Here is a 144179-nt window from a genome sequence, read left to right as displayed (position 1 = left end):
ATAAATAAAGAAGTGAGGGTTTTTTAATGCACGATATTGTTTATCAAGTGATTAGAGCTGTGTCGAGAAAAAAAATTTTGTTTCATGATGAATTTTGAGATTTTGGCATTTGTCTTCATTTCTATTAGGCACAAAAGCTGAAATTTTTGAAATTCTCCATGAAAGAAAATTATGAAAAAATAATTTTGGATCAATCGAAACATTTAGTTCCAACAACACTAAAGCATGTTGGTGTTATCTTTTTTAAATTTTATTTTATATTATATCCTATAATACAAAATAAAAATTAAATACAAAAAGTCACTTCAAAATGAAAAATTGAAGTGTTTCATTCTGAAAATGGAAACAGGATGTTTCAACAGTGCCTGAATTTTTGGGATTTTTTTCTCCTAAATGGAATAGTGTCCAAACTGACATGATGTCACAAAGCATATCAAATCTGACATAACCGCATGCTCCAATGGAAAATGGTACTGACAAAGTTTTTCCGACCAGCTCTATTACTGATATTTTCCTTCAGGTTGAAAATAAAAACCTTGCAGAAATGATCAGTGATTGCTGTGAATGTATATCATTGCAAGACTGCCCCGTCCATCATTTTTTTGGAGACACCATCTCAGGAGGGATGGATGTAAGCAACTTGCACTGTACACAAAATGCTGGAGTTGCTTCAATGGTTTTGAGAGCCGTACCAAAAGAGACCAAAGGAAAAAGGGAATACAGCATCCACAGAGCCACTATTAATTTTGCTTCGCAACTCAGCTCATTGGAAAGTTTGTGACTGACTGAGCAGGCCTGTGTGGTCAGGCAGAAAACACAGCTGAGCAGCAGGGCTTTGCTACCCCTCCATCACTGTCAATAAGCGAAATGGAGAGCCCTTACATCATTTCATTTACTATTTCAATGATTACATAGCTCATTGCCTTCCCATTGTTTCAGTGATAGATTTAATTAACTTCCAATTAATCATAGAGGGTGATATTTAATGCTCAGCCCTGTGCTGAGCTCAGTGTCACAGACCAAAGAATATATTTCGAAGGCTTCAGTAATCAAGAGGTCATGGAAGATAGATGTTCTTCACCAAAAGAGAGAGAGAGAGAGAAGATAAATTTGTATGTCCACTCTGCTCTGGCTAACTGTTTTAGGATAATTGTTTCGCATCCAAATTATAACTTTCCAAATCATCCATCCATGCACAGAGCCATTTAAAGAGAGAGAAGGAAGCAGACAATAGGATTGTGTTATAGAGATTTCATATGGACATAATTCCCATCTGAAGCTAGAGGTGACGAACTCATCATGGTATTGTTTGCAGTTATTAAAGCCCTGCACAATGAGCATAATAATATTTCTTGTAAAGAAACTTTCACTTAGATAAAAAGACGGGGAAAAAAAGACAAAAAGAGGATTTCACTGGTGGTAATTACAAATAACAGAGATTAAAGTAGAGACCTCAGGACCCAAATACTATCATATTTTGGCATGGGTGTATAAAATCCAGATCACAATACAAATTTTGTGACTTAAGACCATCTCTAACAGAGATCTTACATGCATTAGAACCAACTAGAGCAAGTTGGAAAAACTTCGACAGAACCATTTTCCATTGGAGAATGCAGTTCCGTAGACTTAAAAATGCTTTGCGAAATTGTGTCCATTTTGCTGAAATTTCATTTAGGGGAGAAACTGGAAAAATGAAGTTCCAACAGCATTGACACATCCCATTTTGACATTTTCAGAAGAAAACATTTTGATTTTTCATTTTGAAATGACTAAATTTAGCATTTTATTGCATCTTATAGTATAATATATATAAAGTAAAAAGACATAACCAAAATGAAATGTTTTGATTTTGTCAAAACATTTCAATCAACCCAAAACTAATTTTCAGATTTTTTTTTGCAGATAATTTTAATATTTTAATCCTAACAAAGATGAATACCAAAATCTGAAATCCTTTGTGAAATGGAATTTCCATCCTCTGCACAGCTCTAGAATCACCCTGCTTTCAGGTGGGTGATGGCATTTCCTGGGGATAGCCTCTTATTCTGTATAAACTGCTGCCTGGTATTCAGGCCCCAAGCTGAATCAATTGAGGTAATTGAGACTTAGTTTAAAAGGTCACTGTTCTTAAAAGTTAACTCATTGTTTCCAAAAGTAAAATCTAATTTTTAGTGCTCTCGGTGGTGCTTATAGTGACCATATGTGCCTATGTGTGACATTGAAGAGGTACTTAAAATGTAAGCTCTTTGGAGCTGGGACCATCATTTTGTTAGAGCCTACCACAATGGGGTCCTGGACCATGACTGGGGTTCCTAGGTGCTACTGCAATATAAATAAATAATAATAATCCTTGTGCATTATTTCTCAGGCACTCTTTTATAATTGACAGAGTAGATCTTAAATACAGCTGGTAGCCTTTTATGACTATCACTGTTTATGTCATAAATGCAGTCCGGGACTTTTGGGAAAATGTCTGGCTAAATGTTCTTCTTGCACAATAATGTACCATGTCAAAGGAATCTAGAAGTTGAGAGATCATGCCACTTGTGCCTGTGGGCAGAGGCCAGACACAAACTTGGTGCTTGTGTTCCTGGCACACAAAGATCAGGAGAGTCTAGTGATGACAATGTTACTAAAAATTCCCTAATGGGTGAGACAAAAGTGGGACCATGGCCCTGCCACCCTGCTGTGCCTCAGACAGCAGAGCTGGGCAATCACAGGTGTCAGAGTGTGTCAGCACAGACTTCCCCAGTGTTTCCAGAGGCATTGGGCCCACTTCTATCTGTCAATATTGCCTTAGAGTAATCATTTGGGGGTAGATTTTCCAACATCCCTAGAGAGCTGGGATCCTAATTCCCTTTGTGCCTTGGAAAATCTCCCCCTATGTCCATACTGTATGTATATACAATAAGAAAGAAAATCCTGAATCTGTGTCCACTCATTTCTTTCTCTTCCAAGAAGGACTGATTCTACTCCTGTAGCCCTAAACTTTCCTGACTATTCTGAAACCATGACAGTGAAACACACCTGTCCGTCTCTGTCTCTCACTCACACACACAAGAGAGAGAGCTACAACAGAAAACCTTCTAATGAAGGCAGAGTATAATTCTTTCCTTTCCTTTGGCTAATCTGTGAGTGCCGAGTAATTATTTTTCCCATGACTTTAAATCTCTCTCTCTCTCTGGTATATTCTTGCCTGTCCAACACGTCTTTACAACTCCTTCAAATGGCACACAGCTGGCATGTGTCACGGCAGATTCCTCTAAAGAGTGATTTAAAGTTGCTTTCCATCAATATAAAACCAGTGAATAAGAGAGACTGCATTGAACAAGAAACATCTTGACACATTGTAACTGTAAGCAACACACTTGGTCAGCTGCATAGGAGAAAGGCACCCTGACTTAAAGCTTTCCAACTGTTCTCTTACAACCACTTGCGAGAACTCAAAGCCCCATGAAGCTTGTTTAATATCACCTCTTTCCCAGGTGTCTCTTTTCAGAAACACACCCCATCCTTTGTATTAGACTGTCCATCTTAAAGCTTTGTCTGTCCTCCATTCCCTGCCCCCACTACACTTTTTTTTTTTTTTAAAAGCTACATCCAGGATATACCCTGTAGGAATTTCAGGTCATAGAAAGAACTGACAAGTTAGTTATAGGCTTTTCTGAGACACTCATCATTACAGTATCTCGGTGCTCAGAAATACCAATGGGCTTAATTCTGCTCTCAGTTACACCAGTGTAAATAGAGTCACTCCATTAACGTCAGTGTAGTGACTCCATATTTACCTGAAACCAAGCGTTTCAGACTTATACTGGCATAACTGAGAGGAGAATTTGGCCCTACCTAATATATCTTCATGATTCCCCTATGAGGTAGAAAAGCCTGAGCATAATTGTTTCTTCAGGTCAACATTTTCAAACATGAGTATCTAAAATTAGACTCTTAAAGCCACATTCAGACATGTGAATATAATCAGACTGCTTTTAAGAAATGATGAGCGAACACAAGTCCCTAAAGTCAACAGGAGCTTCAAGGGCTCAACGCATTTGAAAGTCAGGCCTAAACATGGATTAGAGGGTAGACTGCAAAGGCACAAATGGCACTGAGGAAGCTAACTCCCTCCGAAGGTCAATGGGAGGTAAGCATCTAAGTGCTATTTCAGCCTTCGAAAATCCACCAGTTGGAGTGTAATTTTAGACATCCAAGTCTGAATACTTTGGCCAAAGTATATTCTCATTACAAAGCTTTTTGGAACAGGGAGCAGCTTTTTGTTGTGGGCTTGTACAGCACCTGGCATAATGGGGCTCAAGCTGCCAGATGCCCCCACAATACAAATTAGAAATAAGAGTATTGCCTGCAAAGAGGCTGACAAGTCCTAGAAGGATGGAACATGGTACATCATGCAAATCCCCATTAAAGAACCACTGACATTGTCATGGACTGGCCATGTACATTTTTTACATTTCCTTTCCAATCACTCCTGAGGATTAATTAAAAATAAACATTTTCTGCTTTGTAAGCCTCCTGCTGTTCCTGCATAATTCATTCAGTGATGCCTCCAAAATCCAGTGTTTGTAAGAAAATAATAATAAATTTTATTTTATGATGCTTAAAGCACTCCAGGCGCTTCACAACAATAAAGTTAAAACCATTTAAACATAAAAAAGATAAAATCACATAAATAAGTTACTCTTAAATCACTGAGCCATGACAAAAGCATTCTCTGATGAAAAGTTCTTTACACCTCTTTGAAAATTAACCAAATCAAATTTCAAAATAAGGCAATCCACAGAACTGGGGCACAGGGATATAAAGATACAACCTTAGCTGGTATAAATCAGCAAAGCTCTACCGGGCACCAGATGAAGATTTAGCCCATATACTGTAATTAGTCTCTCCCTGCAAGCCCTAGGTACCAAAACTTCCTCTGTTTCCCATCTTAGACGGTCAGAGATAGCGCTCAGTGAAATTTTTAATGGGAAAATTTTTTTCAATGAAAAATGCAGATTGGGTCAACCAAAACAATTTGTAATTTCGGATCAATTTCAGCAAATTGTTTTGACATTAAAAAAATATTTGGAAAAGTCAAAACAATTTCTTTTGACATTTCATTTCAGAAAAAGTTTCATTTTGGAATTTCCCACAATTTTATTTAAAAAAAAAACCAACAAAACCATTTTAAATTACTTTTAAAAGTCCCAAAAAACTAAATATTTTGTTTAGGTTGAAACTAAATGTTTTATTTAACCCAAAATAATTTTTGTTTATTTTTACTCTTTTGGGCTGGCCAGCAGAGCTCTAGTTAGATGGAATATTGGGCATCAGAGGCTTGAAAAGATATTTGGGGCCTAATAAAATACATTTGGGGGCTTTAAGTATTAAAACTAAAATATTAACTTGATTTTGCAAACAAACAGCTGGCCAGCGCGGCATGCAAAGCAGCAGGCTGAGAGACTCCCTCCCTGCCCTGCCCTGGAGTGGTCATGCTTTCGCATTCTACACCAGCTACAGGAGGCAGATCCCCTTCTGGAGTAGCCCACTAATACAGATCACATTGCAGAAGTCCAGGGGCTATGTTATTAGGGATATGCAAAAGATTTGCATGGAACTCTGATCCCTCTCAAAATTAAGCTGCGTTTGAGGTTGTATTGTGATCTCAAATTTCAGGCCAGATCCTTTAAAGCCTGCTAGACCTGGGCCGTTGAATTTCCATAACCCATTTCTTAACATATCATCCCCACCCCTCCAGTCTCTAGACAACTCTTTTCCTCCAAGTTCCCTTGGTTGTATTAATGGGGGAAGGACTTGATAGGGAGTAGCCTTTGAACTCCAGGAGGGAGCAGGAAGAGAGACAGTCTGTTAAGTCCTTCCCCCATTAATACAACCAAGGGAACTGGGAGGAAAATAGTTGTCTAGAGACTGGAGGGGTGGGGATGATATGTTAAGAAATGGGGCAGGAAATTACAGTAGTGCCAAAAGGATCCACCTTGCGTAAAATGGTATATGGGGAATTGCGCTTAATATACTGCAAGGACATCAGAATGGGATGAGTTTATTACAAATAACTGCTGAGGCCTGTGCTAAGGTTGAGTTAAATCATGTTTATTTCTTGATACTGACTAGGATTCTTCTCTGATTAACTTTCTCTTTTGCTGACCAAGAGACCGGAACAGTGTATAGAGATAAATCCAGGTCATGCTGTCTGAAGCCAGATCAATATCTGTCAGAAACAGGTAAAATCTGAGGAGTTTGACATTCATGTGGAATTTCTAGATAAAATTGGCATGTTCTCAGAATGATCAAAGCTAGCAAATTTAAGGAGGACTGGAAAGATGTGCAAAACAGACATTCATCTTTGCTCTCACTGCAGTCAAACCCATTTTGACTAATATCTCTGAAAAGGGCTGAGACAGATTTAACAAAGAATTATCTGGAATGGAATCCAGCTAAGTATCTGAGCAGATTGACTCAATATTTCTGCATGGTTGTGCCCAGCAGTACTTAAAAGTAATCCTGGCAAGTCATGTTGCTCATTTTTCTCTTCCTCTGTGCAAGGAGATATTTAGAAACATTTGATGTTTGAAGCTGGTGCCTGATGGTAGCTGGGGATAACTCATAGAGAGGGAGACACTTATAGAAATGGCCATCATTCATCATCCAAAGGTTACAAATAGGGATACATACCAATGGCTAAATTCTATGCTCATTTACACTGGTGTAAATCGAACATAACTCCACTGAAAGTCCTGCACCTCCCTCCGAAGCATCTAGTGTCGGCCACTCTTGGAGAGAGGAAGGTGGACCATAGGATCCCTGGTCTGAGTCAGTATGGCAATCCCTAAGTTCTACCATTCGTCTGTCCCTTGATTTATATTCAGAGGCTATAAAACATCCAGGGGATGAGGAATTTGATTCTGGGACTATGAGAATTGTAAAGAGAACTGAGGTAAACCTTAAGAAGCTGGTTAAATGGAACAGCGCAAGTTGTGTGGTGTCCTAATTTGGCACGGGAAATGAAAGAAATGACACCTTTGCCAAAATTCAAAAACTGGTGTTGTTGGGAAAATGTGTGTGTCAGGAGAAGTCTGCTAAGATCAATTTCAGTCCAAGAAGTTTGTTATATATGAGTCCACACAACTTTAAAAATCTGGTGAAAGGGCGAACAGCACAAATAAGAAATCCTGTAACTGCAACTTATCTTAGAACTATTTAACAACAACCATTAGAGTTCCAGTGTAAATCTCTCTCTCTCTTTCTCTCTGTAGATCCTAGAAATACACAGAGGTAAGAGAGGTAAGAGTACTCTGTGTCCAAGGTGATTAGGCTCAGTCCATCCTCAAGGCACTGTTCATTATAAACTACAAATAAAGTCAAAAGAGGCCAAATCGTGGTGTCCATCATCAGTGTTGATTCCAGGGACTTCAACAGGAATTTACCTGAGTGAGCACTGATTAAAAATTGAGCAAGAACATCATGGGTTAGCCCAGGGAGAGAGAAATTAAAACAAATTTATTCTAACAGTTAAAAATGATCAACTAATTATATAAGTATGAAAGAACAGAGAATAATACGTGACCTTGAACTTTTTATAGAATGAAAAACATTTTCTACACACTGTGCATGAAAAAGTATTTCAGCATTAGTGACCCTGATCTAAACCAATTTCTACTGAAAGGATTGCCAACAGACTCATATGAATTCTTGGATCATCTAGATGTCCATTTAGTATCAAGCCAGATAATCTGATGAAGCCCCAGTACTCACCTCCTTTTCTCAGATAGCAGATGTTTCAGCCTCAGACTCCAACCTTCCTCTAAGGCACTTTATTTCCTCTCATACTTTCACAAACATACCTTCCACCTCCAAAGAATCAGGGCATACCAAAGACTTCTTTGTTCTGAAGTATGGTGCTCTGCTGACCTATGAAACAGAGCACTCCTCCTCAGCTCCTCTGCCAGGTTTAGTGTCCAGCCCTCACCTCACTTTCAAAGTTAGCCCATAAGTACCAGATGTACATAGAATGTGCATTTCCGTTGCTTTGGAGATGCCAGGAGTACACCTTTACAGGGTTCTACCCACCCAGCTGGAACTCTCTGACATCACCAGCTCCAGAGTTTAATTTCCTTGTATTCTTGAGACGGTGGAGTTCTGCTTGACTGCATCATGCAACTCCAGTGAACTAAGACCTTTTATTACAGTGCACTTGTTATAACAAAAAAAGTAAATACATTTCTATATGATTATGTAAACAACCCCCTTAGCAAATAATGAATAAGCAAATAAGGCATCTGTCGACATGTTGATGGATTTTGTCTTGCAACCTCTGTGTTTCTGTCTGTGTCTGCATTAGTTCCTTTGGCCTAATTAACCTGCATTTGCCTTGCTCAACAGAAATCAGCCCCATGAAACAGATGCTGCTTGCAGATTGTGAGAAAGGCTTTCATTGTGAAATATGAATGAGTATATGATCAAAGCCAGAACCAACAGCCTAAGGAAAGTCCAAAATGGATTGGTTACAAATTAGAAAGGAATTTTTGAAGTGTTTTCAGTTCACTCCAGTACTTAAATATAACTTGACTACAGAAATCTGGTGAGTTGTTATCAATATTTGCATAAAGGTCTCCCACAAAGATGTCTCTCCTTAGCCTCTGATAAACTAGGGGTGAAGGTGTATGCAGAAAGGAGAGACTACAGTATGGAGCATTCCACAAGCAGACAAGTTCTCACAACAGAAGTAGTTTTATGAGCCCCAAGGATAAGTGATCTCTGGCAGGGATGATTTAGCAGTGGCCAGAGTGGGGGCAAAAGTACTCAGCAGAGAAATCAACAGGACCTGTCCAGGCAATTCTAAGTAGGGTGATCAGATGTCCCATTTTTATAGGGACAGTCCCATTTTTGGGGACTTTTTCTTATATAGGCACCTATTACCCTCCACCCCCGTCCCATTTTTTCACAGTTGCTATCTGGCCACCCTAATTCTAAGAAACCTGCAGCCAGATAAGACTCATAGTGGGACTCCAATGAAATGCTAATGTGATGTCTATTGATCATACTGTAGTATCACGAGGTGTGGAATATAAGGTGTTTAAGGCTGCATTAGTGATGCTTACTTAAATGCCCCAGATTCATGATGTTTCCTTGCAAGTTGGTGATGTGAATCTGCTGATCCATTAGCAAACACTGATTGTTGTTACCTAACCCTGGATCAGTTGTAGATTTGTCTCTCTACTGACACAACATTAGTCAGTGCAGAGCAGGGCCGCCCGGGGTGGGGGTGGGGCAAGTGGGGCAATTTGCCCCAGGCCCTGGGCCCCACAGGGGCCCCCACAAGAATATAGTATTCTATAATATTGCAACTTTTTTTTATGGAAAGGGCCCCCTCAATCCTCTGGGCATCCCTGGTGCAGAGTTTGGCCCAAAGAGAGAAGTAAAGTTGTCAGGAAAAGACATTCCTCAAATATTTCATTGCTGTCAGGGCATTCCAAGGGAGACACTAAGCATGGCAATCTTAGGAGGACACCTCTTTTAATTAAGTTAACTAAGAAACTGGGAATGTTGGTTTTCTAATTAATGAAAAAACTCTGATGCTCCAAGAATAGTTTCAGTTCCCTCAGTTGGGATGAGATGCTAATTGAGCTTACTTACAAAAATAGTCTGCAAAAGGCCCAGATACATGACTTACATTCAATCCAATGAAAGGGTAAGGATGATGCGGAAAAATTTCTGTGCTCCAAAGAAAACCTTCTGCTTTCAGTATTTGTGGATTTAAGAATACTATCAGTCTAAAAATCTTCCGGAGTCTCAGGTATCCAAAAAAATAAAAGAGCAAACTTGCTGAAAAAATTAATTTCCAGTGGTTCTGTTCTATTCCCCTGAGTCTTAAAAAATTTCAGATTGAAATGGATGAATATGCAAGTGCCACTTATTGATGGCCTCCCATAAGCAGTGAACTCCTTTGAAATCATTGTGGAGGTAATTGTAAAAGAAGTTATATGCATAAAATTACTTCTCTGGTGCAATAAGGATCATAAATCAGTTCACAATCAATTCATCTGCAACTCTTTCAGTCTAGCAGATTTCAAGTATTAAAAAAAAAGTTAAAGATGGGTAACCAAAGGGCATGTGATAGAGAGATGTATTTTTCTCGACCCAATGCTGCATGTAGAAGCTACATACAGTATTTTCATATCCATTGTGTTTAATACACGATGAATATGAAAATACACACTGTCAGCCAGTGAGTTTCATCCTTAATTAGCTGCACCATCAGTATAATGCAAATGCTTGGGCAACTTTAACTATAGCTGCTGCTAGCGAAAATCTCAGCCACACTATTTAATAGGAGGCACAAGGAATAGCCCAGACAGGTTTTGTAGGGAGAGGGTTTACTCTTTGCAAGGGCTGAAAAGTCAAGAGGGGATCCCCATTGTAGCAGTAGGGAGGTGCTTTCACTCTTCTCCCCAGCACAGGGAGACGAGGGAATTTGGTTCAGGGCAGACGGTAGAAGTACATGAGGTGCCTGACAAGTGGTGTCCTCTGCTCCACAATGGTCAACTCAGAGGAACCTTGGCAGGGTCTAGGTTGAGGTGCTCACAATTTTAGCCTTAAACCCCTGATCAGTGTACTAAGGGGTAAAACTGATCCACCAGGGATTTGTCTTCACTGCAAATAAGGTGTGTTTTTATACTGAGACAGCTAACTCAATATAAAACCCCAGTGGAGATAAGCCACACAGGTAATTTTTTAATACGTAATTGTAGTTGGTTGAGATCAACACTATACCCCATGCCCAAACTGAGATTTACCTCAACTAGCCACATCAATGTAACAATTACAGTGCCCTTCCTCAACTGGGATCTTACACCGAGATTGCTAACTAATGGAAAAAAACCAAGAGCTGTGCAAATAACTGATTTTTCAGTTCACTCACCAAATAGAAAAAATAATCATTTTTTCTGTTTCAGGTTGAATGAAATATTTTACTTCATTTTTAAGGGGTTTTAAAAATCTTTTGTTTTGAATAAAATTCTAAACAAAAGGTTATTTCAAATAAAAAAATTGAAATGTTTCAGAAATGTCAAGGAAAGTTTTGACTTTTTTTTGGAATTTTTTTCCCAGCTGAAACAATTTGGAAAATTTGTCATGAATTCAAAAAATGTTTAAGTCGACTTGAATCTGCATTTTAGGGAAAAAAAGTTTCATCTGAAAAATGTTGCCCAATAAAATATAAAATACACATTTTTGGAGTAAAGACTTGGCTTAGGAGAATAATAAATGAGAGCACTTCATTCTCCTTCAAATAAATTGCTTCATCTGCTGTTCAACAAACTAAAACATTTTTTTAAAAACCCAACAGAATCACCCTGTTCAACGAATGCTGTGCGCAGCAGAGAAACAGACCTGGTAGAGGGATGTTTCCAAAAAGGCAATATGAATAGGCATTGAGCAGATTTCTACTGTGCTCAGATACTTAGAATAACAGTAGGTGAAATACACTATTAGTGCTTATTGATGTTGACTTTTACACTTTCCATGGGTAATATTTATGACTAATGAGCCCCAGAGTAGGCTTATGTGACAAGAAATAACACCATTATAGTGTCAAATCAGCAGTAGCCAGAATGCATGGGAGACTATAGTATAAAGCTGGAAGTGGATCATGCTTACATTGTGTTTTTCCCCTTTAAAGAAATTAGTTTTTAAATAATAAATGAGGGCAGGAGCCTTTGACCTCAAATTGGAATGACCTCTTCATTTCTGAATCTTCTCTTAGTAAAGATTCTAGGCAAGAAATGTAATGAACTAATTCCAATAATATTTTTTGGGGGTGGGGGAAGATAAGATAAGATGTGAACTCAAAGCAATGACCATCAGTACAATTCTATGTCACTTTTTGCAAAATCAGGGTGGTGTTAGTCCTGTCACCCTAGCTAAATTCCAGTTTGGATGATTTCGTACCAGCCTACTGAAAATTCCCTTGGGCAGGTGTCCAAGGTGCAATGAGTGAATAGTTTTGGGGTTTGTCATGGTAAAAGGGTCGACAATTTCTGTCCTATCCAGGTCATTACCATAATTTTCTCCTGAAATTAGGGTGGGACATATGAAGACATAGTCTCAAAAGATCACCATAAAAATGAGGGGGGCAACTGTCTTAAAAAAAAAAAAGAAAAAGCATGGAAAGTTTTTTTTCATTTTTGTCAACATTTTGAACCTTTCCAACCAGGTTTTGTCATTAAGTACAAGTTTAAATTGCTACTTAGGCACACTAGACTTTGATTTTATTACTTTATAGGACTTTCCAATTATACAAAGAAGAATCTAAGTGGTCAGATCAAAACTAAATAGGGGTGGAGAGAGGAAGAGCTCCTTAAACAAATACAGGTCACAATGGGATCATCTAACACATGTTCCCTTCTGTACCATAAAGCCTATCTACAATTGGCCTTCTGTACTAGGCTCTCCATCAGAAGATTACTCCAACATGTTATATGGGGGCAACACACAGACTCCCAATTTCAGTGATGAATAAGTGGTTTCAGAGCTTTGATGTCAAAACTTGGAAAATAGTGTGGACATATACATGACTAGTTCTCTATTTCTCCTAACCAATCATCTCATTTCTCCCATCTCTCTTTCTCATTCCCACACACTATAGTATTCAGAATATGTTTCTTTAATTGCTTCACACATATTGCCTAAAAACATTTCATGCATCCATGGGGAGAAAGCAGGTTCAAAATGTATCTGATTTCATCATCATGAAAGAGGTTGTGAATTTAAACAGCTGTAAGCATTCCAATGAAATTAACAAGGCAAATTAACTGCAATATCATATTAGATCTTTCTATCATATTACTTTGATTGACAACACTACCCACCCACTTGCTATTCCCTTAATAGAGAAGAACAAAAGCCTTGGGTGGCTTAAAAGTCTGTAATTAGTACAGTTTAAGACTGTATAAGTTCAAGAATTGTTACACCACCCACCCAGTATGGTGGCTATTCACTGAATTAAAACAGGAAAGGCCTGGGATGTAAAACAGACGATGTGTGATTGGAATTACCAAACTTTTTATAAGAGCCACATTTTACAGTTTGCCAGATATTCCTGTTGTCAAGGGGCTCAATCTGGCTGGCTTCTTTATTTCCATTGATGTTCCCTTTGAAAAAGGCACCTCCTTCTATGGTATGCACCTGATCGTCATGTCAGTAAAGGTTTGCAAGACTGGGCTCTTAGCCCTCAAGATCTCTCTGTTACCTGACAAAACTTTATAAAAATGAAGTAAAGGCTGAGTACTGCTCAGTAACTTAAGGGCTAAAAAAATCACAGGGATGTTGTCATTATATCAACAATAAGGCATGCAAGTCTAGGAATTTCGAAGTTAAGGTTACTCTTACCAGAAATCCAAACATGTTAAGCAGACGTGGTCAATAATTTCCCCTCCAAATTGGTTCTTGATGAAAAACTGAGTTTCTGACTAAACAAAAATGTTTGCAGAAAGTGTCTGTGGAAAACTTTGACTTTGTCAAAAAACTGAAAATGTTTCAGTTTTTCAACTAAAAATAAAATTTTCGGTGGGGGAAATATATAAATTCCAACCAGCTCTCATCTTAAGGTATGGACCTGTACAATGAAGGCATCCAAACACCCCTAATGAGGCCCTGTAGTGACATAAGGCAATAAACATACTATCCAGGATTAGCGCATTTTGTAGTTTCAGATTAGATTAAATTGATTTTTAAAGGCACAGGGCAGATTGTTGTAAATCAGCAGGGCTCCCAATGAAGTAAGTAGAGCTATGCTGATTTACACTAGCCCAAGGATCTGGCCTACATGATTCCCCCCTCTGTTGTCTTTCTTCATGGTGTGACCAGAGAGCATCAGTCAGTTAAAATAATTTGGGACAAAATAAATAAATAAATAAATACATAAAAATAGATCTGACACCAGTGCTAAATTTCTGGAAGGATCAAATTTTAAAATACTTTTAAAACTCAAACTAATGAATGGATGTACTTGTAAATTCTCAGAAAATTCCTTCTCTACTCAAAGGGTACGTGCTGTAGTTTTGGGGAGGGTACAATTCATCCTTCATACCTAACAAAAGGTACATCTACATTGCAGCTGGGAGATGTGACTCCCAGCAAGGGTGGACAGCTAGCATGCTAAAAAATAGTGGTGTGGATGTTGTGGCATGGGTGGTGGCTCAGGGTAGCCACCTGAGCTCAGATCTGGGAGTTAGGTGGGCTTGGACTCAGGCAGCTGACCCAAGCAGCTGTCTGTGCTGTAGTGTTCACGCTGTTATTTTTAATCACATTAGTTGGACCAGAATCACACCTACAGGATGCAGGGTAGTCATACCCAAAGAGGTTGAGTCCCTACTTCAAGCACATAAGTCAACTTGAACCTAATTACAGAGTCATGTTCAGCTCCTCCATAATAATGGTCTGGACCAAAACTCCCCATCTGAACAATCTTGAACTTCTGAAATCTGGTTCTGCAATTGAATATTTCGGCTGGGCCCATCTCTTGTTCTCAGATGAAAGACTTGAAAGAAACACTACACTTTGAAACAGGTCAAGATGTAGCTCATTGGCAAATAGGTTTATTTGTTTTGGGTTTTTTACATGACTAATATGGAGCCACAAAGATTTTGTAAAATAAACAAAACAAAACTTTTCTTTTAAATAGAAAATTTTATAGTGACAATTAGCTGGCCATGGAACTTTTACTTTAAAAAGAGACACTAAAAAGGAAGTGGCTGTTTATCCAGTTTCTGGGAAAATAACTAAATGCTGTCTGGTATTTATTCAGCTGAGTTGTTAGAATAGAGCTTGCTGCCGTGGCTGTATTTAAGGTTGTCTCAGCATTTTCATTATAAAACCTACCACCTACCAGAAGCAAGTTTGTTAATCCATGAATAAATATAACCTCAACAAACCAAATTAGCTTTTAAAAAAGTATTATCAGTAAAAAATGCACTTTTAAATAATTTGACACCTCAAAAACAAATTTAAACAAAAGAACTTTGGTAGCCATCCATCCCAGAATATCTTCAAATTGCTTCCAGTGGTTATAAATAAAAATTAAATGATATGCCTAAAATATACAAGGATGAGAAGTGGTTACTGTTCTTGCTCAGTAAATACCAGATTGGGTTGAAAAACAGGACAATTATTTCATGCATAATTTTGTGTCTGTTATATGGGAACTAGAAAGGGATCCATCTTCTGTTTTTCATGAAATTTTCAGCGATATTTTTTACAAACATTTTATCAACATTTTGTGTTTATTGAATAACTGCTTTTCATGAAGAAATTTTAGGGAATGGGATATTTTGAAAATGATTTTGGTAAAAATGTCAGACATATTTAGATAACATTGACAGTGTTTTGTGAAAAGTGTTGTCTGAGAAAAGGCCATTTTTAACAACAAAACAGTTTTAGTGTGAATGATTTGGACAAGCTCTAGTATATATTTTTAAAAAATAAATTTTCAGTCCCCAGACGCAGATTCTCTAAGGACCCTATCCAGGAACAAGTGTATGTAATTGTATGCACATTATTAGTTCCATTGACTGCAGGGGAACAACTCGTGTGCAAAGTTATGCAACTGACTACATTTTTGCAAAATTGAGGCCCTAATTTATAAGATTGGATAACTACAGACACTGCTACAAATTTAAGCTTTATAAATAGACTGGATCTCATTGTGAAAACTGCCCTCCCATTTTGTACCTGCAATTCTGACATTACAAAGTGGCACTGCTGGTGCAACCAATGGCAATTAGGATGTCCTGATTTGCTGGCTCAGTCAGGCAGTTCATTTGTGCTTGTAATTAGTTCAACCTGCAAAAATTGCACAGGCAGTTACTTGCAGGAGCAAAAATGGGAGGCTTGTTTTCAAAACAAGGCTCAGCACGTCCGTTTGCAACCTGTGAGTCAGCTGTACCATGCAGTTATTGCAATACCAATGAACCTATTCAGCTCAGTGATGGGGATTTTTTGTTTTTAGAACAAGGTTTACAAAGCAAAGTCAATATTTAAATAAAAAATGTGCATGTTGCCACTGAAAAAGGACATCTTAGTAAGCATTTTAATGAGATAGGAAGTTCTTACAGCAGAAGAGGTCATAGACAGACTCACCCTTATAGTGGCCAGCCATTAAAGAAGTTCATTGTTTAAGGTGGACTGCTCTGATTGCGGAAGTACTAAGGAGCCTTTCATCTCATTTGAATCCAGTTCACACAGACAATGAGTGCAAGGTATCATCGGAGAATTTTTCAGTGGTACTATGTGACAGACTTTAAGGTCAGAAGGGACCATCGTGATCATGTAGTCTGACCTCCTGCATACTGCAGGCCACAGAACCTCACCCATTCTTGAAATAGACCCCTAACCTCTGGCTGAGTTACTGAAATCCTCAGATCATGATTTTAAGACTTCAAGTTACAGCGAATCCACCATTTACACTAGTTTAAACCTACACATGACCCATGACCCATGCTTCAGAGGAAGGTAACCCCCTCTCCCCCCGGGTCTCTGCCAATCTGACCTGGGGGTACATTCACTCCATGGGCATCCTTTCTCTCTTTGGGGTACACGGCTAGCAGCAGTCCCAGCAGCTCTTTGGCGTCCCTGTCGACAGGCAGCTCTGGCAGTTCTTTCGAGTCCTCAGTGCTGCAGACGTCCTCTTTGGGTTCCCGCTCCAGCGAGAGGTGAGAGGCGTCTGTTTCCTTCACTGGCTCTGGCCCAACTGAGCGGCGGGGCCTGCCTTTTATACTTCATGTCCTGCCCCTCTGCTTCTGGTGTGTGTGTGTGTGTGGCTGTCCCAACTCCACCCACCAGGGGATGGGTGGTGGTTCCTCCCTGTCAGTCTCAGAGGGAGGCCACGCCCTCTCACTACGCACTGTAGCATATGTGTGCTGTTATTATTGATAGCATGATTATATAGCTTAATTTAAGGTTATATGCTCCTATTTCTAATAACATTTATATAAACATTCATGACATTGCTCCTGACATCCTTGAGATCATATTTAATGCGGGTGTGACCTAAAGTGACCCTTTGATACACGATCATGATGCTTTGCTGTTTATTTATTTATTCTTCCTTATTTCAAATGGTGAAGATGATTAATGCAGCTACCTTTACTGTACTGACCTCTGCTTTCTAGGGGTTGTCCTTGAAGGATATCCATTTAAAAAAAAAAGTGCCGATAAATCTAATCTAATCTCTCTTCAAGGTATGCAAATGATGGTACTATTGGAACCTGTGAATTCCTACTTCATAAATGTGAAAAGCAGCTGGATGAGATTTAGATACTCCAACTGATGCAGCCTTTTTATAAGGATGTATAAATAACCCTTATAAAAAGAGTGCTCCTGTATTCTACAGTACTGATCCAAAACACTGCACCTTCCAACAATGATACTGCAGAATTCAAAACAACTAATAGAATACCCCACTATATACAAGGGAAAACCCTGGATTTTGGTAAATTGGCTTAAAAGGCAAAAGATAAGGGAAGTATTTCTGGAGAATACATAGAATAGACAGGGCAAAATATCCATGAGCATTTGCAATTGGTAGGGGTCACCATATCTGACAGGTGCTTCTTGAGAAAATGATTCTATAATGTTCGTTAGATCTGGACAGATATTTCATAGCAAATAATGTATTAGACCCTTTCACCATTCCCTGCACCAGCACCAATTTGCAAGCAGATTGCAATTTTGTTGAATATATTCATCATTCAAAATGATTTACCAAATAATTTCGGTGAATAATTCTTGATTTTTTTCCTCCTGCTGACGATAGCTCATCTCAATTGATTAGACTCTTCCTGTTGGTATGCATACTTCCACCTTTTCATGTTCTCTGTATGTATAAATTTCTCCTGTCTGTGTGTTCCATTCTATGCATCCGAAGAAGTGAGCTGCAGCTCACGAAAGCTCATGCTAAAATAAATTTGTTAGTCTTTAAGGTGCCACAAATACTCCAATTCTTGATGTGTAGATCATTTGTGAGCGGCTCATTATAAGTATTCACTGTTGGAATTCTGAGATGTGTGATCAGTCAATGCATGGCTCCTAGCATCAAGTTTCCCATGTGAGTGCTCATAGAAAGTGCATTTGAAATTTACCATCCATAAACATTCTATCTATCTATAGGTTTTATACTTCTGCCTATCACCATAGTATTTGAGAAACTTCCATGTAAAAGCATTAGCAATAGTGAAATCCCTAATAGAGTCTCTGGCACGTCTTTCTTTTCAGAGTTAGGGTCAGAGGATTTTTTTAAAGATTTTGTTAATTTACATTTTTTTTTTGTTATGAGGATTGTAGGCAAAAGGAGGTGTCAGTGTTGTGTAATTCTTATGGTGAAAAGGCTTTTTCGAAAAGGAAGGTTATGCACCATTTCTTAAGGTACGTCTACACTACGGGACTATTCCGAATTTGCATAAACCGCTTTTGTAAAACAGATTTTATAAAATCGAGTGCGCGCGGCCACACTAAACACATTAAATCGGTGGTGTGCGTCCATGGTCCGAGGCTAGCGTCGATTTCTGGAGCGTTGCACTGTGGGTAGCTATCCCGTAGCTATCCCATAGTTCCCGCAGCCTCCCCCGCCCCTTGGCATTTCCGGGTTGAGATCCCAGTGCCTGATGGGGCAAAAATCATTGTCGCGGGTGGTTCTGGGTACAGCCTCACCCCTCCCTCCCTGAGCAGCAGACAACCGTTTCGCGCCTTTTTTGCTTGGTGAACTGTGCAGACGCCATAGCACAGCAAGCATGGACCCTGCTCAGCTCCATACCGCAATCGTGAATGTTTTAAATACCTCGCGCACTCTCGTGCAGTCTATGGTGAACCAGGACCTTCAATCCGAGGCGAGGAGGAGGCGGATACGGCAGCGCGGCGATGACAGTGATGAGGATGTAGACACAGAATTCTCTCAAACTGCGGGCCCCTGCGCTTTGGAGATCCTGATGGTAATGGGGCAGATTCTATCCATTGAATGCCGATTTTGGGCCCGGGAAACAAGCACTGACTGGTGGGACCGCATTGTGTTGCAGGTGTGGGACGATTCCCAGTGGCTGCGAAACTTTCGCATGCGTAAGGGCACTTTCATGGAACTTTGTGACTTGCTTGCCCCTGCCCTGACACGCCATAATACCAAGATGAGAGCAGCCCTCACAGTAGAGAAGCGAGTGGCGATAGCCCTGTGGAAGCTTGCAACGCCAGACAGCTACCGGTCAGTCGGGAATCAATTTGGAGTTGGAAAATCTACTGTGGGGGCTGCTGTGATGCAAGTAGCCAAAGCAATCACTAAGCTGCTGCTACGAAAGGTTGTGACTCTGGGAAACGTGCAGGCCATAGTGGATGGCTTTGCTGCAATGGGATTCCCTAACTGTGGGGGGGCGATAGATGGAACCCATATCCCTATCTTGGCACCGCAGTGCCAGGGCACCCAGTACGTAAACCGCAAGGGGTACTTTTCAATGGTGCTGCAAGCACTGGTAGATCATAAGGGACGTTTCACAAACATCCACGTGGGATGGCCAGGGAGGGTTCATGACGCTCGCTTCTTCAGAAGCACTACTCTGTTTAAACGGCTGCAGCAAGGGAATTACTTCCCAGACCAGAAAATAACAGTTGGGGATGTTGAAATGCCTGTCGTTATCCTGGGGGACCCAGCCTACCCCTTGATGCCATGGCTCATGAAGCCATACACAGGCAGCCTGGACAGTGGTCAGGATCTGTTCAATTACAGGCTGAGCAAGTGCAGAATGGTAGTGGAATGTGCATTTGGCCATTTAAAGGCGCGCTGGCGGACATTACTGACTCGCTCAGACCTCAGCCAAACCAATGTCCCCTATGTTATTACTGCTTGCTGTATTCTCCACAATCTCTGTGAGAGTAAGGGGGAGACCTTTATGGCGGGGTGGGAGGCTGAGGCAAATCACCTGGCCGCTGATTACGCGCAGCCAGACACCAGGGAGATTAGAAGAGCACACCAGGAAGCGGTGCGCATCAGAGAAGCTTTGAAAACGAGCTTCATCAATGGCCAGGGTACAGTGTGACTGCTGTGTTTGTTGATGAACACCCAACCCCCTTGACTGACTCAGTCCCTGTAAGCAACTCCCCCACCCCCTTCGAGTACAGCTTACTTATGCAAATAAAGTCACTCTCATTTAAAAAGCATGAATTCTTTATTGATTCATTATAAAAAGAGGGAGAGACGTAAGGGTGTGGTTTGGGAGGAGGATAGGAGGGATGGAGAAGGCCATTAAAAAAAAATTCACAGTAACGACAGCCTTCTGGTTGGGCTGTCCACGGGGGTGGAGTGGGCGGGTGCACGGAGCCTCCCCCCACGCGTTCTTACACGTCTGGGTGAGGAGGATGTGGAACATGGTGAGGGTTGAGGGTGGTTATACAGGGGCTGCAGCAGCACTCTGTGATCCTGCTGCCGTTCCTGAAGTTCCACAAGACGCCGGAGCATGTCAGTTTGATCACGCAGCAGCCCCAGAGTTGCATCCCGCCACCGCTGATCTTCCTGCCGCCACCGCTGATTTTCCTGCCGGTCTTCCTGCCGCCACCTCTCATCTCGGTTGTCCCTCCTGTCCTCACGTTCATCCCTCCTGTCCTCACGTTCACTGGCCTCTTTCCTGTAATTTGAAACCACGTCCTTCCACTCATTCAGATGAGCTCTTTCATTGCGCGTAACTTCCATAATATCCGAGAACATCTCATCTCGCGTCTTCTTTTTCCTCTGCCTTATCTGTGCTAGCCTTTGGGATGGAGGAGGGATGGTTGAAAAATTTGCAGCTGCATGAGGGAGATAAATATTTAGAAAGATACATTTTACAGAACAATGGTTATACTCTTTCACAGTGAAAAGCAGTATTCACCTAGCACATGTGATTTCCCTACAAGGGTCGCATTTTTCATCTTCATAGTGAGTGCCTGCAGCTCTGGGAGTACAGATCGCACAGACACAGGTCCAGGCATCAGAATACAGCTTGCATGCGGCCATGGTAAGCCACTGTCTTTCGGCTTCTGTATTGATTTACCCCTCCCCCCCAACGCATGGCTAATACCACGCTAGCTCCCTGCTAATCAACAACCTCACCACCCCCCACCCCCTGCGTGTCTGGTACCTTGGGGAAGATCGCCGGTGACCAAACACAGAAAAGATCATCGGCATTTCACTCCTCCCCTCCCCCCGCTTCGCTACGTGCAGGAAAGTTTTTTTTTTAAGCTGATGCAGTCCAGAACCCAGTAGAAAAATGGCCACCCCCCCTTACTTAAATTCCTGATTTTTAAAGGTTATCTTATCCTGAACGATATCACTTTGCTGAGGATAACAGAACAAGATAAAGAACGGATGCTTCTTGAATGCCAGCAGTCACCGGACCATAACGCTGCGATGCTTTGCCACGCAATGATACCTGATTACTTGCTACATGCATGGCGTGGTAAAGTGTCCTACCACGGTGGGCGGAACAAGGCTGCCTTGCCCAGAAACCTTCTGCAAAGGCTTCTGGAGTACCTACAGGAGCGCTTCATCAAGATGTCCCTGGAGGATTTCCTCTCAATCCCCGGACATGTTAACAAACTTTTCTAAGTAACTATACTGTCTGCGAATGCATCCCAAGTCCTCAGGGCAAATCAATCATTAAAAAAGGCTTGCTTAAAAGAAAATGTTTGCTATTTGCAAAGGTACACTCACCAGAGCTCCCTTCCATGGCGTCATTGTCTGGGATAGTGGCTTGTGAGGGCTGGGAGGACGGTAATTCCGTCAGGGTGATAAAAAGCTCCTGGCTGCTGGGGCTCACAACGGAGTGCTGTGTGCTCTCTGCTAGGTCTTCCTCCTCTTCTTCATCTTCATCTTCCCCGTCTGCATAATCCTCAGCCAATGGCAGAGATTACAACCCCCACCTCGGAATCCACGATCAGGGGGTGGGGTTACTTGTGGCGCAGCCCCCTAAAATTGCATGCAGCTCAGCATAGAGTGGCATGTTTTTTCGACCTGCCCCGGACCTTCCGTTTGCTTCTTTGGTTTCTGGTAGCCTTGTCTGAGCTCCTTAACTTTCACTCTGCACTGCACTGAGTCCCGGCTGTGGCCTTTATCCGTCATAGCCTTAGAAATTCTTTCAAATACTTTTTCATTTCGTCTTTTGGAACGCAGTTCTGTTAGCACTGAATCCTCTCCCCAGATAGCGATCAGATCCAGTACCTCCCGTGCAGTCCATGCTGGGGCTCTTTTACAATTCTCAGGAGACTGCATTGTTAACTGTGCTGATGAGCTGTGCGTGGTTACCTGTGCTGATGAGATCTCCACGCTGGGGAAGCAGGAAATGAATTTCAAAAGTTCGCGGGGCTTTTCCTGTCTACCTGGCCAGTGCATCCGAGTTCAGAATGCTGTCCAGAGCGGTCACTGGTGCACTGTGGGATAGCTCCCGGAGGCCAATGCCGTCGATCAGCGTCCACACTAACCCTAATCCGATATTTTAATACCGATACTAGCGTTACTCCTCTCGTTAGGGAGGAGTACAGAAACCGGTTTAAAGAGCCATTAAAATCGATATATGGTGCCTCCTAGTGTGGACGGTTGTGGCGTTAAATCGGTTTTACGCTCCTAAAACCGGTTTAAACGCCTAGTGTAGACCAGGCCTTAAAGACTGGATTAATTGATCTCCTCTGGAAAACTACAGCATTTACTTACAGGGTAAGACTGTTGCTTGCCCAGTTCACCCAAACAAGGCAGCAAGGGTTGATTTAATCCAAATCAGTTCACCAACCTTAGACGTGGGTGGAGGAGCAAGGGAAAGATTTCCAGGAATATTGCAAATCCTGGGAACACCCCCCAGTGCATTAATAGTGTGGATTCAAATGTTCTGAAGTGATTGTGTTGAACCATTTGTGCCCAGTACAGTGCAGCTGAAATGGGTGTACCAGATGGGGGAAAACATTATCTATATAAATAAAAAAAAATAAATATATACAGTATTAGGGCTATCAATTAATCGCAGGTAACTCATGCGATTAACTCAAAAAAATTAAGCGTGGTTAATCACAGTTTTAATCGCACTGTTAAACAATAGAATACCAATTGTAATTTAGTAAATAATTTGGACATTTTTGTACAGTTTCATATATATTGTATTCTGTGTTGTAATTGAAATCAAAGTGTATATTATTTTTTATTATAAATTTTTGCACTGTAAAAATGATTAACAAAAGAAATAATATTTTTCAATTCGCCTCATACAAGTACTGTCGTGCAATCTCTTTATCCTGAAAGTGCAACTTACAAATGTAGATTTTTTTGTTACAGAACTGCACTCAAAAACAAAACAATGTAAAACTTCAGAGCCTACAAGTGCACTCAGTCCTGCTTCTTGTTCAGTCAATGGCTAAGACAAACAAGTGGACTTGCAGGCTCTAAAATTTTACATTTTCTTTTGTACATAATTCTACATTTGTAAGCTCAACTTTCATGATAAAGAGATTGCACTACAGTACTTGTATTAGGTGAATTGAAAAATACTATTTCTTTTGTTTTTTTATAGTGCAGATATTTGTAATAAAAAATAAACACAAAGTGAGCAGTGTACACTTTGCATTCTGTGTTATAATTGAAATCAATATATTTGAAAAGGCAGAAAACATCCTAAAATATTTAAATAAATAGTATTCTATTGTTGTTTAACAGTGTGATTAATCACAATTAAAAAATAATTGTGATTATTTTTTAAATTATATATAATAATATATTATATATTATATATTATATAATATGTATATTATAATAAAAGTTGTATTTGGTTTGAATAAAATTTCGGACAACAGATCTATCTGGTCTATATAGACCAACAGTCTGGAATCCAATAGTCTGGAAATTGAATAGGAAATTTCAGCAGTCAGGTTCTCCTGAAGGGCTAGTGCTACCTGGGGTTGACTAAACAGGAAATACTATGACCAATACTATATAGACTAGCTAGATCTGTTGTCCAAAATTTTATTTAAACCAAATAAAACATTTATTTATTTATTGATTATATTAGGGCTGTCAAGCGATTAAAAAAATTAATCGTGATTAGTCGCGCAATTAAATATATAGAGAGAGACCAGCTAGATCTGTTGTCCAAAATTTTATTCAAACCAAATAAAACTTTTGTGGGGCTGGAAAGTTTGGTTAATTATATTATTAGTTTCTTAATTATATTATTTAGTTTTTACATGCCTCCACTCTTCCCAACTTCAGCTGGAACTTAAGAGTTGAAACACTATAAAACAGATTGTTCTCAGGGTATTTCCAGCTTAGTCAACCCCAAGTAGCACTTGCCCTTCAGGAGAACCTGACTGGTGAAATTTCTTATTCAATTTACAGACTGTTGGATTCTTAGCTGAACAGAAATGAGAACCTCATGTCTCAGCCTAATATTTGCCCATATAATCAATCTACATAAGTCAGGAAGGAATTATAACCAATGTCATCTTGTGTCTTTTAGAATAAAACACTCCCCACTGTTGATGAGTGAAAGCCAATCAGGACTGATTTTAACAGGGTGCAAATGAGGATTTGTTACAATTCTTAGAAATTATTCTTATGATAATTTTTTAATAACAGAGGTATTTATTGAATTCATATGTGTGTTACTTGTTTTGGCCTTAGATGGTAGGTTTCTTTGAGCAAGGACTATCCTTTTTAAGTATTTGGAAAATACCTAGCATGTAGTGGGTGCTACCACAAATTAATAAAATAAATAATAATAATGATTAGTGTGTTTTGTTAATTTTTGTCTGAGAGTGGTTTTTGTTAAAGAGATATTGAAAGTAAAGGAAATACTTTTAAAAAATCTGTCTTATGGATACTTTCTGTACTTTGTACAAAACAAAATTATGATATAGTAGCCCAACTGAAAACAAAGTCATGCAAGTACAATAAAGAAGGAAGTAGAAGGCTTATTGAAAAAGAGGCAATGTGGCAGTAGCTTATGTTTCACCATGCAGAAGTGTCCGCTGCCCCCATTTCCCTCTCACTGGTGGAGTAGTTCAGTCCTACAGCTAAATATAAAACCTCACTCCTTCCAGGACAAAAATTAGAAAATACGCCCATCATACACAGTCTCTCTCATGGCTCCAGTTCTTTCCCACTCTCTACTAGAAACTCTAGCTCCGGGGCCCCCAGAGAAAGAAGCAAGAACCTGGTCCAGTTATTAAAATTTGTCTTCACCGCCTTGCCCAGGGCCTCTTCCTCCGCTTGCTCTATCAGAACTGTCCTTACTGGAATACCTGATACACCGCTCTACCCCAATACAACGCAGTCCTCGGGAGACTAAAAAATCTCACCGCGTTATAGGTGAGACTGCATTATATCAAACTTGTTTGCCCCCCCGTTCTTTGTTCCTTGACCACCCCCTCCAGAGACCCCTGTCCCTAATCACCCCCAGGACCCCACCCAACCCCTCTGTCTCCTGACTGCTCCAACCCCTATCCACCACCACCCCCGCCCCCTGACAGGCACGCACCGGCAGTGGCAGGAAGCAGAGCAGCTCGGCCCCAGCCCGCTCTACTCCGCCACCTCCCAGCCGCGGCGCTCCGCTTCCTGCTGCCGGTGAGTGCAGGGAGGTTGGGGAAAGGATGCCCCCCGTACTCACCTACAGCGGGGAAGCAGAGCGACATGGCCCCAGCCCACTCCATTTTCCTTGCCCCAGCCCCAGCCGTGTCGCTGTGGGGTGGCTGGGGAAAGGTCCTGCACTCACCTGCCCGGCGGGAAGTGGAGCGCCACGGCTGGGAGCTGGTGGAGTGGAGCTGGCTGGGGCTGGGCTGCTCCGCTTCCTGCCACCGGTTGGGGAAAGGACGCCCTCCACACTCACCTGCCGTGGGAAGCGGAGCGACGCGGCCCCAGCCTGCTCCACTCTGCCACCTCCCAACCACGGCGCTCTGCTTTCCGCCGCAGGTGAGTGCGGGGAGGTTGGGGAAAGGACGCCCCCCGTACTCACCTGCAATGGGAAGCGGAGCGCGGTGGCTGGGAGCTGGTGGAGTGGTGCAGGCTGGGGCCAGGCTCCTTTGCTTCCACCACTGCTGGTGAGTGCAGGGAGGTTGAGGAAAGGACGCCCCTCGTACTCACCTGCGGAAGGAAGCAGAGCGAGGCAGCCCCAGCCCACTCCACTTTTCCAGCTCCTAGCCACAGTGCTCCACTTCCTGCCACTGGTGAGCACAGGTAGGTTGGGGAAAGGACGCCCCCCAGTACTCACCCGCGGCGGGAAGCAGAGCGCTGTGGCTGGGAGTTGCCGTAGTGGAGCGAGCTGGGGCCAGGCTGCTCCGCTTCCACCACTGCTGGTGAGTGAGTGAGGGGGGATCCCTTCCCCCAAGCCCCCTCTCCCGAGCGACATGGCTAGGGCTGGCGTGAGGGAAGCAGAATGGGCTGCTGATGGCCCCCCGCTAATCCCCCAGGCTACTCTGGGACTGCGGGGCCCCCAAAAGTGCCCTCCCACAGCTCCTGCCCTCCAGACCCTGGGCGGGGGGAGCCCCTGACCACTCCTGAGACTCTCTGCCCCTTATCGAACCCCTCGGCCCCGGCCTGGTCCAGCACCCTTAACACGCTGCTCAGAGCAGCGTCAGAGCTTTACCGCCTTGTATGCGAACCTGCCTTATATCGGGTCGTGTTATGTTAGGGTAGAGGTGTACTCTGCTTAAGGGTGCTACAATTACACCTTAAATTGCGGTGTAGGCTTACATGGGGACTTAGTGTATGCCATCTTCTGACTTACGTGGTGCACAGTTCTTGTGCTGGCCCTCTGCTCGGGGTGAATGTCACCTTTTATCTTTTGGGAACTTTGTCAAGGGTCCCTTAGCAGAATCTAGATTTAAATACTTGAACAACTGTTTTCTTAAAGATATAGTTTTCTAGGAGTGGGCTTTACACTTTTGATGATTTGCCTTGTTATTTGGAAAAATGGAATTACCTTTCATGGATGTGCCATATAGAATTTATCACCACAGAAGAACTATTTTTAAAATACTACTAGATTATTAAAATTATCCTTCAAGAATACTTCAGAAATGATTTTTCTGTCCTCTAGCCTACTACAGAAATCTTTTAATCATGCCAGCATTATCCTCCAGGAATGTAGCTTTACTCACTTTACTGTCCTTTTCATTACTATTGAAATCCTTCCAGAATGCTAAAGTTAACCTTCAACAAGATGCCAGAATAACTTTCGTGTTCTGGAAGGGTTTCAATAATGATTTAAATTATATCAAAATGCAGTTCTATATATAATTTTTGTTTTGGTTGCAACGGTGGTGAAAAAAATGTATATGTTGATATTGTGTTTTGTTTTGTGTTTTTAAATAAAAGTATAACTACTTAAGCTAGAGCGATAGTGGTTCTAGAACCTGCGGGAAGTTTTTTTTTTTAAAAGAGCTTTTAAAAATTGCCAAAGCATGAACTGAGGTAGATCTGTTTTTTTTAATGGATCTGCAAGCCAATTCTGCTGATCTTTGACATTGAAAGTTGAGGGGAGTGAGCCATCTGGCTGGATTAAAATAAGAAAGAGCCCAAACCTTTGCCCCAAACTCTGATTGAACCCAAATTAAATCTATTTTGAGGTTTGAAAAGTTCCATTGTTTTTATCACTCTGGAGCTCTGCCTTTCTGGATTCCAAGTAGGACCTCAAGGGCAAGCACTTAAATACATAAGCAAGGCAGTTCTTGTAATATTTACAGCTTGAAAGGACCAGAAAATACCAGAAATACCATGTGACATTTCCAGGCCCAGTGATGTACACTCAATAAGTTCATATAGTCCAGATAATGAACCAATGCATCAAAGTGCAGTGAACTTCTAGCACTCATGAACTTCCAGGGCAATAGAGGGCACTCAGCTCCTCACAGGATCAGACCCAAGCTTTGGATAAAGCTGAACATAGCTTCTGAATCCACTTGGACTTTTATATTCCATCAATCAGGTCAAACAGAATCTTTGGGCCAAAATTCAGCCCTGATATAAAAGGACCAAAGTCTATTGAAATTAGAGGAATTGTGACAGGACTGAATTTCTTCCTTCCTCTAATGTCTGTTTTCCCTTTATCTCATTCCATTTCCAGCTGAAAAATGGAACAAGCCACCTAAACATCCCCATAAACCAGGGATGGGCAAACTTTTTGGCCCAAGGATCACATCTGGGAATATAAATTGTATGGCGGGCCATGAATGCTCAGAAAATTGGGGTTGGGGTGTGGGAGGGGATGAGGGTTCTGGTTGGGGGTGCGGGCTCTGGGGTGGGGCCAGAAATGAGGAGACCGAGGGGTTTGGAGGGTGGGAGGGGGATCAGGGCTGGGGCAGGGGGTTGGGGCAGGGGGAGAGGCTCAGGGGCATAGGCGCCAACTTTCTCTGGTGCCGGTGGGTGCCTGTGCCCCCCCGCCCCGGCCCCACCCCAACTCCACCCCTTCCCTGCCCCGGCTCTGTCCCCATTCCAACCCCATCCCCGAAGTCTCCGCCCTTACTCTGACCCCTCGGGGCCATGCGGGTGCTTCTGGGAGTCGCGTGGAGCGGCCCCTGACCCTGCTCCCTAGCTGTCCGCTACCCAGTGGGAGCTCAAAGGCCGGCTTAAAATAGCTGGCAGGCCGTAGTTTGCCTACCACTGCCGTAAACTATATAATAATTCATTAATTAGTCTGTTCAGTTTGAATAAGAAACAGGAGAAGGGGAGATATTTTTTGTTGTTGATGCTTCTCCATATGCAGCAATTCTAAAAATACAAGCAATTTCAGAATGATGCACACTACTTATGAAAAGTATGCATATGTGGAGGTGGAGGGAGAGGAGACCTCACATGGGATAAATAATGCTAATTATTTTTTATTATTTCTAAAGCACACATCCCCAAAGTATCTAGCTGTCACTACATGAATGCAGAAATTATTGGACGAGGTTCTTTGACCTGAGGTCAGACTAGATGATCACAATGTTCTCTTCAGGCATTAAAATATGACTCTACAAAATTAGAAAAACAAATTGATGGTTAGGAACAGAGCTCTTAGTTTCTCCCACTCAAAAATAAAACCATTACTTGACAGAATAATCCTGGTGATTTTTTGGCATTTAAGAATCCAGGGGTGAAATTGTTGCTCAGCTGACATCCAAAGTTGTGACCAAAATAAAACAAAACAACAACAAATGGTGAATGCTGGAGCCCTGTCTTTTCTTCTATCTGTTGAAAGATATTTTTGTCTATTGATTTTTCCTTTTTTTCTGTGTAATTAGATCCACAACCAGAGGTGATCAACTATGCCACCATTTGGACCATTAGGTCATCTGAGCTCCTCAGCAAGAAGGGTAAAGGGGTTTGATTTTAAACTGTCTGTATATCACATAAGTAATGTCATGTGTTTTTTGCAGCATATAATTTTATAGTCATAAATATATAGCACAGACATTAGATATGACTGGATACAAACTTTGAGAGATTGTTCCTTTCTTAAAGAAATTTCAGGAAATAGATTCAACATAAAACCTCTGAAAAGATCTGATATGTCAATAAAAAGTCTTAGTAAAGTTCCATAAGGCACTCACTGCATGTTTTTAAAAGAGTTACCAGTGGAAGAAAGTAACAAAAGTAACAGAAAAACACAATGATGTGATTTTCTGTGGGGGTGGGAGACATTTTCATGCATATGTTTAATAGTGGTACAAGGCTTGGACCTACAACATTTGAGAAATCTAATCACGTTTCTCCCTCTCACTGTCTTCTATTACTGCATAGTTAGAATGTTGATAGGTTTGATACATAAAATGAAGGCTATGTCTTCACTGTCCAAAAAGATGTGTTTTTACAGCAAAATAACTAATTTGCATTAACTATCCCACTCTAAAATCCTACTGGATACAAGGTTCTGTAGTTTTTGCCTCAATGTAGCTAGGCGAGGTCAACCCCAGGTGGGGATGGTGTATGGTGTTAACTTCACCTAGCTACATTTGAAGTAAAAAGTGTCTGTCATTCAGATCACTAATGTGTGTTAGTTATTTCGCTGTAAAAATCACACATTTCTAGCAATGCAGCCATAGCCTAAGATAGATCCCTAGTAATTACTAGTGTTAGAAAACAGTAATCAAGGTTAGATGTTTCAGTCTGATTAGCTTTACATAATCATATTGTTTGTGTAAAACACATAAGCACATACCAGACTTCAAGCACATGAGTTAGTCTAATTGATTTCAAGGGAATACTCCGATTCTTAAAGTTACACATTCCTGCAAGTGCTTTGCAGGATTGGAGCGTCTAAAATAAATAGGGGCATATTCCATGGGTTCTTCTACCCAGAACGTGAGAGTGCCTAGTTTATTGAAGGTGACCTCACCATTGTCTAATTAATTTCTTAAAGCACATTTCATTGTTGGAGGCATAAATATTAATGAATATTTGACTCATTTTTTTCCTTGCAGACTATTGAATCCCAGTATATTTTTTCAGGGCTGCTGAGGGAAGCTTTAGTGTGAAGTAAAAGCAGCCTTGTGAGCCCCCGGATGCATTTACACCCATTCCTGTGAGTCCTGCACTGGGTGCCAGCTCTTAGTTGTCATACTGGGACCCTTATTACAACAAAATATTATTTTAAAGCTGTATTAACTGTAATTAGAAGTGATTGACTGTTATCAGCTAACACAAACTGTGGGATTCAGACTTGGATTTCAGTTGGTATTTTAATTAAGTGTGCGTTAACAACACAAAATCTTCTGTCACTCTAGCAGCTGAGTTTCATATACAGACCTTTGATAGGGAGACCATGTGTTAACACTCAGATGCTTCAAGCACATATGCTTGCACACTAGCACTTCACAGATCCATTTCCCAGGCCAGTTTTCTCTACCTCCCCCCTCAATCCTGATACTATGATATTAGGATACAAGCTGGTTGCATAAACGAACCCTTTCTGTGCCAGTTTGTGTCCTTAATATGGTCACTACTTTCTGTAATGGATGCTCTTACATATCAACCATGTGGTACAATGGCTTAAGATTTTTCATTGCTCGTATCTCCCACTTTCTCATCACCCGTCCCCCTGCCCAGTACACTCCTCAAAGACATGAGCTATAGGCAGGGTTCATATTGGGATCAGTCCTGTTCCCACTGAACTTAAAGAGAGTTTTACTACTGATTGCACGGGACGGCAGGATCATTCCCAATGCATGGGAGCTGGGAGGGGAACTATGTCTCTTCAGTTAAAATAAAGACTTTTACCCAGAGAGATAATGTAGAGAGGGAAACACAATTTCCCTTTGCTGAATGGTTACCATTCAACCACCAATATGTACCTTTTTGCAGTACATTTTCCTATTAAATTATTTGACTTCTGATTGAAAAGCATTTAATCTGCCAAGTCAATAGGGCCAATTCTGATATTTCTTGAAGGGGGGCAAATTCTGGTCCCCAACCTGCCACCCCTTCTGCTCCCCATTCTTCCCTCCCCCACACAGCAGCCACCTCAGGTCTGCTTGGGCCAGGGAATTGCTTACCCACATTGTACACGATCTGGTTTCTCAGTTTAACAGTACAAGGCAGAAGAAGGAAAATGGGGTTTTTTGAGGGGTTGCTGTAATCGTGGGACCTTCAGTCAAATGACCCCAAATTTGGATCACTAACATTGCTATGCACTTCAGTGAGCACACTGTGTTTCAAAGCGATATGAGTAACCATTTAGATTTTACAGCACTTACAAGAGTCAAGCTTTAGAGCACATAAAATGGTGGGAATGGAAACCCTCTAGCCATTTTTCTGTCTTGGTGCATGCACACTGTAAAAATCTATATTTTCTTAATACCATTCTCAATTTGGTTGTCCCAAAGATTTAGTGCATGCCATGCACTATCTTGAATAAAACTTGAAAGATTGAGATCATTTTTATTCACTTCACAGAAATAGTTTGATCACTAGCTCTGCCCAAAAACCAGCCCATTTAGAAACTTTTTGAAAAATTGATATTTTAGGGGGCTTATATTTCCACAACCAGTACATCAAATGACCCCAAATTTGGGTCACCAACTCTACCCTTCACCTTCTTCAGGCACACCAGATTTCAAAGGAACTTGATTTAGCATGTCAATTTTTGTGGACTTTGAAATGTTGACTTTCAAACTGCAGATGTGATGTAACCTTAACTATAGTGGTGCCGCTGTCCAACATAATAATAAATCTAGCCTACTTTGTGTAGGCTAAGTGTATTTTAGTATAATAATAAGGGCTATACTGAACTTCACTGCCATCTTGTAGGCACCTTGATGGGAAGCAGTTATTCCAAAAAAAAAAAGTAGCTATAGGGAAGAACCTGGAACAGATACAGAAGAGTCTCCGTGACATTTTGGCAAGGTTGGGACCACATAGAAAATGAAAGAATTTTGGGATTTCTTGGAGATTTTGAAGGGAAAGATCTGTAAAATTTTATGTTTAAAACTTTAAATTATATCAGTGATTTTAATCCTCCCCATCACCTATCAAAACTATTTCATTTCTCTCTTTCAATTCTTTTGGGAAAATCCATTACATGTATGATTATAAATATCTTTCTTTTTCACCTCTGGACCATGAAAGACTAATAAACCAGGACAGGAAGAGAAGAAAAGGTGAAATTCTATTTTCAAAATAAAAAGGATTGTATAATTCCAGAGACATCAAAAACCAGAACTGTACAATGGAGAAAAAGGCTATTTGATTCTCAGAGTGCAAATGTAGTCCTTTGGGTTTAAGCTTCTGTTTTACTTCCAGCTAAACCTCATCTTGACACAGATTGGTAAAACCAAATAGTTCTGATGAAGATAAAGCTTTTCTTTTTAGACAGTTGACCAGAAAGGATCCTGTGAGCTTGATATTGAAGATGAACTACCAAGTTCATTGGTACAACAATTTGATTAACTTCGAATTCATTATCTGTAGTATTGTTATTTAAATAATTACAAATTATGCCAGGAGAAGCAATATGACTTTGCTCAAGTTTAAGCTTTGCTCTTTATAGCTGTGAGCTTGGTGCTGAGGATGAGCTACTCAGCTGAATGATACTGTAATCTGATTAGTTTAGAATATATGCCTGCCATATCTGCTTTCTGATTAATTGTAAATGAGGCTAGGGAAAACCCCCTTTAATTTGTTTTGAAGTCTAGTGACCTATTCTGTTTTGTTCTAAGCCCCAGAGGTCTTTTTGTTCTCTCTTCAAGGCCCTGCATAATTTTATTGTACACGCTGTTAAAAGAAATGTTTTTCCTTATGGACTTTGCTTCACTCATTGTTACGGAAGGATGTGTGATGAAATGATTAATAACACTTAAAATAAAGAAAGTTGCAGGAGCTAGGGGCTTGACAGTCAGAGACCATTTAGAAATTGCCTCATTATCTGGCCCTGATGCCATGTCAAGTGAGATTCTGACATAGTCTCATTATGGATAAAACTGGAAATAGAGAAAAACCGTTACCACACAGTGATGTCTAAGTTTTCATAGTTTCATAGTTTCTATGCATCAAAATCATGAAGGTGTCTCCAATCCCATCATACAGTAACTACAGTAAATGATGTCTTTGTCTCTCTACTTTTATAGTCTCCATCACCATAATATCAGACTACCTGACAAACATTAACGAATTTAACCTCACCAGACCCTATTTATCATCCCTATTTCACAAATATGGAAATGAGGCACAAACAGATAAAGTGACTTACCCAAGATTATACAGGAAGTGTATGGCACAACCAGGAATTCAACCCAGGTTTCCTAAGTCCCAATCCAGTGTTTTAACCAGAAGGCCATCCTTCCTCCACTTTTTATGGTGATCACTGTAGAGAATACAAAATAATTGCTGTCTGAATTCAATGGCAACAAGACTCCACAGATGATTGGCTACGTCTTCATCGTACATTTACCAAAAAGGTGGCTTAGCTCTTGGAATGCTCATTGGTCAGCCCTGAACTAGGAAAACCCTTATGCCTTCTCACTAGGCAGGCTTCCTTCAGTCCCACCCAGCTCTATACAAAACAGCACCATGCTCTTGCTAAGTATTTTAGCCACAAGAGTGTGGATCATCAGCGTATCCATTAGTTGTTTTTTTTAAGAGGGAGATGCTCAAAGTTAGTTGAGGGGAGAAAGGAGCTGAACTTTCCACATACATTTTTAGGTGCCTAAGTTGGTGCTCAAATACTATAGTGATGATAGATAGATAGATAGATAGATAGATAGATAGATGCACAAATACTAGATGTGCACACATTTATATATATGCAAATACATGATTTGCATGTACACATGAGATATTTGCACATATGTGTAAACAAGGCACAGACCAATCTGTCAAATTTAGTATACCTAACTATGAAAAGCTGATCTTTATCTGTTTATTTGCTGTGCAATGTCCATAAAAATGTCATTTGTGCTGCTAAATGGTCCAAAGATGGCCAGGAAAAACATTACTTGCTGACAATATCTGTTTATTTCTGTGCTTTTTATCCCACAGAGCAAGATCCTTTCAGGGCTGCTTGCTTCCATTGACTGCCTTTATAATTTAACAGTCACCATGTTGCCTCTATAATTTAACTTAGCCAGTCAGTTACCTGCTTTCCTGTCCATCTCGCATGATGCCTTTTAAATCTCTTTCCAGCTTCCTGCACCAGGATTTTAAGTCTAGAAAAAACAGACAGCACTGAGATCACAGCCGAGCAAATATTTCATAATGAATAGTTTATTCAAAGAATTGTAGCTCTTTTCCCTATCTGAACAGAATTGTTATTTTCTTGAATTTATTTATTCAAAATTACTCAGTGAAAATTTGTGGTCAGTATCCTTGACTCTATGGCTTGATATTCAAGCAGTGTTGGGTAGGTGTAATTGATTAAGGATATCACATTATTATTTCTGTTTCCTGATTGGAGAAGTTTAACTCATAGTCAAGTTCCAGGTGTGAACGCCTGCAGAAAGAGACTTGGGAAACATGTTTTCTGCAAGTAAGAACAAAAATTGATGTTTATACTGGTAAAACTTGATTGCAAGAAGGCTCACCATTGTGCAGAAGAGCTGCATTCTGGCTATAAGTGGCCAGCTGAGAATTTCTATGGCAGGGACAGAGAGCTCTCAGATGGCATAAAGCTAACATTGTCCTGGCACCCCGTCTGTCTTGGGTACCAATATGACCCTCCATCATCATACTATCTGAGCACCTTGCAATCCTTTTACACCATTCCAGTGAGGAAAGGCAGTGCTACTGCCAGATAGGGAACTGAAGCACAGAGAGACTAAGTGACATACTGAAGTTCACACAGGAAATCTATGGCAAAGAAGGGAATTGAACCTAAACTCCAGATTAGAGCCCTAATCACAGACCGTGCTTCTTTGTTTACTCCACCTCTCAACCTTGGTGTAGGGGAATTTGTGTGGTAGTGAGGAGTAGGAAGAGGGCAGCGCTCTCTCGAGCCTTAGGTGATATGAGTCCTTGGAGACTATATGCCAATGGCATAAATTAGAGAATTCCCTAGGCTATTCCAGCTCATGCAAGGGCTAGCTCAGTCCATAAAATCAGGAAGCTCTAGCTGGCTCCGTGCATCATGCTGAATCAAGTAGATGAGGGGTAACCCAGAGTATCTAACCCTTGTTTTCTAGCACTTCTAGAATGAAAGAAAAACGTGTGTTTAAAAGTATAAAGACAAAATCTTCTTTAAATAAATAAATTAAAAAGTAATTTAAGGATGAAATTCTGTCCCCATTGAAGTCAATAACAAAACTCTCATTGACTTCAACAGAGCCAAGATTTCACCTTAAGTGTCCAGAGTTTGGTAAAACATTTGGTCACATGTTCAGTAGATACAACAGCAGACACAAGAGCTATGAACTATGTGCCACCTGCCCTTACTTAGATGGGACAATACCTATTATCAAGCAAAAACAACAAGTAGTCCTTATGGCACTTTAGAAACTAACAAATTTATTTTGGCATAAGATTTTGTGGGCTAAAACCCACTTCATCAGATGCATGGAGTGGAACATACAGTAGGCAGGTACAGGGGTGGCTCTAGGTATTTTGCCGCCCCAAGCACGGCAGGCAGGCTGCCTTTGGCGGCTTGCCTGCGGGAGGTCCCCGGTCCCGCGGATTCGGCGGCACGCCTGCGGGAGGTCCGCCAAAGCCGCAGGACCAGCGGACCCTCCGCAGGCATGCTGCTGAAGGCAACCTGCCTGCCGCCCTCGCGGCGACCGGCAGAGCGCCCCCAATGGCTTGCTGCCCCAGGCACGTGCGTGGCGTGCTGGTGCCTGGAGCTGCCCCTGGGCAGGTATAAATACACAGCATATGAAAAGCTGAGAGTTGCTTTACCAAGTGGGGGATCAGTGCTAATGAGCCAATTCAATTTAAATTGGAAGTAGGCAATTCTCAACAGTTGACAAGGAGTGGAAATCACTTTTGTAGTGTTAATGAGGCCAGTGTAAACAAGGTGGCCCATTTGAAACAGTTGACAAGAAGGTGTGAGTATTTAGCAAGGGGAAATTAGTTTTTGTAAAAACAAAGAGGAGTACTTGTGGCACCTTAGAGACTAACAAATTGATTTAGTTTCTGTAGTGACCCATCCACTCCCAGTCTCTATTCAGGCCTAATTTGATGGTGTCCAGTTTGCAAATTAATTCCAGTTCTGCAGTTTCTCGTTGGCATCTGTTTTTGAAGTTTTTTTGTTGAAGAACTGCCACTTTTAAGTCTGTTATTGAGTGACCAGGAAGATTGAAGTGTTCTCCTACTGGTTTTTGAATGTTATAATTCCTGATGTCAGATTTGTGTCCATTTATTCCTTTGCGTAGAGACTGTCCAGTTTGGCCAATGTATATGGCCGAGGGGCATTGCTGGCACATGATGGCATCTATCCACTCCTTCTTGTCAGCTGTTGAGAATTGCCTACTTCCAATTTAAATTGAATTGGCTCGTTAGCACTGACCCCCCACTTGGTAAGGCAACTCCCATCTTTTCATATGCTATGTATTTATACCTCCCTACTGTATGGCCCACTCCATGCATCTGATGAAGTGGGTTTTAGCTCACGAAAGCTTATGCCCAAATAAATGTGTTAGTCTCTAAAGTGCCACAAGGACTCCTCATTGTTTTTGCTGATACAGACTAACACAGCTACCACTCTGAATATTATCAAGCAAACTCTTAACCATCTTTCAAATGTGCCCCTCCAAAACTTCTCCTCATCCCATTTATTTCAATAGAGGTAAAAGTAGTTCCCCCTATTTATCTCTCAAAATATCCCTATTTAGAGATTGCAAGTTGTGTGTTCAGAACTGGATACAATACTAAGAACTGTGTATTTGTATATATATACAGCATTATAGGTGTATTAGTAATAGTATATTGTATATATCTGCACACATATGTATCTTCCTACTTACATATATTGAAATAGATCCTACTTTTTCCAGTGCTTTTCCAATGACTCAAGTTCCATGTTATCCAAAAGTCAAACTGTTGCTGAATTCCTTTTAGAGGTTTCTGATCTCTCTTCCTCTTGGTCTCTGAAAAATAAGTCCATTTAATTCAATAAGTGCAGTGCATTAAATGGATCATCAAGGGTTGAGTGCCCAAAGTTGTTACACAAGGCAGACAAAATTTACACAGACCAATTCCTGCCAATAACAATGTACAGATATTTAGAGGACATATTCTTCCCTCAGGTAAATATGTACTATACCAGTAAGCATCAGTGAGAACTGTGCACAGGCATTTCAGGGGAGACATTTGGACCTACACTTGGGTCTATGCACTACTTCAAAAATGCCTATCACAAATAGCTTAAGATAATGAAGTGACATTGTGTTTCCTATTACAGATGGGTGGCTAAATATTTAACAGATAATGCAAGACAGTTTCTTGGTTTACAAAATCTCCATGTAATTATCCAATCAAATTTATCTTCTTATAGCAATTATAAAAGCACTGATCCAGTGACAGCTTCATACCTTTACGTCTTACAGGGATACAGCCTCGTGGGGTCAGTGATGCAAATAGAAGCCAAGGGTATTTGCAAAAACTTCCAATGGGAGCTAGGCACCTAACCTGCTTAGGTGCTTTGGAAAAACCCACTAGGCACCTGTTTGCATCTTTAAGTGCCTAAAAACCTTTGAAAAAAATCTGGCTCATAAAGTCCCACTTTTCCAGTTGAACCTTCTCTCCCCCTTTAATACTAGAGCACCATACTGTCTTCCTGATAATCCATATCCCATTTGATTCTGGCACCAGCAAGTTAAATGTCCTAACTGCCCTTCCCCAGCTTTGGAAGTCACATTTTAGCTCCAGCTTCCTGATCCATATTGGGAGTGCCCGAACGTGTTCCCTTACCTCCCAGTCCCAGGCTTCACAAAGAAGTAAAGGGGAGGACAAAGCTAGGGTAAAGCTATGGACAGTATCTTCCAGTCTTTCTAAAACAAATGACTACATTTACTTTACTGTTAAAACAACTAGGTCAGTGGTTCTCAAACTTTTGTACTGGTGACCCCTTTCACATACCAAGCCTCTGAGTATGACCCCCTTATAAATTAAAAACACTTTTTTGTATATTTAATACTATTACAAATGCTGCTGGCAAAGAGGGGATTAGGGTGGAGGCTGACAGCTCGCGATCCCCCATGTAATAACCTCGTGACCCCCTGAGGGGTCCTGACCCCCAGTTTGAGAACCTCTGAACTAGGTTCTCCCAATAATGAAACTAACCAAAATGAAAGAAAATAAATTTTGAAAAAATAACAACCAAACTAACTATTGGATACACATTGTTATCAGCTTCAGCCCACAAGAAATCTGGCACTTTATAGAAGGAAGAGGCTCAATTTTAAAATGTTTTCCTTTAATGTAAAATCACAGCCATAACCAGAGAGAACATATATGTAAAGAATTAAATTATTCTGAAAGAGAAAATAACACCATTGAAAAAACAGATAAAGGCTCAAAGTAAATGAGAATCAAAAATGGGTATTGAAAGGAATCCAAAGCTAATTTTAAAAATGAGTGAATTTTTTCAAAATTAAAAAAACCCACAAATAAACTAACAAACCTAGAAAAGGACTCTTAAGATCAGAAGCCACTAAATCTATGATAAAGCCATTCTTTTCCTTCAGAGAAGAAAATTCTCATTAAGGAAGAAAAATGCCCTGAAAATATGATGTAAGTGCAGAAAAGTGGTGTTTATCTTTGGCTTGTGATGCTGACATCAACACTAGGGCTCTCATGTTAACCCTCTGCACTTATCAAAATAAACAGAAGGGCACTTTAATCATGTTGTTTCTACTTTTATCTGGGATTAGACCCTTTTCTTTGCTTTGTTTTCTCATTAATTGTAGTTCAACATGTAGAAATAAAGCAAGAATTATGAGTACTTTTCAGAGGACTAGAATCTTATGTAAATCCTAGTTTGGGCTATATGTCAAAACACGTCGAAGTGGCATGAAACCTTTCTGCCGTTCCAGCTTTATTATAACGACTAGAACTTGCATTTAACATTAAAAAATGTATTTATATTAGAAGTGTAACATATTGATGCTTTGATAGTTGGGGTTTTCCAGATTGAAGCTTGATGCTATGCCATTGCACATAAATTTGTTCTTGGGACATTTTCCCCCTGGAGGTCAAGTGTTCAGTAAATGTTATATGAGTAACAGCTTCATTTGCAAAAGAGCTCAGGACCTGAATATGCTGCCATGGAAAAATCTTCCCATGTAGGCCCCAACCCAACACTATAGAAGTCAATGGAAGTTTTGTCCCTAATTTCAAGGAAGTTTGATCAATTTGGTGCCTGAATCATTGCTCAGCTTTTGAAAGTCTGGCCTGAAGTGTAAAATTCACCCTTTGGCAGAGGGCCAAAACAATGCCTATGCACTATTGAAGTCCAGTGTCAGTTCTTCCAATAGGTCTTAAATGGGACTTCAGCTGGAGCTAGACTCCTTTCCACAGGGCTGAATTTCACCCCAGCAGAATATGCCTGCATATGGCTATACATTTTACAACTGCACAAGACATTGAGCAATTTTGAACATGGGTAATTAAACCCATCCAACCCATACTGCTGCGTGCCCAGTCAGTTCGCAATCTTTTATGAGGATAAAAATGCCCTTTCTGAGGCAATGAAGATCAATTAAAAGCCTAAAAAAGTCACTCATTCACCACTGAGTCTCGGGGAGATTTCCATGCATCCAAATATGGAAATCAACAGCACAGATGAAGAATGAGTGAGAGAGTGTTCTGAGCGAGTTACAAACACCTCAGTTAGACTTGCACGAGCTAGTCACTATGAGCAATTTTCTTGTCCCATGTAGCCCTTTTCCTGTTGGAGAATTGTCATTGTAGAGATCATTATTTCTGCTAACAGTCATAACAAGCCATCTGAGGATTCACCTTGTGAAAGGGGAATCCCTATCAAGCCAGCTCTATGCCACATACCCCCACTCAACTCTTCACACCAGGGTGATCCAACATACGGAACAGAAGAGAATTTTGCCATCATTTTTTTCTTATATGATATTCTTGCAGACAGGCACTGGCCCCTCTGGTATTTCCTTCTGGTTTTTTTTTCCACTACATATGGCTGCCCTAATTATTTGTTCCTTTCTTTGAAATTCTCCATTGATGTTAAGCAAGTTTTCCTGATGAAGTGAGCTTTTAAAAAGACAAAAATGAGCTGGTCCCTCCAGCCTGTTTTCCTTAATCCTCAATTCTAACTATTTCATCCAAAAGCCCTGAAACACCATGAGTATTGAAAACTCAAGTGACTTAATCCCTGGAATTTTACATGTAAAAGTACACTCAGGATAAGTAGCCAAGGGGTGACTAAGTGGTTGTCATTCACTGATGGAGTTCTGCCAGTGTGCAGCTAGAGTTGTTTATGAATGGCAGAAAAATCACAAGAGTGAATTCAGCCACATATTCCTTATAAAGTTAGTGTTATCTCTGTTCAGACCAATGGAAAGTGACTCACCTTACTGGGCTAGTCAACACTGCAGCTTCAGCCATCAGGACATCAACAGCAATGCAGCCATGCTGGTGCAAACCCCTACTGTGGATGTGCTGTGAACTGGAGCAAGTGGACTAGCATAAGCAGTGTGTCTACTGTAGGAGTTTGGCATGGTGCAGAACCTGTGCAGCTAAGCCAGTGGCTAAAGCCTTAGTGTAGACATGTATCTAGAGCACAGTGGGGTTCTCAGTTGCTCACTTCTATCTGTGGGGGCATTTCCTTCTGTAGTGATCAGAAGTATACACAATCTAGGGAAAAGAGATGCTGTTAGGGGCAAAATCTTGCCCTTGCTAATTAGAGCCACAGAGCAGAGGGAGAACAGAAGTGCTTGGAGCCATCAGCTGGCACAGGAGAGGAAGGCTTGGAGGTGGGGCTAGGTGACCCTCTGACTGCTTCAGAATCAAAAGCAACAGCATAAACCTCTCCCCAGCTCCTGGTGGACACAGGTCTGACCACTATCCCAAGCTCGCAGACACAGAAGTGAAGTGTATCTGCCCTTGCGGTCCTGTATCTCCCCAGATTTTCTCGAAGGGTAGCTTGCAATCCTGCCCCAGTCCTGCACAGTGGGTGTGGGGATTGTGAGTCTGTCCTGCTCTTCCCGCTGTCCTTTTCCCAATGCTGCAGAAGGCAGGATTTTGTCCTAAAACATCAATATGATTAGTTCCATTTTTAAGAGTGAATTTTAAGAAATCATAAAACTTAAGCAAGGCCTGGTCTACATCCTGTGTTTCTACCAGTATAACTATTTTGATTAGGGATGGGATTTTTTTTTATAAGTATACTAATATCACTACAACCCTAGAGTAGATGCCATTATGCCAGTATGAAGGTGCCCTATACTAGTATATCTTATTACCCTTCCTCTGTGGGAAGGCTATAATGGCATAAGCATCTTTATACTGCCCAAACTGCATCCACATTAGAGGGTGGGGTGTACTGTTTTAACTATCCTGATATAGTTACAGTTCATCTTGTGTGGTTAGACACACCCTTTAATTTCCATTCCCCCCTGCAATTAATCTCCTTGTGAAGCAACTCCAATAGTAAGAGTATTCTCTACTATGTGGACGTGATTCTGACCTCACACTGAATTTACAGTGATGTAACTATTGATTTTATGAAGTCACTCCTGATTTACACCAGCTGAAGCAAGATCCAAATCAAGCTCTATAAACACCAACAGACTGTAGCATTTTCTTAGCTGACTTTATCACAGATCCCAGTGGAAGCAGTAACATACAAATTAAATTGACGGCCCTCCTTATTAGAGGCTCCTAGGTATGACTCATTAAAGGCTCCTAGGTAGGACTGACTTACGAAGCAACCATAATTAGGCAGGGAAACAGTATGAAGCGAACAGAGGATCACACAGTAGGAACTTTAAGACAAGAAACACCAATTAACACTTGTGAATGACCATGAAACTTAATTAGTACCAGTTAATCATATGCTCTTTTTCAAATCAGGATTCTAGTTAAGTGAATTTTCCTATACCAGTGGTTCCCAGTCTTACCCATTGAACCTTTCCCCATGAGTGAAGAATGAATCTAGGGCTCAGACATTATGTCAGTGTCTGAATGCACCACAGACTTCCTGTCTGACATTGAGCAAGTCAGTTAGTCTAGTGCTTCTCAACCAGGGGGTACGCAGAGGTCTTCCAGGGGTACATCAACTCATCTAGATATTTGCCTAGTTTCACAGCAGCCTCCATAAAAACCACTAGTGAAGTCAATACAAACTAAAATTTCATACGACTTGTTTATACTGCTCCATACACTATACACTGAAATGTAAGTACAAAATATATATTCCAATTGATTTATTTTATAATTCTATGGTAAAAATGAGAAAGTCAGCAATTTTTCAGCAATAGTGCGCTGTGACACTTTTGTCTTTTATGCCTGAATTTGTAAGCAAGTAGTTTTTAAGTGAGATTTTAACTTGTGGGTATGCAAGACAAATCAGACTCCTCAAAGGGATACAGTTGTCTGAAAAGGTATTGTTGAGAGCCACTGACTTATTCTACTCTGTGGCTCAGTCCTCAGCTGTAAAATGGGGCTTGTAGCACTTTATTTCTCCCATGCCCTGTCTGTTTAGATTGTAAGTTGACCCGGTCGAAAAACAGAAAAAATAATTGCAAATATTTTTGAAAATTTAAAACTGTTTTCATTTAACCATTTTAGAAAAGAACTAAGTGAGAAAATGTTCTGATCCAGGGTTAGTTCTCTTCATCCTCCCCCCGCTTTATTATTTTTATAACATGTGTTACAGCAGTGCCCAGGAGCCCCAGCCACTGACCAGCACTGCATTGTGCTAGTTAATGTACAAACAACAAAAAGCCTCCCTCCCATTTCCTTTTTACCAGTGACAAAAGAGGGAAATGGGAGAGAAAGATGGAAAAAAAACCTGGACATTTTCAGTTACTTTTTTTGGTGAAAGTTTCAGGGTTTGATTGTAAAATAATAATAATAATAAACCTTTTTCTAACTTTGTTGTTGAAATCATTTTGACCAGCTCTACCTGTAACCTCTTTGGGGCAGGGCTTGCTGCCAGTCCTGCTGTGCCAGTACAATGCACATTAGGGTACCAATTTCAGTAAGTGGGGGGTAAAAAGGGAGGCCAAATTTTAAGAATCTAGCCCTTGATATCCCGCATCATTGAACTTAATATCTTTATGCCAGGGATATTTTCAAATGCACGTCACTTTTTTCAAATTATTCTTACTAGCACCCAAACATCAAACTCAATTTCACCGTCACACCTTGAAGATTTGTGGGATGAGAGTTGGACACAGCAACAGCAAACACAGAAACTTCTAAGTGCAACTTTGAAAATGCACACACTGCTCTGCCTCGAGAACAGTAGGTAGCTGACAGTGTGAAAAGGCAAAATTTGAGCTGTTAGGTTGCATGGTACTGCACCAACTTCACACTATACTTTCTTCTTTGTTAAGACTGCTCCATCATTGCACTTGGGATATGATGAGCAGCGAGAGTCAGCTAAGAACAGTGCATGCTCATCAGGTTAACATTGGTAATGACATGTGAACCAGTGGTCAAATAATGGACTACAAGACAAATGCACATGACAATTTTAAACCAGTTGTTACTTTAAAAAAAAGAGAGAGAAAGAAATACAAGTTACAGTGAACTCTATACAAGAGTCGGCAAGGTGATAAGAGTCATGCAGTGCAGATCAAAGAGAAGAGCTTTGCCCTATCTGTCTGAGGCACGACAACGATGACAACGATGTGTGTGTTGAGGACAGGGGTGATTTGGTGACTCCTTTCAAAAGAAAGGGACAGAACAAGGTGTTGTAGGCTAGTCACAGTCTTAATGTCAGTAACCCTAATGTTTCAAGAGGCTGGCACAGTCTATCCATCTATCAGACTATGGGCCAGATCTTTTCGTCTGGCCAGGCTGCACCTACTGCAAGATTGGGGGGAGAGGGCAAAGCTGATCCTAAGGGTACGTCTTCACTACCCGCCGGATCGGCGGGTAGCAATCGATTTCTCGGAGTTCGATATATCGCGTCTCATCTAGACGCGATATATCGAACCCCGAACGCGCTCCCGTCGACTCTGGAACTCCACCGGAGCGAGTGGCTGTAGCGGAGTCGACGGGGGAGCCGTGGACGTCGATCCCGCGCCGTGAGGACGGGTAAGTAATTCGAGCTAAGGTACTTTGACTTCAGCTACGCTATTCACGTAGCTGAAGTTGCGTACCTTAGATCGACCCCCCCCCCCAGTGTAGACCAGACCTTAGGCTACCTTCACATTCCCTTGTCCCTGGGGCAGCCCTAGGGTAAATTAAAGAAGGCTCTGGTTTACTCTAACTTACCATTGGTTTGCTCATACCCCTAAGGGGCTATACTGGCAGTTCAGGGATGCCTGGGGAGATAGACACCCCTGTGTCTGAGTAACACTCGCTGTGCTGGGAGGTAGGCTGGGAGTCATAGGAATGACTGCTACAGTGGTTCTACATCCCCCAGTGATTTCCTTTTGTTAAACTGGCTTTAGGGTTGCTTTGTGTCCCTGAAATAATACAACACAGCCAGAGCAGGGCTGAGGATCTGGCCCAAGATTTTTAGAAAACATACCGCACTGTGTTTTAGGAACCATTCCCCCTCCTCTACCCACCACACTGCCGTCTACATCCTGCTAAAACTGCAGTTTGTTCCTGAGAGCCTGATTTACTTACACAGCCTTAGACAATAGTGCCTGTACAAAGATGTGCTAATCCACAGATACGCACCCTCTTTGTAAGGGCTTATTGTCAGTAACTTCCTGCTTGCTCTCCCCACCTCGCTGGAAACAGGTTAGGGCAGATAAAAGATGCGCTTTTTTCAAATGCTGGAAAGGTCTTTGAAGACAAAAGTACAGCAGTGAAAGGAGGTTTCATCTCCCATCAGCGAAAGCTCCTGCAGCTCATTGGAACTCTTCTTCCTATATGCTCAAGCATCTCTTGAGAGTTCAGAAAGCTGTGCATGAATATGTAGGCATGCACAAGACAAGCAGGGCAGATGTTGCATTGATCTCTACTGAGGCATTTTAGAGCACAGAAACTAACACACATCATCTTTTCCGGCTGCCAATTTAACCCCCCGCTCCCCCAACCCCACAAATGTGCAATTCTTTCTTTCTCTCACTGCAATACAGGGCAGCTTGGTTACAGGCTGCTGTGCTTGGTGCATCCAGAGCAGGGCTGAGGGCAACCTCCAAAACATTTGATTGAAAGTGGCCCCATCAGCTGCTGTGGGAGGTGTATCTAGGGCATGACATGAGGTAGTACTAGCAGTGCTTTCAGGCTGCAGTTCAGAGTATGCAGAGTAAAAAAATAAATGCCTTAGAACTCATGAAGGATGCTCTATTAATAGCACTGGCGATTTAAGTCCTCAGTTTATCCCTGAACAGGTACAGTGTATGCAGCTGCTGTGGAAGTGTCTCTATGCTACATTGCCAACGTGCCTCAAGACTGACCAGGAGAATCTGCCTCTAGGACTCAGAGGTAGAGCTGGGTGAAGTTTTTCAAAGAAAAAGGCTGCTTTGGGTGGACGGAACTATTTTGTGAATTCATGTCTAATTGACTGAATTGTTTCGGCCAAGCCCCTCTCCCCGAAAACACAATTTCTTAAAAATTAAAACATTTTGACTTTTTACCCAAGGTTTTGTTTCTAAGTTTCCATCAATCTTAAATGCAAAAAGAGACCCCAAATCAAAATGTTTCATTTTGGGGTCAAACCAAATTAATAAATTTTTTCCAGAACTGCCAGAAAACAAACAAACAAAACATCAGCGATTCTCACAGCTCTAGTTAGGGGAGTGATTAGTTCTGTGCCCACTGGATCCTGAGTTTATCAATGGGGCTGCCAGTTAATTACACTTGCAGTCACTTATCTTCTGGGGTCCAGGCTGAGATTACAGACTCATTTCACACATAGCATACCAAAAACCATCTGGTGGCAAGAATTTTCCACACTGAATCTGAACTGATGTTCTAGAGCTAAAAGGATCTATATCTGACCACCACATCCACTCCCATGGCCTCCACCCAACACCTTGGCAAACAAATTTCAGGAAGAAGCCATATAGCATTTACCATGCCATTGTTGTTATATGGCCTTTAATTACTGGCACATGTACAGGAAGGTGCAATGTCACGCTGCCCAGTGGAATGGCCTGGAGGGATTGTGTCCGAAGGCAGGGCTATATAATCCATTCTGGAGCTATTGAACATGCTGGAGAGCACACCCATGTCTACTCTCCTTCAGATCCCTGTGCTGAACCTCCACTAACCTGCAGCAACCGTGATTATGTCCAGTTACTGTGTAGGTGGCACAAGGTGGAGAGACTTTTTGTACTGTCTCATTCTCTTGCACATCCGTGGAGCAGCCAGACACAATGTGGCTCACAGAGAACATGAAGAGTTCTCACTGATGCATACCTTTCTCACAGGACTAAATGGGACAAAGACCTGCCTTCAGCGGGTTACCTTAATTGCTAGGTGTTGGTAAAGATGATGGCGAGTGGACATAAAACTTAAGTCTCTGCAAAAGAGAGGGAAGGATGAAGGTTGCTGGTAATGGGAAAACCAACCCTTTTCACCTTCTGCCACCCTATTTAGAAACCACCTCCACATAAAGCAGACTGCAATGTCATCATAGCTTAGAAAGCACCACGGTTTTTAAGTACAATAGCTCCTCACAATATGATACATCCCTCTTGCCATTTCCTATTTTCATCCCCAGTAATACAAACTATAGTATTTTCAACAAAACAAAAGGCATGCAGTACAGTAACCTACACAACACAAGTGCCTAGTGCTGTGTGTGGGAATGTAGCAAAGGGGTTGCATTAGGGATGCAGTGAGGATATAAGATTTTTAATAAAGCATACAAGCTGCTGGGGTTCTCCAATAGTCAACAGCTTTCAGAGTTGCTAGATGAGAATGTCACTTTGTTCTGGATGACATGTTGACAGATAGTGTGTCTTTGATAGCTCAGTGGAGGAAGAAGGTTTTATACTTCTATAATAAGGCCATAAAAGAATCTGACAGCAGCTTGTACAAACAGTTGTGTGATACCATACTCTGTCCAATGACAACAACTAATGATAATGGTGAAAATTAAGCAAGGAGAATAAAATCAATCAGGGTGCAAGTGCAATTTAAAAAACAAAACAAAACAATGATCTATACAGATTGGAGACTTTCATGAATCCTAGTATTTCAGGAAGACACTTATTTGCAGGAATAAGAAGCCTATGGGAATCAGGCACTCAGCTCCCTTTGTAGTTCAATGGGTGTTGAGTGCCTAACTCCTTTAGGCTCAGTTGAAAATCCTAGCCTATATTTTCTCTTGTATTATTATTCATGACTATTAATATGAACATTTATAACTTTCAACTTTGGGTTTAGAAAAATCAAAGCAGTAAATGGAACAAAGTCACAAACTCGCAGTTTCCTGTCCATTTCATGCGCATTTCTTTGCTGTGGGCATTCTTGCCTGGTTAACAGCAGAGACAGCTAACCACACATAAATACACTGGCCAGTTGTGTTTTTGTCCCACTCCACTGACTGGATCATGCAAAAGGTTTATTAATCTGCAACTGTTGTTTAGCTCAAGTTGTACAGACTTATGTTTTAAGATCCAGAGGTCCCAGGTTCCCAGGGCAGGTTTTCATTTATACTAAGGCCTCTTTATGCCACACTGGCAGTATAAAGGGGCCTTAGTGTAAATGAGAATTCAGACCACTATGCGGGGTCCTACGGAAATAGCTCCTCACTCTCACCCATGTGCTGACTTCACATTGCCAGTCACCTTTGGAAGTCACTCACCAGGTGCTTATGACATTTTTACTGAATTCTGTATTGCTCCCGGGATAAAGGGGACCATGCTATTTACAAAACAGTCCCACTTTCTTAGTGCAGGTTCATAACAAGACAAAATGGTCTCTGCAGTGTTTACCACTAGAACTGGTTGATTTATTCATTTCAGCCAATCTATTCAGTGAGTTTTGCCCTTCAATTTGTGAATTGTTCATGAACAGCTCTTTGAAAATGTATTCATTTTTCAAAGTTCTTTGCTAGCCCATATCTAGCTTTCATCAATAGTCTTAGTTTTATATAAGTAGAGTAATAGACTCATAGACTTTAAGGTCAGAAGGTTGATCCTTGTCTTGGTGGCTACCTTCTTCAGATGGTTGTGGAAAGTTAGCATGTGATGCAGTTTCACTCTGAGATAGGTTGGAGTGGGGTCAAGTCGTACAGTGAACTCTTAACCACTATGGACCAGAAGTAGCCAAACTCCACTTGTTGATGTAAACTGAACACTGCAATGTGACACATCACTGGAATGCTCAAGTTGACCCCACCACCTTGGCTGCCAGTGCTATCACACATTGCTCCCCCAGCCATTCGCTGTGATGGCACAAAAAACTTCGGGAATTCCAGCGGCTCATGGAAAATCCACCTCATCCACCAGGAATTTAACATCCCTCACTACTGCTTGAAGTTGTGTAAGCCCTTTTGGACCCATGCATTTAACCTTCGTCAATGCAACTTCAACTCCAATGAAGCTTGGAAAGCCGAATGGAGTTCACAAGAAGTCGAACACCTGGTGCAGAGGATCCCTGGCTTCGATCTCCTGTAAAGCTCCTGGGCAACCCTAAATCACATCTGCACAAACCATGGCGCATGCAGATACTTGGTGCACAAATGGAAAATTAAAGACTCTCCAGTGTGCGACTGTAGTCACCCAGAACAGACCCTGGAATATATAACAACTCGATGCCTGATTCACAAATATGAAGGAGGCATCACAGCAATACACTCCGCTACTCCTGACACACTTATCTGGCTTAACCATTTGAATGTAAAATGGTAGTTGTTGCTCTACATTTACATCAGCCATATGAAGAAGTAGTAAAGCAATTAGGGCTTCTATTGGGGTATTTTCCTGATTCAACCCTTGCTTGTAAGCTTGTGTACTAGGCAGTTTATATAAGTGACTTACATTGAAATATGGAAATTAGCGGAGTGTTCAAGCGCTTTAATTTGCAGTACATTTCTAGAATAAGAACTTCACTAATGTTATTTGTTGACTTATTGGTGTGATCCTCCAGGTAACCTTTACCTTCTACAAAATGGTAGAAAAAAATATGGTTATTTAAAAGTTCCAGGGGTGAAATCTTGACCCCATTGAACGCAAAGGTAAAACTCCCATGTGCTTCAATGGGGCCAGAATTGCGCCCTTGGACATGAAAGCAATCATACTGGTAATTTCCATGTTTTGTCTCAGTCTAGAAAACAGAGCAAGAGCCACATGCTAGAGTACTTTAAAACAAACAAACAAAACAAAACATGTAATTTGGCACATTTAAAATGGCGGTACATCTTTTATATTGAGAGCATGGGAATAATAGTAACTAATAGGTTATGTTTTTTCACCCTGGCTAAATCACAGCAGATAATTTCAGAAGCCAGCATTTTCTGACTCACTTAGCCCATCCTAGGCAGGCATAAACTATGTGCTAATGCAGCTGTTTAAAGGGGGGAAAGGCTGTATTTTCTCAGGGCTAGAACAAGGAAGTGACAGGCATTGAGATTTAAATGACAGTGTATGACATTAGGAGCCACAATTAAAAGTTATTATGGGTTTCACAGTAACAAATTATCATTGCATGCCACTCATCAGGAAAGCATTAACAGGCCAATAGACAGACCAGTGGCTGGCAAAGGAACCCGGGCCCACCTTCTACTCCAGGTTCAAGGACCCTCTAACCAGCAGTCAAGGTCTGTTTCCTTAATCTAGACCAGGGATCAGCAACCTTTCAGAAGTGGTATGCCAAGTCTTCATTTATTCACTCTCATTTAAGTTTTCGCATTTTAAAGTTTTTTAGAAGGTCTCTCTCTATAAGTCTATAACATATAACTAAACTATTGTTGTCTGTAAAGTAAATAAGGTTTTTAAAACGTTTAAGAAGCCTAATTTAAAATTAAATCAAAATGGAGATTTTATCAGTTTAGTGTGATCCTTGCCCTTGTTTTTCCTCGCTGAGTTTTCCAATGTCTGGCACGTATTTGGATAGTTTAAGCTGCACACAGGCTTCTGAGTGATCAGTTGTTAACTGGCTCCAAGAGGGACTGGTGACAGATTTCATGTGTGAAAATACCTGTTCACACAGGTATGTGGTTCCAAATTTTCTTCAAATAGTAAAATTATACTGGCAGAGACATCCAGCAGGTCTTGGTAGCTTCAAGTGCACTCCGCAGATCTCCAAACTTTGATGCCCACAATTGTGAGCTTTTTAACTGAATGAGCTGCATTTTGAAATCTTCAACACCCATCCACTGAAATACAGACAAATTCAAGTTGCTTTCACTGAACTTTTCAGCTTTAGTTAGAAAAGCAAGCATTGGGCCAAATCACTGGAAATTTTGAAATCTCAGAAAATTCTGATTCCAGTTCTTGCATGTACATTCCAATCTCATCAACACTGACAGCGCAACATGTCGATAGCTCTTTTATGTATTGGAAGTAGCAGAAAGTCAAAGTTCGAATATCCCAAGAAAAAACTGCTACTTTTACAACAAATGCCTTCCAGGCTTCATAAAGATCCAGAACCGTTTGCCCTGCACCCTGGAGACAGAGGTTGAGTTCGTTTAGGTGAGCGGTGATGTCAGTTAGAAACATGAGCTTACACAGCCATTTGTCATCATCCAGTTTGGGGTAGTTTTGTGCTTTTTTTGACAAAAAGGCCTTGATTGCATCAAAACAGTTTACAAAGCACACCAAAACCTTGCCACGACTTAGCCACCGAATGTTGCTGTGAAGTGGAATGTCGTTATAAGCATTGTCCATCTCTTCTAGCAGTGCTTGAAACTGTTTGTGAATCAAAGCAGATCGAGAAACAAGGAAATTCACAATTTGCACCACTGTATTCATCACATTATTAAGCTCTGAATTAGAAATTTTAGCACACAGGTTTTCTTGATGGATGATACAGTGAAATTTGACTGTTGGGCGGCCAATTTGATCTTCAAGTAACTTTACAAATCCCGTCTGTTTTCCGACCATGGCAGGAGCACCATTTGTTGTCACACAAAATATTTTTCTGATGTCAACTCCTTGTTCTTCAAAATGGTTTACAAAACTTTCCACTATATCTTTCCCCTTTGTTGTGCCATGCAGGGGTTTTAGGCAACAAAGTTCCTCTTGGATGTCATTGGAAGCACAATATCTTGCAACAACTGCCACACGTGGAACATCGTTTATATCCACGCTCTCATCAACTGCAACGCTAAACACTGCGTAGTCTTTTAATGCAGTCATCTGCTTTTCATTAATGTTTTCTGCCATTTCGTTTATGCGTCTCTCAACTGTTCTGGCAGAGACAGGCAGTTCTTTTATTTTAGATACAATCGCATCTTTATTTGGCAAATCATTGAACAAAACCTATGAACTGCTGAGAAAAACTTTTTTTTATATATTCCCCATCTGTAAATGGCTTTCGGTTTGTTGCAGTGCTCTGTGCAATCTTGTAACTTCCTGCTGTAGTTTGATTTTTACTTACATGTAAGCATTTAAAAACACTGCTTTGCTTCTCATATCCTACTACTGCCTTTTTGATTGATTCAGTCTTGTCTCCTTCATCAAGAAAGGTTTTCTCGTGCTTCGTTTCAAAATGTCATCGAACACTTGATGTGCGACAAACAACACTTTCACAACAGAAAGCACAAACAGCACGGTCCTTCTTTTGAATAAATCCAAATGTATCTGTCCAAGAAGGCTGAAAAGAATGGTCTAACTTTGCTTTCTTAGGAGCTGACATTTTGTCAAATGTACCCCACAACTCACAGCGGAAAAAAAAATGGCGACAGATGACACGCACAACGTCAAACACAATGTGCTGTTCCACGTCACGGGATAGTGACGTAAGCAGCAAATCAGGACTTAAAAATATCCCAGTACAGTGGTGCTGGAACAATTTTTAAGGTGGGGGTGCTGAGCTGTGCCCCCTCTTGCCCCAGTCTGCACCCCTCCCTGCCCCAGGCTGGGCCAGTGGGCCACAGCTGGGGGTGGCTGCAGAGCGCCGGGCTGAGGCCAGGAGCAGAGCCTCGGGCCAGTGGCCAGGACCCCAGGATGGCAAAAGATGGCAAAAGAGCCCCTGGGACCAATGGCTGGGACCTGGGGCCGGCAGCGGGCTGAGCGGGGTCGGTGGATGGGACCCTGGGTGGCAGGGGGGCAGTGGTAGGACCCTAGGCTGACAGCAGAGCCCCCGAGACTGGTGGCTGGGACCCGGGCAGTGTGAGTGCCACTAAAATCATCCCACATGCCACAGGTGCTGATCCCTGATCTAGAGCTTACTGCCTTTCCCTGACCCCCTGGCTTACCCTCCTGGCTTCCCTCCTCCCTGGGTTTGCCAGCCCTAACACACCTCCCTTCTCCCAGGGAATGACTGCAGACTTTTCTAACAGCCTCCTTCTGCTGCCAATTTCTTGCCCTTATAACCCCAGCCAAGCTCCTTCCTCCCTAACTGTGCTTCCTCACTCAGTTGGGGAATTACTCTCAGCTGTGGCCTGTTGAGTTACTTAGCCCCTTTCTTAGTCTTCATTAACCCTTTCAGGGCAAGTGTGGGGTGAACACCCCATCACTGCCCCCCAACCAATAACAATTCTGTGGGTGAAACCAGACAATCCTTACATTCTCCAATGACCTCACGCAAGAAAATTATGAAAGACAACACCACCATATCAGGGCCTGAGAAGGAGACCTGGGACCTACAAGGAACAGACTGTGAAGTGCCCTGATGTCCAGAGACACTGTTTGTAATGTTCCCTGCCACAGAGCAGGGTGATGTGTTTTCCTTTAACCTTTCCCATTTTTCCTTATTCTTTTTTAAAATTAATTGTTAATTAAACAACTTGTATTTGCTTTAAATTGTATGAAATGATCAGCGGGTCAGGGAGGTGCCCAATGCAGAGAGAGTACCCCGGAGTGGGGACACACTAACCCCTGTCCCAGGTGACCACAGTGGGGTTGGGGGCTGGAATCCTGGGCCCAGCCTTGTTGGGATTATGAGGACTCTGCCAGACAGGAGAGTGGAAGGGGAGTCCTCGAGGACAGGGAGGCCTCGGAGTAAAGGAAGTGGGAGCGAGGACTCAGATCCTTTTGCTAGCCCACTTCACTGGGGTTTGTTTGAAGCCAGGAAAGTTCCTCACAATAGTGGGACCATTCCCCCCACTTACAAAAAGAACATGCCACCAGCTCTGTGAATCTAGACACTCTGCTCATCAGTGGAATAAGAAGGCATGTGTTGAGCTCAAGAGCAGGGGAACAGAATACGCAAAGGCTAGCTCCATGAAAGGTATGAATTTGAAAAATGTCTGGACAAGAATTTATAAATTGCTTTATTCTGCTACAGGATTCTGTAATCTGTGAGGATCTTGAAACCCTTTCCACCTTCTTTGTCAATTGATTTGAAAAGGCACTCTTACCAGAATGTCTGATGAGCCAGCAGAGTGTTTATGTTCTGGTTCATTTGTGGAATCTTTTCTGTTCTCCTATCCTGGGCAGCTCTCAAAGCACTCCAGTAAAACAAAGTTTGCAGATCAGTGGCAAGCATCCGGCTTACAAACATCTGGAGGGAGAAGAAAAAAAAAGACTGTTTTTCTGAAAGCTGTTCCAGTCTCAAAAAACTGAGGCTGGGCTTACATTCTTGTCTCTCTCCCGCTGCCCCCTGCGCCCCTTGCTAGTCACATTCACACCCAATATATTATTCTTTTTATCAGGCAAGACAGCAGCATTTGGAATATTTCAAACTGATATGTTAATCATCAAGAAACAACTTGTGATTTTTATGTGGTGGGTCTATACTTAACTGCTGAACACAAATGCAAGATTCTAATATGAGCAACAGGCTATGAAACCACAACCATCTTGTATAAGACTGGTATCACAGAGACAGCTGCTCAGCCTGAAACTCCTATGGCCTTTCCTTTTTATCTTTGTTTAAAACAGAGATGCTGAGGCAGAATCTTTTCATTAGAGACACTCAACACATCCTCAGTCACATGCCATGGGACATCAGTAGTATTTAAACACTGTTTTTCAGCTATTCAGATGAATTTTTAAGATATAATGTGATGTATATTGCTATGTACCTGTAAGGCTGTTTTCTATGGGCTGCACCTTTAAGTGTAGACTTGCCCCTCTAACCTATCTGCAGGGGCATTCCCTGTCACACCAAGATGGCTGCTTTGACACAGTGAATCACACACACTGTGCTTTGTCCTGGAGACAAATCTAAGAGATCCAGACTGAAAATACACACTTGATCTTTGTTTATGGAGAAACATAATATACATCTGCAACAAATCAGGTTTCAGAGTATGAATCTTATCGAACATGGAGCCATAGATTTGCTTTCTGTAATAGTGGGAACTTCAAATCTCTATCTTTCAAGAAGCTATGGGATAGGAGTAACCTTCCTTAAAAGGTATGGTTAACAGCACCAGGTGGGCTGATATATTTATGGATTTCAGCCATTTGAGTTGTTACTGGTCTACATAAAACTCTAGGTATATACAAATTTGGTCAGCAAAACAAGTTTAACCTTAAACTGTTATGGTCTGTGTTATGCAGGAGGTCAGACAAGGTGACTATAATAGTCCCTTCTGGGCTTAGAATCTAGGAATTTATGAATTTAGAAACAAGGGAGTAGAATATTACACAAATATTACACCCCAACCCCAGATTTTACACTAAATCTTTTCACATTTTAATGAGAAGTTGTGCAGCTGAGAGATGAAAGATTAAGTTGTCCTTGGATCCTTGGCTATGGGATGTTTGCCAAACTCTTCTGAAATAATTGAGAGTAGATGGAAAAAAAATGTGTCACATTCTGGTCATGTGAGTGATGAACAAGAGCTTTTTCTGTTTCAGCTCATTAAAAATTAACAACTACAAAAACAATAATGATCAGGACACGTAATGATCTGAGTTACAAGCAAACAAGCAAAGGAACTAATGAAAAATACACAGATGACATATTTAATCATGTTGTTCCTAAGTCCTTCTGCGTTTTTGCTGGCTAGCACTGGTGTTTTTCCAGTTGCCAGTGTTCCACTGGAAGGTCAACAATTCAATAGGGATTGTACAAGAACTGGCCCTGAATGTGCATTTGCACTATGGATCCATGTTTCCCAAAGCCGAGTAAGAATGCAAGGGACAGTCTACAATGGTCCCTAAACTGGGACAATAAATAGGAGCGCTTATAGAAGACATATGGTACATACTAACACACCAAGACAGGTAAGACGTTACTGTTTTTGGCTAGCTGGCTCAAGGCCTCTTAGGGACATGGACTCCTTAAGATAAATTAATTCCCTTGTCCCCATTCTCTTCCCAGGATCATGTCCCATCACACAAGAGGATCCAATATGACCACAGGCCATCAATACCCATGAAGACATACAACCATGAACTCCATGAACCAGACTCCATGAACTCCCCTTCCTACTGTGACTATGGGGTTTGTGGTAGTTTAAAGATGGCGGGGGCAGTTTGACACCATGCCTTCCTTTAGTCACTGTAATTACATAGGTTTGGTCTGGGGCCTTCAGAGAAGCTCCTTTCAGCCACCCACCCTCTCTGTTTATTCAGACCATAGCCCTTATTCTGATTGCGATTGTTGCCTGTGCATACCTGCTGCAATGCTCTTCACAGAGTACTGTGCTCAGAAGGAGGAGGGGGTGCATTATTGCACTGACTGTTGGGTACTTTAGGCTCTTTGTAGGCACTGGTGCAAATCACACCCTTTTACTCTACTGGGGGTGGAGGTGCTTGGGCTGGGATAATCTGGTATTGAGTTTGTACTGATGGGCCAACATTTTGCATGTGATAAATTCAAAGTGACAGGACTCTAATGCATGTATGGTATCCAGTGAAGACGCATGCATAGATCCAAATTTTCTGATCCTGGATCTTCCAAGGGTATGTCTACACTGCAATTAAACACCTGTGGCTGGCCCATGTCAGTTGAGTTGGGTTTGTGGGGCTCGAGCTATGGGACCGTTTAACTGCAGTGTAGACATTCAGGCTCAGGCTGGAGCCTGGGCACTGGGATCCCACAAGGTGGGAAGGTCCCGGAAACTGGGCTGCAGCCTGAGCCAAAACACCTACACTGCAATTAAACAGCCCTATAGCCCAAGCCCCATGAGCCCAAGTCAGCTGACATGGGCCAGCCCCAGGTGTTTAATTGCAGCGTAGACCTGCCCTGAGTGGCTAGAGTTCTGTGACACTCTGCAGTTTTGGTTCACCAGGGTTTGCTGAAACCTTTTTGTTCTTCATGGGATATTTGCGCCATGAGTTTTGCTTTGCTTTGGATTTTGATCTTGAAGGACCCAAATTTAAAAAAATCATCCCTTGAAGTTTGGCTTAATTGAACTTGACTAATCTTTTGGCAAACTTGAACCAAATTTCTATTTTGTAACAAAATCCCAAACCAAGCAATGTGATTTCACAAACCTCTGCAATGTAGCCCCACTAGCACTCATATGATCATCTGAGAACAGAAGACCCAATCTCATCGCCTTTGGGAAGCGACTCAACTTGTATGGTGCTTGGCTAAATAACCATTCCCCACCCTTGAAGACATAAAGCTATGTAGTCATAGTGCTCCCAAATCCAACCAGCCTGAAATGCAAGCATCATTCACAAGTTCTTCAGTCTCTCCTGGGAATGTGTGTTACAGTCACACACAACTAACTGAGCTGTCAAGCTGTCCAAAGTAGAGCTGCTTTTTATATGGCTTTAAAGAGATTGCCAAGAAGTATAGTAACATTATTTAAAGACCTTTTAAAAAGATCCCTTCCCTTTAGTACACTCTTGGCTTGTACTCTCGTTTGGGGAAAAATGCTGCTATATTTCTCAATGACATTATTTAAAATCCTTTTAAGGAGCAGTTCCTCTTCTTTTACCCAAACGATTGATACCTGTGATAAGATTAACATTTCTGAGGTGGGGATGTGGAAGAAGACTGCTCCTTAAAAGGATCTTAAATAATGGGGCAGCAATATTTCATAACAGCATTGTCTAAAAGCCTTTTTCAAACAGGAAAAACCAGTGGTTCTCCCTTCTCAAGATGTACTTTCATGGCTTGTATATTCTTCCTGGTGTTTGTCCCACTAGCTTGGATGGCTATACATGGCCCCACTGCTGCACCTATAATTCAAACATAATGGGACAACACTGCAGCTTAAAGCTACATTTTAAAAAGCAGTATATGTGATTTAGCCATGCACAGTATATGGATTTACCTGTGCACAGGGATTTTCAAAATGGTGCCTGGAGAGTTAGCTGTAGGACTTCCATTAGTTGCTTTGAAAAATGATCTTCAAGGACCACTCAGTAAAAAAAAAAAAAACCCTCAAAATCACAATTAAAAACAATACAGCAGGTCAATGGAGACTTTTACCTCTAGGTCACATGCTGAAGTTCTAGCCTAGAAGGGATGGGCTAACCAGGGGGGGAAAAAAATTGTATTTTGGCTTTGAGTTACACGTGCACAAAGCAGAAGACTTTATTCCAGATTTGTCAAGCAGGCACCTTTCATGGTGCTGAAGTCACCTAACACCTTTCTCAACCCCAATAAAAAACCCAGAGAGAAATTGTGGACACATTGATCAATGGCAAATGAAGTCAACTATTGACTTCAGGGAGGTCACAATTTCCCCCCTCCTTTTTAGAAACTGTTATAGTAACAGTTCTCATGCTGCCCAAAACTTACCAAGGACCATGTGTCAAATGAATCCCCACAATAAAGGACACAATAGAAAAGAGTGAAGGAGGAAGCTTGAAATGATGTGAGATCATTTTATATATATATATAAATAATGTGACTATTACAGTTTCATTATCCACTATTTCTTAAGCCAATTATTTAAGCAACAGAAAAATGGGATAGCAGGAGATCTGCGTAGAATGAAGATAAATGTGGTTCTCTGCAATGAAGAAATCTCTTGAAATAAGAAGCAACTGAACAGTATTGTCTATGCCCCTTTTGTGACATATGCGGTATGCTGTCATGAGCCAGCCATTTGTCAGCCACCTGTCTCAAGAGATGGCAATTTCTAGGAGTATTGCTCTACGTTATCATTATTATTACTATTATTTATAGTATTTCCATAGTGCCTAGGAGCCCCAGTCTTAGAGTAGGACCCCACTGTGCGAGGTGCTGTACAAATGCAGAACAACAAGATGGCCTCCTGCCCAAAAGAGCTTATAATTGAAGTAAAGTTAACTGATTTGCTCAGGCTCCAAAGCAGCCTTTCCATTTGCAACTCTAGTTTTGTGTGTACAAAATTTTGGGCATAAAATCTCTCTTAGATTTGCATGCGTGCAAATATTATTTGCATATGCAGATTAGCAATACTTTTCTAAAACCGCCTCTGATGTTGAGGGGGAGTCTTCAGTTTTTCTTGCTTAGCTTTAAACACCGACACCAATTTTTTCAAAATTGGGGGCCTGAAGTAAGGTAGCTCAAGTTAGGCACCTGAATAGGTGGCCTGATTTGCAGAGGTTCTGGGTCACTGATATAAATAGAAGCTATCGGTGCTGAGCAATTCTGAAAATCAGGCCAATTACTCACAGGCCAAAATATACTTTTAGGTGTCAAACTTTAGGCCTTGTCTTCACTGAAATTACTGCTCCAGGCTGCTGTGGTGCCAGGAAAAGGAACTGAATGCTCACCCTGTTGTCAGCCAGGCGGCATGGAGAAGGAAACTGCCTGACTGGAATGCAGATGGGACAAAAGAGAGGTCTGGGAATATGGCAAAGAAAGTAGACTGGAAGCTTGTAACTGGGGAAGAGACAGATTGTAAGAGCTAGGGTGAGAGTGGGAGAACTGTGACTGACTAGACAAATAGGTTACTGGGACAAGAGTCCGAGTGGGGTGGGGGGAAGACTGGGACTGGCTGGGCAAGGAGACTAAGACTAAGATAAAAAGCCCAGTACAGTGGAGACTGGGGCTTCCTAGGCAAAGAGACTGAGATGAGGAGCTGGGGACAGGGAAAGAAAGAAGAAGACTGAGGCCAGCACAGGCTGGAAGGGACAGGCTTGAGACAACAGGGCAGAAGATCTGTGGCCACAAGAGCACACTCCCTTCCAGAACCTGGAACTAAACTCTGAATTCCTGAGTCTCAACATTCCTCTGGTGTCCGTAAAAGTTGTGAAGCCCATTGGCAAAGTCTCTCTCTCATTCTCCTCTAGAGCTTTGTGGAAGTAGAGAAAGAACTGACAGGGATTTGTAGGGGATCTTAATGCAAGACAGTCTCTGTTAGCAAGAGTCAGGCTAGCTATAACCCTAATAATGCGAGATTTGTAGAATTGTAGAATTTGTAGAATTGTAGGATTGCGTGAGGTGAGTGGGAAAGAACTGTGTGAGAAGTTGTTGCGACCTTGTGTCGATAATGAGGAATGTAGACTGGCGTCTCTTTAGAAGTGAGAAAAACAAGATATCAAGATGACCTATGTATAAACAAAATGCAGCTGTTGCTTATTATTGTCTGTAACAAAAGGTATAAATGCTTGCTGTAATTGTTTACCTGTGGAGAGACCTGCCAGAGGACTGGGGCACCCCTGTGTCCTAGGGCACTCCCTCCCTCTATACAATTGTAAAGAGAAAATAAAGTATTTGACTCTGATGCACCCAACCAAATAGTGAGAACTAAGTTTTTCTCTGACAGCTTGTTACCATGGAGGATGACAACCTATTACTGCTACCAGAAAAATCTAGCAAATCACACACAAAAAACTATGTTAAAAGAACATTTCAGTTGCAAAGTCAAGCACTCAAAAATGAGGAAATGCTAACATTAAGACTGCCTGTGCAAATCAGACCCCTTGCGTGTTTCCATTATGATACAGTCATTAATTACATGATCCCTTACTATTTTTTTCCACAGGACTGCTTCATTCAGTGCACAGGCTGGACCTGCTCTGGGGACCAATCAGGATTGTATAGTGACAGAAGCTGTTGTCTGTGGGACCCCTGCTTCATTTGTTGCAGAAGTTGGAAGACATGTAGTGAATGAGGCAAGGGATTGCAGGAAAAGAAAGAATGGACTCATGGTTAAGGCAGTTGAATGTTGTCCAGGAGAATTATATTCTACCTCTGTCACAGAATTCCTGGGTGATACTGGGAAAGTCATTTAAACCAAACTTTTAGCAGGTAGTCACTAATTTTATGTTCCTCATTTTCTGGGTGCTGGACTTGAGATGCTGGGGTCTGATTTGCAGAAGGTCTGAGCACTCACAATTGTAACTGAAGTCAATAGGAGCTGTGCTTTGAACATATAAAGTGCTATATAATGGTAATTATATAAAAATCAGCCTTAGGTGTCTTGACACCCAACATCAGTGGACACTTTTGACCTTAATCTCTTTTTGCATCCATTCCCCATTTGTAAAATGAGGATAATAATATACCAATATCCCGGCAAGGAAGTTGTGAAAGTACATTCATTAATGTTTGTGAAGCACTCAGATACCGTAGTGATGAGTGCCATTGAAAAACCCACATGGAAAGTAATAATTCTGTAGTCAGAGCAGGGTTTGAATAGTGTGCAGTAAACATAGCATTTTGCACAGACAATTCTGGCATTTCCTAACTTTTGAATGTTTGACTTTGCAACCTTAACATTTTTAATGTAGTTTTTTATGTATAAGGCACACACATACACACCATATAAAGGTTTTATAGGGCATGAGTTTTGGAATGACTGCATTAGCCACATGAAAGAAGTTTCTTTTTTTCCCCTTTCTCTCTCCGCCTTCACCCCCCAAACATTGCCATGTCACAGGAAAAGAGCAGGGCAGGGGGGAAAATGGATGAGGCGTTTGCTTCTCAGCTGGAATCATAAACCATGAACATAATGAGAAAGGGAAGAAACACTCAAGGTTATAGTAAGTCAGTCACATTTTCTGCTGGCTCCTGCCCCCCCCTAAAGAATATGGTATGAGTTGTACATAATCTGGTTGGAAATACCCCTACAGTGGGAAAAAGAGGCACATCACTTGTGCTCAAATTTAAATGCACCCCACTCCACTGTATGATGGATTCCCCACTAATATCATTAGCTGCACATGTTGCTAATTGTAGCGACTGCTAATCCATCTGAGCAGCCAAAATGATATTAGCTTTCAATAGGATTTACATATATTCAGTCTTGTGTCTGCCTCAGCAAGCAATTAAAATTTAAACTGTTGAACATGCAGCTTGCTGTAGTCTAAGTAATATTTAATAGTATTAACAATGCACTCCCCAATCAGCCTACGAATCTCTTTACAGGCTCATCAATTCACTAGCATCTCTGTGTGGCACAACAGGCATTCACTCTTATCCTAACAACTTCCAGAGGAGGGCACTGTCATGTGAAACATGATCTAAACACCAGCTACACTGTCTGTGCCAGCAGAGTACTCTCTGTCTCTCTCATATAAAAGGGAAGGCGGAGGAGTTGGCATTTCTATGCCAGAGCTCAATGTGCTCAACAAAAGCTACTTAGAAGAAAACAGCCCTGAGAGTATGAAGGCGAGGCATTGGGTAAAACAGGTGCAAGTGGCCCGTGAACCACCTGCTTTGGGAAGTGTTAGGCTACGTCCATACTACCCGCCCGGGTCGGCGGGTAGCGTTCGACTTCTCGGAGTTCGATATATCGCGTCTCATCTAGACGCGATATATCGAACTCCAAACGCGCTCCCGTCGACTCCGGAACTCCACCACCGCGAACGGCGGTGGCGGAGTCGACGGGGGAGCCGCGGACTTCGATCCCGCGGCGTCTGGACGGGTGAGTACTTCGAACTAAGGTAGTTCGAGTTCAGCTACGCTATTCGCGTAGCTGAACTTGCGTACCTTAGTTCGACCCCGCCCCCAGTGTAGACCAGGCCTTAGATAGAGCCAGACTTCAGTGTCTGTCCCCTTCTGTCCTTAGCAAATCAAGTTGGATCCCAACCAGAGATGTGCTGATCAGTGGTTATCTGTTTGTTTCCTGTGTGTTTCCACCAACTAGTGGAAAGTTTGAGGAGTATTGAAGATGCGATTCTCCTAAAAGCTAGAGGAAAGGAGTTAAAAAAAATAAAATCAGAAACATATTTATAAAGAATTTCCCTCCCTAAACTTTGATTCCTTCAACCACATTTTCCCAGAAAACTGTCTATTTTCAAAGGACATTAAGTTGAATTCATCCAAGGGATAATGAGTAGAGCTGGGTGAATTCTTCAGATGAAAGGGTTTTTTTTGGCAAAACATGTAGATTCAACTACATTGAAATATTTTGGCAATTCATATTGTGTTCACTAATTGTTTTGGTCAAAACAAAAACAAACAGAAAACGCCTCAACATCAAAATGTTTGTTCTGACACTTTTGAAACAAAATATTTCAATGTTTCTGTTCAAAACAACCATTCTTTTGAAATTGTCTTCAATTTGATTTAAAACATTTTTAAAAGCTAGAAACCAAAATGAAACATTTAGTTTAGGGTTGTCCAAAATGTTTGTTTCTTTTACCTCAAACCATTTTTTCTCCAAACTTTTTGATTCACTGAATGTTTAAAAAAAACTTAGGTTTCAGGTCAGCTTGAATTTTTTTTTTCAATTTTTTTTGGAATTGCCAGCAAAGCAAAATCTATTATTTGCCTAGCTCTAATGGTGAGTAGAAAGGATTGGGCTGCAGGTATTTACACAGCAATGGCATTTCTATTGGTTACCTGTTTTTCCATTTTAATGGAAAATCCCAACTGACCTGCTGAGAGGGCGTGAAGCCTAGCCAGAGCTCTGAGGCTCAGCCAGGCTCCACCACAGCAGATGGTGAGCGGGGAGGCCCCTCAGCAATGTTTCCAGTGTTCGTTTATGGTCAGCCAGCCCCTTTCTGAGGTAGAATTCACGTGTGAGATTCTCACATCCAGTTCTTTTACACCAGGGAAAGGGGTAGGAACAGCAGAAAAGGGCTCTAAAAACTCGGATCAAGAATTCCCCTGCTGCAAACACTGCTGCAGACAGTCATAAGGCTACCTTCTGAGGACCCCCTTTGCATGTCCTGGTGTAGGGGATGTGTGAAGGGCAGGGCTGGTGGCATGAGGCAGGGGCTTTCAGCAATGCAGTGTTAGTGCTATAATTTAGACAGGTCTTCAGGGCTGTTAAAATTATTCCAGGAGCTTCTTAAAACCACCATACTCCCTTTTGCTGCCTTGGGCTATGTGTTTTATGCTGTACTACTCAGGGTATGTCAACTGAATCTGAATGAATATTTGCAGAATTCCTTTTACAGTATTCACTCTGCTCTATCAAATAGTAAATTTCATTACTGTAAGGGTCTAACACAGTTGCTCCCACAGTAACATATTCATCCATTATTATATCATTTGCTCTTCATTTTAATTGTCTTGGCAACAAAGATCAGGTCTCTCTTTAGTGTTTTATACTCTGATATATCAGCATTTAAGATGTTGGAAGAGGAAAAAATTGCTATTAGTGTTGCTTTTTTCAAGTCTCTTGCTATGTGATTTATTGTGTCAGTTAAACAAAACAGAGTTGATCTGACTTGAGACAAAGTAGTCTGTTAAAGAGACAGACACATAACAGGACTATGTTTTCTATACGTTAAACCAAACATATAGAGAAAATATCTTTTAAAGGGATAAACCATTTCAAAAAGTTACATTTCCACTGCAAGAGAGTAATAAATAACAACACTTCGTTCTCAACAGAGTACTTTTCATCAGTACATTTCAAGGTACTTTATAAAGAGAGGTAAACTTATCTTGCTCCTTATTTTATAGATTGGAAAACTAAAGCCCAGAAAGGGGAAGTGACTTACTCAAAGTCACACAGTAGGTCAGTGGTTCCCAAACTTGTTCCAGGCAGGGAAAGCCCCTGGCGGGCCGGGCCGGTTTGTGTACCTGCTGCGTTCGCAGGTTCAGCCGATCATGGCTCCCAGTGGCCACGGATCACTGCTCCAGGCCAATGGGAGCTGCTGGAAGCAGCGCGGGCTGAGGGATGTACTGGCTGCCACTTCCAGCAGCTCCCATTGGCCTCGAGCAGTGAACTGCGGCCACTGGGAGCCGCGATCAGCCGAACCTCTGGACATGGCAGGTAAACAAACCGGCCCGGCCCGCCAGGGGCTTTCCCTGCATAAGCAGTGGAACAAGTTTGGGAACCACTGCAGTAGGTCAATAGAAGAGGTGGGAACAGAACCCAAGTTTCTTGCCACTCAGATCAGCGTCAATGTGATGACAAAGATAATGAGCACTGTGGTCAAGAGGTCAGTGCACAGGATGGGGATTCTGGAGAGATGGTTTGTAGTGTTTACATGCATTTAGAAGGCACTCATCACCATAGTGTCTGAGCTCCACATGTAATGATGTGATAAATAAACTGCATATCACCTATGGAACATTGGTCCTTGGTCTTTTTTTCTCATATCCCATGGTTCATGCATACTTTCCATTGCTTTTTTCCCCCTCTGTTCACAGTTTTGTCAAACATACCCCCAAATTTCCCTAATAAAGTTAACATCAGGTCGCTCGATTGCAGGGCACTTCATCTGGCGTGAGGTCAATTATCTTGTTATAGGAACAGTATTGTCTGAACTATGATTTGCTGTGTGTCACCCCGACCCCTCAGTCATTCTGATGATTAAAGAAATTTTGATCAGCTAGGGTCTCATATCTTACCTTTCTCTGCTATGTCTTCAAATGAACCCAAGGGCTAGCTGTGAGTTAGCTTTCTTTGATCTTCTGTTAGCATGAGCCACTTCTCACAAGGCTGTCCTCCACAGTTTGTTTTTGATATTTAATCTGTTTGGACATCCCTAAAAGCGGAGTGATTTTGAGGCAGCAGTAAGGTGCCGATCAGTTTATTAAGTGATCTTGTACAAAATGACAAGTTTCAGCTGCCCCGGAGCCTGACTAATCCAACCAAAAAGAAGCGTAGAGAAAACCATTCATCTGCCTTTTATCTTGCTTATAAATTGACATCGTCCAGTGTCCAATCCGACTCACAGCCATATACACAGATAGAGACACGCACAGAGCAGAAGTGAAGATTTATATTTTAAGAGCCTCAGCTGGGGTATGCTAGCACCACTAGCTTCAGGTATGTCTAAACTGCAGCTGGGAGGTTGTGATTCCCAGCACAGATAGACAGACTCTCATTAGCTCGCCTCAAGCAAGCTCCCTAAAAATAGCTGTGTGGATGTTGCAGCACAGGCATCACTTCAGGCTAGCCACCCACACTTGGACTCAGGGCTTCAGGTGGGCTTGCACTGGGGCAGCTCGCTGGAGCCACCACCCATGCTGCAACATTCAAACTGCTATTTTTAGTGTGCTAGTCCAAATGGAGTCTGTCTTCCTGCACTGGGCATCACACCTCTCAGCTGCAGTGTAGACATATGTTTCAATGGAGCTATGCTGATTTATATGAGCTAAGGATATGACCCTGATACAGCTAGGAGAAAAAAATTCAGTGAATAGTAAATATGTGGGGGAAAACATTTTTTTTCAGAGCATCAGAACTATTCACAAATTCTGGGTGAATTTAACAAATGGTTTCATCTAGAAAAAGTGGAAAAAATTGTTTGGAAATGTTTAAATGTTTTGTTTTCATATTGCTGAAACAAAATGTTTTGATATTTCATTTTGAAATGGTGTTTCATTTCATTTTTTAAAAGGGTGAAAAACACCTGAAACAAAACGAAAAGCAAAATAAAATCTCTTTTGGGTTGAACAACATGTTTCATTCAACTTGAAATGAAAAAATTAAAGAAAAAAAATCAGTGTTGGTTCAAACAGAACTGAAAAAAATCATTATTTGCTTAACCTACCTAATACGGTTTTTACATGGCTGGGAGGAGGGGCTGCTGAAAATCAAAGACACACTAGAAATGAAGGATTCATAATTTTGTTATGATTCTGTGGGGTTGCTCAGTTCCTGCAGGTCTTAGTTCCCCACTGGAATTATAGAGTATAAAAAATACTGTGCATACAACAGGGCTGAGATTCTATTGGAAGGGATCTACTAAAATCTCACACCCCACTGAGTCAGTAATTAATCTTCGTTTCAGCCTGGTGTTAAGTGCCACTGAGCTGCTGAGGTACAGTTTTAATAGAAGATATAAAGCAAGGTCCTGATCACCAAGGGTTATTAAAGATTCCAAGACACTTTCATAAGAGTAGGTGTTAATTCTGGTCCAGTTGTCTGACCAAATTTCAACGTGGGTCATTTATTCTGCCTGTCAAAATATAGATTGCAGTTTCAGTTGGTTACAGTATTTCCCCACGTTGTCTCTTTATGAACAATCTTCTATAAGCTGCTATAAATACTACAGATGCCTACCTTTGTAATCGTATAGCTGTAAAATAACATGAGAACAGTATGAGGGAGCGGAGTGCAGCTCAGAAGGAAAGGAGCAGACCATGGCTATTTCTGGACCTGTAATCAGAGCTGAATGAATAATGGGATTTTTTTGGTTTGTGGGGGCAGAACTGAAAATCCGAAAAAAATCAATTTCAATTCAAACCAAAATATTTTTTCCTGAAAGATTTCATTGAAATAAAAATTCGAAAAAGGAAAGTCATTTCAAGTCAACTCAAATTGATTTTTTTTTTGGAGAGGGGGGAGGAAGGTCATTTCAATTTGGCCATTTGGGGTGTTTTTTCACCCTTTTTGGTGTGTGTGTTTTTTTTTAATTGGCCAATGTCAATTTGAAACATCATTTCAAATCGAAAAGTCAAATGAAACATTCCAACTCTTTCCAAACTAAATGGTTTTTCGACTCTTTCACTGAATTCAACGAATAGGCTTCAGGACCCAAAAAAATGCTTTTTTCAACACAAAACTTGGTTTGTAACAAAAAATTTCATCCATCTCTAGCTGTAATTCCTAATAGTTGGAGCTTCATTGGAGGCAGCAGCAATGGAGGCTACCGCAGAAACAAAGATCATATGATTTTGCCATTTTATCATCTAGAGTCTGAGTTCCTGAGAAACCTGTCTGCTTCCTAGGTTCCACTGGTGGTATCACTGCTGGATCACTGTATCCATTGGGAACCATAGATCTGATAAATCCTAGTGTAGATGAGGCTCTAGTGATTGAATGAATCAGTGTACCTCAAGCACCAGCTGTGACTTTTCACAGCTGATCCCCACCTTCCCATTCTCATTCTGCCCCCTAATAACTTCCAGAAGGTGAGACCAGCATTTGGATATTTTATACTGTAACAGATGCTCTGGAAACAAGCAAATTGCATCTTTTTTCTTTTCTGGTTCCTTCCTCACACCTTCCTTCTGAAGGCCAAGGGTCAAATTCTGCATCCGAGAACTCAACCAGCTTCTAAACATGTCAGTTTGTGACAGTCTCCAGGTCCCCAATGTGCATTGCTCCCAGATGCAGGTCTCCTGCATTGATGATGATAATGATATTTTCCACTGATAGAACACTTTCATTTTAGAGTTTGAAGGAGTTTTACAAAGATGAATAAACATTTTATCCCCATTTTACAGATGGGGAAATTGAGGACCAGGTTGTCAAAGTAACTTGCCCAAACTCACAGAATGAGTCAGTGACAACAAAACTCTTTAGCACTTAGGACCTTCCCTGCAAACCTATTCTCCTGCCCATATTCCCATTTAAATCTATTCCAAATATGGTAGTCATAAAATCTTACTAAGTTTTCATTTATATGGATTTAATAACCAGCTGTACTTTCAGTTCCTATTTTTTGTACTGGCAGATTATTACTATAGGTTAATGGGATTACTCATGTAATTTCATTGGGATTACTAAAATGAGTCATGCTGGCACAAAAGGACTGGGACCTTCGGCAGTTACAGGCTTGACCTTGCAAGATGTTGAGCATTCTGGTGCTAGTCCAGCAGAACACTTAAGTATGTGCTTAACTTTAAGCAGGAGAGCTCTCCCATTAACTTCAGTGAGACTACTCGCATGCTTAACGTTAAACATGCATTTAAGTGCTTTGCTGGATCAGGTCCAGAGAGCTCAGAACCTTGGGCAGTCCGCCACTGACTTCGGTGGGAGTTGTACTTGTTCAGCATTTTTGCAAATCAGCCCACTTAATTAGATGCCTAAGTGTAGGCACCCACATTTAAGAATTTTGTCCTATGATTCTAGTTCTATGAGCCAGTTCTAATGAGCTGATGATAGTTCTATTAGCCACTGGAGGACTTTAGGCAAGTCATGTGTTAATCCTTTGGGTCTCAGTAAACCCAGCTGCTAAAATCCAAGGCCTGGTCTACACTAGGACTTTAAATTGAATTTAGCAGCGTTAATTCGAACTAACCGCTCAACCGTCCACACCAGGAAGCCATTTAATTCGAACTAGAGGGCTCTTTAGTTCGAATTCGGTACTCCACCCCGACAGGTGGAGTAATGCTAAATTCGACATGGCTAGCTCGAATTAGGCTAGGTGTGGATGCAAATCGAACTTAGTAGCTCCGGGAGCTATCCCACACTGCACCACTCTGTTGACGCTCTGGACAGCAGTCGGAGCTTGGATTCTCTGACCAGCCACACAGGAAATGCCCCGGGAAAATTTGAATTCCTTTTCCTGTCTGGGCACTTTGAATCTGACGTCCTGGCTGGACATCGGGGCGAGCTCCGCAGCACCTGCAACGATGCAGAGCTCTCCAGCAGAGGAGTCCGGCCAATCCAAAAATAGAAAGAGGTCCGCAACATGGTCTCTCGGCACGGGTGTCTGGCTGAGCGTAAACTGCAGCCAGGCGATTTGCCTCAACCTCCCATCCTGACAAAAAGGTCTCGCCCTTGCTCTCACAGAGATTGTGTAGCACACAGCAAGCAGCAATAACTACGGGGATATTCTTTTCACTGATGTCCGAGCGAGTCAGTAAGCTCCGCCATCTCCCCTTGAGACGTCCGAAAGCACACTCCACCACCATTCTGCACTTGCTCAGCCGGTAGTTGAAGAGTTCCTTCTCTCTGTCCAAGGCACCTGTATAGGGCTTCATGAGCCAGGGAATTAGCGGGTAGGCTGGGTCCCCGAGGATCACTGTAGGCATCTGCACATCCCCAACCGTTATTTTGTGGTCCGGAAGAAAGTACCTGCCTGGAGGCGTTTAAACAGACCAGAGTTCCTGAACATACGCGCGTCATGAACCTTGCCCGCCCACCCAACGAAGATGTTGGTAAAACGTCCCCTATGGTCTACCAGTGCTTGCAGCACCATTGAAAAGTAGCCCTTTCGGTTAATGTACTCACTGGCCTGGTGGCCTGGTGCCAGGATAGGGATGTGAGTCCCATCTATAGCCCCACCGCAGTTTGGGAATCCCATCGCGGCGAAGCCATCTATGATGTCCTGGACGTTTCCGAGAGTCATTACCTTTGAGAGAAGTTGCTCAACGATTGCGTGGGCTACTTCAATCACAGCAACCCCCACGGTAGATTTGCCCACGCCAAAGTGGTTCGCTACTGACCGGTAGCTGTCTGGCGTTGCAAGTTTCCAGAGGGCTATGGCCACTCGCTTCTGCACACTCAGGGCTGCTCGCATCCGGGTGTCCTGGCGCTTCAGGGCAGGGGACAGCAAGTCACAGAGTTCAAGGAAAGTGCCCTTACGCATCCTGAAGTTTCGCAGCCACTGTGATTCATCCCAGACCTGCAGCACTATGCGGTCCCACCAGTCCGTGCTTGTTTCCCGGGCCCAGAATCGCCGTTCCACACCATGAACTTGACCCATTGCCACCATGATCTCCACGGCGCGGCGTACCCTGCTTTGTGAGAGGTCTGCGCCACTCTGTGAATTCCTGTCCTCACCGCGCTGCCGGAGCCTCCTCGCCCGATTTCTCAGCAGCTGACTGTGGAAGAGGTGGATGATAAGGTGCGAGGAGTTGACAACGGCCATAAGTGCAGCGATGATCGCAGCGGGCTCCATGCTCGCAATGCTGTGGTGTACGCGCTGTAACTGACAAGAGAAGGGCGCGAACAGATTTCCCGCCGGAGCTTTCAGGGAGGGAGGGCGTGATTGACGGTTCAATGACAACAGTTACCCAAAAGCACCCTCGACACATTTTTCCCCCAGGAGGCATTGGGAGCTCTACCCAGCATTCCAATGGGCAGCGGGGACTGCGGGAACTATGGGATAGCTTCCCACAGTGCACCGCTTCCAAAGTCGACGCCAGCCCCGTTACTGTGGACTCAGAAATTCGAATTAGTGTATTTACTGTGGATACACAAATTCGACTTCATAAGGTCGAATCCACAAATTCGACTTAAGTAGATTCGAAATAGTCTTGTAGTGTAGACAAGGCCCAAGGGCCTAACTCTGCTCCCATTAAAGACAATAGAAGCAGGATTGGGCCCTAAATCGTCACTGAAAACCAAATATTACAATTGAAGTTTTCCATGCAAATAAATGATTTTTTTTTAAATCCCCTAAATCCAGCAATTTTACTTAAGTCTATTTACTCATTAGATAAACCATGTTAAAGCAGATTTATAGACAACATATATTTTCTAGGTCTTTTGTTGTATACAGATGAAACATTTTTAGTATCTATACCCACTTTTCTCTGTGTACAAACATAAAAGAAATAGACAGAAATAGACATCTTAATGGGAGATTCTATAACCAGGATCATCAAAACAAAATGAGAATGGCAATGGCCACTCAGGGTGTGATATCCATTAGCTATATCAAAAAAACAGACAACAGTAGAGGTGTTAAACCATGAAACACTTACTTTCCTAGGACTTTGGAGTCTCACAGCCTCACAAGAATTTCTAATAATAGATTCATAGATTCATAGGCTTAAGGTCAGAAGGGACCATTATGGTCATCTAGTCTGACCTCCTGCACAATGCAGGCCACAGAATCTCACCCACCCACTCCTGTAACAAACCCCTAACCTATGTCTGAGTTATTGAAGTCCTCAAATCATAGTTTAAAGACCTCAACGTGCAGAGAATCCTCCAGCAAGTGACCCGTGCCCCATGCTGCAGAGGAAGGCGAAAAACCTCCATGGCCTCTGCCAATCTTCCCTGAAGGAAAATTCCTTCCCGACCCCAAATATGGTGATAAGTTAAACCCTGAGCATGTGGGCAAAACTCAACAGCCAGCACCCAGGAAAGAATTCTCTGTAGTAACTCAGATCCCACCCCATCTAACATCCCATCACAGACCATTGGGCATATTTTCCTGCTAATAATCAAAGATAAATTAATTGCCAAAATTAGGCTATCCCATCACACCATCCCCTCTATAAACTTATCAAGCTTAGTCTTGAAGCCTGATATGTCTTTTGCCCCCACTACTCCCCTTGGAAGGCTGTTCCAGAACTTCACTCCTCTAATGGTTAGAAACCTTCATCTAATTTCAAGTCTAAACTTCCTAGTGTCCAGTTTATATCCATTTTTTCTTGTGTCCACATTGGTACTAAGCTTAAATAATTCCTCTTCCTCCCTGATATTTATCCCTCTAATATATTTATAAACAGCAATCATATCTGCCCCCCCAGCCTTCTTTTGGTTAGGCTAAACAAGCCAAGCTCTTTCAGTCTCCTTTCATAAGACAGGTTTTACATTCCTCAGATCATCCCAGTAGCCCTTCTCTGTACCTGTTCCAGTTTGAATTCATCCTTCTTAAACATGGGAGACCAGAACTGCACACAGTATTCCAGATGAGGTCTCACCAGTCCCTTGTATAACGGTACTAACACCGCCTTATCTTTACTGGAAATACCTCTCCTGATGCATCCTAAAACCGCATTAGCTTTTTTAACGGCCATATCACATTGGCAGCTCATAGACATCCTCTGATCAAAAGGTACTCCAAGGTCCTTCTCCTCCTCTGTTACTTCCAACTAATGTGCCGCCAATTTATAACCAAAATTCTTGTTATTAATCCCAAAATGTATTACTGTGCACTTTTCACTATTACATTTCATCCTATTACTATTACTCCAGTTTACAAGGTCATCCAGATCTTCCTGTATGATATCCCGGTCCTTCTCTGTGTTAGCAATACCTCCCAGCTTTGTGTCACCTGCAAACTTTATTAGCACATTCCTACTTTTTGTGCCAAGGTCAGTAATAAAAAGATTAAATAAGATTGGTCCCAAAACCGATCCCTGAGGAACTCCACTAGTAACCTCCTTCCAGCTTGATAGTTCACCTTTCAGTATGACCCGTTGTAGTCTCCCCTTTAACCAGTTCCTTATCCACCTTTCAATTTTCATATTGATCCCCATCTTTTCCAGTATCAGAGGGGTAGCCGTGTTAGTCTGGATCTGTAAAAGCAGCAGAGTCCTGTGGCACCTTATAGACTAACAGACATATTGGAGCATGAGCTTTGGTGGGTGAATACCCCACTTCGTCGGATGCATGCAGTGGAAATTCCCAGAGGCAGGTATAAATATGCAAGCAAGAATCGGGCTAGAGATAACGAGGCTAGTTCAATCAGGGAGGATGAGGCCATCTTCTAGCAGTTGAGGTGTGAACACCAAGGGAGGAGAAACTGCTTTTGTAGTTGGCTAGTCTTTGTTTAATCCTGAGCTGATGGTGTCAAATTTGCAGATGAACTGAAGCTCAGCAGTTTCTCTTTGAAGTCTAACAAATTTATTTTAGCATGAGCTTTCGTGAGCTACAGCTCACTTCTTTGGATGCATAGAATGGAACACCTTTTCATGTTCTCTGTATGTATAAATATCTCCTGTCTGTGTGTTCCATTCTATGCATCCGAAGAAGTGAGCTGTAGCTCACGAAAGCTCATGCTAAAATAAATTTGTTAGTCTTTAAAAGGTGCCACACGTACTCCTGTTCTTTTTGTGGATACAGACTAACATGGCTGCTACTCTGAAACCTATCTTTGAAGTCTGGTCCTGAAGTTTTTTTGCTGCAGGATGGCTACCTTTAAATCTGCTATTGTGTGTCCAGGGAGATTGAAGTGTTCTCCTAAAGGTTTTTGTATACTGCAATTCCTAATATCTGATTTGTGTCCATTTATCCTTTTACATAGGGACTGCCCAGTTTGGCCGATGTACATAGCAGAGGGGCATTGCTGGCATATGATGGCGTATATTACATTAGTGGACGTGCAGGTGAATGAACCGGTGATGGTGTGGCTGATCTGGTTAGGTCCTGTGATGGTGTCGCTGGTGTAGATATGTGGGCAGAGTTGGCATCGAGGTTTGTTGCATGGATTGGTTCCTGAGTTAGAGTTACTATGGTGTGGTGTGTAGTTACTGGTGCGAATATGCTTCAGGTTGGCAGGTTGTCTGTAGGCAAGGACTGGCCTGCCACCCAAGGCCTGTGAAAGTGTGGGATCATTGTCCAGGATGGTTGTAGATCCCTGATGATGCGTTGGAAAGGTTTTAGCTGGGGACTGTATGTGAAGGTCAGTGGAGTTCTGTTGGTTTCTCTTTTGGGCTTGTCTTGCAGTAGGAGGCTTCTGGGTACATGTCTGGCTCTGTTGATCTGTTTCCTTATTTCCTCGTACGGGTATTGTAGTTTTGAGAATGCTTGGTGAAGATTTTGTAGGTGTTGGTCTCTGTCTGAGGGGTTAGAGCAGATGTACCTCAGTGCTTGGCTGTAGACAATGGATCGTGTGGTGTGTCTGGGATGGAAGTTGGAGGCATGAAGCAGGCATAGTGGTCGGTGGGTTTTCGGTATAGGGTGGTGTTAACGTGACCCTCACTTATTTGCACCATGGTGTCTAGGAAGTGGACCTCCTGTGTAGATTGGTCCAGGCTGAGATTGATGGTGGGGTGGAAGCTGTTGAAATCGTGGTGGAATTTTTCCAGAGTCTCCTTCCCATGGGTCCAGATAATGAAGATGTCATCAATGTAGCGTAGGTAGAGAAGGGGCGTGAGTGAACGAGAGCTGAGGAAGTGTTGTTCCAGGTCAGCCATAAAAATGTTGGCATATTGCAGAGCCATGCGGGTGCCCAGAGCGGTGCCACTGATCTGGAGGTATATATTGTCATCAAATTTGAAATAGTTATGTGTGAGGGTAAAGTCACAGAACTCAGCAACCAGTTGTGCTGTAGCATCATCAGGGATACTGTCCCTGACAGCTTGTATTCCATCTGCGTCCAGACTGTCATTTTGACCCTCAGGAGGAGTCCATGTGGAGTTCTTCTTGTGCTGTTGATGGGAGGGTATCTGTGTATCAGTGCATTTTTCAGTGTTATCTTGAAAGTATTCTTTGAGTCGGAGATGGCGAAAGTAGGCTTCCAGATCGTCCCAGAACTGTATCATGTTTGTGGCGGTGGTGGGGCAGAAAGAGAGTCCCCGAGATAGGACAGACTCTTCTGCTGGGCTGAGTGTGTAGTTGGATAGATTGACGATATTGCTGGTGGGTTAGGGGTACCACTGTTGTGGCTCCATGTGGCAGGTAAGATTTAGACAGCTTACAGTCCTTTTTCCTTTGTAGAGAGGAGAAGTGTGTAATGTAGATCTCCTGTCTTATTTTAGTGAAGTCCGTTTGTATGGAAGTTTGGTTATTTATGAGAGTCTCTAGGTTGGAGAGCTCTTTTTTGACACCATCAGCTCAGGATAAAACAAAGACTGCGAATGGCTAGCCAACTACAAAAGCAGTTTCTCCTTCCTTGGTGTTCACACCTCAACTACTAGAAGAGGGCCTCATCCTCCCTGATTGAACTAACCTCGTTAACTCTAGCCTGATTCTTGCTTGCATATTTATACCTGCCTCTGGGAATTTCCACTACATGCATCCGATGAAGTGGGTATTCACCTATGAAAGCTCATGCTCCAATATGTCTGTTAGTCTATAAGGTGCCACAGGCAACTTTTCCAATTTAACTAATAATTCCCCACGTATCAAATACCTTACTGAAATCGAGGTAAATTAGATCCACTGCGTTTCTTTTGTCTAAAAATCTGTTACCTTCTCAAAGAAGGAGATCAGGTTGGTTTGGCACGATCTACCTTTTGTAAAACCATGTTGTATTTTGTCCCAATTACCATTGACCTCAATGTCCTTAACTACTTTCTTCTTCAAAATTTTTTCCAAGACCTTGCATACTACAGATGTCAAACTAACAGGCCTATAGTTACTCGGATCACCTTTTTCCCCTTTCTTAAAAATAGGAACTATGTTAGCAATTCTCCAGTCATACAGTACAACCCCTGAGTTTACTGATTCATTAAAAATTCTTGCTAATGGGCTTGCAATTTTATGGGCCAGTTCCTTTAATATTCTTGGATGAAGATTATCTGGGCCCCCCGATTTAATCCCATTAAGATGTTTGAATTTAGCTTCTACCTCAGATGTGGTAATATCTACCTCCATATCCTCATTCCCATTTGTTATCCTGCTATTATCCCTAAGCTCCTCATTAGCCTCATTAAAGACTGAGGCAAAGTATTTGTTTAGATATTGGGCCATGCCTAGATTATCCTTACTCTTGGGGTAGATTGTGGTATATAATTCATTCAACTGGAGCCATATAAATTCTGGCATAGATAATTCACCAGACTGGAGGTCAATACATTTAGCATGGGACAAGAAATTTGTTCATTAAGGGTCTGATTCTAAGTCTATTGCAGTCAGTGGAAAGACTCACATTGGCTTCTATGAGCTTTGGATAGACTGCCAGCTATATAGGCTGACCTTGTCTGTATGCACACCTTTTATCCTGCGTAACGCATGTGTTCTGAAAATTTTTTGGTATTTAATTTACAAACTCCCTTAGTAGAAAACTTCTAATTCCTGCAGCATTATTAACACAAAAAGCTATAACCGTAGTTAATAATGAACACAGCAAAAAAACTAAGACAGATGCTGATTCATTTTTAAAAGCACATTGGGGAGCACATGGTAAAATACTACCAATAAGCAGAACTCATACAGTAAGAACATGATTTTTTTAAAAATTAAATAATGAATATTGAAACAATACACTGCAGGAAATCTCCTGACTTATGCTTGGAGAAAAAAGATTCATGTTATTTAGGATACTTCACCTGATATTTATGGCAAAATTACTGTAACACTTTGTACTGGGTTTATATAACAGGATGTGCTGGATGCTGTAAAGCAAATTTGGCTTGAAAAAGAAGCGAGTTCAGTTTTTGAAAAAGCCATCCAGGGTCACCTGCCTTCCTGAGTTGTAAACCTTCTTGACCGTCTGTCGATGTAGACACTGAACTGCTCCAGCAAGGTGACTGCATTCTACGTGGCTCTGAGACTCACGGAAGTGGAGAAAACCATCAAGGGAATCCGAGGCTGCTTTTCACTTGGCAGCAGTTCAGTTAGTTTGGCATCATCTGACTGGGCACCTGTCTCATCTGATTCATTTTCTTTTTGCAGAAAACCAACTCTCTATCTTCATCTCTGCAATTTGAAGACGTTTCCATTTTGTCTCCTGCCTTCAGCTAGGTGCCCCTGACATCTGCCTTTGACCTGTAGCAAGGCTGTATGCTACTGCAGCCATGGTGGTATAATGAAACTGCCACAAGAGGGCAGTGTTTCAGAACATTATTTTTATGTTCAAACATGCAGCTATTTATATTTCATTTTTCAGCGACCTCTCAGGATTTATATATATTTAAGCTCAGGAGTAGTTTATTGCTAAGGGAAAAAGAGTGCAAAAGGACTAGGATAAAGAAAGGTGGGCAGCACCATTATCTGTTGTTATGTAAGGTCAGTTCTTCATGTAAAATCGTGTGCATTTGCCTCATATCTGCCCTTGACATTTCTCATCATAACAGACACTTCATTTTCATTCATCTCTTCTGCAGCATTGGTGTCAGGAAGCTTAATGTGAAACCATGTTACATTGCAAGAGTGTTTTAAATGATTGTGCTGCTGTTCCCCCAGATATCATTGTCATTTTCATCCTTTAATGGTGAATGACAAAGCTTTTGTAAAAACTATTTTTAAAACTATAGATAATCCCAAATACTTAACAGAACATGGGCTAACCCCTATCCTTATCCAAGGGAGTGGAATGGTGGGCAGCTGAGCTGAGTCAGCTGTACATCTGGCATCAGAGCTATTCTGTAGTTGCACATCAGGACAATTCAGAGTCAGCAAATACAATGGGCCTGATTCTCTCAAGTGCACCTGTTTTGCACTTGTGTCACTCCACCGATCCCAGTGGAGTTACTCCTCATTTACACCCCTGTAACGAAGAGATCAGGGCTTCTTATTGCTCCTTTGAGTAAGCAGGTGCTTGACTAATTCATGGGAAAATTTCCAAGAAAGCCTGCCAGAAAATGCTGATTCACTGAAAACAAACTGCTTCATGGAAACAAGTCAATTGTGATGAAATTTCACTTTGAGGGAAAATAAATTGAAACAAAGCATTTTTAAAATGTCAAAACATCCCACTGCAACATTTCTGGAATAAAACATTAGTTTTTCATTTTGGAATGATTTTTAATTTCAAAATTTATTTTATATACAAACATTAAAAAACTCAAAATTCAGATGGAAACATTTCAGTTTTACCTAAATGAAACATTTTGATCAGCCTGAAACTATTACTTTATTTATTTATTGGAATTTTGTTCTGTGGGAAATATCAAAACTTATGTTTTTGTACTATTTCAGAATAATTGGAGTTATACCAATAAGGTAATAATTGGAGATATACCAATTTCCTAGAACTGGAAGGGACCTTGAAAGGTCATTGAGTCCAGCCCCCTGCCTTCACTAGCAGGAGCAATTTTTGCCCCAGATCCCTAAGTGGCCTCCTCAAGGATTGAACTCACAACCCTAGGTTTAGCAGGCTAATGCTCAAACCACTGAGCTATCCCATTTAATTTTTTTAATTGTAGAATTCCTTGCAAAATGAAAAATCTGGTTCCCACACAGCAATAGTGCTAACCCATGGGACAGCTGGATGTGCCACCCCTTAGCTCAGCAAAATGCAAAGCAAACATACCATCAGTGTGAAAAGGATATTTTAGCTTCAACAGTCTAGAGTGTCATTAGTAACACAAAGTATTCTTTTATTTATAGCTAACGGTGTCCTTTTACTTTGTCATTTTGTGCAGGGGCGGCTCTAGGATTTCCGCCGCCCCAAGCAGGGCGGCACGCCGCGGGGGGCGCTCTAGCAGTCGCCAGTCCCGCGGCTCCGGTGGACTTTCTGCAGACGTGCCTGTGGAGGGTCCGCTGGCCCCGCGGCTCCGGTGGACCTCCTGCAGGCATGCCTGCGGATGCTCCACCGGAGTCGTGGGACCAGCGGCCCCTCCGCAGGCACGTCTGTGGGAGGTCCGCCGGAGCCACCTGCCGCCCTCCCGGCAAAATGCCGCCCCAAGCGCGCGCTTGGCGCGCTGGGGTCTGGAGCCGGCCCTGATTTTATGGACTGATTTGGGAGCTCCTGGGTACAGAGCTCCTTTGAAAATTGGGTTCCTTCACCTAAGTACCTAAATGGGATGTGAACAGTTTTGAAAATCTAACCCAAGTGGTTGGTGTTGAACACATTTGCTAATCTGGCTCTTAAAGTCTACACTTCTTCTGTTGTGGGCAGGTTTTGCTACCCTTAAAAGGGTTGAGCAGTACTTTCTCCTCAAGAAGCCCCCTTAGAGAAAAGAGCATGGGACGTTTGAATAAAGTCAGATGTTTACAATTTAAAAGGTGAAATGCGAAGTTTTAAAAAAATGTATGTGAGCTCTGAAATCATTAAGGGATTGAATCAACTCTTGTTAAAGTCAATTGAAAGACTCCCATCAATTTTAAAGGGCTCCGGGCCAGGCCCTAGGTTCTACTTGCAGAATCTTTATTGTTGATGATGTGTGAGCCAAAAAGAACACAGCTTGACTTTCAGCTTCCAGGCTGAGTGTGTGCTGCCTGCTGACAGTTAGGAAAACCAGAGAGAAAAGCTATAGAAGCCCAATATGCAGTTTTTACATTTCAGAGTTAGACCAGCATTATAAAATACTCAGGACTCTGATTTCCCATCAGTACATTGGAGATGTAATCATATAAATCTTTTGTATTTTAATCAGAATGATGCTTTTTATAAAAATCACATTGTTTTCTTGTGCCAAGGAGGCCTGCTATTTGATGTCCCTGCAGTATTATTTATGGGTATTGAGAAATATAGCTGGAAAATCACTCAGCATTCTTAAAATATCCCTTCATTATCATTAGCTCTGTAATGCCCTTTCATTAGTGCTCTTTCTGGATCTTTCCTGTATTAGTCATATGTAAACAGCATGATCAAGGCTCTTCTCCAACATCTGCTTTTCTGTCAAGCTTTTTCCACTCACAGGCCATTGGACATACTTAGGAAGTGCTGTTCCATGCTGCCTAGTTCTTTCATATAGTTCTGATTTGTTTTGCAAAATGTATTACATGACAACTGTACGGTGTACACATTAAACAAATATCAAATAGATCCCTTTCTATGGTATGTAAAATATAGGGAATAAAAACATGAATTTTCTATATAATTTTTTAATTAATTTAAAAAAAATATTTCCCCCCTATTTGAAATCTATGGGGCTGATGAAAATCAGAGGAGGGGTGCTTATGGCATGGAACACTCAGTGATGATTTCTTCCCATCATCCTTTGAGAGAGTGGTCTGGCTTTCCCTGATGAGAAGACCAAATGTCCCATGCCTGATACCAGAGATTTCATACTGGAGACCAGGGCCATCCACGCACCTGCACTGGCTCCTTGTCATCCCACTAGCACATAAAGACATGAGCTGAAGTCAAATTTCTGGACACATATCCACCCTTTGGATAACTGAGAGTGTTGATTAACTGGGGTTCAGGTAATCAAGGTTTGACTACACTGACAAACAGAAAAGACCAAGGAAAATAATAAAACATGGCCAAAGATACACTAAGGGCCAAATGTTTAACTGGTGTAACTCTGTAACTGAATTGGTGTAACTCCGTTATGGGGATTTACATTGGCTGAGGAGCTGGGCCTAAAAACTTGCCCTAGGCAAACATATTTGGATATGAACTCATTGCTTACCTTGTCTGGTGCACTGAAACACAAAGGCCCAGGTTTTCAGGACTGCTCATGGACAAATGTATACGTCTGTAGTAAATTCCATGTTGGAAATTATACAAGGCCATTTCTGGGAATCTAGGACAAAAACATATAAATTAATACAGTGGTTCTCAACCTTTCCAGACTACTGTACCCCTTTCAGGAGTCGGATTTGTCTTGTGTATCCCAAAGTTTCACCTTACTTAAAAACTACTTGCTTACAAAATCAGACATAAAAATACAAAAGAGTCACTGCACACTATTACTGGAAAATTGCTTACTTTCTCATTTTGTCTGTATGAAATTTTAGTTTGTATTGACTTTGCTAGTGCTTTTTATGTAGCCTGTTGTAAAGCTAGGCAACTATCTAGATGAGCTGATGAACCTTGCCTATCATTTGCTTTGGAAGACCTCTCTGTACCCCCAGGGGTATAAATACCCCTGGTTGAGAACCACTGGTTTAATACAATGCACCTTGTTACTGTAACAAAGAGATGAAGTGGCCCCGAGACCAAGCACTCTGACTAAACTGAGTTTATGGGTTTTTCTTTTCAGCTGGTGCAGTAAGCAGCCAGATGAGTGGACCACTTACCCCAGAGCACTTCCTTGGCATGTGAGAGAGAATTAGGGCCACGTTCCTCTGACAACTGGAATGATACAGACCACTTTGGCAGAAACATTATCACTTCCTGTCTGTCTCTTCTGTCCTTCACAATAAAGAATGTGAGTACATTTGTAGTTATATAGCTTTTTTGGAGTGATGCCGATTAGTTTTGGCTAAATCAAATATGTGTTGAAATACATTACAATAGAGCACGCTTCCGAAGATGCATTGAATTTCTCTCTACCCCATTCCAATTCATATAAGTGTGCACGCACACACACACACACACATACACACACACACACACACACACAGACATAGATTCTGCCCTTAAATTCATGACCACATCTCCTGTTCACTCCTATTGCACACATATAACCAAGGACAGAATTTGGTTGGATGGATAGGTAGATAACATTGGCTAGTGATTAGAGGAGGGGAATGCCAATGGGCCCACTTGGGTTCTAATCCTGATTATCAGTCAGAATATGACAGTTGGGCAAAACATTCGGGGCTGATTCTGATCTGACTGATGTTGATCTTAGATTGTGGTAACTTTGGATTCCTGGTCTGAGATCAGAATCAGGCTCTGAACCTTTATATGTGACAGCTCTTCAGTGTCATTTCCCCATTTATAAATTGGGGATAATTATTACCTAACACAATAAGTCATTTGGAGATCCTCAGATCAAAGGTGCTAGTCAGACTGTAAGCTTCCATTCAACACCTCACATGACCCTTTTTGGGTAAATTTTATAGAAGTAGTGTGTTAGGTCTAGTGAGTTTGTCAGGCAGATAGGAGTGGCTGTTACAGAAGGGTGAACTCTTTTCCAGTTGGCTTTGAGGAGTTTTTAGGGTCACAGGCAGGCATCTTTTTTGTAATGTGTTTAGCACACTTTTGGCGCTATGTAAATAATAATATCAGTTAAGTCTAAATCATGTTTATTGATACACACACAACTTTCCCCTATAGATGGTTCTATTTTGATATCAATGGTCTGTTTCTTGCTAACATGGGTCTGGCACTTGCCTATCATTTGCTTTTCTTCAGTCTCCATTTTTTCAAAATTCCCCCTTTGCTCAGGTTTTGAAAGCCAAACTCACATTTAGCAGCTGTCTGTCAAACTTCAGAGTCAAGCTTTCAGACACATACAATCTGATGACTGTGTATTGTTGGCGTCCAATGGATGTCATATGTATCCATGTCTGGATACATACGTACACTTTATGGAATGTGACGGTCATTGGAATTTCTGTAAATAACCCTTTTTAATAGTTCATTCCTTTGCTTTGCATCTGCAGATATTGACAGTGCAAAGACTGAGGGCACTAGGGAAATGAGTGGGATGATTAAAACAGAATGATCGGATGTGACCATGCAGAATGGGTTTTACTGTTCATTGTGGCTTTAGAAATGATGACATTTTATTGCTATTAACCCAATCTTTACATTTGTGTTATGAGACTGAACCATATTCTTTCTACTCCTGTCCTTTATCTGCAGAATTGGAGATGTTGGGAAAGAGCAACTGTTTTTAATGAGCTCTTCATTCCAGCTCTTGACTGGGTCACCCCATGGGTCTAAGGTGGTCTTGACTGGGTCACCCCATGGGTCTAAGGTGGTCTTGACTGAATAGCAAAGTTGAGCGTTTCTCATTGCTAGTCATATACTGTAACTCCTGCAATTTTCTTTGAATGGCAGTTCTCAAACTATGGTCTGCAATGGTTTGGTTTATCAGATTAAGAATCCATTGTAACTGCACTGAATGAAATTACAACAACAGTATGCCAAGTACTTTTGAGTTTTAGATATGGTGCACTGGGTCCTAAACTTTGACAATCACTGCTCTACATGGTGTTTATAAAAGAGCTTTATATAGTTTAACTGTGCTACTACAGTTAGTTTGAAGAAAACCACTCAGTAAGTAGCAAGATCCTTATTTGTGGCTGTGGGGTTTGTTTACATTTACACATTCAGAAGTCCATAACTAGAGATCTGAGGAATTTGTATGACTGGTTTAAAGATATTAGCAAACTTCAAGGTAAAATAAAATATATCCAACTCTCAAAAACAATGGGTTTTTTGGAGGGGGGGAAGATAACTTAAAAACTTTTTATTAGACAAAAGAGCAAAATGATCTCTGAGGTTTCACTGGATTGATTCATGCAAGAGCACATGAAAGGCTAGATAGAGAAAGTTTTTTAAAAAAATCATCAGCAATTTAGAGATAAAATTCTGCTCTCAGATCTGACATTCAGCTCTCTCTACAAGTAAGAGATCTGAGTCAGTTAGGTCCTTAAAACAGGGCTTAAGTATGACTTACGTGGAGTATAAGCCTAGTTTTGGACCCCTGTGGGAGAATGAATTTTGTCCTACATACACAGAATTCCCATTTACACAAGTGAAAGGTTGCCTGTGTCTTGAGTCATCATGCAGATGTGGGAGAAGAATTCCTCATGTGCAGAGGTAGTGCTGCTATTGAACAAAATGAGACAGATAAATGCGCTCTGGATGGACTGTTACTGTTTGGGTTTTTTGAACTACTTCTGTGGTGCACCGGAAATTTTTATGAAATTACTTGCCATTCCCTGGGGATATCACCTCCATTGAATAGCCAAATCAAAAGTTTTCCCCAGAGAATCCTTCCCACATTTTAAACTGAGCCCAATGCATGCTGGGACAAGCCTTTGGGAATTTTATCTATTTTGAGTGAATACTCACGGAGTAGAGACATGATAGAAAATGCTCATATTTAAACTTACGCACTCACCCTCCTATTTCAGTGCTTTGATCTAAGGAGGCATGACAGCAGTACTCAGAATTGAAATATTTCAGTTTTTGGCTAAAATATTTGGGATTTTGATTTTTCACCAATAACTCAAAATTTTACATGATTTTTTTTCTGACCAGTTCTAGTCACAATACATTTCCTCTTAGCAACATCTTCTGAAAACAGGGGACTTATAAATATATTTAATCAGTATGTTTTTTTCTTTATCATTTCCTAGTCACCTTGGCTTTTCTCACTTCCAGCCTTTTCTCATTCGTGTTTACATTTATTCCTTCAGTAGAGGATTTTCCAGCTTCCTTCAATATTTACACATAGGCTGATGCCTTCCTGCCACCAAACAGAAATAATGAGTGTCTGACAGTATGAACGCCATGCCATTTCTAGAGACTAGTTTCATTGGATAGCAGTGTATAACAACATAATTTATAATCACGAACACATTAACAGTCCAATAAAAAGTAGTGTTCTCTGTACTTCTGAAGTACACAGCAATAATATCATCATCATAATAGTTACAGCATTATCTAGGCCTGCCAGAATCATTTGTTTACAATCTGCAATGGTACATTCAAATGCCCTTTTTATTCTAATATACTTTTCAGAGTAATTAGTTGTAATTTAGCACTGGGTTCATATTTGTAAATGGTTAATTCACATTCTGTTTTCTTGCCTCACCCTTCTGTTCTCTGGTGCATGGGATTTCGCCAACAGTGGAATCTTTGCTACTTTAAGTCCTGATTCTGCAATTGGATTGGCAGGAGTTCATGCTAGTAGATACAGTTGCATGAGAGAGGCATTTGAATGTATCTAATCTATTTTGTCTAGCTATCATTTGTCTAGGTTCTTATGTACTGCAGTATCCGATCACTCCTTGGGAATGAAAGGACAACTTTAGTCCTGGTGTAAGTGGGTTCAACTCCATTAACTGTAATGATCTTGTTCCAGGGCTGGATGTGGCTCCCTGTGTCTATTGGATGACAATGGAATCCGTGTGGCACTGCTCCCAGTGGTGAATTAAGACAGGATCAAATGGACCAGCTGATCTGGTTCTCATGGTCCAAAATAATTTCCCCAGGACCATCCCCAATAAGCAGATTTACAGGGTGCACCCAACATTATTGCTAGTATTTCCTCTCCATCCCTATCCAGCAGCAGGTTTGCAATCCCATGTTATTAGCTTATCCAGGCCACATTTAGCCCTAAAGTTTCCCTTGTGCTGATTCAGGAGATGTGTTGGTACTATGGGGAAGGAGAGCAGCACATCTGCTACACACTCCAATCCACGGAAGACAAGACTACAGAGCTCCAATGATCCCCTTTCTCAACAGATGTTGCTGGTGATAAATTTCAGTATGTTAAACAAAGGGATGGGTTTATGTTGGAGAAAGGGCAAAGGTAACTTGGTTTAAAAAAAAACTAGTACTGTAAAAACATTGCTGTCCTTTTAATTTAATAAGGAGGAAGTCTTGTGATTAGGGAACATCCTGGGAGTCAGAATTCCAGAGTTCTATTCTCAGTTCCATCTGCAACCTTGGACTGGTCATTTCACCCATAACTGAGTTTCCCCATCTATAAAATGAGGATAATATAATACTGCCTCTCAGGACTGCTGTAAGGTTTACTTTTTAAAGAACATGCTTTGCAAGTATTAGGCACTGAAGAGAGGAAGCATGATCATGGAATAAATGCCCAGGACTGGAAATCTGGGTTTGATTCCTGGATCTTCTATGTACCTCCTCTGTGTCCTCTGGTGAGTAACTTAATCTCTCTGTGTCTCAGTTCCTAATCTATGACGAGCGGATAATGATACTTTTTTTCTCTCACCCTTTGTCTATTTTATGTATTTATATTCTAAACACTGTGGGGCAGCAACTGTCTCTTTTGTTTAGCCCCAACCCAAAGGGGCTCAGAGATTGTTGGGGCCTTTGGACGCTAATATAAATAATAGATAGAAGGTACTGTGTTAATATACAGTACTGTTACTACACAGAACTCAATTGCTAGATTGGGGAAATTAGCTGGGCAGAAGTATCATAAATAAGTGAAATTTGGAAACATGAAACACTTAGTGCAGATATGTGAAACTTCCCTTCTCCCTCACATGACAGTAAAACAATCCTTGAGATCTTTTTTCAATGATATTTTTAGACAAGTCTTTCCCACTCAACATTAAAGAGAGAAAAACATATGGCATTTTAAACACATTTAAAATCTATTCCTGTCTGTTTTTTAAATATATTTGGATTCTCTCACCACCCACCAATGCAGAAGCTGTGTGGTCACATGTTTCCAGAATAATTGGGTAATAGACTCTGAGGCAGATATTTCAAATGATATGCATACCAAAGGCAACAATCCCAATCCAAGTAATGTCTTCAGGAAAAAGACACTGTAAATACTGCCTAAAATAACCTGGAGAGTTGGCAGATCTTGGCCTCTACGGATATTCTATGCAATTTCATGTTTATTTCTCTTCTGTCCAATGTCATCTATTCATCAGGAGTTTGAGGGACAACTTTTACAAGTGAAACCTGAAACTTAGCCCTGGTCTACACTAGAAAAATAGGTCGGTTTAATTACGTCAGTCAGGGGTGTGAAAAATCTACACCCCTGAGTGGCATTGTTAAGCTGACCTAAGTCCCCATGTAGACAGCGCTAGGTCAGTGGAAGAATTCTTCTGTCAACCTAGCTACTGCCTCTTGGGGAGGTGGATTGCCTACACCAACAGGAGAACCCCTACATAGGTAATGTCCACATAAGCATAGACAAGCTCTTAGTCATACACAATTGCTTTAACAATCATGAAGTTGCAAGGTACTGCTGGGTACTGAGTGCCCTGAACTCCCATGGCCTGAAGGTGCTCAGTGTGTGGAGTAGCTGTCATTGTGTAATGTGGTAGGGTGTGACTGCAAAGACCATAATATACCATCTTGCAGGATTCAGCCCTGAGCGAGTAACCTCACTAGGACTGTATTAAGACAGTGCAAGGCCTTAGACGCTCCCACATATGGGGACTCTCCTAGTTTGGTGACAGGGCCATGCCCCTCCTTGGAGCGACAATGGGAGGGCCCCTCCTCTCAAGAACCATCTTCTGGGATGAATGGGGGCCCACCACTCCTCCTCTTTGGGCAGGCTGGGTATCCCTCCTGCCTGAACCACTGCTCCTTGAGTTCAGCTGGGCTGAGGTCAACCTCAAAGGAGGGATGACTCAGGCCCCACCCACTTGAGCAAAGGATTCTGTGTGTGAGTTTCCCTCTGACACTATTCCAACAGAGTCATGAAGGAGCAGCAGCAGCAAGGGCTCTCACCCACAGAGTCCTCTGCTGGTGTAGTGTCAAGGGGGGTCCTTGAATAGAGTTAATAACCCATGAAGATGAAAAGGGGAGTTTACACCTCAGAGCTATTGTTTCAGGCTCTCTGCTGACTCAGGCAGAGACTGATACATCAGTTACTCTTGGATCATGGTTTGAGATTTTCTTTGCAAACATGAGGGTTAGAAGCATTTTTAAAAAGCTGAGATTATTTTGTAATCAAGTGACTCCAAGAGCTAGGCCAGCAGGCACGTGTCAGTAATATCTATGCCACAAGCTGCCCTGTTTTTAAATGTTACTAAACTGTTTTCCTCAAGAGTTTTCTGTAGCAATGAGTACTAGATGTAACTTGTACAGAGTGTATCATAAAAAATGTTTCCTTTAAACTGTTTTATTGTAACTAGCATGCTAGTGACCATTATTTGCAAAGCAGGCAAAGGGATTCCATTATAACTGTTTCACCTTCAGGCTGAATTTTCTCATTCCTGTGTGAATTTTTTGAAAAGTCGGAGAGATTTTCTTTTCAGTTCAGTGGTGGAATTTTAAGAAGGATTTCTCTTAAGTCCCCTGCCACAACACATGACTAACCCTTTCTCACCAAAATTAAGGCCAACAAGTATTCAAGCACCTGTTATTAGGACAAAGATCCAGAAACAGGGCAAAGGAATTATTTAATCAATAAGATAACCTGCCTCAATACGATATTAGATGCACTGGGCTAAATTCATGCCTGATGTGACACTGGCAGACCAGATGCCAGCTCATGCCAACGACACTAGGTCTCAACGAAACAGTTACAAATGCATCGCTGGAGCCAGTCTGGCTCACCTGTGTGTTAGTGTTGTTACAATAGATATTAGAATTATAAGACTGAATTCAGACTCTATGAAATGCTTATAAGTTGCTGTATGCATTAATCTCACTTATAACATCTGTATCCCATGTTATAAAGTAATATTTAAGTATGATTGTAAATCATCAGACAGGAGAGAAGCATTAACAAGTATGAAACACTAGTTTCCAACAGGAGATGTTATCTTCTGGTCCCAAAAAGGAGGCTCATCAACACCAGACAAAGTATTGTGGAACATCAGAGGACAAAAGACTTTGTTGATTGCTACGCCCCCTCCCCCATGAAGAGTAGATGCGCTTTTCATCCCAAGAACTGAATTCATCCCAAGAACTTAATTTGCAACTCGAAGTAGAATGGGGGAAGGAATAAAAAGCCCTAACAAGGACAAATTGTAACTTTTATGCTGCTTGGACTTTGACAGGCAAGGATTACTAAGCAAAAGCAAAAGATCCCGTGCTTGGCCTGAGTTAGCCCTAAAGGACATATAGAGTTTTCTTATTATAGAAGCTTCTATTATTTGTTTAAACTTAAGATTGGAACTCATTTGTGTGTATATAGGTTTACCTGCTTTAACCTTGTAAATAACTCTTATATCCTTTTCCTAGTTAATAAATCTTTAATTTATTATAGGATTGACTACAAAACAGTCTTTGGTGTGAGTTCTAAGGTGTGATTGACTGCAACTAAGTGACTGGAAGTAACCAATATTGCTGTGATCTTTGGTGTAAGGGACCATCTATCACAAAGGTAAGCTCACCTGGGTGGCAAGATAGATCAGAATGCCCCTAGGGGGACTGTCTGTGACTCCCTGTTAAAGCTATCATCGTGCTTGGAGTTTACACTTGATAATTGGTTGCTGAAATTTAAGTATAAAACATGCAACCAATTGGGGGTTTGTGCCCTGCTTCTTAGTAATCTGCTCTGAGGTTGGGACTCATGCTCTTGAGCCACTGCAGGACAGCTTGACAACTGGTGTAAGCTGCTGTAACTCCACTAAAGTTAATGGGGTGTCACCAACTTACACCAAGGCTGAGTGCAGCCCACATGCTTCCTGTCACTGAGCACGTCAGACTTTTTCCCATTGCTCAGTGTTATTTAAAGGTTTTTTTATTGCTGGCAGAATTTCCCCTTTGAAGCATTCCATCCACAGAGAGTTTCCCTACTGAGAGTTCAGAATGTTTTAGTACCACATAGACTGCCAACCCTCCAAAAAGGGTGTTAGGCTTCCACGAATATTCTCTCTCAGGGCTGGTCCACACTAAGAATCGGGGTCGAACTAGGGTACGCAAATTCAGCTACATGAATAGCGTAGCTGAATTCGAAGTACCCTAGTTCGAACTACTCACCCGTCCAGATGCCGCGGAATCGAAGTCTGCGGCTCCAAGGTCAACTCCGCCACCGCCTTTTGCAGTGGTGGAGTACCGGAGTTCGAACTATCACTTCCGGAGTTCGAACTATCGCGTCCAGATTAGACGCGATAGTTCGAACTCCGAGAAGTCGAACTCACCGCGTCGACCCGGCTCGTAAGTGTAGACTAGCCCTCAGACACACACATATGTATGTCTCTGTTCAGGTCTAATTGCTGTTGTTTCTGCATTCATTACACAGCCCCTCGCAGACCAGTTGGCCATTTCTGTTGCTGTCGGCAGCTCAGAAAAGAAAGTGGGACCTGGGGTGGTGATGAGGGGCAATATAAATACTATATGGAAAACAAATGGAGGTAAAAGGAGAATGAAAGGGCAGAACAGAGACACCATCCTCAGCAGAGCAGAGAAAACTGTGAAGCAATAAGACGGGTGAGTGAGGGGCAAGAGACATAAGTAAAGCAGAGCATTGGAAACAAGAGATTAGCAGGCAGGGTTGTATCAAAGGTCTAACTAGAACTGGGAACACACCTGAAACCAGAGAGGGTTTGATGTTCATGGCCCCATAAGAACACCAGCCACGTTCCACAAAAAACAGTACACCTGAGGTGATAGAGATCACACAGCTAGACATCCACCCCATGCCAGCCAGGCCTTCTGCCCCTACCCCCACCTCTTCTCTTAAGTCCTAGCACTCTCTATTTACCAGTTGTCTTCAAGGGGGGCTTGGCAGCCTTACCACCCTCATTCTGCTGCCTTGTACAGCAGCCCCAGTGGTTAAAATAGATTGAAATAGAGTTGGGAGCTCTTAACACACCAGCCAAGGAGGAGCTTTGGGGGAGCTCTCCCCCACCCTCGAGACAAAGGAAGAGGGATGAGGAACTTCCCTCTGCTTTCAGCAGCAGAAGGGGAGTTGTGCTGCTCTTGCTCACTGTTATTTAACTACTCTTTCTGGGGTCTTCTGGGGGACACTGTGTGGCTGCCTGCATATTTAATTCTGTGGAAGGGAAGGGTGGCTTATAGCAAATCCCCAAGTCCACAAGGCCATGATTCACAATTGAGAGGACGTGATTTTCATCTTGCCACTGACTACGGGGGTGTTAGGCTACTTCCTTTACCTGAAATAATGGGTGTGGTGGTAGCCCTCATTGTCTTACTCCCTCTGGAGATAGGGAGAAGTAACAGAGGGGAGTCTACACCTTCATTCCCCCCACACTCCCTGTGCTTCTCTGAACTAAACCCAGATTCCAAAAGTGTTGGATTTCGAATCCTGTTGGAATAGGTACAACTGGCTAATAACACTTATCTAGGCCTTTCATCAAAGTGCTTGTCAAAAGTCAGTTAGCATTAACATTGCCATGTTACAGATGAAGACACTGAGGCAGAGAGAGATTCAGGGTATGTCTACACTACAATCAGTGGTGTATTAGCAACATGGCTAGACATATCCAAGCTAGCTTTAGTCCTGCTAGCATGAGTACCAATAGCAGTGAATCGGCAATAGCATGGGCTGTACAAGCCTCTCCGGGACCCTAGGTAATTACCTGGGTGGCTAGCCTGTGCTGAAGTCACTGCTGTCGGTACGCAAGGTTACTAGATTAACACTAACTCAGGTTAAGTCTACACAAGAGGCAATCGCACCCCGTGACTGTAGTGTAGACATACAGTATGTGACTTGCCCAAAATTTCACAGGAAGAGGGTTGAAGAACTACGATATCCAGATTCTCAGTTTGGTACTCTACTCACTGGCTCACAATGCTGCGGGCTGCTAGCCACTAACTGAACCACAAAACTGATATAATGTTATAGGGTGAGGAAATAGGGTAATACGATGGCAACCCACTAGCTATGAAAGCAGTGACTATAGAGGCCAGATTGAAAGGATTTAGGGCCTAATCCAAAATTTAGTGAAATTAATGGGAGTCTTTTCCTTGACTTCAGTGGGTTTTGGATCAGGCACTCTATGCATTTGCACTTTATAAGTGTCTTAACTATACTCCAAAGGGACTCTCCCATGTTTAGAGATTAGTGAATACAGAAAAAGAATCCCTAAGGAAATACATGAGGTACCTGTTTCCCCAGGAGCAACAGGAGTGAATTTTGGGCCTTGCTTTTTTGCTCAACCATGGCTGCATTTAGCTCTAATCTATCCCTCCATGTGGGTGAAGGAAAGGGGAAAATGAGGAGTAATGGTGTAGAAAAATCTAGCATGTGACAATTCACTATCCACTTTACCCTAGACTCAGTTAATTGGGTACATGGAATGAATTGTGGGAGGAAGGTAAAGGAAAAGTCTATTTTCCTAATGACTAAGGGCTTGATTCTGGTCTCATTTAAGGATAAATCAGGAGGAATCAAAATGTAAAACCAGTATGAGTGAGATCAGAATAAAACCCTCTGGCCCTGATCCTGCACTCTTTACTCAAGCACTAAAGGCAATGGGAGTTGTGCCTAAAGAAAGATTGCAGCATCAGATCCTAGAAACCAGGAAGAAGGAAAAAATATTTTGAACAATGGGTCCTTAGAATGAGCTTAAAAAATTCCTGTGAACTTTTTAGTGCTCCTAGGAGGAAAAGGAGCGTTCTGAGCTCCTGCAAGCCTCAGCAGCCACCAGCTGACGTTAGAAAGGAACTGCAGCAATGTGACAGCACAGTGAAACAGGGAAAGGGAAATTCAACTGCATTGGAGTTTAAGGATTTTTTTCCTTTTTCCAATCACATGATGGATACATAGCATGGAGCAGCTGAACTCGAAACATTGGGGATTGGGTCAATGCCCCACAGTGAGCGAGTATGTGTGTGTGAGCTGAAGGATGAGAACCAAACAGCAAGAGCCACATCAATTCAGTGAGACATTATTGGCAACAACAAGCTAAACAAGTGCTGCAATGTGTAAGACAGGCAAAACCTTGGGGCATGTGTGAGAAGTAGGCAAGATCCACCTACAATAAGGCTAGATATAGTGTTTGCAGCTTGACCGGGAATTCATTTGTTGACAGTACCTGTTCCTGCTCCAAGTCAGGTTGCTATGCACTGCAATGCCACAATTGCCTTCTCTCTCCTCACAATTTTTCCCTGTTGCTTTTTGCCCAGAAGCCTTTTATGATTCCTGATAATGTGAAGAAATCTCTTTCTCGCGCTCCTTGTATTTCAGATGTGAGAGTAGAAAGGGCCTCTCTTTCAGTCTTGCCTCTGTCACAATAGCTGCACCACTGGTCTTCTCTGGATTCAGACGGTGCATTGTGTCTTTTCATTTCTACCTCTAGTGCATGGTCACTGATGACAAATTTGGTGAGAGTCTGCCTTCATTTTGCACATTTCACTGTGAAGCAGTCTGCTAGTATGATAGTTCAGTGTAGAGAGCTGCATCAGTCTAGCTTGATGCGCTTTTTGATTTGTTCTTCAGTGACTTGTTTATTGGTATTTTACATACTGGTCTAGCATTCTGAATAATTTTTGGTTTTGTGTATGTGTGTGTGAGGAATTGACTGCTGTGTTGGTCAGGTTAGAATCATGGAACCTGGGGGATAATATTAATATACAGAAGTATATCATGTTGGCATTTGAATTGAACTGTTGATCTTACTTCTTTGCAGTGGAGGGAGCATTTTCTGCTTTGACCAAAATAACACAGAAGTTGAATATTCTGTTCTGTATTTGATTAGCAAAGAGAATTTGTCCAGTTCTGCTCTGTAGCCATTGTTGTTATTCCCGTGTACACGTGAACGGTTGATATAAGTTTTCTGTTGGGGTTTACCTCCATCAGTGTATTCTGTTGTTAAAATCGAAACATCCAGAACTTTGTAGCCTTTGTCAAGAATGGTCTGAGTGAACATACCACATCAAAATACATCCAACCTTTGCAAAAGTCTAGATCTGAAACACACACACACACACACACACCAAGGGGTTTCACACCATAGCAAATTCCTCTCAGGTAGATTATTCTTATATGATATATTATTCATATTTCTGGATGAGAAGCCAACCATGATCCAACAAATGCCATGGGTTTATAAACACTGGTGTGTTTCTCCATAGTCTTTTGCACATACTAATCCTGCCCTTGGTTACTTCAATTGACTTCAATGGGAGATGCATTACTATACCTGAAATGAAATTTGGGCCTGCCGGGAATATTTTAAGGTTCACTACTTCAGACCATTAATACTTGTTAAGATAATTTTGTTCTAAATACCATCCATCTCAGTCTGGCCCCATTGAACTCTCTTTCCAATTAAAGAGACCACCTTTAATTTTTGCTGTTGGACATGTTGTTAAATTCATGTCATGAATACTGTACTATTTGCTTTCCAAGTCTGCTCAGCAGTTTGTGAATTGAGATGTCATGGGGATCAAATGTCCGAGTTTGGAAATTCCTGGCATCTTTCTCTGTGATCAGACTACAAGACCGCTCTCTTTCTCTCCCCACTTCTGAAATATTAGTTTACAATGAAGATCCTTAACTACAGGGATGTAAGCAAGCAACACAAACATATGCGGTCTTTTTCCCAAATTCAGGGAAGAAAGAGAATATTTACAAGGGTTCTTCTATCCTTTTTCCTCCTCCTCTCTTGCCAACCTTTCAGAAGACTACTGTATGGAACATTAACTTGAAAGAAACTTCAGACAGATGCTTTGCTTAAAGAGGCTCTGCTGATCCTGAACCTGGGAACATTTGAGTTAATGGGAAGTAGTTAACACTTACGCTTGATGAAGTGAATGTGGCAGTTTATGCTGCCAGTTTAAAGGAAGCTTGTGCAGTCTCTGAGACAGTTATGCTGCTATCAAGGTAGAATAATGTATGGTCTCAGATGGCAATACCTGAATGGAAGGAAGTCTTGATTATATCCAGAACAGTGAGAGCAAAAGCCTAAACAGCTTTTGATTAGCAGTAGAATCTGCTCTTGACTTACTACCACTGAGCTTTCTTTAACTATTTGTTGTCAGTTAAAACACTTAGCACCCAGGAAAGAAATGTAGACTAGCACATAGAGGAAGGGACAGCAAGTCAAGAATATTAATGTTCTAGTCCTAACACTAACACTGACCTGTTGTGCAACCTTCAACAGGTAAAGTAACATCTTTATGCCTCATTTGTCAAGCTGTAAAACAGATATCAGAATAAACGGAGAGGATCGCATGAGGCTTAATTAAAGTTTGTAAAATGCTTTGGAAATATCTGTCTAAAATTCTTATACACTTGCAATTTTTTTTATTTTTTTACCACCAACCACCCCATCAAAATGAAAAAAATAATAATTGCTACTTATATTTCTTCCATTTAAAAATCATGTTATAAAGTGAGATGTCTGAACTTGTCTATGAGGATGTGGTAAATAACTGATAAAAGCGTTCAATTTGTGAAGAAAGAGAGGTTTGTTGCCACTGCAAGACCTAAGAGCAAAAAATTATTTGTATGTGTATCAAACTAAGTGGGCTAAATTCTGCAGATCAGTGCAACTCCATTGATTTAACAGAAATGGATCCAGTAACTGTAAAAGCTGTGAAGTAGGCAGATCTTACTGGCTCTTCAAGGCATAATTTCATTATTGGTGTTTTCAGAAATGCAGTGATACTTTATAATGACACATGCAGAATCTTAGAAAAGACAAGCCTTTTATAGGGTTGATGGAAGACTCTACGGGTCCTGATTCAGCACTGCACTGAAGCACATGTTAAACTTTCAGCACTTTAGCAGTCCTATGGAAGTCCATAACCAGAAATAGATCTGTTCCTTTTTCAACAATTTCCCTGATTAGAAATAAAAGGCAAAAGTATTTGGAAAGTGAACAGATATTCACTGGATGCAGTAGCTGTGCTCCCAAATGTGTTACTAGTTTAGCATCATATCAAGAGCATTTTGCAGCTTGCATGGCAAGTGCAGGCAATTCATTTCTGTGACACTGTTAAGACAAGAATTGTAACTACAACAATGATGTCATGCCATGATGCTCTTCCCTGACTTATTTCACTATGGAAATCCTCAGTAATTGGAACAATGCTAAAAAAAAAAAGGGGGTCCTCTTTAGCTGGTGAACAATGCCAGTAGAGGCCTTGCTCATTCTTCTTGCTTAGAGATACCAGATTTGTTGGTAACTAAAACAGGACAATTTTGAGCGGCTGAGCCAGCTGAGTAATGGAAATCTCTCTGACCTCAGTGCTGAGCTGTAAGATAAGAAGACATGTTTACTTCCCATAGGATGTTAGATTCAATGAGCCACAATCTCTGGTTTGGTGCAGAACTAGAGAGAGGAGCAAAGGTGGATTGAAGACACCTTTATGGGCCCCCTGATACTGAGGCCAGTTGGCTACGGGATCCGTCTACAATATAAATGAAGCAATCTTAGGGCTGCTCAACTTTACAGCTGGTTGGCCACAGCCCCAAAGGGGTGCTCTGGTAGCTCAAGGTTGCTGGGGTACAGGGATGCTCTAGCACAGGGGTTGGCAACCTTTCAGAAGTGGTGTGCTGAGTCTTCATTTATTCACTCTAATTTAAGGTTTTGCGTGCCAGTAATACATTTTAACATTTTTAGAAGGTCTCTTTCTATAAGTCTATAATATATAACTAAACTATTGTTGTATGTAAAGTAAATAAGGTTTTTAAAATGTTTAAGAAGCTTCATTTTAAATGAAGTTAAAATGCAGAGCCCCCTGGATCAGTGGCCAGGACCCAGGCAGTGTGAGTGCCACTGAAAAACAGCTTGCATGCCGCCTTTGGCACGCGTGCCATAGGTTGCCTACCCCTGCTCTAGCAATACTCCATGTTTCTTTTCTCCTGGCCATGCGTCTGTTCTGGGGGCAGGGAGGGTGAACAATGGCATGGAAGTGGCTATGTGTGAGTCCTACACTACTAGAGGATTCTCCTAGACAAAAGGAATCCTCCACTGGGCACTTAAACTGGCTATAAGGCTGATTTGGGCAGCTTTATGTGGCACAAACAAAGAAAAATTAACCACTGTCTTATAGTAATAATTCTTTTGTTAGCCTCAAACTACCTAAGACACAGATAAAGGTACAAAAAAGAAAAAAGCAAACAAACAAAACAAATCCCAAACAATTTTCCCTCCCGTGGTATTGACACCTCCTCATCAATTATTGGGAGTGGACCACATCCACCCTGACTAAATTGGCCTTCAACATTGGTTCTCCACTTGTAAGATAACTCCCTTCTCTACATGTGCCAATATATATTTATGCTTGTATCTGTAATTTTCACTCCATGCCTCTGAAGAAGTGGGTTTTTTACCCACAAAAGCTTTTGCCCAAATAAATCTGTTAGTCTTTATGGTGCCACTGGACTCCTCGTTGTTTTTGTGGAGACAGACTAACATGGCTATCCCTCTAATACTTTTTATCTATGTGACTTTGAAAGCATAAGAACATAAGAACATAAGAAAGGCCGTACCGGGTCAGACCAAAGGTCCATCTAGCCCAGTATCTGTCTACCGACAGTGGCCAATGCCAGGTGCCCCTGAGGGAGTGAACCTAACAGGCAATGATCAAGTGATCTCTCTCCTGCCATCCATCTCCATCCTCTGACGAACAGAGGCTAGGGACACCATTCTTACCCATCCTGGCTAATAGCCATTTATGGACTTAGCCACCATGAATTTATCCAGTCCCCTTTTAAACATTGTTATAGTCCTAGCCTTCACAACCTCCTCAGGTAAGGAGTTCCACAAGTTGACTGTGCGCTGCGTGAAGAAGAACTTCCTTTTATTTGTTTTAAACCTGCTGCCTATTAATTTCATTTGGTGACCCCTAGTTCTTGTATTATGGGAATAAGTAAATAACTTTTCCTTATCCACTTTCTCAACATCACTCATGATTTTATATACCTCTATCATGTCCCCCCTTAGTCTTCTCTTTTCCAAACTGAAGAGTCCTAGCCTCTTTAATCTTTCCTCATATGGGACCCTCTCTAAACCCCTAATCATTTTAGTTACTCTTTTCTGAACCTTTTCTAGTGCTAGAATATCTTTTTTGAGGTGAGGAGACCACATCTGTACACAGTATTCGAGATGTGGGCGTACCATGGATTTATATAAGGGCAATAATATATTCTCAGTCTTATTCTCTATCCCCTTTTTAATGATTCCTAACATCCTGTTTGCTTTTTTGACCGCCTCTGCACACTGCGTGGACATCTTCAGAGAACTATCCACGATAACTCCAAGATCTTTTTCCTGACTCGTTGTAGCTAAATTAGCCCCCATCATGTTGTATGTATAGTTGGGGTTATTTTTTCCAACGTGCATTACTTTACATTTATCCACATTAAATTTCATTTGCCATTTTGTTGCCCAATCACTTAGTTTTGTGAGATCTTTTTGAAGTTCTTCACAATCTGCTTTGGTCTTAACTATCTTGAGTAGTTTAGTATCATCTGCAAACTTTGCCACCTCACTGTTTACCCCTTTCTCCAGATCATTTATGAATAAATTGAATAGGATTGGTCCTAGGACTGACCCTTGGGGAACACCACTAGTTACCCCTCTCCATTCTGAGAATTTACCATTAATTCCTACCCTTTGTTCCCTGTCCTTTAACCAGTTCTCAATCCATGAAAGGACCTTCCCTTTTATCCCATGACAGCTTAATTTACGTAAGAGCCTTTGGTGAGGGACCTTGTCAAAGGCTTTCTGGAAATCTAAGTACACTATGTCCACCAGATCCCCCTTGTCCACATGTTTGTTGACCCCTTCAAAGAACTCTAATAGATTAGTAAGACACGATTTCCCTTTACAGAAACCATGTTGACTATTGCTCAAGAGTTTATGTTTTTCTATGTGTCTGACAATTTTATTCTTTACTATTGTTTCAACTAATTTGCCCGGTACCGACGTTAGACTGTAATTGCTGGGATCACCCCTAGAGCCCTTTTTAAATATTGGCGTTACATTAGCTAACTTCGAGTCATTGGGTACCGAAGCCGATTTAAAGGACAGGTTACAAACCTTAGTTAATAGTTCCGCAACTTCACATTTGAGTTCTTTCAGAACTCTTGGGTGAATGCCATCTGGTCCCGGTGACTTGTTAATGTTGAGTTTATCAATTAATTCCAAAACCTCCTCTAGTGATACTTCAATCTGTGACAGTTCCTCAGATTTGTCACCTACAAAAGCCAGCTCAGGTTTGGGAATCTCCCTAACATCCTCAGCCGTGAAGACTGAAGCAAAGAATCCATTTAGTTTCTCCGCAATGACTTTATCATCTTTACGCTCTCCTTTTGTATTTTCATCGTCAAGGGGCCCCACTGGTTGTTTAGCAGGCTTCCTGCTTCTGATGTACTTAAAAAACATTTTGTTATTACCTTTGGAGTTTTTGGTTAGCCGTTCTTCAAACTCCTCTTTGGCTTTTCTTATTACACTCTTGCACTTAAGTTGGCAGTGTTTGTGCTCCTTTCTATTTGCCTCACTAGGATTTGACTTCCACTTTTTAAAGGAAGTCTTTTTATCTCTCACTGCTTCTTTTACATGGTTACAAGCAGAGACCTCCGATTCACTTTCTTGCCTGTCATAACTAAAGATAGGCTGTTGACTCATTTGTGAGTTTCTATATTGCAAGAGTTATAATCACACATTCATATATAAATAAAATTAAACAAATGCACCAGTCTTTTCATCTTTTCACCATTCCCTCCTTTTTTCTTTCTTTTTAAAAATACAAACCAAGGAGATTAAATGCAAGAACTCCGTCCACATGATGTTAAATTTGAAATTTTAAGCCTAAAAACTCAGGACAATTTTAACTCAGTCACATTGGACACAAATCATGGAACATTTTGAACAACATATTCAGTCATAAAAATGTTACAGAAACACAAGGAAAGGGAGCTAGTAATGTTGATGTGAGAGCTTTCACTTTAGAGGGCTAAATTTTGCTGGCAAAACTCCACTGAGTTCACAGAAACTGGCTCAGGTTGTTCAGCTTATTGTGCATTTCAATCATCAATCTTAATATTGCATTGACATATATTTGTTATAATATCTTCTCTTCGTCTGAGGCAGGTACTGAATGAGAAATAAGCTAATTCATAGATTTGTCATGCTGCTAATTCTATGTTTTAAAGCCAAAATTGTGACAATTAACCAGGTCAGATAGTTTTTCTTTTCAATTTTCAAAGTACAACAAAAATGTTTAGTCTACTGATTTTTATTAACTGCCTGCACAATTGTATTTTTCAAAACATTCTGGTTTAGTTTTAAAAGCATCTGAAATTGCCTGTCAATCGCAATTTTGGGTCTTCCATAAGGACTGTCGCTATTTGTGTTTGTCTCCACAGCCTATGCCTTCAGATTTGGAATCAGTTTAGGGCTCACCTCTACTACAAAGCAAGGACGGGAGAACTGTTTGGTTTCATGCAGCTGAAGGACTCCTGACTCAAATGCACAAGGTATGGTAACCAGTCGCCCTATCTGGGGGTCCTGTCAGTGTTAACGTACCCCAAACCCTTTCAGATATTTGGAACAATAGCAAGCTATTGTGACAGGGTCAGGCCAGATGGATACAGGAGAGTGTTAGAAGACAGATATATTAGTCACAGATTAAGTAGATCCCTTTTACCTGAGTAAGGTAACAGGGGCAGTTCCAGAACAAGCAGGAACTTGCTGGAACCAATTAAGGCAGACTGGCTAATCAGGGCACCTGGGTTTAAAAAGGACCTCACTTCAGTTGGTAGCATGCATGCGAGGAGCTGGGGAGCAAGAGGCAGGAGGAGCTGAGAGTGGGAAGGCATATTGCTGGAGGATTGAAGAGTACAAGCATTATCAGACACCAGGAGAAAGGTCCTGTGGTGAGGATAAAGAAGGTGTTGGGAGGAGGCCATGAGGAAGTAGCCCTGGGAGTTGTAGCTATCGCGCAGCTGTTCCAGGAGGCACTCTAGACAGCTGCAGTCCACAGGGCCCTGGGCTGGAACCCAGAGTATAGGGCGGGCCCGGGTTCCCCCAAAACCTCTCAACTCCTGATCAGACACAGGAGGAATTGACCTGGACTGTGGGTTCTGCCAGAGGGGAAGGTCTCTGGGCTGTTCCCTGACCCACATGGTGAATCTCTGAGGCGAACAAATCCACTAATAAGCGCAGGATCCACCAAGATACAGGAGGAACTTTGTCACAACATGTAAACCCCAAGCTCAAAGTTATCCCTAGGCTCTAGCTCTTGGTGAGTTCACTGTAAAAGCTCCCCAAACACACACCTACTAATAAAGGATTCACTAGGGCTGGGAGAAAAAAAAGGGTGGAAATGCCCTAGGTGCAAGTATTAGTGATTACTTCTACAAAGAAAAGACCAATAGAAGGATACAAAGCTATCTTTGTCCCTCTAAACTTGTTCAACCCCATACTTCTTTTGGAGGGAGGAAAATTCTTAGGCTTTTGGTATCTCAAGGCATGTTTCTGGCTCCACTGTTCTGTACATAATTTGGTTATTGCACTGAGGGACTTTATATATTTCCCTCTACCCACCTATCTATATGCTTATATGGCTTCATTCACCATATCATGTCAGCCTTTTGTTGCTTCGCTGCCTAATCACATTGGTGGTCCACATCCTCCACTTGATAGCATCTCTTCCTGTGGCAGGAGCTATCTAGAGGGAGGTGGTGTCTCTCTCATGGGGAAGAATCAGATCCAACAGACGGTACTCTGCAGGTCATACCCAAATTCAGAGCGACAGCACCTGGAGACATGGACAGTCCTACCCTCACCAGAATTGGTCAGTTATGCAGGCAGCTCTGCCAAGAAAGCTGGCAATGACAGATTACTCCTTAAATCCTTCAGAAAGAGAGTGAACAGGAAACTTGAACATTACAGAGACTGAGATGTTTTGTACATGAAAGAAGTAGTGTCATCAGCCTATGGTGTCATGAGAGACAATAAGAGTCCCTACTGGTACACAAAGAACTGTCCACTGAAGGTGGAAAGACCTGTCCTATAAACCTGGTGCCCCTTCCTCCATCTGCCTAAAGATGCCCAGTTTAGGGGAGAGTGGCGAGAGAAGAGGAAGAGTTGGGTAGAGCTCAGAGATCCCCCCCACTGCTGGGCTAGTTGCTCCCATCCATGTGCCCTATGACCTTGTAAAGAGGTCATTATAGCCAACTGCTACAGCATCTCTTCCCAGCCAGAAGGAGAGACAAATTTCAATTGAAACATTTTCAAGTGAAAGTTGACCTGTGTTATAGAATGAGACCAACAGTCAGTGAGACTAGTCTATCAAGAGCTAGAGTAAAACGCTGTGTTAAAAAAGAGAAAGTTAAGTTCATCCTTGGAAATTTCAAGGAACTAGCTACATTTAGTGAGTGATTCATTTGGCCCTTGCAGATTTCTTTACACAGTAGCAGGCTGTGAAATATTATGCCTAGGATGCTGCAGAGAAAACAGCAGTTGCCTTTAAATTTGTCCTGTGGGCATGCAGTGAAAAACATCTGCAGGCTGCAAGAGAAGCTGACATTGCCTATTGCAGGGGAGAAATGAAAGGTAGTGTGAGGGCATTGTAGTTCTTATAGTGTTTTTTTTTAACCTAAGCTAGCCCAGGTCACCATTAGACTGTATCTCCTTGTCATTCTGTCCCTTGACCATTTACAGATCGCTCTCCTGCTCCAGCAACTTATTCCTCACAGCGCCTGCAAAAACATCCATGAGATACTTTCTCTCCATTGTTAAGACACCTGTTTGGGCTTTCACACATGCCAGTGAACAATTAGGCCACATAGATGTAATATATGCAATTCAAATAATCAGAAACAGAAGGGAAAATAGGACTGAGCCATGCAAAAATGATTTTGACTTATAAAGGAATAGGATGACTGTTGATCAGCCACCTAAAGATTATAGACAGGAGAAGGCAAGGTCATTTTTGTTTTTGAATAAAGGTCTATAATGAATTATTTTATATTTTCCAAGTTTCTCCTGAAATAATATTTTCCTTTAAATAATTCTTGTCCTGTGTCTAGGACTACAAGGGCATCAAAACAAAAACATGCACAACCCAGCATTACTATAGCAAAGCTATGTATGAGTCCCTCCAGACCGAATCAAATTAAACAGCATGCCACGAACTAGCCTCCTCACAGCAATACTATATAAAAGAAAGTACATAGTAAACCAGCCTCGGCACTGGAAGAATCTTTAGTCTAGCATACAAGTCTAACAATGTGAGAGCCTATAAGCAGTCAAATGTTTGAATGCTTATCAAATGTATGGGACCACCTAGGCTCCATAGCTTCCTGTCTCCACACCCAGTGTTCATGCCCCAATATATCCTGCTGCAGATCCTCCTGCTAACAATCTTCATTCCTTCTATCTGACATTGTCATACTGGTGTCTTCCTGCTACTCATGTCTGGCACCTTTGGTGAATGGAAGACTTTGTTCCTCTTCTGGTGCCTTTTGCTGACATCTCCTTTCCCTCTCCTCAAAACAGGCCATCAAAACCAGAATGGCTTCTGCTGACTCTCCTGAGTAAATGAAGCAGACTCAGCCAATCAGGAATACCACAAACGCCATCTGACTTCCACTACAGCATAAAACCCAATTGATGCAGTTTGAAGTTTGACAATACAGAATGTAAAGCTGGACTGAAATGTTCACTGATATAGATTATGCCCAACTACAATGAAATATTTGTTAATGTGAACTGCTGAGTGCTTGACTTTGCAACCTTGTTCTTTGCAATAACGTTTTATTGTTGTAGGCTGTTTGTATGTAATACCATATGTGCAGTGTGAATAACAACAGTACTTGAAAAATAATAAGAACCAGAAGTGTGTATCAATCCCAATTGACAGAAAGACAGTGATAGATTCTGATGATCAATAATTGATTATAGCAGCTTTGCATGCAGGTACAATCTCATAAACTGCAGTGATAAAGTTTGATGTCCCACCGTAACAGAGAGTTCCAAGAGGCTGCCAAAGGTGACAGTTTAACAGTAATATCACAAAGCATTATTAGTTAATTTATGCAAATTGCCATAAAGGCTAAGGCAGCAAGGCTCTCTTTATAGCAATAGGTGCCAGCTCTTCTCTGTAATGTAATATAATCAAATCATGTCTTATAACAAGTTAGGTTTACAATACTCCGTGTCTATGCAATTTATCACTGTGTAATTCCATCTAAACAGAATCTTAGAATACATACCTGCCTTTTCTTTCTCTCTCTTTCATAGGGCACTGACGCAGGTGAACGTTTTACAGGTTAGGTACCTCCACCTTTCCCTCTCTGTTCACTACCTCAGTTTACACTCAGCACAGGCACACAAAGGGCCTGATTCTCAGTTACTCTGGTCCTGTGTTTGGGATAGAGATAGAAGGGAACAGACAAGGGTGGATTTAAGCCATCTGCGTTCGCTCCATATTCTGGCACTGAGAAAGGCTTTGCTGGCCACCGATGTAACTTAGAGCAACTTCAGGGCTACTCTAACTTATGCTCTGCTCCCCTGTCCTCCTAGAGGTCCTTGGAAGATGAGAATAACCATAGCACTGTGTATCCAAGCCATGTGCCACAACAGGGCCCCTCCATAAGGGCCATGACTAATAGAATCATAGAATATTAGGGTTGGAAGAGATCTCAGGAGGTCATCTAGTCCAATCCCCTGCTCAAAGTAGGACCAACACCTGTTGGAACCCTTTCCACCAGTTCTGCACTGGCTGCAGAAGTTCTCTATGCTGAGAGTATTCTCAGCAAGCACTTTCCACCCACTTTGAGGGGTCACCAGACTGGCATAAAAGAGCCTTAGTGTGACCTAGAAAATCCAGAATAGGAAAGCACAACCAAGAAAGAACCTCATTTACCTACCAATCTCAGAATAATGGACTAAGTTGCCTGAAACAATAAAACATCACCCATGCGATCCCCCCAAATTGGGATGAAACTATAAGACCCTTCAAATGTATCATCATTGTAAATGAACACCTAGATAATTCACGAGGGCTGTTCCCTGTTTGTCACAGGTCAATAATTATTTTGTATGGCTGTAGATGTACTAAGCATAGAGGAGGAGACTGACTGCATGAATCCCCTGCTGCCATCTCTGGCAGTTTCATGGAATTGAGCTGTTGTGTCACGTGAGGCTGTGCTGACGAGCCACATTACTAAATAAATGATAAATTAAGAAAATCCTCTTTAATGGATTTAAAAAAAAAAGAGAGAGGCCATTTCAGGCACCTAAAGCTGTTAATAATGACAAGAAAAGAAGGGATTTCTGGTTAATCAACATCAAGGTCACAGTCTTGTAGAATAAATTTCATATACAGTGAATAACTCACACAGGGCGATTGCATGTTTAGCATCAAATCTTGGCAAAGATTTGTTTGCTTAATGACTTTTCTCCTTTTTTCGGGCCAGCCACCTTTGACTAGAGAGAGCTTGTTAAAAGAGCTAAATGTCACCGAAAATGTGCTGTTAATCCTACTCATCAACAGATGTTAACCATGAAGCGATAATAAAGGGAAAAAAGAAGAGATGCAGCTCCAATCAGGATTATTCTTGGTAAGCGCAGAGACCCCCCATGACTGCAACAGACGGCTCTCATACTGTTTCTCCAAATATATGTCACCATCCCTGCATTCTGTGGAAGCGCTTTGATGTTCATTTGCAGACGGATACACTGTACTTTTCCTTTTGCTTGTTCAAACAAAGCAAGACATTTTGGTTTTCTCGGCAAATATTGTCAGATGTTTTATGTGCGGCAATGAAAATTAAGTACATCTTTGATATTACAAGTCTTTCTTGCTTGAAATGAGCTGGGCTCAGCTACTAGGGGATGTAAGTAAAACAATAACATAAAATTGTTCTAGACAAAGATATAGGGCCAGGTTTGCAAAAGATCTCAGCATCCACAGCCATAAATGTCTCAGTAAAAGCTGTTGCGTGCTAAGCTTTTTTGAAAATCTGGCCCCAGTTGTAGGTGTTGAGCTTTTGAAAAATTGTCCTGAGCTCTTTTGAAAATCTGGCTCATACTGTACACTATCCCCTTCGCCTCTGTTATTCTTCTTTTTTGTTTGTTTAGTTGTGTGTGTTATATTTACACAAAGGGAAAATATTTAGGGGCGACCTTTATTCAATTAAAAACATTTCATGTTTCTCAAAGTGACATAATTTTAAGCACAACTAGTACCATTCTTGGATATGGCTGAAATTTACTGACATTCTACAAAGATTCACTTACATTTAGTATGAATTAAAGCCCTACATAGACCTTTCCCAGATCTGAAGAAGAGTTCTGTGTATCTGGGAAGCTTGTCTCTTTCACCAACAGATGCTAGTTCAATTAAAGATATTCCCTCACCCACCTTGTCTAGCCCTACATAGAAGTGATCTGAAACAGCCAGGCCAATTGTAAAATGTGACAGGGCCTGGTTTTATCTGTCTGTCTTACTACTAGATGTATTATAGTAGCAACTACAGATTCCAACTGGGATTGGGATTCCATTGTGCTGGACACTCTATATACACATAGTAAGTAATAATTCCTGCCCTGGAGAGTTATAATCTGAATAGGCAAGACTCACAAAAGGTAGGAGAAAGCAAATACACCTTCCCAACCCATATCAGAAGTGTGGACTGACTATATGGGGAAAAGGAAAGGTTCCAGGAGATATTACAAATGTGGACTGCAGACGGTGAATTGGGTAGAAGTGGTTGTGGTTGTTGGCCTCTACTGGGAGGATACACTGGAGATGGAGGGATTGGGAGGAGGCATTGGTATTTAACAGGGTAGCTAAGTGTATCGAAAAGATGATTACCTACCTTTCATAACTGTTGTTCTTCGAGATGTGTTGCTCATTCCAATAGGTGTGTGCGCATGCCGCGTGCATGATCGTTGGAAGGTTTTACCTGAGCGGTACCCGTCAGGTCAGCTGTGGATCCTCCTGGAGTGGCGCCTTTATGGTGGTGTATATAGGTCCCTGCTGACCCGCTGCCTGCTCAGTTCCTTCTTGCTGGAATACCTCAACAGAGGGGAGGCGGGTGGTATTTGGAATGTACGTGAGCAACACATCTCGAAGAACAATAGTTATGAAAGGTAGGTAACCATCTTTTCTTCTTTGAGTGATTGCTCATGTCCATTCCAATAGGTTTCCAAGAGTTTCGATGGAGGAGGGGTCTGAGTTCACTGAGTTGCTGATTGCAATACTGCTCTGCTGAAGGCCGCATCGTTCCTCGCCTGTTGGATGATGGCATAGTGCAACGTAAAGGTATGGATGGAAGACCACATTGCTGCCTTGCATATGTCTTGGATAGGGACCTGTGCAAGAAATGCGGCGGATGATGCCTGAGCTCTTGTGGAATGCGTCGTTAACAGCGGGGCTGGAATTTTAGCTAGGTCATAGCACGTTCTGATGCAGGATGTGATCCACAATGAAATACGCTGGGACAAGACGGGGAGCCCTTTGAAGAACTTCAAAAAGATCTCACAAAACTAAGTGACTGGGCAACAAAATGGCAAATGAAATTTAATGTGGATAAATGTAAAGTAATGCACATTGGAAAAAATAACCCCAACTATACATACAATATGATGGGGGCTAATTTAGCTACAACTAATCAGGAAAGAGATCTTGGAGTCATCATGGATGGTTCTCTGAAGACATCCACACAGTGTGCAGTGGCAGTCAAAAAAGCAAACAGGATGTTAGGAATCATTCAAAAAGGGATAGAGAATAAGACGGAGAATATCTTATTGCCCTTATATAAATCCATGGTATGCCCACATCTTGAATATTGCATACAGATGTGGTCTCCTCATCTCCAAAATGATATACTGGCATTTAAAAAAGTTCAGAAAAGGGCAACTAAAATTATTAGGGGTTTGGAACAGGTCCCATATGAGGAGAGATTAAAGAGGCTAGGACTTTTCAGCTTGGAAAAGAGGAGATTAAAGGGGGATATGATAGAGGTATACAAAATCATGAGTGGTGTGGAGAAGGTGAATAAGGAAAAGTTATTTATTTGTTCCCATAATATAAGAACTAGGGGCCACCAAATGAAATTAATGGGCAGCAGGTTTAAAACAAGTAAAAGGAAGTTCTTCACACAGCGCACAGTCATCCTGTGGAACTCCTTGCCTGAGGAGGTTGTGAAGGCTAGGACTATAACAGCGTTTAAAAGAGAACTAGATACATTCATGGAGGTTAAGTCCATTAATGACTATTAGCCAGGATGGGTAAGGAACGGTGTCCCTAGCCTTTGTTTGTCAGAGGGTGGAGATGCATGGCAGGAGAGAGATCACTTGATCATTACCTGTTAGGTTCACTCCCTCTGGAGCACCTGGCTTTGGCCACTGTCGGTAGACAGGAACTGGGCTGGATGGACCTTTGGTCTGACCCAGTATGGCCATTCTTATGTTCTTATCCTCTCGGCAATTGCAATAAAGAGCTGTGGTGACTTACAAAATGGCTTAGTGTGTTCAGTATAGAAGGCTAGGGCACGCCTGACTTCAAGGGAACGGAATGCTTGTTCTTTGTTGCTGGCATGAGGCTTAGGAAAGAATACCAGTAGAAATATGTCCTGATTCACATGAAAATGCAAGACTACCTTGGGTAGGAACTATGCATGTGGGCATAGCTTCACCTTGTTTTTGTAACAGACCATGTAGGGGGGCTCGGAAGTAAGTGCTCTGAGCTCGGAGACCCTTCTGACCGTGGTAATGGCCACCAGAAAAGCGACCTTCCAGGAAAGGTAGGATAAGGGGCAGGTCACCAGTGGCTCGAAATGGGGGCCCATAAGTCTGGAAAGAACTAGGTTAAGGTCCCACTGGGGAACAGGATGCCACACCTGGGGATAAAGCCTATCTAAGCCCTTAAGGAACTGGCCTACCATGGGATTGCCAAAGACTAACTTGTCCCCCACGCCCAGATGGAAGGCTGAGATGGCTGCAAGGTGCACCTTAAGAGAAGATATAGCCAACCCCTGTTGCTTTAGGTACAAGAGGTAGTCAAGCACAAAGGGAATAGAGGCATGTTGTGGGGGTCGGGGGTACCTTTCTGCAGGGATCAAATGGAGAAGTGCTTCTACTTTGCCAGGTATGTTGTGCGAGTGGAGAGTTTCCTGCTTCCCAACAGAATTTCCCCAGCAGAGTCCAAGCACTGCAGTTCAAGCAGGTTCAGCCATGGAGTTTCCATGCCATGAGGTGGAGAGACTCCAGGTTGGGGAGTGTTGTAGTCTGCCGTGATCCTGCGTGATGAGATATGGAAGCATGGGGAGGGCCACTGGCCTGTCCATTGATAGGTTCAGCATTGTGGTGAACCAGTGTCGTGGCCACGCAGATGCTATGAGGATGACTGAAGCCCAGTCCTGCTGGATCTTGAGAAGGACTTTGTGTATGAGTGGGAAGGATGGTAATGCATATAGCAGGTGAGTCATCCATAGTAGGTGAAAGGCGTCTGCTATGGAGCCATAGCTGTGCTTCTGAAAGGAGCAGAACAGGTAGCACTTCCTGTTGCTCCACGTCATGAACAGGTTCACGTGGAAATAGCCCCACCTGTGGAACATCAAAAGGGTGATGTCCGCTCTGAATGACCACTTGTGACCATGAGAGGCTGAGGTGGTCCACTAGTTCGTTCTGTGCCCCTAGTAAATATGAAGCTTGTAGCTGGATGCAATGTGTGATGCAGAAGTCCCACAGCTGGAGAACTTCCTGGCACAGGGAGAGGAGCTAACACCACCCTGTTTGTTTATATAGAACATCGTTGAGGTGTTGTCCATCAGAACTGAGACACACTTGCCCTGCAGGTGGGCCTGGAATGTCTGGCAAGCCAGGGGAACTGCTCTCAGCTCTCTGACATTGATGTGCAGCAATAGTTCTGGTTGTGACCACAGACCTTGAGTCCTGATACTGCCCAGGTGTGCTTCCCAGCCCATCTCCGATGCCTCCATGACCAGCGACAGTGAGGGCTGAGGTTTGGTGAAGGACACTCCCACACAGACCACCTGAGATTATAGCCACCAGTTGAGGGACTCGAGAATCGTGGGCGGGAGAGTAATCAGTCTGTCCAGAGAGTCCCGGCTGGGTCTATACACACTTGCCAATCAAGCCTGGAGGGGGAGAAGGCACAACCTGGCGTGCTGCACTGTGCCCCAGAAGCTTCATGTGCCCCAGAAGCCACGTGCCCCAGAAGCTTCATGCAGTTTCTGGCCGTAGTGGTTGGGAACCGGTGGAGGCTGTCGATGATGCCCTTGATGCTTTGGAACTGGGATTCAGGTAGGGAGGCTCTGGCCTGAGCAGAGTCCAGGAGAGCCCCGATGAACTCTATTTTCTGGGTTGGGACCAGTGTACACTTGGGCACATTCAGAATGAGCCCTAGCCTGTTGAAAGTGGCTCCAGCACTTGCACTCGGGAATTGCCCTTGATGAGCCAGTCGTCCAGGTACGGGAAGACCTGTACCAATCGTTTGCACAGGAAGGCTGCCATGACTGCCATTCACTCTGTGAACACATGCGGAGCCGTTGAAAGTCCAAACAGTAGTACCGTGAACTGGTAGTGTGGGCCATTGACTACAAATCTCAGGAATCTCCTGTCTGCTGGGATAATCGATATATTAAAGTACACGTCCTTCAAGTCGAGGGCGGCGTACCAGTCCCCTGGATCCAGAGAAGGAATGATGGTGGCCAGAAAGACCATAAGAAACTTCAGCTTCCTTATCAACTTGTTGAGGTTTCACAGATCCAGGATAGGCCTGAGCCCACCCTTGGCCTTGGAGCTGAGGAAATATTGGGAATAGAACCCCCTCCCCCTGAACTCCTGAGGAACCTCCTCTATTGCCCCCAGCGCGAGGAGCGATTGCACCACCTGTAGCAGGAGTTGCTCGTGAGAGGATCCCTTTAAAAGTTCAGCTTCGAGCCAAGGGGTTGCTTGGAGGAGCCTTGACCCTGGCCAGGGGAGGACTGTGGGGGATGTCTCCTGTTGTTTTTGCCCCTCCTCCAGCTATAGTCCTGCCTAGGGGGATCCGGACAGAATCGTGAGGGAGGCTGAGGCTTGAAAGTTTTTCTCTGGAGTGTTGGCATATGAATACCCAGAGATTTGAGGTACCACCACCACCTCTTCCGTAGCCATATTAAGGTTCTGGGCCACCCTCCTGAGGAGGTCCTGGTGGGCTTTCATGTCCATCGCCAAAAGGGACGTGGTAGTGCCCGCCATTGTCTCATCTGGTGAGGAGGAGGAGACTAGAGGTGGGACACGGTCCTCTTGCCCCTCTGATTTCCTCAGGAACATCCACCGATGTGACCACTGGTGGTAGGAGGGCTGCCACCATAGGCAGCTTTGACCATGAGCTCATAGCTCAGGCCTCGGATCTGAACGTCATAGTGGGTCCTCCGGAGCCCTGGATTGGTCAGGGGCAACGGACATCACAGAAGGAGGGACTCAGGCAGTGGAGACCACCAATGCTGCCCTGGAGCCCTGCCCTTGGCCCTGGTGGTAGGCCCAAAGTATTTAAAAGGGCCATTGTACTGGTTCCTGCCTCTGGGGAGGCCAGGACACCATCGGTATCAAGGGTTCCTGCATCCCGCGGTGCCGAAATAGGTGCTGGGATCTCGAGTGGTACCGGCTGCGTTGGGACACAGATGACTCCACCTCAGACTCCAATGAGTAGTCTGAGCCTGACCAGGGAGAGGCAGATCTTGGCGGTGCCGGGAAGTGGTGCTGCGGTAATGGAGAATGGTGCTGCATCATGGTGGGCTTGCGTCGATGCCAGATAGGAGGTGCTGCCATCGGTGCTGCAGATGGTGCCACCGCCTGGGTCTGTGCTGATGGTACCAGAGCCAGTACATGGGAATGAGAGGCTGGGGACTGTGCCGTCATGGCAGTTAAGTCCCGTGCGGCCTCAAGAGTATCTGGTGTGGAGGGGAGGTCTAGGTCCTCTTCCAACACTTCCCAGACCGGGGAGTCCATGAACACTGGACTCAACGGACCTGCCTTCAAGGCCGGAGTTGACAGTGCCAGGACTGATGGGCCAGCCTTCTGGTATCCCGACATGGGACGCACCGCGCTGTTCTTGACAGGGGAGCGGCCCCACTCCACCTTCTTCTTATCATTATGCAGCACCGGGGATTGTGAACAGTTCAGCAATAACGAGTCGGCCTTCCGCGTGGGGGAACAGTGTCGATGCTCCTTATGCAAGTCCTTCCTTGGTGCCAATGTATTCTGCACCAAGGCCAGTATGCTATGCACTGAGGCTGCCGGTGCCAACTCTTGAGCCAGTTGGGGCCAAAGCGCAGACTCCATTAAGAGGAGCTTGAGGCAATAATCTCTCTCTTTCTCTTAGTTCTGGGCTTCAATCCTCTGCAAATGGTGCACTTGTCTTGCAAATGGCCCTCTTCTAAGCACTTCAGACAAGCTGCGTGCGGATCCCCTGTGGGCACAGGCTTACTGCACCTCTCACATGGCTTAAACCCCTGCGGCCGTGAGGTTTAAGCTAATGATCTAATGAAAAGTAATAACTGTATACATGGAAAAACGCTAGGAAACACTTGCAAAGCAAGAGACCAGTCACTGGCAGTAAGAAGGAACTAAGCAGGCAGCAGGTCGGCAGGGACCTATATACACCGTCATAAAGGCGCCACTCTAGGAGGATCCACAGCCAACCCGACGGGTACCGCTCAGGTAAAACCTTCCAATGATCATGCATATGGTGTGCGCACAGACACCGATTGGAATGGACATGAACAATCACTCAAAGAAGAGTCTTTAATTTGAGTCTGTTTAGAGTCTGAAGGTTGCTCTTGGAGTTTATCTGTGCTTTTCTAATGTTTATGGGACTAGGACCATTTTAAAATGCTTTTTTTGGCCTTTTCCTTTAGTTTTGAGTATCTTGGCTTCTTAATATTTTGGGGTCTGAAGCTAATGACAGAGTGTAGCTATATTTTCACATTTGCAGTGTTGTAGCCGTATTGTTCCTGGGATATGTGAGAGACAAGGTGGGTTAGGTAATATCTTCAATTGGACCAGATTCTGTTGGGGAAAGAGACAAGCTTTTGTGCTCTTTTTTACCAACAGAAGTTGGTCAAATTAAAGCTATGTTTTCATAGGCTTTTAATGTTTTGTTTTGTTTTATCTGAGTTGGAGTCATTGAGAGACCTTTCTTGATATAATAATATTGTCATCCCCCCATTTTAATAACAGTAACTACTGGTTACTACAGGAATCACAATAGCAATGTTAAAGTAAATGCTGTCATTTGTTTGAAGAAAACTGGGATGACTTTAATATCCACCTTCAAGATCTTCTTGGGAAAATATTCACGTGATATGTGAACTATATTCAATTTTGTCATTCAGGTTATTTAACGTATGAAACAGTGTCACCTATAAACATATAGGTCCTCGTAGGACCTGTAAAATCCTGCCACCCCAGCTTTTGGCTTCCCCTGAACAGCTTTGCTCTCAATTCCAAAGTCAGTCTTTTAAAGGGCAGTTTTAATCCAGAGGATCTCTCAGGAGATTACAAATGAGATAGATAGAAAACTTTTTAGCTCTGTGTCACCAGTTCAAATGTACATCAGGTTGGCAATGACAAAAATGGTGTTAGCATCTGATGGTCTGTTTGAAAGTAGGTACTGGACTCAATCCAGTTCCTACTGGACAAGTGTCCACATCATAACTGATACTATTTAAAGTTAATTATACCTAGGAATCAAGGCACAGACCCTGAAAAGTCCAACTGTTATAATTACATCAACCTCTCTGCTTAGCAATTCAAGTCCCTGTGAATACATCAACCTGGAGCTCTGCTCTTTGCACTGGTTCCCAACTGAGTCCAGATATTTATCGGCCTTCATGGAATTGGACCTGCTAAGAGAGCCTCTCGCTGTGTGGCCGTGGCTTCCCCTCAACGGTTACTTTCTACTGGAACCATTACACTATTGACCAATAGTGCAGGCCTCATGAGTGTGGGAGATAGAACTCTCTCAGAAGATGGACCGCTGTCAGGGCATAGGCAGCCTGCCTAAGCATTAGCATCAGGCATGGAACGAGGGTCCAGCTGCCAGTTATCAGGAATCAGGCTGGGCTGAAACACCAGAGGATCAGAATCATGAGAGAAACTAGTGGGCAGGGATCAAGAGTCAGTTATTACGAGACAGACTGAGTCAGGATACCAGTAGGTCAGGATCAGAAGGCAGGAACAGGCAAACACCAGACCAGCGGTCCATGGCAGAATGAACCCCACTGGTATGGACAACTTCCAGTTTCCACAGACCCAGGTTGAGACCCTGTGAGGCCTGACAACCTTCCACTACAGAAATCACTCCTGCAAGAGATAAGAATGACCACAGACCCCACCACTTTCAGGCTTTGTCTACACTACGAGTCAGAGGTGTGATTCCCCTACTTGCATAGTCACAATAGCGTGAGTATAAATAGCAGTGTAGCCATGGTAGCGGCGGCATGGCTTTGCTGTGCCAAGTATGTACTCACCAGTTTCAGGTAGTTTTGTAGTAAGCACAGTGGCTGCTGCTTGTGGCAACCCTATTATTTATACTCATACTAGCTCTATGAGAGCTAGAGCAAGTGTGTATACACAAGTGTGGGAATCACACACCTAATGCAAAATGTAAATGTAAAAAAAACACACCAAGTTCTACACACACACATACACACACACAAAACCAGGCAGACTAATCAAGCTATTTTTTCTACAGGCTGAGGGACCGAAGGGCAGGCGGGGGGAGGAGAGAGATTGTTATTTCTACTTTTAAATTCTTAGTTACTATAGTGATGGGGTCCATATAAATATCTACACAGATAGGTGGATAATCTCAAGAGGAGGGCCAAGGATTGACTAGGTATGGACTCAGTTGGGAGCCAGTGCGAAGAGCAGAGCTCCAGGTTGATGTATTCTGAGCTGTCCCTAAAGGGGGCTTTTCCAGGGCAGGGTTGAGACCCAATCTCAGTGAAGTTCAAGCTTGCACTTTTGGTAGAGCTACTGGATCTTATCTGCAGAGGTTAACAAAATGTAAGTGATACACTTCAAACCGTTCGGTCTTCTCCAAATGAGAGAATAAGCAGTTTAATGATATTGTTGACTGTGGAAATAAATTCAGATGCTATTAGAAGCAACAACCCTCACCTGAAATGATGAGCAGCTCAGACTAAATGAAAGTGAAGTGATCTCTAATATGGAATTATACAGATCCTTTTTCAAAAGAGAATGATAGTCTTTTTAACTGTTAGCTTTTGTGTATGATTTAAGATAGGTTCCATAGGCTTCACAATTCAAGACAGAATCCAAAACTCTTGAAAATTTAACAATTACTTACACATTTTGTTTTACATTTAAATATATATTGCTTTTAAATTTTAAATGTAGATCTGAGTGAGAGGCTTTGTGGCAGGAGAGAAATTCATATTGTGAAGTCAAGTGAGAAAGCCAGGAAATATTAAAATAGTATTTTTTTTCAAGGGGTCAGAGTTTGATCTCAGATATTCCAGTCTAAATCCAGAGTAACTCTACTGATGCCACTGGAGTTACCCAGGTGAAAATAGGGAATAACTAAGACTGGAATGTGATATCATTCTGCTAGAAACCAGACTTAGTCAAACAAAATTCTCAAGCATGGTGGCCCTATTTTCAATGGTGCTGAGCACTGGCAGCCCCCATTGATTTCAGGAGGATTGTCAGTGTTCAGCATCTCTGAAAATCAGGCCACAGATATCTGAAATGGGACACTCTAATCCATATTTTGGCACCTATGTAAATGACCTGATTTCAATGAGTGCTAAGCACCCTTGGCTCCCATTGAAATCAATGACAGTTGCAATCTGCTCAGCACTTTTGAAAATCGGGCCACTTATTTAGGTGCCTAAATATGGACTTAGGAGTCTAACTTTAGGCACCCAAAATTTGAAAATTTTAGTCTCAGTGTCCAACTTGATAACATAACACTACAGTAATACCTGTAAAATCAGGGGGAAGGTTAGCAGTCTGCTCTATCCAATAGGCATGGAGCAAATTGCTCCCCTTCTTCACCAGTCCAACTCTGGGCCGGTGCAGAGAAAGGGTGGTGTCATAGTCCTGCATCTTCTTTGCCCCACCTTTGGCACCCTGCTCCCAGGTGAGGGAACCACAAATAGGCAGTATGTTGTATTTGAAAACTGCGTAGAACTGTAGATTGTCACTTTAATTTGTAAGGGCTTTCCTGGTCCTGATTGCAAACTAGGCAACTCTGTAGGAAAGCATGTGATAAAGAGTCAGCTTGCAGACAGAGAGCCTAGTGGGGTGAGTTGTGCGTCTGTTTTAGGGAGCAGCCTGTTTTGTGTCTCTGTTTTGTTCTTGTGTGTTATCATTCTGAATTCTAAGAAATAAAGTAGTGTTACATTGCACCTTACAGGAAGAGTGTTTATGTTTTTATCTAACTTCTCTGTGTGTGTGCCATGAATATAACAGGCAGACCTACCCTCTATATAGCACTGAGACTGCTATTGTGTATGGCTCTTGTGTAGTAGTATGAGGAGGGGGCACTTGTCCCTCCATTCCTGCGTGACCTTACAGAGACTGCACACAGTCTGGCCCTTAGCTTGATTTTTTAAGGGTCAGAGAAATCTATGAAGTCAAATGTAAAGAAAATCCATTCTAAACAAGTACCCCTCTTCTATCTTGCTGTGCCTGCTGTGTCGTCTCACACTGACACCAATTGTCTGCTGAAACCCATGTATATCTAAGTCAGCCCGCACACAGACCTTCCCTACACAAACATGCCAACAACAAATACATAGGAGGCAGACTCTCCTGACCTCTGAGTGTGCAATCATACAAACAGTATATTTTTAAATAGTTTAATCTATATCTATATATATTGTGCAGTATCAAATTATTCAATTCTTCCTCGCTTCCCTCCTGTTGCCAGCATTAGCTATAATCTGCTTGTAATTTACGTCTGAAACTCCTAGAACCTAGAGAGTAAATTGCCATTTGAAATTAGGCAATAGAAGTCATTATATGACAAGTCTGGTTCACACCACAACGTAGAGCTACAGAGGGATTTGCACTCCAGCCACCCACTACAACAACAGAACTCAAAGGGCTTTGCTCTGTTGCTCTCACTGCCCTTCGTATCGTTAAATCAAACATTCTTGTCAGGTATTTTGGACCTGCTTGCCAGATTGCAAAGGTAGCTATTGTTTTTGGCTCTCCCAACACAACTGATCCCTGAAGTGAAGCCAAGACCTGTAATCATTTGCCTTGGCCAAAACTTAAAATAAACATACCCTGTACTGTACACACTTTAAGGTAATTACTGCTATTAGATCATAGCCTGGAAATGAATTTTAAACCACACAAGGAAACTGAACACAAAAAACCTATGTTAAAACAACATTAAAAGTCTGATTACAACCTGCTAAAGGAAAGAAAGTCCAAGTGAAGGATGGAACTTCACCTTCAGCCTACCATATTGGGTCCAGACATTGCAACCCATATGGTAGTAAAATCTTCCAATGGTGGGAGATGATATACAGTATTACAGAGGCTCAACGGGATTCATTGAGTTTCCATTTTTGTGGTAATATTTCTTTTAAAACAAGTAAAAACAGAAGATGTGCTATTATAAAGTTCCCCTGAAACCATCTTCATATTTTCTAACTAGCTAATATTAACTGGTTCTGCATAATAATTTATCATGCACTGATGTAGGTTTTATTTCTATTTATTTCAAATGCACCTGACAGTAACTCTAGATTCATGTATCAAACTGTTTATAAAATGCATACAAAATTCAAAAAGGTTTGGTGACCACAGCTGAACTCCACCCAGAAAAAAATCAAGACTCTCCTCATCTCACTCACTTAACAAACTTATCACCATTGACATCCTGGGAAAAAAGATCTGCTTCACAACAAGACCTGAAAAGTCAATACATTCAGACCATGCTGGACAAAGGAGCGGAGTGTCAAGAGTCAAGAACTCCTCGTTATGACACCATGTTATCCTCCCCTCTAAACCTAGAGTTGTTGGCTTGAATGACTCAGTTGTCCTCAGTTGCTGTGATATCACATGAGGAGAGAGAAGATACTTGAGGTAGCCAGGACTTAAATAATTTACAGCTTTTTAGATCAAAATCAAGACCTTCCTCTCATGCAGAGTTCCCTGCAGTATTGCAATCTGGAGGTAGCAAAGGTATGGAAAACTCTGGCAAATGGAAAGGTCTGGCAATCTAAGAGGAAAGGTCATAATCTCCTGGATAAGTGCAGATTGAAAGAAGAATTCTCAGCCTCTGATGCTATCTGCACATCTAGAAGCACATCAAAAGGCAGGCAAACACCCGTAATCTAGGGGGCAGATATCATCACCACTAGTTCCTTCAGTTGCTTCCTCTTACTAATATCACAGTACTCTTAATCTGGTTGCCCCTCAAGTAGCTATCCCTCATTCAAACTCCTACTAGACACTAGCTGACCAGCCATGCTCTCTGGGTGATATAGACACATGTCTGCATACATATAGGAGGAACCACAGCCTATACTGCTCCAGTATCTCCCTTAATAATCATACATTCACATTCAACAAGAAGAGTGACAAAACAGACCTCTGTCAAGCCCCATAACAGAACAGTTGGTGTTAGGATGCAATTATCCATTACTGTCTCTAGGTTCTCTCAGAGTAAAATGAGTGGAGTCACTTGAAAGCAGCTCCATCTATCCCTGCTAAGATCCACAGATTTACCACCAATACAAAGCCAACAGGATTAAGGCATCTGACAGATCTAATAAAACTGGTGTGGCCATTTAACCTTTGTCCATTGCCAGGGGGAGGTCATTGATCCATGAGATCAGAGCATACCCAGGCCTAAAACCAAACAGGCGAGAGCAGTCAAGTTAGTCTGAGGACTTCAGGTTTTGCCATAAGTGCATTGCCACAACCTTATCAGGGACATTCCCCTTAAAAAAGGGAAACTGAAGACATGCTAATAATTGGCAAGATTATCAGTACCAAGAGACAGTTGCTTGATTAAGTGTCAAAAAATAATTTGTTTAAGACAAATTTGTTTAAGGGAAAGATGACTATGGAGACTTTGCAGTGTGTGCGCTGAAGATAATCTAGCCATGATTCTCTACTTGGATGTAATGGATTGTGGTGACTGCAGCGTGCTAGTTGTGGCTCCCAGTTGCAGTACCATTTGGGGCTGCACAGGGGCAGTCTTCACTTACTTGAGGATAGAGCATAGCACATACCTAGATTGTAAACAGGGGCAACTGCTGTCTTTTTGTTCTGTGTTTCAGCAGCGCCTAGCACAATGTGGTCCTGATCTGACTGAGTCCAATAGGAATACAAATATTAAATAATAACAGTGGAGCTCTACTCTGCTATGCCCCTTACCCTACCTATCCTGACCATAACTGGCCCCTGCAATGTCTCCAACATACCCCCTCTTTTTCCATACCAGAGACTAGAGAGGGAGAAGCTGGCACAGAAGTTGGCAGAGCCACATTTTCCAGATTTGTGCCAGTTTAGAATTCCCCTAAATTCTAAAGCGAGGATTTCTCTGCTAGCCATCTCTGGCCACTTTTTTTTCTGGTTGTGCTTATGCAGTATCAACTGGCCTTTGCAGACCAGGCATTCTGTCTTCAAACAATAATGACTTCCAGGTTAGAGATTTTTCTGGTAATTAATGACTGGCTGGAAGAGTCTAGGACCCAAGGTGAAGACAAAAGCCCTTAAGCTAATCAGTCATTATAAACCAGGCAGTGCCTCAACTTAAGATCATTATAGCAATTATGTACCATGAAAATAATATCTAAAGAAAAAAATTGCCTCTTTATGTTTTAAAAATTGAATTGCATATTGTCAAGGAGTTGGTGATCTGCTTACAGCATTGGTTTTCTCCAAACATTTAAAGGGCTAGGTCCAAGTTCTGCAGGACCAAGTTCTGCAGTGTGTGGTACTCCCACTGAAGTCACTGGGAGCTCTGTATATTAAAGGCTTGTGAGACTGGGCCACAGGACAGTAACCACTCTTGTATCAGGGATTTCAGTCTAAACATTCTATTGGATTTGTAACATAGCAATAGCACAGCAGGTTTCGCCTAGGTGAGCTATTGGTGCACTACTTGAGTGTGTTGGGAGGTTCTGGCTCGTTGATTTTACATTTAATTTTTATAACAATACTGTACAAAAAATCTATTCTGGAGGTTTCAGGTAGCAGATGCTTCTACTATATAAGAAATAAGACATGCTTATTATCGCTAAGAGTCCACCATAAAGCAAGTCTTTTCTTATACTATAGGCTTGCCTCACCAGCTCACTCTGCTTGGCTATGTTGGTGAGGCCATGACACTGTTAGCCATCTTTGACTCTTTGCTGACCTTGCTATCTTGTTTGAAACTGCCAGAGACTGTTGCTCCCAATGACGTCAAGGTCCTTTGTTAGATTTACTGCCATTGACTCTGTGACAATGACATGATGTCTTTAACTTCTGATTCAGAAAGCAGTCATTCAAATAATGAAAGCACTGACAGCCCATTAACGATTGCAGAGATTGTTGTTGCTGCTACATTTTAGAAAGACACCTATTTAAAAATAGATTAGAGTCTTGGAAAACACTCCAGCTGGCTCTTCTGTTGTTTTTTTCCTACAAGACAAAACAAATCTGGCATTTGCTTCTTCTGTGATCTAGATTGAACTTCATTATTACAATATTGGCCAGTAGTGAGTAACATATTAAATAAATGCCATTTAACTTTAAACGTTTCTACTTGGATAGTTGGTTCTGACTACACAGATACAGAGAGAAGGGAGTGGGCTGGGACCGTTCAGTCCATTCTCCTCTTGATAGGGAGGGGTTACACAATCCTTTATTTGGTCCATCTCACTCCAGCTGACTGGGGTTGCCTCTTCTGCCACTTTGCTGAACTGATGGAAGAACTGGTGCAGTTTGTTTAAACAAAGTATCAGTTGGCTATGAAATAGGCAGTCTGCGTGCATTTGTGTTAATTGTACAACTAAAGCTGAGTGCACTTCTACAGACACAATGGGAAGGCTCCACTCAATTCCTACCCCTTCTTGTTCTTCTCCAACCCAGTTGCTCGAGGGAGTAAGGTGTGCTGTGCCCTCTTACTTCTGAAAGCCCAGATTCAAGGTACCAGATAGCATGTGCAGGGGTATAAAGGGAGTGGCATAGTCTGACTCCCTGTCACTCCCTTGCATGGGGGCATATAGTCCAAATCAGTCTGACCCATAGTCATTTCTGTTTCCTGTTTTCTGGCTATTTCTAAACATCTATCTTATGTATCACTTCTAAGTGTTTTCAATATATATATACCACAAAATGTACATCCATATGTTGGATGTGCAATGGGGCTGAAACCATATTGCAATAAAAATTCCAGGCTTTATATTTCCTGCTTTGTCAAAAACTCAATTTCAGTGAAAAATGGAAAAAAAAAATCCATGACAAGCTGTGTGGCCTTAATACAGAGATGGGGGGAGGGGGGGGAGGGGAGGAAGGAAGGAGAGGTACTATCCTTTATTGGAAGTTGGTCCTATACAAGACAGTACCTCACCAACTTTGTGAGGTATAATATCCTGGGGCCGACAAGGCTACAATTACACTGCATACGACCTTAGTACACAGTACTAGCATAAATCAGCATATCTACATTGTCTTCAGTGGTGCTACACTGGTTTACACCACGGACCTGATCCAAAGCTTGTTAGAGTCAATGGAAAGACTTCCACTGATTTCAATGGGCTTTGGATCAGATCTGGCTGAGGATCTGACCCTAAGATTTTGGCTCAAATTCACATTTACACTAAAGCCACTTTACACTGCTCGAGCGGTGTAAATGGCTTTCAAGTGAGTATAAGTATAAATTATGCCCACTTGACAGCCCCTTTACACTGTCTTAGCGATGCCATGTGGCCTTTCTGTAAATGGGAATCTGGCCCATTTTTTGTTAGTGTCTTGGCTATTGTCTGTGATAATTAGATAGTCATATTGCTGCACACCAATGATAATATAATCAGTCAAAAGAAATGTATCAAACCCATAAAGCATCACACATCAGAATACAGATCATTGCACACCACTGTGGTATGTCTCAGGATGTTCTTGTGCACAATTACAATATTGTAGATGTAATTTCAGTGATGTCCATCTTAATTTTTCTCAAACATTGTTTCTCTGTCTAGCGGATCATAGGACTTCTTGCCTTAATCAGTTATATGGTCCAAATGAGGGTGTTTCCAATGGCTGATGCCATTCACAGATCTGTCAAATCTGTGAGCCATTATCAGCCCAAAACATTTTCGCAAAACTTCAAAGATACCAAAAAAATAGTTTTTATATTTGAGAAGGGTCATTTGAGATGGTCTTGTGTTCACTTTGATGTACATCCCTCTTTAATGATGTAATACTTCAAGTCCATTTCCTGCCCTGGGAATTTTGCAGAGATAGATGTATTATAAGAATGTTTACTTACCATTTAACCTCACTTTTAACCAAACCTATAGTGAGTTTTTTCCCCCTACAAAGAGAAATTGCTAAACAACCACCTTTATTATAGCTCGACAATCAACCCTTTAAAACAAACTTCAATAACAGACTTGTATTTATCAATTCATCCATTGGGTTTTTCTTCTTCACTTCTTTGGGTAAAACAGATAAAAGACCCAGTTCCACTATCACAGCTCATTGCTTTGCAACCAAGGTCTGCGTGAAGGAAACATTCCTCTGCTTTTTAAAAAGTTTTTGTTTCCTCATTTTTCCTCCGTTGCTTTATCCTCTTTTTTCCCTTTCTGTAAAATACTAGAAAGCCATTGTATAGGCAGGTCAAAGAGAAACTAAATTAAAAACTAACAACTTTTACATTTCAGCTGCCAGACAAAGTTAATGTTGACTAAGGACAAAAAAAAAAAAAAAGAAAAAAAAAGTGGCCCTATGGAAAGAAAAGCCCAGCTGAGGGATTTGGAGGACGGCAGGCTCTGAAGAAGCAAAGCTGCTTCGTTTGATGTGGGAGGTCTGAGAGTAACCTGCTGGGACGCTCCCTGGGACATCTCATTAACCGTGTCATCAAAGCCCCCCAAGGTCCAGCGAATCATAACATTATCTCTGACATTACCACACAGATACAAGGTTCCTTAGGCAGTCTATAAACATGCCTGTACTAACCAATTCATCGTGGCTTGACACCCCTGCAAGGGCTGGATGCCCTTTAGTGAGCTGTGTGAATTGCCCCAGTCATTCATCAAAGTTTCTCCGAGTGCATTTCACACAGCATTAAATTTAATTAAAGCAACATTGACTGTATTGTAATCCTCTGGAGGCTCTTTGTCAGAAGGAGCTGGAACACTTTCTGCTTAAATATCCATTGTTTTGGTGGGGCCTTTTTTAAAAAGTTCTCTTGTCTGATCCTGAATGATTTACTGCCTTTCCCCATTTTTTATTTTATAAACTCATAAGCCATGAGAAAATTCTATCTGATGCAATATCAAGAGGAAATGCCATAAGTATCATGGCCTCACAAATAACCACACACATCCCCATATGTTTGTCTCCAGTCCCTGGAGAAATACTAAAACTGTTTTTAAAAATCAGGCTGCACATGGTAAAAACAATTAATGTGTTTGTAAATGTTGCAACTCCTGTCCTATTGTCCACCATCACTTCTCGCGGGTGCTAGGTTGAATTTAAGCTCTAATCCTGAAAGCTGTTCTATGCAGATGGATCCGTGCAACCCTTGTAGAGACCCCTTGGTTTCACTGGGACTCCATGTGAGTGCAGGATTCTAGCAGTGTGGAACAATTTTCAGGAGGGAAAAGGGGCAACAGTAGCATCTTACTGGGAAAGCAGTCCCACTGATGTTGATGCAAGGGTAACAGATTTGGGTCCCTTACAGGAAGGACTGGAGGACTGACCATCAGGGACAATCTGATACACTCCGAAAAGGAAAAGAAACAGGAATAAAACTCGGCCATGGCAAGGATGGAGCAGGATATTGCAAAGAAGAAGATAAACTTCACCAGAGACCCAGTGTAAGCAGAGTCAGGATGAGATCTACCCTGACATCTGGTGGTACATTATGAGGAGTGGGCAAAGGAATTTTAGGAATGTGCATTTGCATTGGTAAACCCACTACACTTAGCATAACACACAGCCACATGGGATGGTTATTTTCACACTGTGGAATCCCCAATTTCTTTGTTATTGGGGCAGGAAGGAAAAAAAAGGGCTGTTACCTTAATTATGTGAATGAGGAACTATGAGACTGCTTTATGACAGAAATGACGCAACCTACATTAAATAGTACTTGCTAGACAAGGGACATGGGTTCCAAAACCCAGTGAAGGGAGAGAGGCTGGGGACTGGTGTGTGTACCTGATGGTATGGGCCCCTTTTGAGGGCCTGGAACACCAATTGTACATCCTCCTCTCTCCACTGTTAAAGAGCAGAGCTAATTTTGAATCCTTTAGGAGTCCATCTGGAGGCTGCTGACCTGAATTCACGTTGGGCCAAGGTGGCACTGGGGCTCCTCTACTACAAGTTGAAACCACTAAGAGCTGAAATCACTAAAAGAGCTAAGCTTACTGAGCTGAGATCACTGAGTGGGGGAGCCTGAAGACTGATCGCTAAGCAGCTGGTAGAGCGGAGCAGTCTGCAGCACGTTGGCGCAGCCCGTGGAACAGTGAGCAGTGTGGAGCGGTTCGCGTGGACGGCTGATGCGGTTCACGGGTTGGCTGGAGGAGCGGCACAGCTGATGGAGTGAAGCCAGTCGTGGTGAAGGCTACAGCAGAACGCCACGGAGAAGCGGGGCAGTCGGCCCTGGCCCACGTAAGGTGTCCCTTAACACCCTGCGTGTGCCCCCCCCATTTCCACCCAGGTTGGGGGGGTAAAACTCTGCAGATAAACTTTTGAACTCTGGGGTGGCACTGACCAGAGACAGAGACTCTTGGGTTGTTGGACTTTGGGGTGATTGGACTTAAGACCCTAAGGGGGAAAGGACAGTGCCAAATGTACTTGGAGGTGGGTTTTTTGCTTATGGTTTGTGTATAGTCCTGTTTGTGGTGTCTCTCCAACGTGATGCCGCATTGTTTCCCTCCTTTATTAAAAGGATTTTGCTACACTCGGACTCTGTGCTTGCGAGTGGGGAAGTATTGCCTCCTAGAGGTGCCTGGGGGGGGTGGTAGGTAATTGTCCCAGGTCACTGGGTGGGGACTCGAGCCGGTTTTGCATTGTGTTATTGAAACGGAACCCCTGGATACTGAACCCGGCCCTTGTTGCTGCCAACTCAGAGGGGCAGAAGGGTTACACCAGGAAATCACCTTTTCAGTCCCAGTTTACCTGTAATAAGGCCTTTGAGCCAAATCATTGATTTTCTTTGCTGCTTTTCCCTCAAAATAAATAACTGGGGGGTAAGTCTTTGTTTTTTACTGTCAAATATTTTGGGTATATCCTATTTGCCTTATGCACACACATAACCCTGCTGAAGTTAGTATGGTTATTACTAGTCCAATGATTTAGGAGCTTGAGCGCTCCCTATTTTATTAGTTTGTTTTGAGGAGGAAAATAAAACAGCGTGCTCAGATTGTCATATTTAGGTAAGCTAGAGGGAAAAGAAATCAGCTCCAACTTCGTATTTCTACAGATCACAGTGAGTAAGAAGGAACCTATACTGCCCATAATAGGAGCTGTTCAGTCCTTGAGGTTGCAAAGACCCAGACATGGGGTTCTGGGAGAGACCTAACATTACTCAGTCAATTTTGTTTCCTCCCAAGGTCAGTGTAATTGTTTATCTCAGTGGTGTCACTATTTCGGATTCTCAGCATTTCCCAGAGCTCCTCATCTGGGATTCTTTACTGCCTTGGTGCCTTGGGTAGTCATGGAAATGGCCACATGAGGTTCAAGGTAGTGAACAATCAGACACTTACTATGTAAGTTGCTCCCATTTATCAGTGTGTAATATACTGTACAGCACAATGTATTCCACATCTGAATTCAGCCCAGTATCTATTAACTTGCCAGCATTCAAATGTGAGAGATGAAAGAGCCAAAATATGGGACACAATGTAAAAAGAAGGAAGCTTAAAATGGTGTTTGATCAATTATTTTATCATAAACATTTTCTGCTATAGTTTCATCAGTCAGCATTTTAGTGGAAATAATTCTTCATAGCAACATTATTAAAACACTAGAGGCCAAATCTTCCAGTCCTTACTCACTCCATTTGACACTAATGGGAGTTTTGCTGGAGTCCCATTGAATCAGCTCATATAAATAAGAGGCTATCAGCCCTTTTAAGAGGACTGCAGGATTTGGCTCTGAGTTTGCATGGAGTGGCACTGGGGATCCATTTGGGCCATCCTTTAAAATGAGGGACAGTTGAGTGTGTTGAGCCGAGAATTTATTTGTGGTACAGAGAGATGGGTGAATTTAAGAGTCATAGTACACTATTTTGGAAATGCAACACTGCCTTAAATTGCAGAAGAAATGGAGGTGGTAGATCCACCAAAAACTATAGCAAACAGCCATCATTTTGTATCCATCCTCTTCGCCAAACAGACTGTGATCATTTTTACAAACACTTTGCTACAGTTCAAATCATATTCAATCAATATATGCCATGTTAATTTTACTGTGGCATTCAGTCTTAATTTATTTATCTTTTAATCCATTCACATGGGTGCTGGTTTGCATGCTATAGAGGAGAGGTAACGCCAGTTCAAAAGCAGGAATGCATTTCTTTTAAGTAGTGTGCAGTAGGTGTACTCTCTCTAGATCTTCAGCTGGAGTAAACTGACAAAGCACCACTGAAGTCCATGAAACCATGGTGATTTTATACTAGTTGAAGATCTGACCCTCTGTTTGTGTATCTCTCCCTCTCTCTCACACACACACACACCTGTTTTATAACACACTAATAACACACTAATGTTGCATATTTCTAATGTCTTCTACTGACCGCTAGGCCTACCTTCATGCCTCCAGCTTCCATCCCAGGCACACCACACGATCCATTGTCTACAGCCAAGCACTGAGGTACAACCGTATCTGCTCTAACCCCTCAGACAGAGACCAACACCTACAAAATCTCCATCAAGCATTCTCAAAACTACAATACCCATACGAGGAAATAAGGAAACAGATCAACAGAGCCAGACGTGTACCCAGAAGCCTCCTACTGCAAGACAAACCCAAGAAAGAAACCAACAGGACTCCACTGGCCATCACATACAGTCCCCAGCTAAAACCCCTCCAATGCATCATCAGGGATCTACAACCCATCCTGGACAATGATCCCACACTTTCACAGGCCTTGGGTGGCAGGCCAGTCCTCGCCCACAGACAACCTGCCAACCTGAAGCATATTCTCACCAGTAACTACACACCACACCATAGTAACTCTAACTCAGGAACCAATCCATGCAACAAACCTCGATGCCAACTCTGCCCACATATCTACACCAGCGACACCATCACAGGACCTAACCAGATCAGCCACACCATCACCGGTTCATTCACCTGCACGTCCACCAATGTAATATACGCCATCATATGCCAGCAATGCCCCTCTGCTATGTACATCGGCCAAACTGGACAGTCTCTAAGGAAAAGGATAAATGGACACAAATCAGACATTAGGAATGGCAATATACAAAAACCTGTAGGAGAACACTTCAACCTCCCTGGCCACACAGTAGCAGATCTTAAGGTGGCCATCCTGCAGCAAAAAAACATCAGGACCAGACTTCAAAGAGAAACTGCTGAGCTTCAGTTCATCTGCAAATTTGACACCATCAGCTCAGGATTAAACAAAGACTGTGAATGGCTTGCCAACTACAAAACCAGTTTCTACTCCCTTGGTTTTCACACCTCAGCTGCTAGAAGAGGGCCTCATCCTCCCTGATTGAACTAACCTCGTTATCTCTAGCCTGCTTCTTGCTTGCTTATATATACCTGCCCCTGGAGATTTCCACTACATGCATCCGATGAAGTGGGTATTCACCCACGAAAGCTCATGCTCCAAAACGTCTGTTAGTCTATAAGGTGCCACAAGACTCTTTGCTGCTTTCAAAGAAATTGTGTTGTTTTCATTTTTAAAAACCAACAACCTAGTGCTTCTTCCTTTACAGGACAGAGCAGAAGAGGAATATCCTGCCCTGCTCAAGTCGTCAGAGCTGCTCTTTACCTCTATGTTGTACAAGTTGGTTTTGCTTTTCAATATTTTGTTCTACTGAGTTAAATACTAACCTGAGCTAAAGCTATTAGTCTTCAAAACATCAAACATACACATCGGCCCATAATATAGATGTTAATGCTGTATTGGGATTCTACCATCTGTGGAGTGCCAAATTAATTATGCATAGAACATGACTTTACTACTGTAATTGCACACACACACAAACCCCAGCTCTAAAGCTACAAGTTGTGCATAACATTATCCTTAGACGACCTCCTGCTGGTTTAGAAGGAAAAACTCCAACTTTATTCTATTCTCCCTTGGTATTTACTTCAATTTCCTTTTCAAGCTCCTCAAACACACAATAAGCTTTTGATTATCAGGGTTTCAAGTGCTCCCCTGGACATTCAGTGTGTATTTATGAATGGAATTAATAAAGAAGCAATCTGACTCCATCAAGGGAGCATTTGCATTTACTCTTAAGTAGCACTGAGTGACCACAGTGGAAACTGAAAAGAGCTGGTGGTAGTTGGCCTTAATTTTTATATTTGTTTAGTGACACCCAATAAAATCCATAGAGCTGTGAGGGTCCTTTTGAGGGTCTCTGTGTAGTTTATTTATTCAATTGATCAAAATTAGGGGATATGTCCAGAACAAAATGCAAACTATAAAACTCCTTGCCATATTAACATAATGTCAACTATCAGTCATGCCATTATTATTAATTAGTAAAATTATTTTGTTTTCTCTCTTGTATCTTTTCAAATTGTATGAATCATCTTTTTTGTTGTGATCCTCTCTAAATTTTAGTGAAAAGATACTTTGAGCCAGATTGCTGAACCATAATTCTCTTAGGTGAGGACTTAATGGAGGTTTTCGAAAGGAGGCTGGATAGCCATTTGTCTTGGATGGTTTAGACACAACAAATCCTGCATCTTGGCAGGGAGTTAGACTAGATACCCCGTGCAGTCCCTAAACCTATGGTTTTACGATTCTCTGATTCTCCTCATATGAGTAGTTCCACTGAAAAAAATACAAATACACAGTCCAACAAAGCACTTAAGCATGTGGATTTTCCCATTGAAGTCCATGGGATTACTCATGCACTTAAGGTTGATCACATGGCTGAACTGGGACCTGAGTGGGTAAGTTCCTCTGTACAGCACTACTTCCTGTGATCATGGTCAAAGCCAGTGCTCTGCAGAGAAGCTGAGTGAAGTGCCAGAAATCAGGGAGAGTGGGAGGAGCGGAATGTACTAGCAGAGGTCAACAGAACACGTGACATGGCAGGTCCCACCCAGCAATCCAGGCCCCTGTAGACAAACATAAAATCTTCAAAGAAAGATTTCCCACCCAAGATGAGAGACAGCCATGTAATCCTTCAGTGGAGCTACTCATATTCTTTAAGGTAGGCATGTGCTTAGGATGCATTCCAGAACTGGGGTTTATATCTTTCACTGTTTACTATTACTGGTTTTCCTGACAACATTAGGCTACATGCACTTTCCTCCAGAAATCATGGTGGATGTCTTTTAAGAGGTTTGCAGCCTCCCAGGTTCCAGGCTGAGTAGGAAACTATGCAGAATGTAAAATGATTAATTAATTAATTTCTACAGCACCTACCACTACGGCAATGAGGCGTTCAAAATCAGACAAAAAGATATAAAGATCAGAAACACAAAAAAACTTCTTGTTCCAGACTAAATACAGGTATCTCAGCTGAGGGTCACTGAAATGGGACTCTGATGAACTTCTAAAGAAGGTGCATTTTTTTTCTATTAACATTTTATGGGAGTGAATTGTAAAGGTGGGAAATCACTCAATTGAAAAGCCCTGCTATTACTAGACATGAACTTGAGTTCTGACCACAAGCACTTCCCAACTGACCCTAATTGCCACAATGGCAATTGCATAACTAGGGCCCAGATAATTTAGGACTACATCCTGACTTGTCAGCTACTGATAATTCATGTCTTGAACCCACAGAGCGTACAGGGACAGGAAGACAGAGTTAAGGTTTTAACTCTGAATTTCCTCTAATTCAGATATTTGCATATTTTAAATCTAAATCACTAATACCCCCCCCCAATAAATTATTTGGCCAATTATTTGGACTTAGATGCCTACAATTAGGAACTTACATCCATATCTAGCCACCTAAATAAGTGGTCTGATTTTATCTACAACTCCCACTGAAATCAGCACATCTGACAATCAGGACACCTAGTTAGCTGCCTAATTTAAGGCATCCAGGTTTGAAAACTTTGGCCTTAATATGGTTTTACAACTTTAACTCCAGTTTAACAAAGATTTTTGTCTGAGAATATCTGTATCTAAAAAGTGATAGACATATAATGAATGAGTGCATAAGAGTTATGGGGTTTCTAGGAACAGATGCAGTGTACTAAAAATGCAGTAGATTTCTTATCAATATATTTGGGCTGAGGGGAAGTTCTTCCCTACAGGAAAAAGTACTGACCCGTCCTTACTTTTGCAAGTTAAGGAGCCTGTCTCTAATTTGCCAAGTGTACTTTGTCCAGAAAAATAAAGTTTATCCAACCAGAACATCCTTCTGCATCAAAGCCATTATAAAATGTTAAACACTCTCCCCAACAAGCCCCCATGCTATGCAGCTCCAGCAGCACTGCTCCATCCCAGCTTATTGTAAGTGCCCAGACTAGGCAAACAGGAAGACGAATGGTTATTCAGGCAAATTTGGGCCACCACGATGGGAAAGGTGCAGAGGGAAAACATTATTGCCAGAGCTCCTTTGAAACAACCTGACAGTTGACAGATGAGCATCCATAAAACGACAAAGACTCCCTGTGTAAAGCCCCTTGCTACCAACGCCTTCTCCCTGGGAAACTAATTACCCTGAACTGTCAGTGAAAATATTATTTTTCCGGTAATTATTTTTCCTTTTCAGTGACAAAGTGACCATAAAAAACTCTATTCCCTCCCCTGATTTTTGTCAAAAACTCAGGAGTTAAAAAAGTTGTTCTGTTGATCAAATGATTTTAACTAGCTGATAAGGGAGTATATCTGAGTGAAACTGACTTGCAGTTGCAGTTTGTGCTATGTGTGTGTACTGAGGGAGATATCAGTGAACACAGTCTTCCCTATAGTTGATGTAGTGGTAGACAAAGAGTAATGGTGGCAGGATGGGAATTGGGGAATGGAAAGTTGCTGGGGGTAATGGGATGTCTATTACAATGTATTTATATGAACTGCCCATTTTACTGCAATCGGGAAAAAAAACCTTATCATTCTCACTCAGTTCTTGGGTCCAATTCTATTTGGTTAAACTTCCACGATATCTGTGTATTTCTGCAACATGTGAATAACAAAGCAGAGAGTGTCCCAACCCAAACATCATACTTAAACAACCCTGGATTTTGGGAGACTCAAAGCCCAGAGCAGGGTTAGAATTGCATAGCTGGCTCCCAATTTATGGTTTGAGCCAAACCCCTAGATCTGTACACACTGAGCTTTGGGATGTTGAATTTTGCCTCTCTGGCATATCTCTGAAAAAGATCCTTATTTCTTGTTGTAAGGCTTTATTTAATAGAGGACAAAGGGAAAAATCTAGGGGGCACAGGTTTTATTTTTTGTTCTTTGCTTTATATATTTCCATTTCTGTAAAGCATTATGTATGCCTGCAGAACAATGGAAATAAATGATCATGATAATAATAAAAAGTGCTGAAATTAAATCATCAAGGAGGTTTAGATTCAGTATTGCTAGAAGAAGATGAAGATGAAAATGATAAGGTTCCTCATCAAAGTAAACAAACCATTAAAATTTATACCACTCACAACTCCATCTGCTTTAAGTAAAAGTTGTATCTCATACTTTGCTAATGATAGCCTGAAGAAAGATGGGTTAATGTGTTAGCCCCGCATTTAGAGGTGATCTAAGTTCAGTATCCAATAGATGTGTTCTGATAAAAAATGGGATGATGATACATACCTCCCTGGGGTATTGTGAAGATTAACGTTTATGCACAGTTATGAAATCTTGTGTTTAAAATGAATAGTTTATGCAATCTGTAAAGTGGTATCTACATAGGAGGAGAACAGGACTATTGGGCATTTCTGTTGCTCCATAGCATCTGCCTGCACAGCCACATATAGCATTTGTCACTGATCTAGCCATCCAAGGCGAAAGAAAGAAAGAAAGAAAGAAAGAAAGAAAGAACAAATGCTTGCAGAGTCATGCTTATTGGCCATTGACAATTAAACTACAAATGTTAGCAGGCAGCCCTTGCTAGTTAGAAACAGCCGAGGTCAAAGGGAAACTTCTGATGACCCAGTTCAAATACAAAGTCTCATTCTCTTAAACAGCATGACCGAGGCTTTCATGTCACCAGCTTGATGTGACAGTCTACAATCTCCTGATGGTTGCATTTCATGTTTAAGTTGTTGTCAGCTTCCCCTGGGTAACATTATTTTCTCTAGTAAATATTTTCACATGATCTACTGGAGACAAAAGCCTGTGCTTTCCTGTCTAATTTCAGCTATATTGGAGAGTACTTTGGTGATTTTTCAATGTTACAACCTATGAAAAAGATCCTTATTTCTTGTTGTAGGACTTTATGCAATTGGGGACAAAAAGACAGACAGGGGGGAAGGGGGAAGAAGAGACACTTTCTGTGGTTTCCTTCTGAGACTTCTCTATGCAAACTGGGATGCAAATTAGCACACAAGCCAATACAAGACATTCGTACATCATGGCATCAAACAGGTGAAATAAGCAAATTCAATGTTTAGAGGAAACCTAGACAATGTTTGTGGAAAGATTTATTTTTAATGGAAAGAAGGTTTTGTGTTCAGACATCTCATGAGATGCTATTCATTTATGCATAAGGAGTTATTATTAAACTGTCCTATCTCAAAAGAAACTATAGTAGTTGCCCAAAGACACTTTATTAAACCTATAAAGATCTCTGTTTGTCATTTAACCCATTCAAATTTCCTTCCACAAATATGATTTGCCAATCCTTTCCAGTTAAAGATTTATTTAAAAGAGAGGAAATAAAATCTGATCCAAAACATCTCACATGTAAAAGTAAATTTGGAAAGAGAACATATTAGTCTAGTAAATATGTGACATTACATCTGCAAAATCAGCCCTAGTAGAAAGGAGCACGTTAAAATGGTCATGTCAAACATGACTTTAATTAAGACTAATTTGGTTTCCTTTCTTCAAATTAGAGCTTTGCATATGAGGAACCAAATTATCCCCCTAATCCTTGTAATGTGGCTGTTTTTATAGGTAATACATCTTTATGTGGCTGAACTGTTCTTTATCTAACTACTTCTTAAATTTCCGAGATGTTTTGCATCAGTTGGCAATAGTTTTGCTTTAAAAGCCGATTAATTTATTATCTCATTGATGGAAAAAGTTAATAGATAGTTTATTAAAAATGTAACATTATCAGGACTTAGTTTGCTACATTTGAAAAACAATACATATATTGCAGAAAATGGACCTGATTCTCTGCTCACTCCAATGAAAATCAGGAGTATCTCCATTGAAGCCAGTGAATTACACTGGTGTAGAACTGGTATAAAATGTGAGGAGAATTAGGCTAGATGTGTCTTTTATGCTACACATTCATTGGGCTGCATGCTGTTTTACTGCATTGTTTAGTAAGCATTCAAGAATTATGATTTTCAGGAGAGAAGGCAAAATACTCTTACTAACTAGCATTCAGCTCAGTCTGATCCTGCTCAGACTTCTGAAAACACATTATGGCCTGATTCTCTATTGCTCTGCATTATGTATAGCTATTTATTTCAGTGCAAAGGAAGTGCAAAGTCGGTGTATGATCAGAATGGCACAAGTGCAAATAGCTACACAAGGTACTCGACAATGGAGAATCAGGCCTTGAAGATCTCACTAGGCATGCTCACTCTCCTTCTACTTGCATCGTATAACCCTCTTCCACTCAGTCCAATATCTACAAGGGAGAAGGGCCCAACTCACCATTGCCCTGCACCATGTGCAGTCATTTACATCAGTGCAAAGTGAGTATAAAAATGCTACCAGACAAGAATAGATGCATTTATGCCCACCTCATCTTGCACTGGTGTAAATGGCCTACTCACGGTGCCCAAAATGATTCTGCTGGCGTTCATAGAGAATCTCTTATTTGTTCTTTGAGTTTCTTGTGTTCTTTTCCTCCTGCAGTACTGAAAATGTCCCGGGGAACTGAGGAGCACAAACCCTGAGACTAGATTATTGCTTTGGGAGTTGCTCAGACTCTAGATATCTTAAGAATTAATCAGGTTTTTTTGCCAGCCCAGGCTACAATTTTAGTTTTCTTTCAACCTATGGCTGATCTAAAGTGCCTACTGATTATTGTAAAATGCTACCCCCACAGATCCCTTTAATATAGACTGTGGCTAGCATCTGTGCAGAGAAGGCACAAGGAGGGAGGGCACAAGGACATTTCCCTTTCCTCAACTGTAAGAGCTGCCATAGCTAGTGTCACTACAGGCAGTGGTCTCTCCAGATGGGAGGGGGTGGGAAAGAAGGGAAGCCAATCCTTGCCCTTCTTCCATATTAGCCAACAGATCTGGCCAGTCACAGAGAGAAGAGTATACTACACTCCTCTAAGGTGAGATGCTGCATATTATATTCTCTTAAGACATGCTTCCCATCAGCTCCAGGAGGCATCCTGACAATGTCCCTGGGAGCTCTACACCACCCCTACTTAGGGCTCCAACCTTAATGGCCCAATCTGAGCATAAATAAGTACAATCCAAAACAAAAATAGCTAGCAAACAAGGCTCTGTGTGTGTGCTCACAAGTTGTAGGTAGGTAGGGGGATAGAGAGAGAGAGATCCTGGTCATATTGGTAACTCACAGGAAATGTGGAAGATATGGTTAGTTTATATATTAGTCCATACTTAAAACAAAGCTTTTAAGCGGTATGTTTATCAAAAGTAATGAAAAGTCTGATAGTTCCTTTTGATAATTTTATTTTTGCTATCGTATTAAATGTTGTCAATTTATCTGTCCTTGTCCACTAGATCAATAGTACCTGAAACTTTTCCCATGTGAACTCTTTTCTGGGAACTGGTGAATTGGCAGTAGCTTCAAATTCTTGCTATTGTGTAGTACATCCCACAGTGAACTTTCAAGAAGAGCTGTGTGAATAACTGATTTTTATGGTTCAGCAGCCAAACCAAAACATTAAAAAATAAATTTGCTTCAGGTCAACCCAAAAATGTTGAAATTAAATATTTCTCTCTCTCTCTTTTTTTTTTTTGGAATTTGTTTTGTTTTTGACACAAACAATTCAATAAAATTTGATACAACTTCATGAAATATTTTGGTTGATCTGAAACTGTTTTTTGGCTAAAAAAGTTTCATCCGAAAATTTTCACCCAGTTCTACTTTCAAGTATTTCAAAATTGAACAAAATGTTACATAGACTATGCAGGGGATACCACCCTACAGAATGGAAGAATATCATTGTGTCTCTTCAAAAAGAGCATTTCACTACAGGCCTCCTACAGGAAACACACCTTGATAATGAATTGCATCAAGCCAGCCTATTCAGCCTCCTTTATCCCCGACAGGCAAAGAGGAGCAATTGTGATTAATGAAAACCTGTCTTACATATTGGAAAATGAAATCACATTCACAAAAGAGTGTTGTCTTTCAAACCACCGAAGAACTCCAATGGTTTGAAGCACTGCAACTATAGTGCATATTCTCCCAGAGTGGACCCACTCCTATTTTTGTCATATCTTGTGTCTAGAAGGACAGGGTTTCAGAAACATGCCTCTGAACTACAGTTGGTGAATCATGCAAAACATTTCCTACTAATATTAATCTGAGTGTAAGTAAAAATTTGTTTTAGCTATATCCGCACACACCCCATTGCTTACCTTCTGTGAAAATCCATTCAGTTGGGCTTTACTAGTACATATGCTCTCAGAAGCAAATGTTAAACTCACATATTTAAATGCTTGTAGAAAGCGAATTTAAAATTTGTTTTCCATGAGCACTTGAATGAGAAATCAGATTATAAACATTAAACTCAGCCAATCAGGGAACAGAAACAATATTATGTGACATATGGCATCAATCAAAATTAGGCATTTTGAATTAGGGCTGTCGATTAATCACAGTTGACTCACGTGATTAACTCAAAATTAATTGCGATAAAAAAATTAATCATGAAAGTGCAACTTAAAAGGTAGTTTTTTTTGTTACATAACTGCACTCAAAAAAAACCAACAAAAAAACCTTTAGTGCCTACAAGTCCATTCAGTCCTACTTCTTGTTCAGCCAATCACTAAGAGAAACAAGTTTGTTTACATTTATGGGAGATAATGCTGCCCACTTCTTAATTACAATGTCACCTGAAAGTGAGAACAGGCATTCGCATGGCACTGTTGTAGCTGGTGTCACAATATATTTATGTGCCAGATGCGCTAAAGATTCACATGCCTCTTCATGCTTCGGCCATCGTTCCAGAGGACATGCTTCCATGCTGATGATGTTCGTTAAAAAAAAAGCATTAATTAAATTTGTGACTGAACTCCTTGTGGGGAGAATTGTATGTCTTCTGCCCTGTTTTACCTGCATTCTGCCATATATTTCATGTTATAGCAGTCTCGGATGGTGACCCTGCACACATTGTTCGTTTTAAGAGCACTTTCACTGCAAATTTGACAAAATGCAAAGAAGATACCAATGTGAAATTTCTAAAGATAGCACAGCACTCAACCCAAGCTTTAAGAATCTGAAGTGCCTTCCAAAATCTGAGAGGGATGAGGTGGAGTATGCTTTCAGAAGTCTTAAAAGAGGAACACTGTTGCAGAAACTACAGAACCCAAACCACCACCAAAAAAAAAAAAAAAATCAGCCTTCTGCTAGTGGCATCTGACTCAAATGATGAAAATGAACATGCGTTGGTCTGCACTACTTTGGATCATTATCAAGCAGACTCTGTCATCAGCATGTATGCCTGTCCTCTGGAATGGTGGTTGAAGCATCAAGGGACATATGAACCTCTAGCACATCTGGCATATAAATATCTTGCAACGCCAGCTACAACAGTGCCATGCAAATGTCTGTTCTCACTTTCAGGTGACATTGTAAACAAAAAGCATACAGCATTATCTTCTGCAAATGTAAACAAACTTGTTTGTCTGAGTAATTGGCTGAAAAAGAAGTAGGACTGAATGGACTTGTAGACCCTAAAGTTTTACATTATTTTATTTTTGAATGCAGGGGCTTTTTTGTACATAATTCTACATTTTTAAGTTCAACTTTCATGATAAAGAGATTGCACTACAGTACTTGTATTAGGTGAATTGAAAAATAATATTTCTTTTGTTTTTTACAGTGCAAATATTTGTAATAAAAATAAATATCAAGCGAGCACTGTACACTTTGTATTCTGTGTTGTAATTGAAATCAATATATCTGAAAATGTAGAAAACATCCAAAAATATTTAAATAAATGCTATTCTATTATTAACAGCATGATTAATCACATGATTAATTGAGATTAATTTTTTAAAATTGCTTGGCAGCTCTACTTTGAATATCAAGTCTCAGATTGCATTCTTTCCTTCCTTAGTGAACCTGCACTAGGGCCTGGCATAATCTGCCCCTTCATTTGGTCAAAATTTGACCTCTGCAATGTGAGTTCGCTACACTTCACCATAAGCTTCATTAAACTTCAAAAGGAAATCAACAGAAACTTTTATTTGTGATGTGGACTGAAGCAAGGGTGCCCTTTTTGTTTACCATCTTAGTAGAACCACTAGCAATTGCTGTCTGCAAACAACTAGTTATAATTGGAATTAAGATCAATGAAAAAGAGAACAAGGTAGACCCCTTTTTGCAGGCAAAACTGTACGCCAGTTAAGTAATGCTGAAGACTGCATAAATCACTAGATGCATTTCTTCAAGAACATGGTATGATCTCAGGCTTCTATATCAACATAAATAAATCAGAATCAATGCCAGTGAATGAAAACCACGCTTAATTACTGTTACCTTGCTTATTATTATTTATTATTTTAATTGCCGTAGCATCTAAAGGTCAGGGCACTCTTGTGTGAGGCACTGTACAGATATATAACAAAGATGATCCCTGCCCTGAAGCGCTTGCAGTCTAAGTAGTAATGATTGATGATTTAAATATCTGGGATTGGAACTGTCCCAAAACATGGGTAAATTGATTTAATTCCATTTCACACCATGTCTGCAAACATTCTTGAATCCACTATGAAAAACTCTATGCAAATCTTAATAACTATTCACTAGATTCTGCCACCTTTACTCTCTTTACTCCTGGGATAGCCCCATTTATTTAAAAAAATGTTATTCCCGGGGTAAGGTAATACTCCACATGAGTATGAATGACAGAATATAGTTCTATACTTGTCAATTAAATACTATATTGGCAACCTAGCAATACCACAGATACATAGGAAGTTTTCAAGAGATAGTATCAGGGGATAGCTGTGTTAGTCTCTATCCACAAACACAAGGAGTCTGGTGGCACCTTAAAGACTAACAGATTTATTTGGGCATAAGCTTTCATGGGTAATGCATCTGAAGAAGTGAGGTTTTTTACCCATGAAAGCTTATGCTCAAATAAATCTGTTAGACTTTAAGGTGCCACCAGACTCCTTGTTGTTTTCAAGAGATAGCACAACCTACCTCTCTCTCTTTTTGGAAGAGCTAGATTAATCAAAGCACATTTCATATGCACACTATATTTCTTTCAAATTTTACCCGTGCTGATCCCAACTGATGCAATAAAGAAAAATGTACATAGAGTTTGACTGTCAAGGACAAAAGGACAGATCGGATTCATGAAAATACAATGGAAAATGAAACTGGAAGGATTCATTTACCAAACTGGAAATTTAACAGCTAGGCAGTATACTTCTGTCATAGGTTATGCTCTCAGGAAACTCCAGAAAATAACCTTATCTGGCAAAATACCAAGGAAAATAACTGTAAACCTCTGGATCTTGATAATCTGATACATAATAACAATCTCAAAACATCTATAAAAGTTTCTACAATTCTAGTTATATGGATAACTATCCCAGTACAGCAGGAAATAACTGAAGGGCTGCTCCATTGTCCATCAAAGTCAAATATCTAAATATACCTTCAATTGGGTGGTGGTATTTATCCCAAGATAAAATGACCCTCATTTTAAAAAATTAAATCTGAAAGATTAGGTAGAAATTATAAATGTATTCCTAAAAGGTGTCATAGCAAGACTAGAAAACTAAATTTAATCTCTGACATAGATATTTCTATAGGTATCTCCAAAGTAGACATTTCTTTTATGTGCTAAATGCAACAGAAAATACTTTGTTAGGCAAATCTTTACTCAGGATCTCCCTTATGAACTAGCACATGTCAAAATATCATCCATGTGGAGTGTGTCACATACTGATTGCTACACAATTCTTCAAAAGATCAAGCTGCTAAGGAACCTTACATGTTAGACTTACTTATCCTGGATGAAAAGCAATGGGACAAAGTGACAGGGAAGTGCCCCTATCAATTGTATGTAAATTCATGGGCCAATTTGTGACTCTTTTATTCACACTGGTCATCAGTTACGCACATGATTAGTCCCTCTGACTACAGTGCATTGAGTAATTGCTCACCAATGTGGGGCAGGTGTTCTCTGTCTGGCCCACAGTAAATAAAACAGTAACAAATGCTCCAATGACAGGTTTCAGAGGGGCAGCCGTGTTAGTCTGTATCAGCAAAAAGAACGAGGAGTCCTTGTGGCACCAGAGACTAACAAATTTATCTGGGTATAAGCTTTCGTGGGCTATAACCCACTTCATCAGATGCATGGAGTGGAAAATACAGTTAGCAGGTATAAATACACAGAACATGAAAAGATTGGAGTTGCCTTACCAAGTGGGGAGTCATTGCTAACAGGCCAATTCAATTATGGTTGATGTGGCCCATTCCTAACAGTTGACAAGAAGGGGTGAATATCAACACAGAGAAAATTACTTTTTGTAGTGATAACAAGTTTTTATAACTCATGTTTTCATCAATATCTCAGCCTGATCCTGGAAACTTTACTCACGTTAGTAGTCCTTATTCATTCACTGGAATCCTCAGGTCGAGTCCAACACCCTGGCTGCCTGTGCTGTCGCTCATGGCTCCCCCATCCATTTGCCACAATGCCTCAACCCTCCAGGAACTCCAGTGAATCAAGGAAAATGAACGTCTCCCCATAAACCAGGACTGCAGCGATATTCCTCACCACCACTTGAAGTCACACAAGCACTTTTGGACCTATATACTTAACTTTCAACAATGTGACTTCAACCCTGATGAAGCTTAGAAAGCAGAATGGAGTTCACACAGAGCCACAAACAAAACACCTTGTGAAAGACCCAGTGTAGAAGATCCCTGGCTTCGATTTTCCATGATGCTTATAGGCAACCCTAAACCACATTCATACAAACCATGGCAGATGTGAGTACTTGATGCACAAATGAAAAATTAAAAACTCTCCAGTGTGCAACTGTGGTCACCCAGAACAGACCCTGGAACACATAATGACTCAATGCCCGATTCACAAATATGAAGGTGGTATCACAGCAATACAGTCCTCTACTCCTGACACAATTATCTGGTTTAACCACCTAAAGGTAAAATTACAGTTGTTGCTCTACATCTGCATCAGCCATACAAAGAAGAAGTCATACAAATAGCCTCATTGGCTTTAGCAAGACTAGTTATGCAAGTAAAGTGTTAGAGAATCAGGCCCCTGGAGCTCTCCTTATAAGGGTGTGGATTCATAACCCCTATGAATACTGTGTTTCAGGCATCATAGCTAATATAAACTACTCTGACAAGATGACAGTTTGTAATGGTTATGAACCAGCTATTCTATACTCCTAGCTATTATAAACTCCACAAAGGAGCCAACAGAGTTTATAGTATTTATGAATGGGCTATTTCTGGATTTACAGCTATTACAATCTCCATAGAGAAACAGACAGATTATATTATAAAGGCCATGAACTACTGTAGCAATTTCTGGGAAGACAGATATTACAAGCACCATGGAGAAGCCAACAGAGTATATAATGGTGATAATCTGGTACTCTCAGAAAGTTGTATTTTTAATTTCCAATATTTCTGCTAGTATTAATTATTTTCAAATAGTAAATGGCAACATTTCAATAACAATCAGTGTATCACAGCAACTGCTTCAGAATAATCTAAATATAGAGTCATTGCCTGTGCTCCATAACGTATGCTTACACATTTCAAATACATTTCTATTTTTAAGCAAAATATCTGAATCAGTTTTCTCTGCACTTACCTGCCAAGAGCTAAGGTTTCATGATCTCCTGCTAAAGTTAAGGACATCACAGCCATCCAATATAGTGGAAGGACGGCAGCTTTGGCTGCTCTTGACATCATCAGTCTTCATAGGAGAAAACTGGAACCCTGAACTCAGATCTTGACAGGTAAATAGGAAGGATACCCTGATTTTCAAATACAGTTGAGTCCATTTAATTTTGACACACTTAATGGAAAATCCTACTTCATGGAAAATCCACGCTTAATGGAAAATCCTAGGTCTGAGAGGTGAACATGACTGCAGGACTCGGGGTGATATTGTGTTGGGCTGTCACCCAATGTAACAGTCCTTACCACATTGACATTTATGACAATGATGTTTCTGAGTCAGTCATTACCATGGTTTACATTGGGTCTGCCCATCTGATAACCAGACAATAGAGCAGAGTGCATAAATTTGCAGGACCCTCAACACCCAGTTACCTGGTGCATTAGTGCATCTAAGACTCAAATCAGGATCACTGTGGTCTTTAGAGACTCTGCCAGGTGATCTGAAAAGGAACCTCTTTTGTATATCCTTCTCTCCACTTCATCTTAGCCAATAGGAATTGTGCTAAGCTTGTCTCAGCTACTCTTTGAACCTCTTACAGTTTGTACTATCTCAGCTATTCAATATTCTGTCATTTTCAACATTTCCATGGCAAAAATAAGACGGTTACTCACCATAGTAACTGTTGTTCTTCGAGATGTGTTGCTCCTATCCATTCCAGTCAGGTGTGCGCGCCGCGCGTGCACGGCATCTCGGAACTTTTTTACCCTAGCAACTCCGGCGGGCCGGCTGGCGCCCCCTGGAGTGGCGCCGCTATGGCGCCTGTTATATACCCCAGCCAGCCCGTCCGCTCCTCAGTTCCTTCTTGCCGGCTACTCCGACAGTGGGGAAGGAGGGCGGGTCTGGAATGGATAGGAGCAACACATCTCGAAGAACAACAGTTACTACAGGTGAGTAACCGTCTTTTCTTCTTCGAGTGATTGCTCCTATGCATTCCAGTCAGGTGATTCCCAAGCCTTACCTAGGCGGTGGGGTCGGAGTGAGACGTGGCGGAGTGTAAAACCGCTGAGCCGAAGGCTGCGTCGTCTCGAGACTGCTGCACCAACGCGTAGTGGGAGGCGAAGGTGTGGACCGAAGACCAGGTGGCCGCTCGACAAATGTCTTGGATGGGGACATGGGCCAGGAAGGCGGCCGACGAGGCCTGTGCTCTCGTCGAGTGAGCGGTGAGGCGGCATGGTGGTACGCGAGCAAGCTCGTAGCAGGTCCGGATACACGCTGTGACCCAGGAGGAAATCCGTTGGGAGGATATCGGCTCGCCTTTCCTGCGGTCAGCAACCGCTACGAACAGCTGGGGCGAACGCCGGAAGGGCTTCGTCTGCTCAATGTAGAAAGCGAGAGCCCTGCGGACATCGAGGGTATGTAGCTGTTGTTCCCGAGGCAAGGCGTGTGGCTTTGGAAAGAAAACCGGGAGGAAGATCTCCTGGTTAAGGTGGAAGGGCGAGACCACCTTTGGGAGGAAGGCCGGATGTGGTCGAAGCTGCACCTTGTCCCCGTGGAAGACGGTGTATGGAGGACTAACAGTTAGAGCGCGGAGCTCAGAGACTCGCCTCGCTGACGTAATGGCGACAAGGAAGGCCGTCTTCCAGGAGAGGTAGAGCAGGGAGCACGTGGCCAAAGGCTCGAAGGGGGGACCCATCAGCTTGGCCAGCACGAGATTCAAATCCCAGGTCGGGGCAGGACGCCGCACAGGTGGGTACAAGCGGTCCAGGCCTTTAAGGAAGCGGGAAACCATCTGGTTGGAGAAGATGGACCGACCTTCCACGGATGGACGAAAGGCGGACACTGCTGCCAGGTGAACTCTTAAGGAGGAGACCGCGAGACCCTGCTCCTTAAGGTACCAGAGGTAGTCCAGGATGGTAGGGACAGGGACTACGAAGGGATTGAGGCCTCGATGGTCACACCAGAGTGCAAACCGCTTCCACTTCGCCAGATAGGTGGAGCGAGTGGAAGGCTTTCTTCTCTGTAGCAGGACTTGTTGTACTGCTGCTGAACAGTCCCTCTCTGCGTGGGTCAACCACTCAGGTACCAAGCTGTAAGATGGAGGGACTGCAAGCTCGGATGGCGGAGCCTGCCGAAGTCCTGGGTGATGAGGTCCGGCCACAACGGAAGGGGGATGGGATCCCGAACGGAGAGCTCGAGCAGCAGGGAGTACCAATGCTGCCTTGGCCAGGCCGGAGCTACGAGAATGACGGTGGCTCTGTCCCTCCGAAGCTTCTGCAACACCCGGTGGACGAGCGGGAACGGAGGGAAGGCGTAGAGAAGGTGATCCTTCCAGGAATACAGGAAGGCGTCCGACAGGGAGCCCGGCGCGTGACCCCGGAACGAGCAGAACAGGTGGCACTTCCTGTTCTCCTTGGAGGCGAATAGGTCTATCCGGGGAAACCCCCACCTGCGGAAGATTGTGTGCACGACGTCGGGACGGAGAGACCACTCGTGGGAGAAGAACGACCTGCTGAGATGGTCGGCCAGCGTGTTCTGTACTCCTGGAAGAAAGGACGCTTCTAGGTGAATCGAGTGGGTCACGCAGAAGTCCCACAGGAGCATCGCCTCCTTGCAGAGGAGGGAGGAGCGGGCTCCGCCCTGTTTGTTCACGTAGAACATCGCTGATGTATTGTCCGTGAACACTGTCACACAGCGGCCTTGCAGGTGGGTGCAGAAGGTGCGACAGGCCAGACGGATCGCTCGCAGCTCACGTACATTGATGTGGAGAGCGAGCTCCTGGGGCGACCATAGACCCTGGGTGTGAAGGTCGCCCAGGTGAGCTCCCCAACCGAGCGCTGAGGCATCCGTGGTCAGAGTGGCGGACGGGCGAGGCGGATGGAACGGGACTCCCGCACAGACGACCTGCGGGTCTAGCCACCAGTTGAGGGAGTCGAGGGTTGGCCTGGAGACTGTGACCACCATATCGATGGGATCTCGATGCGGTCGGTACACCGACGCGAGCCAAGACTGGAACGGGTGGAGGTGGAGCCGCGCGTACGCGGTGACATACGTGCATGATGCCATGTGGCCTAGGAGGCGGAGGCAGGAGCGCACCGTCGTGGTCGGGAAGGAGACGAGGTCCCGGATGATGGAGACTATCGTCTGATGTCGAGATTGCGGTAGGCAGGCTCGGGCTAACAAGGAGTCGAGGACCGCTCCAATGAACTCCATCCGCTGTGACGGA

The sequence above is a fragment of the Mauremys mutica genome, chromosome 5 (genome assembly GCF_020497125.1).
Source record: "Mauremys mutica isolate MM-2020 ecotype Southern chromosome 5, ASM2049712v1, whole genome shotgun sequence".
Taxonomy (NCBI): domain Eukaryota; kingdom Metazoa; phylum Chordata; order Testudines; family Geoemydidae; genus Mauremys; species Mauremys mutica.
The sequence above is the reverse complement of the archived record's forward strand: the minus strand, read 5'-3'. Positions refer to the sequence as shown.